A 120,000-nucleotide genomic window follows, 5' to 3' on the forward strand; every position below is an offset into this window, starting at 1 on the left:
TGTTCTTGCACAACTGTGGATAGAGTGAATGCCTTTTCTCCTGGGGATTTAAAGGGGATGGGGGAGAAAAGCAACAAACAGACACACGCACACACACGCACACTGAAGTCCCTCCTGAGTTTCTCGCCTGGCCTTGTGAGTGTGCGAACGTTGACTGGAGCTCGCTAATGGCGTGTTGTGTCGCCACGCTGAGGTGTTGCACCATGTGATCTGGGAGGTGGAAAAAGCGCATGTCTCACTTAAAAGGATGGATTCCCAACAGTGACAAATTCACGGGTCAAGGGCGGGTGCTTGTGTCGGGACGAGGCCGTGCAGGTGGAGGGAGGGAGGGGCGTGAGGTGACCGCAGAGCCAGGTGGAGGATGATGGCAACGACCGCAGAGGGACAGCTAGAGACGGGGCAACGACTAACGGAAGCGTGTCCTGCAACGGACAATATTTTTACAAAACTCCTGTTAAAATTGTGCTTCAAACACTGCTACAATGATCATGTCATGTTTCCGTGTAGTTTAACGGCGAAAACGTTAAGTCGAACTTCTTTCTAGCAACATACCGTTGAAATAATTTATTTTAGTTGTGTCTTTGATTTACCAGAGTCGGGGAACGGACGCTACCGCTGGCGTCTTAACTGAAAGCTGCTCTTGTCCTGTTACGGACAGCTCACTCTGCGGCTCTGCTGGTTAGCAAGCCAGCCTCTCTCTCTGACGGAAAGGAAGAGAGGCTGGCTAGCGAGACTAGCAAGCCAGTGGTTAGCAAGCCAGTAATAGTCAACAAAGAGTGGCTTGTAGTGGTCGCTGAGTCCCATTTTGCTGCATTATTGCCACATGCTGGCCTTGTTGTGTTTTAGACAAAACTAGCGTTAGCTAGCTAGCAAGCTAGCAACTTTAACGATCAGTAACTCTCGTCGCCCAAGCACGTCTTATGGCTTTCTGTCATCAAAGTCACTTTCCTAAAGTAATTTGACATGTTACCATGCACATATTCATATGAAATTCCACATATTGACACAAATAGGTGTATAAATTAGTTCCACTTTCACAAAGCGGCGATCCAGCATCTGAAATGCCTGCTAAAGTACCGGAAACCACGTCGAGAGACCTCTGACCCGGACGTGACGAAACAGGCGTCCAGGTGTCCGTTGCAGGACACGGTTACGCTACATCATCTCGAGAGGGAGGAAGAAAGGGAAGAGTGAGGGAAGTGATGGCCAGCCAACGCTGTGCTCGCCGGTGCACACCAGGAAAAACAAGGTGATCAAAAAGACCAATGTTCCTGCTGGACAATTTTGTCTGCCTATAGAGAGGAGAGCAGTCGCTTTGCAATGTCAGCGGAATTACTTTGGTTGTTTGCCTTCGTCTTTTTTGAAGGTCACTGGAAATATTGGCGAAAAAGCCCCACTCACAAACTTTTAGAACGGTATGTAATGAGCAACAGCATTGACCTCAAATGCCCGGTAAGATTAAATAAAAATGTGATTTATTCATTATTATTCCCCGGGGAGTAGCACAAAGACGACGTGTTACAATCACTTATCTCAGCCTAATGCACATTACCTATAAAAAACTGTCACAGCCGCATTTTTATAGAACATGCCGCCGCGATGTGTGACTGGAAATGACATACTATTCTCCGTCCTCGATATCATAATAGGCAAATCATATTTCATGTGCAGCCAATGGTGCAATGTGCTTTTAACTTTGAGTGTTCTAATATATCAGCCATCCAAAAGCGTTCCCGTCATGCCTCGGAGCAGCTGGCAGTGTGGAGGCTGGCCATGTGGAAGTAAAGGACAGCTTGACAGCACTCGAGCTGTCCTGCACGGCAAGTGCAGAATCTTCCACATTAGAAGACAATGGGGTTCTCAGTGAGAATAAAATACATCACAATGCATTTCAGCGCTACAGTCAAGAGGGACAAAGGGTAATAAATCATTCTCGACTTGAATGACCCTTTTGCATAATGCTTTCCTAAGTCGGTTATAGCAAAATCACCACGGCAACCCTAATTTGGCCTACAGCATGTTTACCTGCAGGGGGAGCTATCTGTCAAATAGCTATGCACGCTATAATAAACATAGCCATGTTTCGCATTTGAATATTAAGGGTCAGGATAGCTGCACTATAAAACATAATTAATAGTCGTCTAATGTATTCATTTCAGAGGACGCATTATTGCATGCTGCAGATATGGAACAACAGACGTGAATAAATGTGTCAGAAATCATCATTACCGAATAAACGTATACAGACGTTTGGATTGATTTCATCATGCCATGCCAGGAGGCCATATCATACGATCATTTCACATAGAAATCACATCTTTGCTTGGTGCATCTTGGCTCCGTTGTCGTTGAAAAGTCTGTCGTTTGAATCAGCAGTATGCCTAATGTAATTGGAGTGGCAGTGAAGTGCAGGTAAATAGAGGGAAAAGGCGAGCCAAGCTGCCTTTAATGTTTCAAATAAATGTACCCCTTGGACTGCTTTATAAGGAGTCTGTCTTATATGGCTTGATGGATTGAGATTTTACAGTACTCAATGGCTGTGTGTGTGCGCGTGAGTGGAATAAAGTGAGGTGAGGGCGCAATGTCACCGTGAAGGTCATAAACAATGCTTCACATGCTAATTTTTATTGACTGCTGTTTCCCGCTTTACCCTCCCCCACCCCAGTTACCTTACAAGCACCTTGTACAATGATATCCCTGCGCATTCCTTTACTTTATTGTGTGTGTGTGTGTGTGTAGTGTGTGTGTGTGTGTGTGTCTGTGTGTGTCTGTGCATGCATGCGTGCATGTGTGTGTGTGTTTGTCTGCGTGCGTGCATGTGTGTGCGTTTTGTCAAGGCCTGTGCCTCCAGGGTGCCGTTTTATCTCACACCTGTTCTATCTGCCTGGTAGTTCTGCCTTTATTCGGCAGTCTAATCTGCAGAGATGCTGCTAAGCACACATATTTCGTTTGATTTCTGCGGGGCAAAGCTCCCCGATTGGTGCGTTTGATGGAACCATCTCCATGGCAATCAGATAAGATGAGCGCCGCATGCACAAGTCAGCTGAGCCCACCACAGCCAATCGTGCACCAGGCACACTCAGCCTAATGACTATCACCAGTGAACGCAGGAAGAGGCCGCGCACAGAGAAAATCATGTTGGAGAGATCCTTGTCACTACCGTGCCAGACACTGCTATTATGTATTGTTTGGTATGATTTGCATGTATGCTAATTGACGGTTGGCGTTATTTCTAGTTCTGAACACAGCCTGCATTCATAGCTGACTGTTATCCAAATGAACAGAAACCTGCCATACAATTAAACATTTACAGGTCAGTCTACGAATACTTATCCTCTGAGTCCAGTAATTTATAGACACCACTGGGGCTTATTGCCCTTTCAGTAGTGACTTTTATACCAATAAAAGCTGTCCTATTTTTTTTTTTTTTTGCTTTCTCCCAAACGAGCTAACCTTTCCAGATATCCACTATCAATACATTTCCCCCTGTAGAGCTTAGTGGGCAAGTTGGAAGGCCAGACAACTGCCTACAGGCATCAGGCACTCTTTGCCGTAATAAAAGTTAAAATATGACTGGGCTGATGAAGCCTGCAGTGCACAGTGGACGCACATACACAGGACCAAAACCCAATTAGTGCAAAAAAACAATCCAATTAGTGCATGAGGTTTGCATTGGGAAGATGGGGAATAAAAGGCGGTAATCATGAAGAAGACTAAAGCAATGATTTGGTAAATACATTCAGCTCCCAGGTGAACAGCGTCACTTTAGGGAAGCACACATTGTATAACTCTAAAATGTATAACTAGTTGGGATTAAAAGTATACAGTACCGGTAGTTCCACCGGGAGTTTCAAGTAGCCAGCGGAGAATGAACAGAGAGAGAAAGCACACAGAGCATCTTTCTTCTTTATGGCAGTAAGGTATGTGGCCCTCTTGCTTCTCAAAGTGTTTGCCAAACAGGATAAACAGCCAGTTGAAATTGAGCGTGGAGAATTTTGAAAAAGGATCCTGCAAAGTGCACGGGGGAAACTAGAAACAATGGCTGCAGAGCTGAATTAAGCCAACTCCCATTACAAATCAAATATAATTATATCAAACTAGTCCATACCCGCCGGGGATGTGCGTGCCACATACATGGAGACTTCTGGCGATGTGTGTACCAAAACTGCTTAAATTTGGGGAAATCAGTCCCTGCCTAAGCCAATAAGGCCATTGTGCAGTTTCAGATTGATTGGCCAACCTGTTGAGGAGCCTCTTGGTGGAAGTCAGAGAGAGGTGTTGTCTGCTCTAAACTGACTCACCATGCTTCTAATGCCTTCCTGATTACCTGATCATATTCATGGTGCCCAACCCGTCTGGGCTTACAAGACACAAATCATTCAAGTTCAACAATACAAACAAATTAACAAACAAGCTAGCCTGAGTTTGATGTTGAAGAGGCCTGATTACTTTTGCTGCTTTGTGATTGGCTGTAATAGTGAGGTCTGTGAGTCGCTGTTTTGTGATTGGCCGTAATAGGGAGGTCTGAGTCTCCTCCCTGGAGACGTGAGAGGGACATCAGAAAGCGCCACGCCTGTCATCTTCCATCCGTCCTCCCCATCCCCTTCCACTGTCATTGACGATTGGATCGGGGATAATGACTCTCACAGGAACCCTCACGCAGGAAGGTGGTCATTAGGCAGATATGGTGGAAAAGCCGCAAAATACAGCCGTCCTTGTGATGGTAAAAGGATGCACAACAATAAATAGTCTAGCGTAGCGGCAGCTGAAAGGAAACCAGTTCAGCCACTGCTCATGCAAAGCAGCGCATCGTTTCCTCACCCTGTCCCCTTGCTATCACTATTACACATCATGTAGGCGGGGGAGAAGTGAAAGGAGAAAAATAACAGCATCACTCATTCATCCTTCCTACATACACACAGCTTGTTAAATCCCACTCGCCTGTTTTACAGCTCCTTCTTTATTATTGTCCCAACTGCTTGAATTCCTCCATCTGGATTCGAGGGACGTGGCCTCAACAAAACAAAATAATAAAATATATATATACCGTATATATATATATATATATATATATAATGACAACTGCCGTATATGCATAAAAAGCACAGCAGCTGTTTGTGGCAGGCGTGTTCAGAACATCCGGGCCTCAGCCCAGAGGAAGTCACAGAACCATTATGGTGTATTAAAAATGGTGTATTTAAATGTCACTTCCACTGTATGTAACTCTGCCGAAGGCTGTGCTTAGTGCTGACACGTGTCCATTGATGTGCTGTCCCGATGCTAATTAAAGGGGGGGGGGGGGGGGGGAGATACATTTTGTGTGCTTACTTTTTCCTTCTTTTCACAAATTATCTTTGGCCATGCACCTTAAGTTGTTATTATTTTTGAGTTGTTCATGCACTTGGACATTTTTACAATTAACTAACAACTAACATTACTATTACTATTTATAACTAATCAACTATTACTTTTTACAACTAACCAACTAACCAATAACCTTTCTTCCTCTTTTGAAAATGGGAAGAAGATCCATAATCTGTCTTGTCTTTTCCTGACATTGTTTCCTGGCTGTAGCCTACCTTGCCTTCTCTGAGCAGAATTAAAATCATCCATAACATCCATAATCGACTCAAACTACACGATGACAGATTGGCAGAGCCCCTTACCAGACACTCATGGCAAGCAGCGACAGGTGCGTTTGATTTGTGTCCCAGCATGTACCTCGATGCACCTAAAGCCAGGCTTCTAAACTGGCTCACATAAAATAACTGGGCCCACTCTGAATACTAACACAAATTCACCCCAGGTGCACTCTGTGTGGGCAGATCTATAGACTGCATGGGCGGCGCTAGGCCTGGGCATTGGGGGCTATAGCCCCGAATGTTTTATAAAAAATAAAAATAAAATAAAAAAAGAGAGACCCAGCCCCCAGATCTATTCATCTGTCATTCATGCTTTAAAGCCCTCAGAAATAACATCATCACATCGTTTGAATTTTGCATTGGGGCTAGACTTTGGGGACAGGTGTTGAAGTGAATGGGGCAGGCATGGAAAGTCCCACCATAAACCATCATACAGTATCTGCGTTGTTTCACCTTTGATTGAAAATTCCACAGATTGCAAAATTCAAACGCTGTGCTGCATGTGAGAGATGTCTTTCCCTTCTTTATAGGTCCCTTGTCTGTTTGTCAATCAAGGCTAATGCTGAAGTTTAACAATTCATGAATTTGCTATGGGGACTGCCTGGAACCCTCTCGTGGACCCCGGTAAGACCTCTAATGTCTTCAGACCCTAGAAACGCCCCTGATAGATGATACCACTCACAATGGTGTGTGGATGGTGAGAATCGACAGAAATCTTTCATCATTCAAAACGTCACTGGACTACATTAACTGATCAAAAATATTCAGGGCTAAATCTCAAAATATTAGGGGTTTAGCCACACACAAAAAAGACCCTGGCGATGCCACTGGTTTATGGTGTTCCTTTTGTTTTTGGGTCCTGGCCATCCTTTTCCCCACATCTACTGACATTTTTAAAGCCACAACTTAAGACAGACCATCTCTCGTCAGCAGTGTGATGAGAGCAAATGCCATTTTATGGGCCAGGCTGTTAGAACTGCCATGTTCTCTGACTGCGGTGGGATACAACCATAAACTAAGCAAACCTCAGACAGAGGAAAAATAATAGCTTCAGTGGCTGAGAGCTGTGACTGAAGATTCACAGGCTTGAGGACACAGGATGCTCTGTGGATTGGAATTAGATCCAATAACCTGATTACATTTTTTTCCTTTGCATTTGATCATCGTTGATCAAATGAAAGTGATTTGAATGCATGTGTTACGGTATAATCTGTTATAGTGGGCAAGGCACAGGTGGCCAACCTCACAGCGATGACAAAATGCTATTGTGCATCAAGAATTTATGGAGAATGCATCACTTTGATCTTAATGGTGATATATTGTCATCATTTCTCTTCATGTCATGGAGAAATCTCTCACACCTCCCTCCCTCTCTCCCTCGCGCGCTCTCTCTCACCCTATATCTCCCACAACTCCACCCATCTCTCTCTCTCTCTCTCTCTCTCTCTCTTTCAACTCACACAGCCCACATTCCCCCACTCAAAAGTTGCAGTAGGAGCCACAGCCACAGGCGAGGCTGTGTCGCTTACACTCAGGTTTATAGTCTTGGTTTTATTCTACACCTCCCTGCGAGGCAGCCCTCAGAGTCAATGACACCCCAGACACCTATTTAAAGGGCTTGGTGAGCTGCAGATAAGGGAGCCTGGGCAGTGGCGGGTTGTCATCTGCAGGCCTTGTCTCTGTCGATGGGCTCTTAGAATGTTTGGACCGCAGGGTCAGTCGCCTGCTTTGGCGGCACGGCACGGCACGGCACACACTCCACAGGCGGGCGGCAAAATGAACAAAAATAAACGTTAATGAACCTCGCCTTCATGTCTGTCTGTGGGCTAGGAGGAGCGCCATGTGGAAAAGGATCATGCGAGGGGACAGGGGGAGAAGTGCCAACAGGGACAAGGAGAAAGGGGAGAGGGGCTGTCACTGCTGGGTAAAACCTGCTGATCATCCTTTGTGATACTTGTACACATGTAGCACAGGGCAAAATGGCTGTTTGTTTGCGTAAGCGTGTGTGTGTGTGTGTGTGTGTGTGTGTGTGTGTGTGTGTGTGTGTGTGTGTGTGTGTGTCTGTGTGTGTGTGTGTGCGTGTGTGTCTGTGTGTGTGTGTGTGCGTGTGTGTTGTGTGGGCACTCTATTTCAGTGTACTGTATTCCTTTCTTTAGCCCTTTCCCTCTATTGCAAATAAGCAGTCTGTTATCATATCTACTCTAAACCGTATATTCTGAGCCAACAAGCTTCCTTTATCGGCCGCTCCGTGATCAGCTTTCAGGCCTTAAATTCAGTCCATTATCCAGTTTTACTGCTATGACCTTGCATTTTATTCCCTAAGCATTTAGCGAAAAGCAGGTTGGAACACAGCGAGACACAATGAGACACAATGCAAGGGAATGAGGAAACGCACCTCAAGTGAAAATGAGGAAATAACTTCTTCTGTAACTGTAGATGTGATAGGTAAGATTAAGAGGAAGTGCTGCAATGTTTTTACTGTAAGTGTGTACTGTTACCTTAGCCTGCTATCAGACTCAAATGTCAACTCCTTACACTCCATTTCCATCTTCTAGTCTGACATCGCCTCATGTCTAACCAATTTCCACGAGGGGATTCCCCCAGGGGGATTCCATTTTCCTTAGCCAATCACTAGAGACTATGTATCCGCCTGAAGTCTACTAGGCATCTTGCGCGCTACGTGCGGTCGATTCCGGCCGCTGTGACTTCATCACTGATGATGTCACAACTTCGCATCACTGATGACATCACAATCGCTCTTATGACGCCACTGATGTCACAATGCCTATGACATGGCAGCCGCCATTGTTGTTATTACTCCTCGGCGCACTTGACAACCACTTGACAACGGTGTTAGTCGCGCTCGTTGTACTGTTTATTGACGCTGATTGGCTAATCCTTAGTCCCCCTTGGTGCTCATTGGACAAGTCGTTCTTTCGACTGAGGAAATCGCTGTTGCATGTCACGATGCCAGAAGCAGCCAAAGCTAAACTCGGTGGAGTGGGCGGATTCGAAGGTCTGGACTGAGGCAAGCTCTACCTGGCAGCAAGCCTTGATGTGGGAAATGTGCCGGGGCACAGGCTCAATTATTTCCTACCTGTCAACGAGCTCTGGACCTGGACATCCACCTCCAGCCCAGCGGAGGCTCTGATCCATTTCCAGCACCATGAATCACCCAGCATCTGCACCCACACACACTGTTCGCCCACACACTACCAAACATAAGCCTAATTGAAGACACTGAGGGCAGCAGAACAATCCCGCTTGATCATATTGAGATGGATGCTATACTAGATGCTCATTTTGCTAAAGCAGATTCTTTTTTGAATATTTGATGTGAACTGGATAAAAGCGCTTCGACCATTATAACTACTGTACCACTATTTGGAGACCAAATTGACAATGGAGTACAATTAGATTATTAGGTCTTGACCTCCCTCTATAGTAACTTTGCTTTATTCTTTTCATTGCCACTCAATTGTAGCGGAGAATCATCCTCTCACCACCTCTTCAGTGTAGACTTTATAAAGTACCCCCCAAGTTGCAGCCCCCCCCCCCCCCCTCCCGCACCCCGCCCTCCACCTCTCCCTCTGTCACCCAGAGAGCTGGTGGAGGGAGGCCGAGTGAAAGAGGCCACAGAGCACAGGCAGGTAATTTCTGCTGTCTCACCTCAGCGCCTTCCTCATTCGACTCTGATTAGCTCCAATAATGTATCTCAGACTTTTCAGCTGTTCAAAGGGACGGGGGTGAAAGGAAGTGAGCGAGCGGGGCAAGAGGATACGTCCCGTCTCTCACAACTCCTCCACGCCTCCTCCCGTCCCTCACAACTCCTCCACGCCATTCATCTCTCTTCTCGCTGTCTTCTTGAGAAAGTGATTATGGTGAGTTAATTGTACTTGAGGAGCTAGCTGCTCTATAATGGATATATTTTTACCTTTACCTTGCACTATCAGGGATCTTCAGGGATGACCTGCAAATTGCGCTGATCTGTATGAATTTTGGCAGCAAAGGCCTGCCTGCACAGCATCATTCAGTATGATCTGGGATTTAAAGCTGCAATATGTGAAATCTTGTGACCACTAGAGGGTGACGGAAACCACAACACATTTGTAAACAACGCACAGCAAAGCGACTGCGCTACGGAAGACATGCAAAATTTCAGCCTAATGCGACCTGGGGTGTGGGAGTGAGGTTGTTTTGGTTCTGGGACTTTACAACCTGCCCATGACGTTCCCGGGATTATAACCCACCACTATGAAACATATCAGCCCAATCTGACCTGGGTGGGTGTGTATTAAAGATACACATGCATACAGACACCACAGACATGCACACGCACACGTCAACTTTATTATATAGATAGACTAGCAATCTCATGCACTCGATTTCTAGGGTGGAGACTCTGGAAGCAAAGTTCAGTCAGAAACTGAACTTTGGCTCATTTGAGATTGATGATCTATCTGCCTGGTCTTGCTGTTTGATCAGCAGGTTTTCTTCTTCTTTTTGGTGTTTTATCGCAGTTGGCATCCTCAATGTTGCATTACCGCCCTCTTCTGGATTCATCCATCCACTGTTTCCCTGCCGAGAGCTTGCTCTCTTCTTCATCTTTGAAGTTTTATGCTAGCCAGCATCCCTTACCTCCTCCTTCTGGATTTATTGACCCACTGCTTCCCCTCATCCTGTCCCTCTGGTGCTCCTATAGGTCTCTTCTTCTTCCTCCTCTTCTTCACAACCACACACACACACCTAACCTACCTCACACCCTACTAAACACCCCTGTATCGGTCACACACACACACGCACGCACGCACGCACGCACGCACGCACGCACACGCACACACACACACACACACACACCCCTGTATCCCTTACAAAAGCTAATTTCCTCAGATTCTCCTTCATCACCTCCCTCTGCGCCCCATACCCTCTACACCTCAGAATCACATGTTCCACTGACTCCTCCTCCTCCTCCATGTCCATGTTTTTGTTTTTTCATGTATTCGCTATGTTTTTTATATCTGCTTGCACACAAATTGCCCTTCTGGGACAAATAATAAACTTGAATCTTGAATCTTGAATCTTGAATCTTGAATCCTCCTGACATCCCTCACACAATCCTATGTCTGATATTTCCCTATCATTTTCAGTGTTTTGTTTAGTGCACAATGTCCCAACCTTAACCTTGCCAATGCAACTTCCTCTCTCCTGTTACCACACCCATACCCTATACCTTTAACACTATTTTGAATTTGGTACAGATGCCTATCCCCTTCTCCCTGGCCCACAGCAGGTTTTATAACTCTTGAAGCTTGCTTCCTCTCAGTTATGACATCAGTGATGAATGATGTCACAATTGATTTCATGACATCACTGATGATGTCACAATAGAAATGTGACCAAAATCGTGTGATTTATGACATCACTGATGATGTCACTGATGATGTCACAATGAAAAGGTCACTAACAGACAAAAAAAATTGTGACTAACACCGCCTGCCGAATCGTGACTAACTGGAGGGCTGGTGATGTCACATTAGTGGGTATTCCCCCTGCTCTCCTCCCTTCTCCTGCTCTCTCCTCTGCTCTATCCTATATTTCTATATTTTCTATATTTCTCTATCAATTGTTCAAAGTGTTATCTTTATTCTGTAATTTGCTACTGTTGTGTCAGCTAGAATTAGCTAGACATATTCTCTGTGAAGCCCTCTGAGACATGCTTGTGAATTAGGGCTATATAAATAAACTTGACTTGACTTGACTTGTATGACATCATCAGGCCCAATGTCACTTTCGTGACACAAAACGTGATGCAAAATATGACCTTGCTGACAGCTTGGCCGTAATGCGGCCCTTGCATGTTCAAAGTTGTGCAATCGGCCCTCCAATTATTCCTCTTCTTCTTCTGTGGTGTTTTATGGCAGTTGGCATCCTTTATGTTGCATTACCGCCTCCTTCTGGATTTATCCATCCACTGTTTCCCTACATTCTCAATCTGGAACCCAGACCTTCTTTGCCCTCCAATTATACTAGAGAAATTATAGTAAAGAGTTCTCAGAATCAGAATAACTTCATTGATCCCCGAGGGGAAATTGAGTAAAAGTTTGCTGCATTGGCCGGGAATCGAACCCGGGCCTCCCGCATGGCAGGCGAGAATCCTACCATTGGACCACCAATGCTTAATGCTATGCTGTCACTGATGATTTATGACATCACAGATGATGTCACAATGCATGAGTATAGAGGGATTCATGACATCACTGATGATGTCACACATGACTGATACACAAGACATTACATACACAACTTGGACTTTATCTAGAAGAGTCTACATATTTTACCTGAGTAGCCCACCAGTATTTTATACATGTGCAGATATATAGGATCACTGGAAACAGGTTTGGGAACAGGTGTTTTCTGTGCTTGTTCATGACATGGAGATGTCGACAGCAAGCTAACTAGCCTTGTTTTTACCATACTTGACATGATGGTATTCCACAGGTGTGGTGAACCCAACTAGCTATTAATAACTTTTGTATTTTGTTGTGAATTAACTTTGTTTAATTTTAATTTTCTAATAAACAATTTTAAAGTCTGCAATTTACTGTGGAGCGGGGCTCATTAAAGAAAGATACAGAGGCTGCATTCCACTTCATGCAATGCAAGCCTCGGGGCTCATTAAGTAAAGATACCGAAGCTGTATTCCACTTCATGTAGGCTAATGTTAATATAAGACGTAAGATAATAATAAGACATAATAATAATAAGACATAATTACAATCAATTGGCACTTCCTCCCTTCCTTCAAAATAAAATACTACTGAAATATTTCAGTGGAAATCTGAAATATCAAATCAAGCACAAAGAAAAGAAAGTGTGTAGTAGCAGCAGCACTTAGTACTAACTGTTCTTTTAGTATCTATAACTTATAGATACAACACTAGTAATGAGTCAGTGAACTTGAGACAACTTCCCATTTAAAAAGTGAACATATTCAATATTCAATATTCAATATTATTGTCCCTCTGCCAGGGGCGGTTTTAGCATCAGAGCTTTGGGTGGGCTCAGCCCACCCAAAGGTCATGGACCACTGAACCCCTAGGGGGGTCCGGGGGCATGCCCCCCCGGAAGAAAATTTTGTACAGTTTCAAGTGAAAATGGATCAAACTGGCGCACTTTGAGATCAAAATGATGAGACTAGATCTATGAAGAACTACACACATCAATATCTTCTTTACCGTTCTGTGGTTTTACAGCAATGAAAAAATAATTGTTTCCCTATATATACTATATATATTCTGCATACAGGTTACTATATGTTAGAATTATGCTTGCATAAATAATACCAAAATCACTTCAGGGGAGTTTCAAGTAAAGTAACATTTTGCTTTGTAGGCAAAACAAAAGTAAAATTAAATCAAAAGGGAACTTCCTAACTTATTGGCTGGAATAATATTCCGACAAGATAATAATATACTGTAAGCACTAAAGCAGGAGTTTGCAGTCAACTAGTTGAAATTAATATGTGGCAGTATTTGTGGGGGTCAAAATCTATGTAGGGTGTACCACCACAAATAGATCAGTGTATGGGAAACACTGACTATTAAATTGTGTGACTAGAAAGACACCAATAAATCTGAGAAAATGTACTTTAATTTTGAACAACAGCACTACAACGGTGGCATTACAAATGGTATTATGAAATTATTGTGTATGCCACTTTTTTCATGAACTTTAAGCAGAAAATTAAAAAATAGTTTTAAAGCAAAAATAAATAATAAATAAAGATCATTTTAACATTGGCTCAACCAGCCCATCTTACTGACCACCAGGGGTCCTGGTCCTTAATCCCTTTTTATTACTCCCATGCCACTGGTACTGTACACAAACAAGGCTGTTTAAATATCTGCCTTGCACTCCCTTAGAGCAGGGGTGTCAGACTCATATTAGGTAGAGGGCCGGATTTGTTCAACTGAGACCTCATGGGGGCCGGATTTTTTTTTTACTAAAATCAATTCGACTCATTTACCCATTTACTTCACAAAAGAAATACTGCTCTTTCCATTTCTCTTGAAACTGCCTGCATTCCGTGTCAACCTTTCTCTTTTTCGACAGCATCTTGTTCAGGGGCGGACTGGGATCATAATTCAGGCCAGGCATTAGATACCAAGCAGGCCAGGCCGATACGGGCCGACGCGCGTGCCGGCGTCAGAAAAATTTGGGCCGTTTAAAGCTCAATTTGGGCCGTTTGAAGCCAGATGTGGGCCGTTTGAAGCCCAATTTGGGTCGTTTAAAGCCAGATTTGGGCCGTTTGAAGCCCGATTTGGGCCGTTTGAAGCCCAATTTGGGCCAAGTCCAATTTTACAATGAGATGCACCCACTTTAATCCTGAATAAAGTAATAAAACCACTAGTAAACCAGTAGGCGGCGCCTGGCCTGCTGTTCAGTGAGTGGCCTGACTGCGGGCACAATTTTTTTTTTTTTTTTGCAGGCCAGGCCAGGCCAGGCCAGGCCACTGGGCATTTGCCCGACGTGCCCGATTATGCAGTCCGCGCCTGATCTTGTTGAGTCTTTTGTTTTTTGGTAGGTAGCTGAATGCGCGATTCAATTCCAGCGTGGCATCATGGCGGCTTTGTTTACACCTGATGACCTACTGACATACTTCCTTGTAGTGCAGGTTAATTAACTTATGAATGAACTCTTAGTTTGCTTATTAGCCACACGTAGTTCATGATAATGGGGTGCGAATTTAATAATAATAATATATATATATATTTTTTTTAATATTCCAAAACATCTCGCGGGCCGGATGAAACCTGCCCGTGGGCCGGATCTCTGACATCCCTGCCTTAGAGGGAAATAACAAGCCTGTAAGAACTTTTATTGAGATACTGAACTAACATCACAGCAAGACATAAGTGATGCCATGCACGCATGTTAAGCTATCGTCATCATCACATCAGACAGGCTGTGTAAAGCAGCCACTTGCAATTCTGAAGGGCTTAATTTCATTCAGATAACAAGGGACCCGTTTGAAAATGTTTGTCACTTATGCCCAGAGATGGGCGAAAATACATCATAAAGTATTTTGATACAAATTACAAATACTTGCTCAAAAAATGTATCACAATACAAATACAAAATACCTGTCTGAAAATGTATTTGAGATACAAATACGTATTTTGTATTTTGAAAATACATGAAAATACATTTTATAAAAACTTATAAAGAGCTGCAACGATTAGTCAATTCATAGATGAATTGCCAAATATTAAATTAATTGCCTATTTTGATGATCTATTAATCATTTAGAGACATTTCTTTAAGGAAAATGTCCTAATTCTCTGATTTCAGCTATTCAAAAGTGAAATCTTCTGGTTTCCTTAGACAGTAAATCCTCTCTTTAGTCCTCTGTCACAGTATGTGTACTCCCTAACACACTGCAGTTCTTCCATTTTAGTTTTAGTTGTTTTTCAGTAGAACTAATTTCTCCTTCAGCTCAGCTGTTAATCACCTTCTGTGAGGGCTTTTGACTTAAAGGCTTCTGCATGTTAACCTCAAGTTTTGGAACTTTGACTATGTTTAGCCATAGATATCTGACATCATAACACAATATATTAATAACTGAAATAGGTAAAAGGCATAGTAGGTCCCCTTTAAACAACTTCACATTCACCACCATGTCAGTAACTTGTTGTCACAGTATTTATTTAACGTGCAAACATATTTATACAACTGGAAAAGGTTACATTTCAGGAATTGAATGCCCTGATGCACATCCTGTCTAAGGTTGTGAAATTGTGAATCGGTGAGAGGAACGATGAGAAACTGCATCTCAAACAAAAAAGGCCTTCCATGAAATTGGACTCTTGTTCAAATCCTTACATCCTTAAAATGACTTCCCCTCCTTCTGCTTCATAAACAAAATCCAAAACAACCTGGCTATCTAGAACATAATTACTAAAGAACAATCACTCACTGAATACAACTTTCCACTATCAGCAGTGGTAACACCATTCTAGTGTCAAAATCTGCACAGCCATCATTATGCACAGTGAAGCTCAGACATCCTTGTAGCAACAGAAAGACATTTTTGATTTTCATTAGGGTACGTTGGTGTTCAGTTATAGTTTTTCAGTATAACTAATTTCTCCATCTATTCAAATCAGGTTTATGACAGTTAGTTGTTTTTCAGTACAACTAATTTCTCCTATTCAAATCAGGTTTCAGTTTAGTTCAGTTAGGTTTTGTTTCAGTACAACTTATTTCTCAATCTATTCATATCAGGTTTTAGTATAGTTCAGTTAGTTTTTTTTTTCCAGTACAACTTATTTCTTCAGCTATTCACATCAGGTTTCAGTTTAGTTCAGTTAGTTAGTTTTTCAATACAACTTCTTTCTCAATCTATTCTGAATCATATCAGCTTTCAGTTTAGTTCAGTTAGTTGTTTTTCAGTACAACTTATTTCTCTATCTATTCTGAATCATATCAGGTTTCAGTTTAGTTCAGTTAGTTGTTTTTTCAACTTATTTCTCCATCTATTCATATCAGGTTTCAGTTTAGTTCACTTAGTTGTTTTTAGTACAACTAATTTCTCAATCTTTTCACATCAGGTTTCAGTTCAGTTAGTTGTTTTTCAATACACCTTATTTCTCCATCTTTTCATATCAGGTTTCAGTTCAGTTTAGTTCACTTAGTTGTTTTTTGTACAACTAATTTCTCCTATTCAAATCAGGTTTCAGTTCAGTCCAGTTAGTTGTTTTTTAGTACAAGTAATTTCTCTGTTTATTCATATCAGGTTTCAGTTTAGTTCACTTAGTTGTTTTTAGTACAACTAATTTCTCCATCTTTTCACATCAGGTTTCAGTTCAGTCCAGTTAGTTGTTTTTTAGTACAAGTAATTTCTCTGTTTATTCATATCAGGTTTCAGTTTAGTTCACTTAGTTGTTTTTAGTACAACTAATTTCTCCATCTTTAGTTTAAACCTGTGTCAATGTTTACATGTGTCAATTTGAGAATAAAAAGAAAAATGTATTTTATGTATTTGAAATACACAAAATACAAGATCTGAAAGTATCTTGATACAAATTACATCTCATTTTTCTCTGCCCAGCCAAATACAAATTACAAAATACAAAAAAGTAGTTGAAATACGTATTTCAAATACAAGTATTTCAAATACTGCCCATCTCTGCTTATGCCCATATGTTTCTCAAAAAACATCACATCCATTTACACCCGCTTACTGCGAGCTAGCATGACATGGCTGGCTGGTGCCATGGTAGCCTACCTACCTTCCTCCAGTCCACCTGTTTGTCTGGCAGGCACAGCGACAAGTTCTTTTGTTTAGCCTACGACAATGTTACGTGCTAATTTGCATATCAATATGCGCTAATTAAAAGCCGGCTTTACCGTGGGGAATATGAATATATATTAATTCTTAAAAAATCTTAAATTTCGAATCCGTTGAAATTTTTGAAATTGCTTGTTCACAGCCAGAGAAAAAAAAAATGAAAAAAAAAAAAAAAAAAAAAAATGGGCCAGGTGACGCGTTTCGACGCGAAACGCGTCACCTGGCCCAATTTTTTTTTTATAATGATTGTGTGGACTGTGGAGGACCACTTCGCTGCTGTACTGTGTGTGTGACCTGTGTGAAGTGATGTGGGATTAGGCAGATAGATGGAGGAGGGAGCGCCTGCGCAGCCGCGGTTCTAGAAACTTTTCGGGTGGGCTGAACCCCCCAAAATTTTTGTCTCAACCCACCCTAAGAACATAGAGGGGGGGGGGAAACATGCACACAGCGCATTGAGTGTAGTCAGAAACTGCTACTAATGACCACCATGGATTTGGAGAGGGATTAAAAAAAATAAAATAAAAAGATTTTTTGCCTCTATTTTTTTGGGTGGGCTGAGACTATTTTTGGGTGGGCTAAAGCCCACCCAAAAACGGCCTAGAACCGCCCCTGCCTCTGCCCACAAAGGTTCCTACCTCAGTATTGCAGCAATTTGTTTTCTACAGTAATGGTTTAACTACTGTGATTTTCTACAGTAATGCTTTGACTACTGTGATTTTCTACAGTAGAGTGATTTTCGCTGTGGAATATACTGTGCCCTACTGTACAAATTATATACAGTAATTAAATGTGCATAACAGTGATTTACTGTGGATTTCACAGCGTGTTTTTTTTTGCGGTTTCATGACAATGTGGTGCTGTGTGGTTAACCTGCTTGCATGGTAGACTGAGTCTACATTAGCTGCCAGTCAGACAGAAGCGTCTGGTGAACCAGGTCGACATTTAGTTTTGACAGATAAACGATGACATCTTGTCAAATTGCCATGGCAAAGTGTTGAAAATGCTTGAACAAGGATACAGGGCCAACTCGTGATTTTCATTACCTAGTTCTGCAAACTCAAATAAAAAAGCAAAGAAGAGAAGCCGCATTTAATGTCTTTTCGATTGGATTAATTATGTAGGCTATGCCTGTTTGAGTAAGAGAACAGCTCCAGCTTGTATATAACTTCTTAAATCCTCTTATAAAAGTTCAATGGATTATTTACAAATTTGATATATGTGTTGAATGAACATTAATTGAGGGGCAGCTGAATATGAACTTTCAGAGATTCCTTCTCTCTCTACTCTGCTCTCACAGCCCCCCTCCTCCACTCACTCGCTCCTGACCTGCTCACTTGGTGAGGAGAACGTGGCAGGGCTCGCTCATGGGCGTCTGGCGCGGCGTACGAAAGCAGACACTACAGCGCATAATAATGCACCGTGGGCCACACATCACGGAAGTAAACCAGGAAGAAGAAGAAAGGGGGGAAAAAAACATTTTTGGTATATGGTGGGTGAGCAGCTTACGTTCAAATGAATGGGGGGCACCTGCATGGGCGGCCATTTTTTTAATTCATACTTCAGTTACATAGAACCTCATTGGGAGGGGGAGAGCGCTGAAGCGACGCGACACGTAGGCAGTTTCATTTCGGCATACTCGTTACGGTACAGCCACACCTCCGCGTCATTTGACGCGTGCTGACGCTGCTGCCCATTCAACTTGTATTGAACATGCTGCTCGACGCCTCGAAGCATGCTGGGATACCAGACGATACGTAGCAGGCTTGTGAAGCACAGTGGGCAACAGAGGGGGCGGGGTGGAGTAGACAAAGTACAAAGCTAGCCAATTGAGCTTGTCCTAGGACCTATCCTACCCTTCCTGTCCTCTTCCACTTCCTCTCTACCACCAATTTTCAAAGAAGCAAAGTAAATCTAGCAGCAGCTAGCTTGGGAGCTAGCTGCTGCTTCCGGATTTCCACGCCCACCAAGCGTCAAGCGTCCATACAGCCAAGCGTCCATACAGCCAAGCGTCAGCACGCGTCAAATGACGCGTAGATGTGGCTGCACCGTTAACAGTTTAGACTGATCACACCGGCCGCGACGTGTCAGATCCTGCAGTGAGAGTTTCCACGTTTGGTCTATTTTTGACGCAATTAAGCCACAAGCAGCCGCGTGCAGCCAGCATGAAGTCAGTACAAGTTGTGATCAGCGCGGAGCAAAACAGAGCGCTTCTGGTGTGAAAGGCCAGGCTCCTGCTCGAGGCTTCCGTGACGTGCTGCGTCACTTCCGTGTGTCTGCGCCGTTAAACATTTTGGGCAGCACTGTGGCGTTCAAGCACTTCCTGCTGAAGTGTCCTCGAGCAACACTGAATCTGAAAGGTTGGAGAGGATTTGCAGGGATCAAAAGGTACAGTATTGCTTCAATTAAAACAATTAGCCAAGAGAAAGAGCACTTGACTTTAGATATTTTTGAAACATTGTCTGAAAATTGCTATAATACCATTCATTCGTAACGTTATCATGCTATTCTGTCATAGTCATAAGGAGGCAATGTGGATGTGGAAAATTTGGACTGTGCAATAAAGCAGGCCTGCTTGGTACTTTCGGTGGATGGTTGTAAAGATAACAGAGCAATCCCCCCCCCCCCCCCCCCCCCCCCCGCTATACCAGAGTGAGAGTAAGAGGAGCCAGACTCTCTCCTGCGCTTGTACAGTGCGAAATGGAGATAGTCTGGCAAGCGAGACTAGCGTCAGAGAAGCTAGCGCAACCTGCTAACAAGTAAGCTGCAGACACTGTCCTTACAGTACTCAGTCCAAAACCCCTTTTCTTATATTATGTACATGGCGAAGCCGTAGAAGCCGTCTGAAAAACGAGATACAGTAAAGCCTTAAAGCCTTCATATCGATCTTCGTGCACAGGGCTTGTATCTGCCATGACACTGTGTGAACATTAAAACATCAATATGTTGAATGTTAATGCTAGCAAGGGGAAATTACCACTGTTGGGAGTTGGGAATAAGATGCCAATCCGATGCCCTAACAAAGACCATGTCGACATTTTACACTCACACACACTCTCTCACACACACACACACACACACACACACACACACACACACACACACACACACGCACACATGCACAGAAACACACGCTCAACGCACGACGTCTGCAGGATGGCCAGTGGTCATCAAGCGGTGTCTCTTTCCTTCAGCTCAGACAAAAGCTGGTGACATGTTCATTACGCAGCAGGGATCCCATTACCGCACTCAACAGCCTCCCTGTCACAATGCTCACACATAATTAGTTACACATCACGCAGCCTCAGCCCTGTCACAATCCTCACACACAATTAGTTACACATCACGCAGCCTCAGGAATGCTAATTGTTATTCTCCTCCCCTCGCTCGCTCTGCTTTATATCTGTAAGTCTCTCTCCTCACGTCCTCCTTCCTTTCTCCCCTCTTCTGTTCACTCCGCAGGTGGCACGGTGTGCCACTTTTACACAGTCAAAGTTGGCCCGAAAAGTGCTCAAATTACAGTTTGAATTGTCCTGCTGTGAATCTATTAACATCATTGTGGAGGAGGGAGGGGGAGAGAGAGAGAGAGAGAGAGAGAGAGAGACAGAGAGAGAGAGAGCTTAGGGATGGCTGACTATAGGGGTTAGATCATCAATCAGTTTTAGAAGCCAAATGTGTTATTCACACGTCCTCCTGGGACAACTCTCTTTATATCCGTCCTTATCCATTTCTATCTCTCTCACACTCCATCATCCACTCACTGAGTGGTATGGGTCAGCAAAAGTGATAAAAATACACATAGTCAGGTGGCTATGGTCAGTGGAAGGGTCTGCTGTAATTGCACAGTTGTGACGAGCCTTTCTAGTATTTGCCATTATTTCCGGATGCCCGCCCGCCCGTCCCGCTCCTCTATGAAAGTGATCGTCTCGTCGTGACTTTTGGAACCAGACAGCCAAGAGACTGATCTGAAATTGATTAAGCAGCACTGCCTGGGGCTGCAACATTAACAGTGAACGGAAGAGAGAAACTGTGGAGTCTTTTTCTTTTTGTCCTATCATCCTTGGTTCTGTCAGCAGCTACATTTCCATGACATAGACACACCCCCCACCCCCATCTCTACTCATTGATTCTTAATGGACTTGTATAGATTTAGGGCCAATACTCAAACAAAGTTGCTTCTATTGTTTCTGGCGACACTCTTAATGAAAATTATAAAACTTTGCTCTTGAAACGGTTCTATGGCTTGTATTGGATCGCTGCAATTAAAGCCCGTTTTCACAGGGTCTTGGAGGAAACTTATCGATGTTTCTTCCTATACTAAAATGCTGTATAGTTAATAAAATAAGCGAGTAATACTGTAGATAATACGTATCTTTACATTTGATGGAGCAGCAATGGTGATGCCACTATTGTCATGATTGTGGACTTTTGCTTGGTTTCTTTGTCTAGGTTTTCTACTTCTTTGTGTATTGTGATTCCTGTCTAGTTCTTGTAGTTCTGTGTGCCATGTTCTCGGCTTGCCCCAGCTGTGTCTAATTAGTAATCACCTCCATGTGTATATCAGTCTTGTCTCCCCCAGTCGGGCTTGTCGGATCACTGTTGCCGTTACGTGTCTGTTTTCTGTGAACAGCTCTTGTTTGTTAAAGACATTCCTTTAAGCTACTGTCTCTGTGTCGTCTGTCCTGCATTTGGGTCCTCACTGCACCACCCCCGTGACAACTATGGCTTGTTATAGTGACTATACGATTTATGCCCCCGTCCATCCATCCATCCCAGTCCCAGTCTCGTTAACGCGATGTCTCAGAAACGGGAATTCTTTCAAATTTGGCACAAACGTCCAATTGGACTCAAGGATGAACTGATTGCAATTTGATTGTAAAAGGTCAAGGTCACTGTGACCTCATACAATATGTTTTTGGCTATAACTCAAGAATGCATACATTACTTGTGACAAAATTAAACACAAATGTCTAATAGGATAAAATAATGAAGTGATGACCTTTTTTTTATCCAAAAGGTCAACTTCAATGTGACATGTTTTGCTTACCATGTAGCTTAGAAAATTATCTTGGGTCATTCGTTCTATAAAAGCGGTGGAAGTAAGAATCCTCAAAAGCCATGTCGATATATACAGTATATTGGTTTAAAGCTGAAAAAGAAAGTGTTTTGGGGGGTTTAGTTACCCTTTGATAAGCTTGTCTCAGAGACTATTACTATTAAATATTGTATATTGGGATTGTTTGTTTTATTCCTAATTGCTGTATTGTTTATGACATATGATGCTGTATGTGATATTGTATAATTGTTTGATTGTAAACACTGGAAATATGTGCAAGATGATACATCGTATGGATGCACTGGGACGCATCATCAGTGATGTGGCCTGGGGTCCTTGGGTGATTCGGGTCTCACACAACATCAGACACCCTCTCACCCAGGCGACCCAGCCGGGGTCGATCAAGCCCCAACTTGTGTCCGGCGTCACTCGCGGACTGAATGGCCCTCTTCTTTGCCGCCCCCGTAATGCCCAATCGGTTGAGGACTTTGCAGAGTGAGCGCCCTGCAAAGCCTCTACACCCCACCTCTATGATATCTTCTCCAGCCTCTGTCCTCCTGGCACCTCTCCACCAGTTCCTGCTACTTTGCACGTGTCCTGTCATTGGCTTCTTCAATACGCTCTTCCCAGGGCACTGTGAGTTCGAGCATGATCAGGTGTTTTGTCATCTCAGAGGTGATGATCATGTCTGGCCGGGGTGATGTTGCTGTGATGTGCGGTGGAAACTTCAGCTGCCTGGCCAGATCCACTTGCAGCTTGCAGCAATAGAATGTGTTTTCCTGTTAAAGTCCAAATCCATAATTGTAGTGCCAGGGAAACAAAAATCACTTTCAAAGTGATTGACTGAAGGTTGAAAAGAATGTGGAAGCTATTTTTAGTTGTTTTTATTGTGGGACTTCATTTTCACTGAATCTTTAAGATAGCTACTTGCACAAAGGAAAGGGATAATTGAGTCAACATTTAAATTGTGTGATATTCCCCTTTGAAGGATATTCATCATTTTGAACTGATCAAGATCCAAGTATCGAAGCATTGTCTATTAAAGCATGAGATAAGTGTGCAGGCTTTACCTTTTCTTCATTGATATTCCACATTAAACAAATATACAATTCATAGGAGATTGGGAGCCTTACTCACCATAGGGCGAATAATCTTAAATTATGGCAGGTTCGTGCAGGAAGTTGGTAGGAATAATGATACAATAATAACATACCCTAGCAGGCCCGTAGCTACCATTGAGGATACCGAGGTCATGACCTCGGTATTTTCCACACACAATTTTTTTTTTTTTTTTTTTTTAAATAGCTCCGGTCCCCAGATCTATTCATCTGTCATTGATGTTTTAATGTGACAGTTGATCGGAAATGCAACAATTTGCTTCCTCTCTGTGTGCTATAGAAGGAAGAGAGATAACTCACAACATTCAGATTTTGCATTGAGGCTAGATTGGGCCTAGACTTTGGGGACAGTTCTATTGAAGTGAATGGGTAAGTAACTCCCCTGTAAGTGATGTTTGTGTAGATGGGCCATTATATTTAATTGAGCAGTATTCTGCCATGTGACCTGTATGCAGAATATAAATTATATTATATGGGGAGACATTTATTTTTGGTATAATTTTAAAGCAACAGCACAGTAAAGAGGATATTAATCTAACATGATGTCTGTAGTTCTTTATAGATCTAGCCTCTTCATTTTGCTTTCAAAGTGCACCAGATTGAAGCATTTTACTTTAAAATGGACACAATTTTCGATCCTGGGCCCCCCACGTGCGCTAAAATGACCTCGGTATTTCTCAAACCCTGGCTACGGGCCTGTACCCTAGCTGTTTGGACCACTGTTTTGAACCACCAGGGACTACTTTTCCTGTCAAAATGTTTTCAGCATCTAAGTTCCTGTCCTCCCAGACTTCAAGTGTGACTTGTTTTCTTTACATAAGGTCTGACTCAATATGTTTTATAATTACAGTATGCTCCTTAATGCACTGTGTAATCCAAGAGAATGCTGAGGAGGGAGAAAGATCCCAGAAACTTACTCGGCAACCAGCCAACCACAAACAATCAAGGATGCTTCAGAAGGTGAGTTAGCGATGAGACCAAGATTCATTACGAGAAATGGACCAAAGTTGGTTCTGACAGGACACTCTCGGTAGCTGACCCTCCAATCAACTCTCTCTCTCTCTCTCTCTCTCTCTCTCTCTCTCTCTCACACACACTCACACACACACACACACACACACACACACACACACACACACACACACACACACACACACATGTCCTTGTACACTACTGCTACATATTGCTTACAGTCCCCTTTCAGCCGCCGCCGAGGCATGTTTTTGTTTTTACGTCTTCATATTATACTTGCAGTTATCTAGGCAATGTTGAATTCTATTAGTGAACAAATAGGTAACATCACGTTAGCATTATATTCCACAAATCTTGCTTCAAACGGCCCAAATTCTTCATGTGTGTCCGCATGTGTTGGCCTGGCCTGCATGGTATCTAATGCCCGGCCTGAATTATGGTCCCACTCCGCCCCAGATTGCACCATGTCCTTGTTTAGCAAAGGAACCCTCAATTCTGTCTGGAAAGTCTAAATAAGTTCTTCACTAATAATGTAAATGGGATTATCATGGTTGGTGAGTACCGTCAAATCATGCAATCATGCACACAGCTTAATCTGACGATTTCCCCACTTCCTCATTGCACTGACAATACCCACATTATGGTGTGTGTGTACTGTAAACATAGCGAGGGCTGATAGCATCATGATGCTGCTATCAGTGGCTATCAGATCATGTCAAACTTGTTTTTCTTTTGCAGGGAAAAGTGGAAGAATATTTTAGATTGTTCAGCTAAGATGGATTGTGACAACAGATCCAATCTGTCAAATTACTTTTGAACAATGCTCTCCATTTTGCCTGCAGTCAAACTACTCGAAACATGGCCTTTTAAGATTAAATAATAAAGCCAAGTGAAATGGTAATTTCTTGATGAGTGCCACACAAGTCGTAATCAGTCACTTTTAACCAGGAAATATATAAAATAATTCTTATTTTGCATGCAACAGTGTGACAGCATTGTGTTCTGTTGCACATTCCGCTCGTGGCCCGTGCCTCTGAGTGCAGAGATGAAGTCTTTATTATAACAACACCATTCTTAAGATGTTCTTTTTCTAGAGAGAGAGAGAGAGAGAGAGAGAGAGAGAGAGACAGAGAGAGAGAGAGAGAGACAGAGAGACAGAGAGAGAGAGGCTGTTGAGCTATTTAAAAATACATTTCCTCTATCATTTTGGAATTGTTCCATCACAGTTCTTGTGGTTTTCATATCACCTTGTTGTTTTTTCTCAGATTGTACATCGCCAATTCCCCCTGCTGTCCCAGTCGTTGCTCCACCCCCTCTGCCGATCTGCGGAGAGTTGTAGACTACCACATGCTTCCTCCGATACATGTGCAGTCGCCAGCCGCTTCTTTTCACCTGACAGCGAAGTGTTTCACCGGCAGGACATAGCGCATGGGAGGATCACACTATTACCCCCAGTTCCCCTCCCCCCGAACAGGCGCTCCGACTGATCAGAGGAGGCACTAGTGCAGCGACCAGGACACATACCCCACCGGTTTTCCACGGCCAATATAACACGGGGGCTCGAACCTGTGACCCTTGTGTTGGGATGCAGGGAATTTAATAATACTTGAAGTATTAATAATTGTATACAATGTTGTCCTCAAAGGACAGAGTAAATCTTTGTCAAAATGGTACAAATGAACTATAATTGTACTCATGATATCGGTACGCTGGATGTATACTGTACTAGGCTATATGGCACATTCATACCGCAGGTTACTGCCCCGGTTTCTAGGTTGCAGTATTTATTCTGTCTTGGTTGAGCGGAGGGGCTGGCTGGTTGATGTATTGTACCATGCTGTAGTTGGGACATACAGAGACAAGAAGTCACATGATGCGATGCCTGGGAAGAATAGAGGTGGTGGTGGTGGTGGCCCGTCTCTGAGATGTGTTAATTGAAACACAGGGGGCTGCTCCTATAGCTGTGGCAGACCAATAATACAGTATAGCTATCCCACACCAAAATGATCCTTCACTCCTTGGAGTCATCTCTCCTTCCATCCCCCTCTCTCTCTCTCCCTCCCCTCTCGCTCCCCCCTCTCTCTCTCGCTCTCTCCCTCCCTCTCAATTCTATTCACTGAGCTTTATTGGTATGACACATGTTGCCAAAGCTTAGATTCGAACATAAATGAAATAGAGAGTAAAATAAATTGGGGAAAAGAATGCATATCAAATGATCTCTCTCTCTTTCTCTCCTCATGCTTCCTTCTCTCAACCATCTCCCCATGCTCTTCAAGCCATATGTGTACGCCACTGCGCCCCAGATGACCAGCAACCTCCACAGGCTGCCTTCAGCTGCTATGGGATCACCGGCAGTATTTGAGACAACAGTGTCACCTAGGGGCCGAGGAGGGAGCCGCATTCTACCTGTCAGGCCCAGTCAACCTACTGCTGGGGAGGCTGCTGTACAATATGTATAAAAAGGCATTTATTTAACATCGCTCATGAAATACTCAGCGCACTCCGGCGTCTGAATATCATTAGTTCGACGCGCACAACCTGTGTGTTCTCCACACAGGCTGATTAATCAAGCCCTGATCGATGCTGAGCAAATAGACATGGTGAATTTTCGAAAGAACAAGAAAGGGATAGGATTGTGAATAATTCATCCCTCTGTTGCGCTTCTGATTACTGTAATTACATAGTCATTGTTCTCTGACAGGGAAGAAACGTAAAATTACAATTTAGGCAGAGAAATTGCCATTTGTAGCAGTAATTGACACTAATAAAATGATACCCCCCCCCCACACCCACCCCCCCACCGTGGATCATATGCTAATGGAAGTGTGAAGTATTAAAGATGACACTAACGGGTGTGATAGTAATAGACATACTCCTGCTAATAAGTTCCTGTTCATTAGAGCGTGCACGCTGCGCCCCGCCCCCCTCACGTCACACGACTCCTCTGTTTCTGCTCACTGACAGCTTTGACAGCCTTTCCTGTCAAAGAGAAACTTTTGACCGCACCCTCACACAAAGCATTCATATTTCACACTGCCAGTAAGCAAGTTTGAAGCCTCTTTATATATGGATCAGTAGTGTTACTATTATTGGCGGGTGATGATGACATAAGCCTCTTGACTTGCCTTTTCAAAATAGATGACATATTTTTGCCAGCATTTTGACGACATTCTCTTGTTTTGCCTGTCTGTGTGCTGCCTCTCGCCATGTTGCTAGGCTGACTGGCGCAGAGTGGAGGTGATGTGACAGACTTTGATCTCTCCCACTCTGTCTCTTCCTTTTGCTATTCCCCCAATGGACCGCATGTGTCGACCCACATCCGCCCTGAGAAAGCGGAACGAAGATCCATGAAATGAGATGCCAAATGCTAGACTCTCCTTGTGACATGGTGGGGGGGGGGGGGGGGGGGGGGAGTGATACAGAGGAAAGAAATACAGTAATAATAATAAAAAAAACTAAAAAGTTTAGAATATGGGTAAAGCTAGGCCAGGCCATTGGCTATAATGAATAGCGTGTGTGACTCCAGTTCACTGGTGATGGGCGTATTAATCTTACTGCAGTAAAATTTGGTCAGGCATTCACAGCGGGACGGCACCAAGCGCGGCTTAGGCCCCAAATTACACCCTGGAGGGACTTTACCCTTTAGAAAGAGGATGGAAAAGTGCTGGAAAACAGCCGTAAAATAGCACCTGCGTTACAAATAGGCAGCAGAGGGGCTGTGGGGAGGAGGGCTGTGGGGAGTGCTGCAGGCGACAAGCCTGTAACCCAGTGTGGGTATAGGAGGAGGAGGGTGCCGCGGGGAGCTGCTGCAGGCAGATCATGGAGCGGCGGAGGGATAGGGAGAACTGTACTGTAGCTGTCTGCTGTGCACACGGGGAGATGAGGAGAACTCTCAGAGATAATCATGCTAATACTGAATTCCCTCATTACCTCTCTGGAGCTGAGCTGTGGGCATGAATCCAAGTGAGAGAGAGAGAGGGAAGGGGAGATTGCAGAGGGCAGTATATAACCATGCAGCAGAGCAGAGTGACTCTGGGGGAAACGAAGAGAGCCAGTATGTTGATCATAGGGATCTACGGCTTGAGGAAAGGGCATTTGCGCCAGCCTACAGGGATAATAACATATGTTTGGACATGCAGTGCGTGTTACACCCTGCTGTGCTGATTAAATATTAACCCATCGTACTGTATGTGACGGGCCGCGTGGCTTGATATGTCTACATGAAGGCGAAATAATTGACTTTATTTATTCAGTGTCGCCTATCGCGATCGTTTGCTTTTCCACACACTGATAGCTTGTGTTGGAGAAGCGCCTGAAGAAGCCTGACTTTCTCTCACACAGACTTCTCCCTGCGTGAGCCCATTATATAATTCAACATGGCTCAAAGTCACTTCAATTGGCCAGACGATGCCGTTAGAGGCCTCAGCGACGTTACGTACGCCTCATCCCAGGAGCTTTTCTCCTATTGGTACAATGCTACAGATCACATTTAAATCTCAGATCAAAGCCGCGGTGCGTTTTGTTCAAGCCCTAATTGGTGTCAAGCAAAAAATAGAATATTTGAACTTCCTCTGATCACTGTCAATATAGGACAACAGCAGATATAAAGAGTGATATTTACATGAATATTTGATGTCCTCTTCAAAGACGGCACATCTTGTGAATGGCACAAATAAAAGGGGAACGAATGATAACCGAAAGAGGATTCCTCGGCATGGGGCGTATGACCTATGAACTCCAGCAAAGGCTTCATAATAAAGGCGCTTTTGATTCCTGGTTTCCCTGCCAGTGTTTTTGTGACGCGCACTGGGAAGCGTGGGACACACACACCCAAGCTAATTGTCATCTGTCACTCTCTCCACACAGACACCCGTGGATCGCAGCGTGTGGGCGGCGGCTATTCTCAGAGCGGATCAAAGTTTGAGGAGATTGACTACAGTAGTGAGGCCGTCAGGTCGTCAGCAGCTCCAGGTCAGACTAAAATAAGCTTGTCCTAAATAGTGATCATCACTCAAAGAGAGGCGAAACTGGGATTCAAGGAGCAAACTGCAGGCTCACACAGGCCGGGTGAAACGGATAGTGTTGAAAAGCCATCTGTAATAGGGGGCATCTGGGTAGTGTAGTGGTAAAAGCGCACGCCACCACCGCGGAGACCCGGGTTCAATTCCCGGCAGCGGCACCTCCGGCCTGGTCAGACGCCCCCACAGACACAATTGGCCGTGTTTGGCCGTGTGTGCGGGTGGGAAGCCGGTGGTGGGGCATGTCCCCTGGCCGCTGCACCATCGTCGGGGAGAAAAATACGTTAAAAAAACAACTTGAAACTAAAAAAGAAATCTCTAAATGGGTAACCCTGATAAAGCCGTCTTCATGTATTCTTTACAAGCACTCAGCCGCTAATGCTATCTATGTGCCTCGGCTACTTTCAACAAGCAAAAGAACAAAGTCTCTTAGGTCCTCTTACCTAAACTGTCAGCACCTCATTCATCATGATGAAATAATAGGAAAACAAATGTTGTGCTACATAATAATAACACAGGGGAAGATTTCTCTTAAGGTTAAACACTATTTTAAGCGTGAGCAATGGCTTTAAGCAATTTACCTTCCCCCCTCTGGGCTTCGGCCGTGTTTATAAGCGTGTCTGTGTTTGTGTACTGTATGTGTACTCATGTGTCCATGACTGCGTGCTTGCCTGCTCGAGTGTGAGTGTGTGTGTGTGTGTGTGTGTGTGTGTGTGTGTGTGTGTGTGTGTGTGTGTGTGTGTGTGTGTGTGTGTGTGTGTGTGTGTGTGTGTGTGTGTGTGTGTTTATGATGGTGTGTGTGTGAGAGTGTGTGCGCGTGCTGGAATCCACCCCTATGCAAATACCTACCTGGTATGAACCTGGCCAGAGAGCCAATTGGAGAAGGATAAGGAAGTTAGGAGGATAAAATACCCATTGTGGGGCAGCACCTAGTGCGACTGTGTGTGACACCTGTTAATTGAAAGATTTCGGGAGCAAAAGAACACACCTGGTGGCACTGTAAACACTAGTCCTCTACAGTTTTGGAATCTGCAAAAACTTCATTGATCTGTATTCACCTGAGCTGAGAGGGGGACTACGTGACGCCTCTCCTCCTATCACAGGCCTGCTTGGACCCATTCTACAGCTCTGGTAGGCTGCCATACTATCAATACTATGGGTCTGATAGACTTGATGTGTTTTTAAGACGTCTCTTGGCCGGCCCGTTATGAGTCCGGAAATAATGTGTGGCCAACCTGACTGATAGCAGCACAAATTGTAGGCTACTGTTACTGTCAACCTGACTGATATAGCAGCACAAACTGTAGCCTACTGTTACTGTCAACCTGACTGATATAGAAGCACAAACTGTAGGCTACTGTTACTGTCAACCTGACTAATATAGAAGCACAAACTGTAGGCTAATGTTACTGTCAACCTGACTAATATAGAAGCACAAACTGTAGGCTACTGTTACTGTCAACCTGACTAATATAGCAGCACAAACTGTAGGCTACTGTTACTGTCAACCTGACTAATATAGCAGCACAAACTGTAGGCTACTGTTACTGTCAACCTGACTAATATAGCAGCACAAACTGTAGCCTACTGTTACTGTCAACCTGACTGATATAGCAGCACAAACTGTAGGCTACTGTTACTGTCAACCTGACTAATATAGCAGCACAAACTGTAGGCTACTGTTACTGTCAACCTGACTAATATAGCAGCACAAACTGTAGGCTACTGTTACTGTCAACCTGACTAATATAGCAGCACAAACTGTAGGCTACTGTTACTGTCAACCTGACTAATATAGCAGCACAAACTGTAGCCTACTGTTACTGTCAACCTGACTAATATAGCAGCACAAACTGTAGCCTACTGTTACTGTCAACCTGACTGATATAGAAGAACAAACTGTAGCCTACTGTTACTGTCAAGTGGCAATATACCAAGACCAAGCCATCATAAAATTGCCTATATTTTATTACAGTTAGGTCAAGTCATTGAAAGTCAGATTACCTGGTCCAGGGATGTAGGAATTGTCTACTGGTGAGCTACACTTTCTTTAACAATACAATACTTCCATGGTTATTTGGTTGTAGTCTGAACATCATATCAAATACCTTTTGCCACCAGATGGGGAGACAAAACATGGAAATCCGATAAATCCCAGATTTCAGCTTTAACTTATTTATTTCTTCTTTTCTATTGGTCCTTTTTCAGCACAAGGTGAGGGTTAACACCATAGACTGTTAAAAGAATGCATGAGGTGTTTGAGGGCACTTGGCAGACTGTCAGCTGTGGCGCTGATCTACCTTGGCATAACCGCATGTGTCACCTATCTCCTGGGGAAATCTCAGTCGGGGAGCTTGAGGCTCTCAGGAAGCCGATCTTAAAAGCCTCATCTTAAAACCGATCACATTGTCTGCTATACCAATAACCTGTTAAACTGGCACATACAGTACACAGTATTTACTGTAAAAATGGCTGATTGGTCATAGCAGCAGTAGCTTTATATCCTGCCATAAAGGTATGGCCAAGATCTGGCACATTTCATCAGGTGAGATGTGGGTCACTGTGTAAAGAAGCGGCTTCATTGTGCAACAAAGTGAAACTGGCGTTGCTCGCCATGTTAAACTTTGACAGCTTGATGATAAGTCAGTGTGGCTAACGTTTACGACGCCAATGTATCAGCTACTTCAGACAAACACTGTAACTCATTCCATCTTTTTATTTGTCGTCTCACATTGAGGATCAGGTTTCAAGTTTAAAGGGCATTTCACAACAATGCACTTTACAAAATAATGCGGCTTTGTTTCAACTTAGGAAAATGTCAACAGAGACGCATGGTGTGAACAACATATAATGCAAAACGTGGGTATTTAAATACCACAGAGTAGATGACCCAGTAATTAATTTTGGCAGGGAACAGTTGACACAAGGAGGAGAGGGAACAGTTTGCCATTTGCTGTCGCTGACTCATGCCACAAACTGCCAGATTACAGTTCCACGTAAGACGAGGGACAGAGTAACATGGAACTGGATATTGATTAACAGTGCCAGCATGGCTCAGTTGCAGCATTGTAACATTGTAACATTGTCAGACAAGACTCAGCTGCAGCATGGTAAACATTGTAACATTGTCAGACATGCTCAGCTGCAGCATTGTAACATTGTCAGACATTATTCACCTGCAACATTGTAACATTGTAACATTGTCAGACATGACTCAGCTGCAGCATGGTAAACATTGTAACATTGTCAGACATGCTCAGCTGCAGCATTGTAACATTGTCAGACATTACCTGCAACATTGTAACATTGTCAGACAGCTGCAGCGTTGTAACATTGTCAGACATGACTCAGCTGCAGCATTGTAACATTGTAACATGGTCAGACATGACTCAGCTGCAGCATTGTAACATTGTAACATGGTCAGACATCACTCAGCTGCAGCATTGTAACATTGTAACACTGTCAGACATGACTCAGCTGCAGAATTGTAACATTGTAACACTGTCAGACATCACTCAGCTGCAGCATTGTAACATTGTAACACTGTCAGACATCACTCAGCTGCAGCATTGTAACATTGTAACACTGTCAGACATCACTCAGCTGCAGCATTGTAACATTGTAACACTGTCAGACATCACTCAGCTGCAGCATTGTAACATTGTAACATGGTCAGACATGATTCAGCTGCAGCATTGTAACATTGTAACACTGTCAGACATCACTCAGCTGCAGCATTGTAACATTGTAACACTGTCAGACATCACTCAGCTGCAGCATTGTAACATTGTAACACTGTCAGACATCACTCAGCTGCAGCATTGTAACATTGTAACACTGTCAGACATCACTCAGCTGCAGCATTGTAACATTGTAACATGGTCAGACATGATTCAGCTGCAGCATTGTAACATTGTAACACTGTCAGACATGACTCAGCTGCAGAATTGTAACATTGTAACACTGTCAGACATGACTCAGCTGCAGCATTGTAACATTGTAACACTGTCAGACATGACTCAGCTGCAGCATTGTAACATTGTAACATTGTCAGACATGATTCAGCTGCAGCATTGTAACATTGTAACATGGTCAGACATCACTCAGCTGCAGCATTGTAGCAAGTACAAAAGTTCTCCACCTCACACGGGACAAAATATTAGTACAGCTGCAGGAATTGCGAGCAGCTTTATTTACATGGAATGCAAATATACCTGTGGTTAAGTGTGAACCATGCCTCTATTTATACCTATATGTATAGAGTAGAGCAAACTTTAATTGATGGAGTGCAGCCTATACGCTAAGCCACTGAAGAACAAAAAACCTCCCAGGGAAAAAGCAACTACAATAGTACAAACTATTAAATATTCATTTTAAGTAAGTTCCTTTGTCACTCTTAAGGCCTTTTTGAACATTTACTTATACACTGAGCTGCAGATACCTCAGACAGTCTGTTTCAAGAATTTTGGCTGGCCACAGCTATGTCATTTTGAAACTTTCAGGCGTTGTAAAGAGCACCTGTGCGGGTGACCCGACGGAGCCTGATTTTTTAAATAGGGCAGATTAATTGCCCTAAGGCTGAGGCTATAGTTCAATGTTAGTTAGCTAAGGCTATAATCCGGCACATTTACATGAAAATGTTCATTAATGTTGCACTGTCCCTGAAATAAATAAATAAATAAATAAATAAATGATGATGTCATCAGTGATGATGTCACATCAGTGATGTCACCATTGATGATGTCATCAGTGATGTCATCAGTGTGAGGCTATATAAGTGATGAGAGTAAGTAGGTAGAATCGGGAGGAACCAGACGGAGACGATGGCTTCTGCCCCGGGGCTGTGCAGGTGACTTGACGGCAGGGGCGTTTCTACGGGTGGGCCTGGGTAGGCACAGGCTCAACCACTTCTTGCCCTGGCCAACCCCAAAAAAAAACACACATACAGTGATTTAGCTCAACACTCACCAGAAATATTAAGTGTCTAGCCAATCTGCTCCCACAATTGAGCCTTTCGGTCTCTGTTGCGTATGATTAGTTGCCAGAAAAGGAGCACCCGACACCAGCGTCTTTCTGAAAAGTTAAAATGTTTTCAGCTGGGAGCGCTGGGAGTCGGGCGCACAAAAACGGCGGAGCGCTGTGAAAATAGACGCCGGACGCAGCGCACTTTCTCTAGACGTCTGTGTGTGCCCGCATACGCTCGCTCCTCATTGGAAACAACTGAAAAAAGACGCCGGAGCTAATGAAAAGACGCTAGATGGACACACGCCCTAAGCCTGCATTAATATAAAAACACTGATCAACACATTAGGCTGATTTCAAATGTGTAATGAACAGCAGGTATAACCAACCCACAGCTGTTGCACAGCACTGTGCTAACACCGCTTTGTTTTACTACAGCGCTGACAGTGCTCATGTTTTTTTACAAGCACCTTTGGATGGTAACCATGGCAAACAAAAATGAAATACAGTATAGCAAGGACTGTAGGTAAACAGTGCTACTTTATCATACTATAGTTTGTTTTTCATCAGCCTTTATTCTGTAGGTAAACAGTACTTTATCATGTTTTGACTCTGATGAAGACGCTGTGAGCGTCGAAACGTAGTCTTTGCACCTGTATTAAAATAATTTTTCCAGTTATTCGAGTGCTCCAGGATCCTCTTTGGGTTTACCCATTGATCTGTTAGCACTTTATCATAGTTTGTGTATTTCCACACTATTTTATATTAATATTTTAAAATAAAACCTAATCTTAGTATTTGTTCACTTTCACTCTATCCATGAATTACTCACAATCATTCCCTTTGCTTTGGCTCTCCTGCCACAGTCCCTGGGCCATGGTACATCAGAGTGCAGCAGCAGCAGCAATATGAGCATCACTCCATCCAGCACCCTGGAGAGCCAGCTGCCCACTACCTGGAGCCCTAACGCTTACCCTGATGGTGAGGAGCCTGACCCCGGCCACAACACACAGCCAGCCTTAATGAGGCCTATGCTTCCCCTATGCATGCCAGGAGAAGCATGCATGTGGTCCTCACTGAAGCAGACCAGTTAATTAAATTGTCTGAATGACTAATGCCTTAAAAATGCCTGAAGAAAATATGATCTGCTCAAGAGTTCAGAGACTGCAATGTCAAAAAGCCTGTTCTCTTGTTGGTTTATGAAAGTACAACATGAAATTCTATTTAGCAAATGACACCTGATCTCTTCCTCACCTGGGAGGCTCACAGCTAGAAAAACACAAGGGTTGATTTAGGGATTCCCGTACAGAGAAGTAGTAGAACAGCTCTTTCAGTAAACTGCTGTACTGGATTCATTATTGACAAACATTTGGGCGTTATTATTTCCCAATCACAAGCATATTGACGTTAAAACAGAATTCATTCTCAATACATGCAGCTTTAAAAATGCAGCAATTATGCTTCTACTTTGACCTTTGACCTCTAACCTCTACCCCCAGTTTCAATGGTGATGCCTGCTTACACAAGTCGCCTGTGGTCCCACGACTCGCAGCCCCAGTACTGGAGCAAGTACCAGGTGTGGGAGTGGCTGCAGCAGGTCATGGACATGCACCAGATCGACGCCTCCAGCATCCCTTTCCAGAACTTTGACATGGACGGCCGCCAACTCTGCGGCCTGAGCTTCCAGGACTTCATCCGCGCCGCTGGCACCGTGGGACCCCTTCTCTTCCACAGCCTCGCAGAGCTTAAGTGGAACGGTGCGTTTGAAGGGGGACCAAAAGGAAAAAACAAACAAAAGATCTTTTAGTCCCAGTGAAAGTGGAGCTGGATGTTTCAAGTGGGATTTGGAAAAGGGTGTTGATGGAGGCTTGCTGAGCGGTGATCACAGCACGGGCCAGGGGTCTCACTGCATGGTGCTGCTGAGGGCAAGAGGGCCGCTTAAAGCAGGGGAGATGATGGATTGAGTGTTTGCTCTTGCTCCAGCGAGTCTCCTAAGGAAGCACAGAGGGGGGGCGTGGAGCTATAGGAAACAAGCTGAGAGCTCAGGCATCTGTCTAACTTCTTGAGCTTTAAGGCTTCACCTTTGGGGGACAAACTTAAACTACATAATGATGCAAATCAGCTGTGATTGCATGATTCATGGCAGTCGGTGTATTACACATGCTAACCACAGTGTTTCTAACTGGCATCACTTGTGAATCAAATAAAGTAAAAACTAAACTAAACAAACAAAAAACAGGAACAAGTTTAACCTCCAAGACACAGCATACAGCAGAGAAATCCAGGGCTGAGTTCAGCCCCGACAACACGTAGCAGACCATTTATTTAAACGGTAAAGGTGGTGCGTTGAACACCCTGCTGTGTTATGCAAGCGTTGCACCTATCTGTTGGATCCACTGCGCGCACTGGCTTTTTAAACAGCAGGGTTTACAGTATATACGCGTCGCTGCTGACTGATTGGGTAACAGCTCTGACACACCCACTAAATGAGAACGTACTGTACCTCAAAGCCCGTTGCACACCATTTCGAGGAAACATCACATTCAACCCGGAAAGCGGAAACCATAGTAACATGGTGCGCACCGGTTTGAGATTGAACACACCCCAGGTTAAACCAAACTAGAGTGCAATGCTTCAGTTTTTATTGTTGATTAAAAAAACGTTTTTAAAGGTGCTAAGTGTAGCATTTTTAAACATCATTATATAGGACGAATCAGTGTGATGTCACTGCCACCCAAAAATCCCGCGGCAGTTAACTAGTATGAGTTGTGCCAAACAAACATTAATATCTCAAAAAGAATACCTCAAATCGCTTATATTTTGACATTCTGAGTGAGAGCAGAATTACAGTAGCTCAAGAGTCTGATGTATAATGCATGTCGTGTTAAAGTTGTGTGAACTGTCGCAGTTTTTAAATTGTAAACACGGTCAGCCGTCTAGAGCAGACGGTCAAACTCAGGCTCCATAGGGTTCCATGGCCGTTGCCACCCAGTGACGCGGTTTGTTTACCAAAACGCTGCTCGGCTGATCCTTCGTATATCATTGTCAATTGTGACACCTTTGGATCACAGACACATGACACGCAGCCTCTGCCTCACTCCAGTAACAATGTTACTGTTTCCTTCCTGCTTCCTGTTAAAAAGAAAAGTTCTTCCTTCTCCTTTGTTGTAAATCCTTTCTCCCAGTCCCTGGTGTGACATTTGTTTTGAAGAGCAAAAAGAAAGATAAGAGATAAACTTGTTGGAAGTGAGTTGTGAACTGTGAGAAACTCTGATGGGAGAGGGCCATTGTTCTTCCAGCACAACAAACAGCCTAAGACTGTTTGTGCTGTTTTGTGTGGCAAAGCAATATTCCTTTGTGATATAAAGCAAAACAGAGGATTTTCTGCCAAATCCAATCAAGTCGCTTACAATGTAAAATGCAATGTAGCAATATCTTTGAAGATGGTTGGTAATGGTCTCATCTGTTTACACAAACATTAAAATTAATGTGTCAATGATTTATTGGTAATAAAATAATAGCCCTATTACTTTTATACCCTGGTTTGGGGTCATAGTTAAAAGCACACACTCATAAACTTTCCCTCTTCTTTCTACACAGGTCAATACCATGTGGAAATAGGACAACTGGAAATCAAACCAACAGAATGTAAGTTAAGCTCAAGTTATCATCCAATAACTCAATCAGTGAAATAGCCTATAGGATCTGCCTGCCCACAGTCGTTCAGAGAAATCAGAAGAACGTTTCCTTTTTTTTCTTAGAAAAGTCATAAACCCACTAACTTCTTAAAACATTCTGTTTTCATTTGCCTTTTTATTTTTACAGTAGATTTCTCTTGTCCATTTCCAGATACTAGCTATCCACCTGGAGGTAAATATAGCAAGCTAATGCCTTTACCCATAATGTTCATTTGTTTTGATGATGAACATGCAGACAAATGAAATGTTGACTTCGATTTTTGTGTTGTTGTTGTTTTTTTTACCTTAGAAATCTATGATCCCCCATATCAACCTCTGGCACCTGTTGCCTCTCCCACCCCTTCGAGCCCTGGTAAGACATTCATGATAGAACTATCTAACTACATCCATAGACTTCCTCTTGCTGCTTATAGTACATTAGGGAAAAGGGGAAATGAAACAAGAGTGATGTTGCAAGCCAAGTACAGTAACGTCTGTAAATACCAAGCATGCCGAGGTATTTACAGCCAAAAACACTTCCAAGATATCCAAGAATTGACGAAGAATTTGATAGGATTCACTAATAATCTGATTCCTGTTATGTGTGCATTTTCAGACATAAAAAGATCTTACAATCGTCCTCATCAGGTCAGAAAACATAGTAAGTAACATCAAATATATCATCCTTATACTGTATGTTATCCAGTAGGCTATGTTTTTGAATATGTATGTTATGATATTATATGCAAATTCTTGCGATTCAATCTACATTGCAATTGCAAATCTTCCCCCCACAGACCCGAGGGGGACCCACTTGTGGGAGTTCATCAGAGACATTCTACTGAACCCAGACCGCAACCCAGGCCTGATCAAGTGGGAGGACCGGGCAGAGGGCGTGTTCCGCTTCCTGAAGTCAGAGGCCGTGGCACAGTTATGGGGCAAGAAGAAGAACAACAGCAGCATGACCTACGAGAAACTAAGTCGGGCAATGAGGTATGAGGATACAGTAGCAGCACAGCTATCGCACAAATTTGGTTACACAAATACAAAACCTCATACAGTAAACAATACAACACACACACACACACACACACACACACACACACACACACACACACACACACAGTAGACCAATTTGCTTTTCCTACATATACATCATAGAGGCCTACTAAAAACATACACACTCATGGGATGAAGTGGATTGAAGTGTTCATCTGAAACTATTGAAATAAAAACTATTGGAGACATGAAGAAACACCACGTTTCCAAAAGACATTCCATCAGTTGGTGTTTCATAATGGTGGGAAATCTGTTACATGTGCCGGTTCACAATGTCCCGCTACAGTATTCATCTGGGTTGACATCTGATCATTAAGACGGCCAAAACATTTAGGCTAGTTCACATCATCAAACTATTCAGTGACCACTCAGGAAGAGACTGTGCTCAGAAAGTGTTTGAATGACGTTGGCTACAGCTGGTTTTGTATTTATATTATTCACATTTCGCTTTACGACTATAGATATTACTGACTAAACTAGAGTCATATGTCCTCTATTACAGATATTACTGACTAAACTAGAGTCATATGTCCTCTATTACAGATATTACTGACTAAACTAGAGTCATATGTCCTCTATTACAGATATTACTGACTAAACTAGAGTCATATGTCCTCTATTATAGATATTACTGACTAAACTAGAGTCATATGTCCTCTATTATAGATATTACTGACTAAACTAGAGTCATATGTCCTCTATTACAGATATTACTGACTAAACTAGAGTCATATGTCCTCTATTACAGATATTACTGACTAAACTAGAGTCATATGTCCTCTATTACAGATATTACTGACTAAACTAGAGTCATATGTCCTCTATTACAGATATTACTGACTAAACTAGAGTCATATGTCCTCTATTACAGATATTACTGACTAAACTAGAGTCATATGTCCTCTATTATAGATATTACTGACTAAACTAGAGTCATATGTCCTCTATTATAGATATTACTGACTAAACTAGAGTCATATGTCCTCTATTACAGATATTACTGACTAAACTAGAGTCATATGTCCTCTATTACAGATATTACTGACTAAACTAGAGTCATATGTCCTCTATTACAGATATTACTGACTAAACTAGAGTCATATGTCCTCTATTACAGATATTACTGACTAAACTAGAGTCATATGTCCTCTATTATAGATATTACTGACTAAACTAGAGTCATATGTCCTCTATTACAGATATTACTGACTAAACTAGAGTCATATGTCCTCTATTATAGATATTACTGACTAAACTAGAGTCATATGTCCTCTATTATAGATATTACTGACTAAACTAGAGTCATATGTCCTCTATTACAGATATTACTGACTAAACTAGAGTCATATGTCCTCTATTATAGATATTACTGACTAAACTAGAGTCATATGTCCTCTATTACAGATATTACTGACTAAACTAGAGTCATATGTCCTCTATTACAGACTAAACTAGAGTCATATGTCCTCTATTACAGATTTTACTGACTAAACTAGAGTCATATGTCCTCTATTACAGATATTACTGACTAAACTAGAGTCATATGTCCTCTATTATAGATATTACTGACTAAACTAGAGTCATATGTCCTCTATTATAGATATTACTGACTAAACTAGAGTCATATGTCCTCTATTACAGATATTACTGACTAAACTAGAGTCATATGTCCTCTATTACAGATATTACTGACTAAACTAGAGTCATATGTCCTCTATTACAGATATTACTGACTAAACTAGAGTCATATGTCCTCTATTACAGATATCACTGACTAAACTAGAGTCATATGTCCTCTATTACAGATATTACTGACTAAACTAGAGTCATATGTCCTCTATTACAGATATTACTGACTAAACTAGAGTCATATGTCCTCTATTACAGATATTACTGACTAAACTAGAGTCATATGTCCTCTATTACAGACTAAACTAGAGTCATATGTCCTCTATTACAGATATTACTGACTAAACTAGAGTCATATGTCCTCTATTACAGATATTACTGACTAAACTAGAGTCATATGTCCTCTATTACAGATATTACTGACTAAACTAGAGTCATATGTCCTCTATTATAGATATTACTGACTAAACTAGAGTCATATGTCCTCTATTACAGATATTACTGACTAAACTAGAGTCATATGTCCTCTATTACAGACTAAACTAGAGTCATATGTCCTCTATTACAGATATTACAGACTAAACTAGAGTCATATGTCCTCTATTATAGATATTACTGACTAAACTAGAGTCATATGTCCTCTATTACAGATATTACTGACTAAACTAGAGTCATATGTCCTCTATTACAGATATTACTGACTAAACTAGAGTCATATGTCCTCTATTATAGATATTACTGACTAAACTAGAGTCATATGTCCTCTATTACAGATATTACTGACTAAACTAGAGTCATATGTCCTCTATTATAGATATTACTGACTAAACTAGAGTCATATGTCCTCTATTATAGATATTACTGACTAAACTAGAGTCATATGTCCTCTATTATAGATATTACTGACTAAACTAGAGTCATATGTCCTCTATTACAGATATTACTGACTAAACTAGAGTCATATGTCCTCTATTACAGATATTACTGACTAAACTAGAGTCATATGTCCTCTATTACAGACTAAACTAGAGTCATATGTCCTCTATTACAGATATTACTGACTAAACTAGAGTCATATGTCCTCTATTACAGATATTACTGACTAAACTAGAGTCTTATGTCCTCTATTACAGATATTACTGACTAAACTAGAGTCATATGTCCTCTATTACAGATATTACTGACTAAACTAGAGTCTTATGTCCTCTATTACAGATATCACTGACTAAACTAGAGTCATATGTCCTCTATTACAGATATTACTGACTAAACTAGAGTCATATGTCCTCTATTACAGATATTACTGACTAAACTAGAGTCTTATGTCCTCTATTACAGATATTACTGACTAAACTAGAGTCATATGTCCTCTATTATAGATATTACTGACTAAACTAGAGTCATATGTCCTCTATTATAGATATTACTGACTAAACTAGAGTCATATGTCCTCTATTACAGATATTACTGACTAAACTAGAGTCATATGTCCTCTATTATAGATATTACTGACTAAACTAGAGTCATATGTCCTCTATTATAGATATTACTGACTAAACTAGAGTCATATGTCCTCTATTATAGATATTACTGACTAAACTAGAGTCATATGTCCTCTATTATAGATATTACTGACTAAACTAGAGTCATATGTCCTCTATTATAGATATTACTGACTAAACTAGAGTCATATGTCCTCTATTATAGATATTACTGACTAAACTAGAGTCATATGTCCTCTATTATAGATATTACTGACTAAACTAGAGTCTATGTCCTCTATTATAGATATTACTGACTAAACTAGAGTCATATGTCCTCTATTATAGATATTACTGACTAAACTAGAGTCATATGTCCTCTATTACAGATATTACAGACTAAACTAGAGTCATATGTCCTCTATTACAGATATTACTGACTAAACTAGAGTCATATGTCCTCTATTACAGATATTACTGACTAAACTAGAGTCATATGTCCTCTATTATAGATATTACTGACTAAACTAGAGTCATATGTCCTCTATTACAGATATTACTGACTAAACTAGAGTCATATGTCCTCTATTACAGATATTACTGACTAAACTAGAGTCATATGTCCTCTATTATAGATATTACTGACTAAACTAGAGTCATATGTCCTCTATTACAGATATTACTGACTAAACTAGAGTCATATGTCCTCTATTACAGATATTACTACAAAAGAGAGATCCTAGAACGAGTGGACGGACGCAGGCTGGTTTACAAGTTTGGAAGGAATGCGAGAGGATGGAAGGAGTCAGAGAAGTGAATCAAGTGGAAATTTCATTAATTTATGTTTTCTTTAATTTTGTATGCAAACGTGATGTGTTACTTTACTTTTCACTGAGCCTTTTGACTTTTAACTGTCATGTTATTGTGTTTTTACAGATTTTTGATAAAATATGTTTGAGCAGTTTACATAGTTGAAAATTGTATGTTTGCCTTGTTCAGTTCTTCTGTTCATTCATCCCTTTGTGGTGACACTGCACTGATGTGTTCTTTATTGTGCCTGGAAAAAACCACTGCAGATTTTTTAGAGGAATCAACCCCTGCACACATTTGTTTACATAGAACTCACAGGAGAAAAGGATATGAAAACGGTCAAAAGGCCAACAGAATACTTTGTACACCTACTTCCACTTTTCCACATTGCAGTTTCCAAATCAGGTAGTGCGTGCACATCTCGACGGAGTATGTGTTGATACAGGATTCAAAGTATATGTGGCAAAAAGGGTTGCATATACTATTAGGATATGTTGAGTGTTTTGACGTTGATACTGTGAAGTAGTCTTTGGGGAGGAATCTTTGATTGCTGGAAAAAAATACATTATGCATAATACAGCAAAACAATAAACAATTTAACAACTAATCAACAATTTTTGCATCCAAATAGTTCTGTAGATAAAGCTGGCTTGTACTATTTTGTTCGTTTTCATCCCTTTGCATTCACCTAACTGCATTGAGCTGTAAAAAGAATTGTGCCCATGTCTGATATGATTATAACAAATAAAGGTTGTCATTTCTTTTTGTTTTTATGAAAGCCGTTTGTCAAAATTGCATCTCTTTCAGGCGGGTGTCACTGTGGGTAACCATACTGAGCCTTTCAGTTAAGTCTATTAAAGCATTAGCTAATTATCATGGGACAAAGAAGCAATCATCTTTGAAATAATTGGGCAATCTTATCATCAGTCAGCTTTTGTCTGTACCTGAACTGCAGCTATTAAGACTCTGTCGGGTCAACACCATTTGTTACAATGTAAGCGTGGCGCTGCGCACTTTTACAGAGTTCATTGAATTGGACCCAAGTCTCATTTCCACATGTCCGCAGCTGATAGAAGCTCGACTATGAACAGACAGGCAGTTAGAGATAGTCATTGGCGTTTTATCTTGATAGTGTGTAAAGCCACACAGTTAATTGTCCACCATGTGCGTGCCACGGCTGATGCCTCCTTCAGGCAATAGATCTGATGCCTTGATGGCCACGTGAGATAAAAGCAGGGCCCCTCTCTCAGGCTTGTATTCACAAGCAAATCCCGGTCTAATCTCCGCTCTGCTTTACCTTGCTATTTCAATGCTTCTTTACATATATAGCACCGATTGAAGCCCACAATGCTATTATCTCGTCTTGCTGCTTTCAAAATTTGCCCATCAGTGCATCCATATCAGTACAGTATGAGATTTGTCTCTCTGCTCTCACACACGCCAAGCGTAACCCAAAGCCGCCACAGTGTCAGCTAGAAAGGAAATGACATGTGAGCATGTGTGTGCTCATCAAGATCTCAGCACAAGTACAGACACACTAACAGAGCATGTGTTGTTGTAGACAAAATGCCTATGACTACAAGGGCCTGCTATGATGTTGTGCTCACTTCAGGGTTGATATAAAAGAAGACAAGAAAACTGCATACAGAGAGACAGTATCTATATAGCCAGTGAGTGTTCTAGAATGGACTGTGAAGACGGCTAGTGATCGCCATCTTGTTGTATTACAAGCAACAAACATTGTCAGTTGAAGTGCATCTCCATCATATTCCATTGTCTGGAGGAAATGATTCACCGGGAGCAATAACACTTTGTAGTTTCTCCTGAATAACACGTGTGTGTGTTTCATAAATTAAAATGTGTACTAAATCAACCAGAACTGTGATGAATATTACACTATGATCAAAGTTATGACTACACCTTCCATATGCTTGAAAAGCAAAAAAACATACAAACAAGGAAGTTGTGAATTATCTCACTACCTTCAGTTTGCTGTGTGTGTGTGTGTGTGTGTGTGTGTGTGTGTGTGTGTGTGTGTGTGTGTGTGTGTGTGTGTGTGTGTGCGTGTGGGTGCGTGCGTGCATGTGTGTGTGCCTGTGTGTGTGTGTGTGTGTGCGTGTGCGTGTGCATCTGCGTGTGCGTGTGCGTGCGTGCGTGCGTGTGTGTGTGTGCGTGCGTGTGCATGTGTGTGTGTGTGTGTGTGTGTGTGTGTGTGTGTGTGTGTGTGTGTGTGTGTGTGTGTGTGTAAAATTGCAAGTGGTTAAGTGGTTAAGGTTAGGTCTCATGTATCATTCAGCCATGACTTCCTAAGCACTGCAGATGGAAAGGCCTAATTGTATTTGCATGCCATACTGATAAGACACGAGTCATTTTAACATTATTATGGTAACGGCACAACGGAGACATTAATGATACTATCCATCTAATCGGCAGAGGCAGGGGGCGGTGTGAACATCTGAAATCTGGCCTTCTTTTCACTTTTAAATCATGTGGACGTTGCTGTACGTTCTGATATGGGGACTTGTTTGAAGATGTGACTCACAGGGAGATAACAATTAGGCAAATTGTCTAGACTGACATAACCTCTGCGGCACAAACGGGAGCTTGATTTCCCTAACAGACCAGAATGTGATAGCCAGACTTTACATACCCTCAATATGTGAAGGTTCATAACGGCTGCTGACATCTGAATCTGATTCAAATCGTTTTAAGGTTTTGATATGTATATAATGTGTGTGTGTGTGTGTGTGTGTGTGTGTGTGTGTGTGTGTGTGTGTGTGTGTGTGTGTGTGTGTGTGTGTGTGTGTGTGTGTGTGTGTGTGTGTGTGTCTCTGTCTGCTCACGAGGTAGTACCTCGTGAGCAGACAGAGGGTAGATGTGGTTCTCTGATTCTCTGACAATCAAAAATCAGTGACAGAGAGGAATACTGTAATAAATCATTCCCTGGTTTTGGCAAAAGGACTGGTAAACCAGCAAGACGAGTATCAGCTCTGGGACTCTGGCATTAAGGCACAAATGGCACCTAGGCAAACATGCACCCAAACCGGTTGTAATAGAGCCTGTGAAGACGACACAAACCCAGAGATGCACAGAGGGAGAGAGAGTCTGTCTGTGTAGTGATATTTAATCTCTGTGTCTCACTTTGTCAGAACACAAAAAGGACATTATAACAAGAATAGCACAGACAATTGTTATGGAAGATGAGGACAAAATGTGTTTACAGGTTAAAAATAGCTAGTGACCTTCTGCATTGTGTGGTGCCGCAGTAGACGACACAATGAAACAATAACTGCCTTTGTTTTGCAGACAAAACAACAACAACATGAAGTATCGGTTCAGAACCATCTCTATCTCTCATTGTCCCCAAATTATTTTTCAAATTTGAATGGTCCACAAGAGGGTCATTTTATTATTTAAAAGGGAGAGCATTAATGCAATCAGATAGAGGTTGGAGGACGAACAGGGAAGTGATGAGAGATAGCCTGAGTGTGGGCATGAAGACAAGCAGCTGGCATTGTGTGTCTGTGTCCCATGGCTCAGTGGGGCTATTGTGTTCTCCCAGCAGATACACAATCACAGCTTATCAGGGCACCTTATCACTCTATCGTCACACTCTAATGGACCTCGAAGGCATTCGGCCCAAACTGTGAGTGAGATAGATGGGAAATGCAGCTTTTACCGTACTGTACTTTACTTTCTTTTTAACCGACCGGTGAAAGAAGAGAACAAAACTACCGGTATTGACGTCTCCAATGTTATTCAAATGCAACCTCGCGTCTCTGTCTCTACTTTGAGAGAGCCTGGTACAGCATCTGTTACTGGTCACGAAAACAAAACAGGGACGGACAAGCCCGTCTTTATTGTCACAAACACCACACACCGCATGCACACACATGTCGGCGCTGTGAAATTCAGTCTGCATTTATCCCATCCAGGCATGTCTCCGGCGGGGGGCAGGCCAGGAGCAGTGGGTAGCTTTCGTTAGCATACAGCGCCCGAGGACCAAGTTCAGTTGTAGTCATCGCTGGTCAGGTGGTGATCTTCTGCATGTTTTTAGTGGGGGCCCATACCGATGTTGTATGGAGGAAACCCCAGGGAAGCACATGCAAACTCCACACAGAAAGCCCCCCGCCTTTTTTCACGACATAGCCCACCTGGGCACTAGGCACTGCAGACATGGGGGGACACGCCCTCAGCGCCACAGCGTCTCAGGCGGGTATCAAACCCAGGACCTTCTTGCTGTGGGGCGACAGCGCTACCACTGTACCACCCGTTGTCAGCTTGTCATCTCGTTTAGTCATCCGGTGTAGGGGGAAGCAGGGGGACAATAGAAGCATGGACCTAAGACCTAAGAACTTGAAACTAGTGTACCATTATCCTAATCACTGTTCACTGTTTTCCTGCAGAAAATCAACATCCTGTGTTTTGTTTTTGCAGAGTTCCGATCAAAAATGTGAGCTTCATGTGGAGTTTTCATGGAAAGTACGGGAAAACTGAAGCGTTTTTCATTTTTGTCATAGAGTTTATCTAATGCTGCTATCTGTTAAACCTATTGGGAGACTAAACATTGTTCCATGGACCATGTTGGATGAGTTTTTCTGTTCTCCTAGCTTAAACAGGGAGAGACGGGAGGGACGGTTGCATTTGTGAGGTGTTTTGCTGACTGACTGACCATGGTGTAGACTAGACATTATAGCAAAACATGACAATAAATTGATATTTCAAAACATTTGTTTGTGTCGGGCATTAAATGGAGGATGCAATATTGATTAACCAGTAAAATAGTTGGACACAAGGTTGAATTGTTTGTGACAGATAACGTAATAAATTGTATTTCATAATACCTACACTTATTTGGATTAGAGGTCTTCACAGGTCCAAAGTGACGGACCCAGACCCTAATGGACCCGGGAAATTTGTGCCCGGACCCATCTATTATTAGAAAGCTGAGACCCGGGCCCGTCCGAACCGACACAGACCCGGGACCCGTGGTGATAGAATAGGACCCGACCATCCCGACCCGGACACACGTGACCACCATAATAAAATGTGGACCCGGGGCCCTGTACGGGTCCTCGGATCCGAGTAGGCCCGTGAAGACCTCTAATTTGGGAGGCTAATTGATAAAAGAATGAGAAGTATATGCCAGAAAAATGCATTACATGACTGTTTTGAGGCCACTTTGACAACCACTTCAATCGTCCCCCTCCTGTGTTTCAATCCCCCCCCCCCCCCCCCCCCCCCTTCCAGTTTGTGTTCCAGTAGCCTACCGTTCCCCCATAAAATGATGGTTTTATTATGGTTATTTTTTTATTTTTGTGGATTAGGCTAATCCACAAAAATAAAAAAATAACCATAACAAATAAGGTGACCAGATGTCCCCGATTTTCAGGGACAGTCCCCGTTTTTGGTGACCTGACCCCGGCTGGAGCTGTCCCCGATGAAAACGTCCCCGATTTTCTACTCCTCATCTGCGGGGCGCAGCCGACATTACTGTCTTTCAGATGCTCCAGCGGGAGTGAAGAGATGCTTATATCATAACATGAAACTTTACAACCACAAACCTAGGGCATTCAGGGGATGTATGGCTTTCCTAGGTATATTGAAAATAAGGGGTTTTCTGAACAATTTCCAGAAGAGAAGTGCTCGCTACCCAATCGCCAAAAAATGCAATTCATACAGAAATCTCCAAATGTCAAAGGTTTTTGATAGCAAATCACAACATGCATTTTTCTAATCGTGTTCCTCAAGGACTTGGTGTCTTAATGTGGTATTTTGGAGGGATATCAGTCGGCCTGCACCTTATACAGCCTACAATGTTTGTCAAAATACATAACACCGGATTGGCCCCTTTTTATTTCATAGTGTAGATAATAATATCAGATATTTTAATGATATATTGGCGCCAATGTTTTCAGAGTGGAATTGTTTTTTTGGGGACCACCGACCATTTCCGCATCCGTCGGATCTGCTATTGCCGTAGGCTATCTGCTTTTAACTGGATAACCAGATGCAAAGCTTTTGGCCCCAGACTAGTTAAAATGTATGATGATAGTCAAGACTGAGGAGGAAATATGGGACAATGAGTCAGCATTTGATTCTGCAGTGCCCCTCCCTCACCGGCCTCATGTGTAATGTGAAATCATTGTCCACAAAAGTTGATAATGAACTATAATACTGTGGTGTCGCACATGCAGCACATTTTTGGTGAGATGAGAAAGGAGGAAGTAATGAGGACAGGACAACCCTTGCTATGCCAGGCAGAACCAATTTCCTGCTCACTTTTGGTGGGGTTTCACCACATGCCCATTTCACAATTTTTAAGCAGTAAACATGTTGTTCACACACTCAATAATCAGATTTGAATCAAAGACAATCACATGCATATCAATTAGGGTCCTTTTGCTGGCTAAGATGATGCCTCTTTTCTGCCTTTCTTTTATTATTCTTCTGTGAAAAAACAAAAGTCTCCATCAGTTTTTTCTCTGGCATTCAGCAATAGTGCAACAGATTACATTTAGGCCCTACCTAGTCCAATAATCTTAGGGACTCATTCGCCTATTAAGGACCTTAGGTAGGCTATTAATAAAGAAAATAAGCTTTTAATTTAAAACACAGCAAATAAATATCAGTCCCGAGGAGGCTGCTAACAAATCCTATTATATAGCCTACAATGACATGTTTAGTTTGTTGTGGACTTATTCAAAACTCCCAGCAGAGAGCAGTATTGAGCTCTGAGGATTTCAACCGATTTCAACAACACAGCAGAGTGAGAAACAGAAGGCCCTCTAAAGACCCAGAAAGTTGACCTATTTTCAGCCTGCTCGTTTATACTTTTTAGAACTGAATAATACAATTCTGTACGGGTAAAATATTTAAAATGTTAGCAAATTATTCCTAGTTCTTTTTCTTTCTTTCGATATTACTTACGATGCATTTGTATTGAAAGTAATTTCCTCTGTTTGCCTGGGCGTTGTTTTGCCGTCAGGCGCGTGCATGGACACATTTCACAGACAGACGGAGGGCGACAACATGGCGGCCTCCTTGCGTTTGGGTCGTCAAGGGATTCTATTTGGCCTCAGATTATCACATTTTAAAGCGTGTTTAGGGACAACACATTCGTGGCAGGAGCATGTCAGACACTTCTTTCAATCCCCATCTTTCCTCGGTGAGTGTTTTCGTTTTATAACCTAAAGTTAATGCTAGTTGTCATTTTGTTTGCGTGAGACAGACAGGTCTGGTGCAACCGCTGTCAAACTGGCTAGGGTAAATTAGCATGCCTCTACCAACCTTGACATTTCTTAGCGTGTATTATATCACAAGCTATACGTAATCCCAAGGTTATCAACTACATTGAAGGGGGCTGAGGCACTGATTAATAACATAATCTCCAGCCTGTCCCGCAAAGGGTTTTTATTCCATCTCAAATCAAGAGCTAACGGTTTAAATGTTTTTGAACCAGGCAACCGTTTTGGGCCAAACCTGTGCAGAACAGCATGGATAATAACTTGGTTATTTCAAAAGAGCTTTTACACGAGTTTTGAATGTTAGCCAGCTAAATGTTTTGGGCCAATGCAAATACAACTGTCAGCTGTCCAGTCCAGAACAGCAACACTATCTGAACTGGGCCAGCCCAGCCCCTTCGAGAGTACAGTACACAGTCAGTAGGCTACACCCTTTTTGAAAAAGAAAAAAATAGCATTTGCCCCTTGGAAAGCCTCTCAAATTGCTCACAGCAATAATGTTGGTCCCTTTTTGGAGACAGAAAACCCACCAGGCTGCAGCAGCGCTTGAATCTCCCTTTATATGACATCTGCAGGTGGTACAAAACCATTTAGTAATCCTGAATGGCCATGGCACATTTGCACCTGAAGGCCAACATTTCATTGTAAGTTCAACATGACAAACTGCCTTTTAGAATGGTAGACGTTGCACTATTTCACATAATGGACCACTATTTCTAGGTCAGGATCCATTTTTGGCACAATTTGTGTAATAATACATGAGAGTATCAATCACTATAGCAGTGGCCCCAAATAATTTTACCCATAATAATCTGATCTGTAAGTATTGATAATATTATGGTAAAATGGTAAATGGCCTGCATTTATATAGCGCCTTTATCCAAAGCGCTTTACAATCAGTAGGTATTCACCCATTCACACACCAATGGCGGCAGGCTACCACGCAGGGTGCTGGCACACCATCGGGAGCAATTTGGGGTTCAGTATCTTGCCCAAGGACACTTCGACATGCAGACTGGAGGAGCCGGGAATCGAACCACCGACCTCTTTTATCCAAAGCGATTAGTGGACGACCCGCTCTACCTCCTGAGCTACAGCCGCCCCCATATTATGGTGGCCACTGGCCAGTGACCACCTATGTGTCACAGTTGTTGACATATAACACAATGCAAATGTATGATGTTACAATATGTCATTCTACATAGCTGAAGTGGGGAAGTATTGGCATGCATGTGATATGGGTATTTGAAACAGAGATGGCCTCTTATCTTCCTATGACTCCTGATTGAATGCCTAAGCTTTGTACAAGGATGTTTTAAGGACAAAACACTGTCATTTCTACAGACAGATGCCCATAATCAGACCAGTATGCTTCTAAGTGTAAAGTAGTCTTACAGTATGGTCAATTATTTAATGCAGGGCAAGCCTACTGTTTGAAAGTTATACAGAACAGAACACTGATGCAAACAAACAGTATTAACTCATTAAGTGCCATAGACGACCTAACTCGTCTTACATAATCCAGCGCTTAAGTGCCAAGGACGGACTAACTCGTCTTACATAAAGATTTTTTTTTTTTGACGGTGGGACATCAATCAACCCCTTTTACATCTTTGAGATAACTATTTGGAGCAAGAGCATGTGTGTAATCTATTTTACCGACCACTAAGTGGCGACAGAGACCGAGAGAAGTCACAGCCACGGGACCCAAAAGCCACAAAAGCAGCCGCCTCCCGCGGAAATGGCTTGGCGATTTTACAGTCAGAAGCCCGGACACACACACACAGAATGGACAGAGATCCCTTCCCCCCAGAGCCGCGCAGCAACGCGCGAACACACACACACACACACACACACACACACACACACACACACACACACACACACACACACACACCGCGGGAGCAAGCTATTCAAGGAAATGGCGACGCGATTTTACAGTAATCCATTTCAGACTCGTCTTGCCCGACAGGCAGACAGGCAGGCAGGCAGCAGCAACGCGCTTCTGACACGCCCGCTGTTAGAGCCAGGAGGAAGGAGGAGAAGACACACGGAGGGAGGAGTTTGAATGAGAGGGGTGTTTCCTGTTGTTATGGAGGAAATTACTGTTCAAAACTATTGTTTAGAATGTCTGACGGTCTTACTGATGCCAAAAATGAATGGTTAAAGTGACTGTTTCACAAAAAGCCATTTATCTCTGAATAAATTTCCAGACGCTGAAACCATGCTGTACTCAACGGCTAATATCTACATAACTACTAACTCTGCAAACTAACTCTTTTAGACAGAGAAAGCACACATTCTATTAGTTATTTTTAGATGATTGATGTTCATGAATTCTTAACAGAAAAGAATCCTCGGCTGTTCTAAAATGAGCCAGAATCGTCAAAAACACCCCTGGCACAACTTACCTACAGGAATGAAAACATGGCTGGCATTCAATGTGTTAACAATATTGACTCTCTTTTTAATCTAATTTCTTAATATTTTTTTTTTTACTATTAAGTGTCACACGCACACGCACACAGAGAAAAACACAAACACAAGCTTGTGAGATACTACATACTGGGAAAATCCAAAGGAATGAAATCTTCCTGGACCTGTGGCTTTGCAAGATATCCAGCAGATGGCAGCAACACACAACACAGGCTGAACCCTATGAAATTGTACTTCATGGAAAGTGGAGTTGATTGTATACGAAAAAGTGTACGATATACGGACCCCACAATAGCTCGTGCAGTCTTTAGTGACTTTGATGCTCACTCAAAATGACTGAAAATGAAAATCATTCCTTGCTTATCAAATCATTTATACATTTTATACTTGGATTTTCTATTCTTTCAGAAGTGAATCTCTTTCCCTCTCCCTTTTCCTCTGCCACTTCCTCACTTTCACTTTGTCACTCTCTATAGCCATAAATGTAATATTTGTCTCAGGCTCTCTTGCTCAGTTGCTCTATGCCCCTCTTATATGAATGGCCTCAGCATCTGAGCACATGCGGTTTTGACTTTTGGAGCTGTGTCATGTCTGAGCAATACGCCTGAGCATGATTTGGTCTACAGACAGTGCGACAGACTAGTTGTAATACACACAATGCCACTGCAAGTTTTGGTTTGTGTGTTGTTGTCCTCTGTCAGCCTGGAGACCCTGTGTCCAACATGGTGCTGCTGTCTGAGTCAGCCCAAATCTGCCCCTCTGAGTTGGTGCAGTTGGAGATGGTGGGGAGGCTATGATGTGGCTCAGTGAGCAGTAGGAGTACTGGTGTAGTAGCAGCCCCTGGTGGTGTCAGCCAGCATCAGGTCAATATTACATTATTGACCTGCAGCATCTCTGTGTTCTTCTTTCATAGTGGAGCTTTGAGCTGTTTCATCCTGCTGCTGACTTTGATGCACTTTAACCCCACAGGCCTTCTTGTAGCTAAACAGTGCTACTCTTACATACTAAAGTTTTCACCAACTTTTGTCGTTCACATTACATTGCGTTACAGTACAGCCCTGCATAGACTACAGTTAGGTAGTGGAAGGCTTGTCTGTAATGTAATGGTTTAGAATTATTTTCTTCCTTGGTTAATTGTGTTATTCTCTTTGTATCCTCTAGATGTCGCCGCTCTCAAAGTGCAAATGCCGGCACTCTCCCCCACCATGGAGGAGGGAAACATCGTCAAATGGCTAAAGAAGGAAGGTATGATAAACACATGGCTACAGTACAAAATTATGTTTGCTTTCCCCTATACATAACATGCAAAGTGTATGCAATCTCTAAATGTGTTCTGTTGTGTTATCCAAGGCTAATGCATCACATTGTGGCAGTGGTGGCTCAACGGTTAGAGAAGCGAGCTTGTGACCAGAAGGTCGTCGGTTCAATCCCCGGGACCGGCAGGATAAATCTGGGTGGGGAAAGTGAAAAGGCAGCGCTTGCCCCTCCCTCATTACCACCACTAAGGTGCCCTTGAGCAAGGCCCTTAACCCCAACTGCTTCAGTGGCCAACAGATCAGACTGTTGTTTGTTCTGGTCAGCTTCCAGTTATGAATGTGTGTGTGAATGTGAACAGGGCACTCCTAAAAAAGAGAGCATTGCTCTCTGTGAGACTCCCCCTGTATAAATAAAAGGTAAAAAAAAAACATGGGATATTTAGACATAAGCTTTCCCTCCTCATAGTGACAAACCACATTCAGCTTCATGGGAGCTTCTTTCCTGTCCAAATGTAGAGTACTTGCAACGACATCCACTACACCTACCAGTTAAGCCCCCTGTCTGTGTTCATCAGGTTAGCCAGCTATTTGCAACACCGGCTCTATTTGTCTTTCTCTCTCTCTCCATTACCATTATTCGTCTCCCCATGGTGACGGACGGGCCTGGCGCTAATTATTGACTTGATGACATCATCATTGTGTCAGACTGAGCCGTGTTCTGTGGAGGCCAGAGCATCAGAGCACCTGAGTGTTCTGTGGAGGCCAGAGCATCAGAGCACCTGAGGGTTCTGTGGAGGCCAGAGCATCAGAGCACCTGAGGGTTTCTGCTGGCTAATTGGCTCCAGGAAACATGGCAGTTTCTATTCATCACTGCTTAGCAACGCTGCTCAACCAGCCGCCGCAGCCACACTCTCATTCATCAGGAGGCAGCATATACTGCATTCTGATTGGCTGCTCGCATTCACCGTGTTGCCGTGTGCTTCTGTGTGTGTGTGTGTGTGTGTGTGTGTGTGTGTGTGTGTGTGAGAGAGTGAGAGTGAGAGTGAGAGTGAGAGTGAGAGTGAGAGTGAGAGTGAGAGTGAGAGTACAGTTGCTAGACATTTAAGGGTCATCTAAATTCATCATGGGATTTTAGGTGATCTTAAAATAACCACTTATTCTGTAGGAATAATCTAAAGACTTGACCACACACACAAAAGCTGACAGCTGATCCTTTGAGACAGAACAAGCATGTCTAGTGTTTTTCTCCCCTCCTTCATTGTAAGTGTAGTAAGTAAACCACCTATTTTCCAGCTCCTTGAATTATGACTCAACCTATGAACAAGGCCATCTCTCAGCAATGGTTGCTCCGCTCGGCTCCCTATTTGCAATTTCCCTCTGTAGATTGAAGCAATAGTCAGCATGTTGAGAGGGTGTGTTTAGTGTTTAGTGTTTAGTGTGTGTGTGTGCCAGTGATGTATCTTGATACAGGGCTAACCACCTATTTTCTTTTACCCACCAGCCAGGCGTGTGTAGTCCTAGTATCCTTTTTGTGATAATATCAGCCCGTTGTCATTCCACTAGAGCAGAGGTGAAAGGGCCTGGGGGGGTCGCCTGTTTAAACTTTAATATTGCACATCACACCTAACCCCTGGGGTCATATGGTGTTGGAGCCTCGTACACAAATCCAATCTTGACTGGGCTACTCCTGTCTCTCTGGGGCTTCCGATGTCAATACTCCCTCTGCCTGTCCCCGGCAGCCTTCCCTTCCCTTCACCCATCCCCACCACTCCTCTGGCCTCCACCACACATCCCTCCCCACACACATTCTTCTTCTTTTTACACACTCCTCATAAACCCCTGCATCCTTTTTTTTTATTAAGCAGACGTGTTAATGAGCTTTTACAAGGTGTTTGTTCTTTTGCCTGTGTCACGGTTCTGTCCTTGACGCAGGTATTATGTGTTGAGGATGACCTCAGGTGACCCCCCCTCACTCCTGTCCCAGCTTTCTCTGCTGAAGACAGAAATGTGACCAGGTCGGGATGACCCTTGACCTTTATCTCATCTACCTTACCGCCTCCTCTCTTCACATAGAGATGTGTCATAAAGACGCTCCGATCCGATCACACGGTGCCTTCAATCCCTTTACACTCTTGACTGTTTAGGACTCTGCAAATCAAAGTCTACGGGATAGTTAGAAATGAGACATTTTGAATGACACTGACGTCATGACTAGATGAGCATCTCTCTATCTGCTGCTGGAATGCCCAACGGAAGTACATGGCACTCATTTATGGTGGAGCTATGCCAGGGCTAGCCTAGCCTAAAGTCTGTACATTCAATATCAGTGTCTATTTATCAAGCTTTTCCTCTTCTTCTGCCTTGTTCGTCTCGAGTCTTTCGTCTACTCTCTCTCTTTCTCCAAGGAAACCATATCACTGTCCTCCTTTTCCCCTTTTTCTCTGCGTTGTGTTCATCTGTTGACGCCGATCTGAGTTGTTGTTCATGCAGAGATACTTGGAACTCCATGTTGACGTAGAAACATGCAAGAGAGAACCAGTGCTTCTTAATTGGCTTCCTTTTTCATTGTTAAGCATATGCTAATATATTCCAACTCTCACATGTGGTGGACCATTGGGATCCCATGAAAGATTGATTAGACTCTTCCTTTGATATGTAGCCTGGAAGATCTCTCCCCTCCCTATAAGCTTTTTGTAGATTCACTTGAATTCATTAATTCAACTGATTTGTTGACTCTGTGTGCACAGCCCCAGCGAAAGAGCAATCGGTCGGAACATTCTGCTGACCACTATGGTTCATGTATTTGCAATCACAGTTAAAAGGGATCTTTTGCACATAAAGGCCGCCTCCAGTCAGTTTTCCTACCTGACTGTTGGTGTTCTATGAAAATGTTCTAATATTGTATAGTCGCACGCCGGGATGCACCGATTTATCGGTATCGGCCGATATTGGCCTTGTTGACTGCAGTCGGCTGTTGGCAAAAAAGGTGCTGTTCACCGATTGTAGCAGCCGATATTTAGCCAGTTGGGTCACGTGATTTGTTGTTTGTTTGTTTCATAATTACATTTCAGTATGATTGAATTTGTCCTCATTCAAAGATAGTGTGATAAAGGGCTCAAAAGACTTTAAAACAGGTCAGTTCTTTGTTCATAATAAAGCTTTATTTGTTTCCCTCTCAAAGAGGCATACAAAAAAACATATGGGTATCGGCTATCGTCCAAATTGTTATTTTAAACATCGGTATCGGCCCAGAATTTTGCAATCGGTGCATCCCTAGTCGCACGTCATCTGATTTGCACCAAAGAACTTACATTGATAAGAACCGAAGACTAATATTCTGTTCCATTGCAACATCATGGCTGCAGCGTTGTTGTAAAAAAAACAGCTTTGTCTCTTGCCTTCAATATACTCTTTGTCTGAGACTACAACGGAAGTGGCCGGAAACAGTATGGCCGCCTTGTACCTCCGTAAAAACATTTGTTAGAAGTCACAATATTGCTATGTTATCAACACACCGGCCAACAGATATCAAAGCCGATGCACTTAATGGAAAGAGTGTGACGTGAACTGGTTAACAGTTATATCAATATATATTGGTCATTCAGTGGCGTTTTAAGCCTGCCGAACATAGTAGCTAATGAACATAGCTAACACCATGCTAGCTATTTATATCAGTATTATCATAATATCAGTCATGACATGATTTGTGACTATATATTCATATGTGAACCTGGCAACAAGTGTGGTTAATCAGCAGTTAATCAGTGACTCAGCAACACATGAAATATCTTCTAAAATCACAAAATACACTAGAGGAGGGCTTTCAGCTCTAAGGCAAGAGCGATGCACTTAGATGAAAAGATAGTTTGTGAATGAAATGAGTGTTTTTTGTTTGATTTTAAATGGAGGGTTTATGGATGTTTGTTTCATTTTGCAGGTGAGGCAGTAGCAGCAGGCGACGCCCTCTGTGAGATTGAGACTGATAAGGCCGTCGTTACCATGGAATCCAGTGATGACGGAATCATGGCAAAGATCTTGGTGAGTAAAGCTGCCTTCACATGATCAGCGATCTCCTCTCCTCTCACCGCCAGGTAGAGCGGAGAAAGCTCAGCGGTCGGGTGAGTAGGTCAAAGTTGAAACAATTTGAACTTTGAGCGCAGCGCAAGGTGGCAAATCCGAGCGGCGCGCGGATCATGTGTGGGGGGGTTAAGATCATGTTTGGGGGGGTTAAGCGGATCATGTGTGGGGGGGTTAAGATCATGTGTGGGGGGGTTAAGATCATTAAGATCATGTGTGGGGGGGTTAAGATCATGTGTGGGGGGGTTAAGATCATGTGTGGGGGGGTTAAGCGGATCATGTGTGGGTGGGTTAAGATCATGTGTGGGGGGGTTAAGATCATGTGTGGGGGGGTTAAGATCATGTGTGGGGGGGTTAAGATCATGTGTGGGGGGGTTAAGATCATGTGTGGGGGGTTAAGATCATGTGTGGGGGGGTTAAGATCATGTGTGGGGGGGTTAAGATCATGTGTGGGGGGGTTAAGCGGATCATGTGTGGGCGGGTTAAGATCATGTGTGGGGGGGTTAAGATCATGTGTGGGGGGGTTAAGATCATGTGTGGGGGGGTTAAGATCATGTGTGGGGGGTTAAGATCATGTGTGGGGGGGTTAAGATCATGTGTGGGGGGTTAAGATCATGTGTGGGGGGGTTAAGATCATGTGTGGGGGGGTTAAGCGGATCATGTGTGGGGGGGTTAAGCGGTCACCACAGCACACACATCCTCTTCTACTGCAGGAGACTCTGAGAAAACCGTTAAACGCTGGAAGTACGCTGGGAAGCGCTGATCTCAATGCACAATATAACAAGGAAGCAGTCTGAAACTAACGTTAGTTCAGTGCGGTAGTAGCTTGATAGCTGACAGCTAACATTGGCAAACAACACACATACAGTGATTTAGCTCAACACTCACCAAGTGTCTAGCCAATCTGCTCCCACAATTGAGCCTTTCTGTCTCTGTTGTGATAGTTTCTCCATATGATTAGTTGCCAGAAAATGAGCACCCGACACCAGCGTCTTTCTGAAAAGTAAAAATATTTTCAGCTGGAGGCGCTGGGAGTCGGGCGCACAAAAACGCCGGAGCGCTCTGAAAATAGACGCTGGGCTCTGCGCACTTTCTCTAGACGTCCGTGTGCGCCCGCATACGCTCTCCCCCCATTGGAAACAACTGAAAAAAGATGCTGGACCTGATGAAAATACGCTAGATGGACACAGGCCCTTAAGCATTGAATATGGCTTTAGCCTGTGACCTATGGAAAAGCTGGGTTAAAGGTGTATTTAAATGCTAATGCCTGTTGGCCCTATTTCATTTTAATCATCTCTTTTCGACAAGGGAGTTCTTCAAAGGCAGATATGATGCGCCATACTGTCCAGCAATCTAAATTGGGTAATTAACAGCAGTTATGATGATGATGCTTGGAACTGAGTCTGTATCCATGTGTATATATAGAGCCGTGCATGTTTGTTGTGCCAGGTTTCCCTCACTGCCTGCCCACGCTAATTGGTTGTGCTTGTTAAACCCGGCTTCCCTACACAGTGACAGAAAAACATTGGTGAAATGCCTTCAGTGACAAATGTTTCTCTTCTTCCCGCGTCCCCGCCCCCCATTGAGCTGTTTGATGTGTGAATATTTAGTAAGCTGTCGAAGGCACGGCCATCAGCTGTCTTTCATCTGTGTTCCACCACATGTTTGTCCTCAGGAACAGACGGATAAAAGCGTTTTATCCTCTCTCACTGTCGGATCCACAGAGATCAGACTCTGTGAGGCAGGCAGAGGGAGAAACGCTGATCATTATTTCCTGGAGAGAATTTTCCCATCAAACCTCCTATTCCAAAAACAGGACAGCAATATGAGGGATGACAATGAGCAGATGCTGTGTGTGTGTGTGTGTGTGTGTGTGTGTGTGTGTGTGTGTGTGTGTGTGTGTTTGTGTGTGTGTGTGTGTGTGTGTGTACATATTAGGGATATAACATTATGCAATTTTACCGCGCTATCGAACGACCACGATTATCGTGCCGTAAGCTTTCCCTGTAATACCGGCGTGCACCACGCTGCCCTCAATGTGTTGCACAGTATGGACGGTGCCACACGTCGCCGCTACAAACAAGTTTGTAATGGAGCACCCTTGTGTAAACATTCTCATATTACTTTCAGTTTGGGTTCAATAAAGCAATATTTTTCTTCAAAGCAAAATACTTGTTTGTTTAGTTTTTCGATGGGTCATAGTTCATTCAAATAAAGGGGTTGGGGGGATTAATATGGTGAATTGTTTTGTACCGTGATATTTTGGTAGATACCGTGCCGTACTGTGCCGTATCCTAGTGTGACACTTCATATCGTTACATAGTACGTACACATACAAACAGAGAGTTCCTGGTCTGAGAGTTAGACATGCTCAGATTCAGGGTTCAGGTGATGCGTCTGTTAGTGCAACCTAAATAAAGGCCAGATACGCAACCAGTCAACTCTAGCAGATGCACATTGCACATGTGCAGCTTCGTTGTCCATAAATAATACACACTGCAGCAGGCGTATGCTGCACACACACACACACGAACACAAGACACACACATCAACAGCAACAGTCTCGTTATTGTCCAACAGGGATTATCATCATGTGCTGTACCATCAAACACAGGCTTATCTTTCTCCTGCCTCTCCGTTCGCTTCACTTGCTCCCTCTCGTCCACATTCCCTTACTCCATCCTTGTCTTAGCTGCCATGGGGATGATGCAGTTTCCATAGCAACCACCCAGGAGCTGGGGGGTAGGGGCTTTGGAGCTGAAGCTGGCAGAGAAAGATGGGGTATATTAGATAACCCCCCCCTCCCCCCCAGAACTCCCTCTGTGTGTGTGTGTGTGTGTGTGTGTGTGTGTGTGTGTGTGTGTGTGTGTGTGTGTGTGTGTGTGTGTGTGTGTGTGTGTGTGTGTGTGTGTGTGTGTGTGTGCGTGCGTGCGTGCGTGCGTGCGTAATAAGAAAAACAGCAGCTCGTAGCAATATTTGAGACATGTCTTCCCTCCCCATATGTGGCGATATGGCATTCCTTCTCTCTGGGGCACAGCATAGATATTACCCCACAGTGCTGTAATTGTGGCTCTCTCCAAGTGGCCAGCAGGTTTCTAATTTAGAGGCTAGTATAATGACCTGCCTGAGGCCAAACGCCCAGATAGGCTGCACTCGACAGGGGACTTCCTGCGCCCCCCAGGGGTTATTTATGGGGGTCAACTAACTGCTATGGCCCGCTAACGGTCTTCAGCCTCGGCGCCTGCGGGTTAGAAAACGGCGGGGAGATCCCAGTGCTCCTGGTAGGGGGTGGGGTAGGTTGGCGGGGGGCTACCGGCACCATCAACACACAGATTACCCCATCTCATCACAACCTTAGTGCACCTCTCTACCCTGACCCCAGAACTTCAATCTGAAAATCTGCCCTGGGTACAATCAATCACAGCCTGTAGGAAACGACACACACTCAACGTGCGCCCACATGTACATGCGTACTACATACACATACGCACATAGCTTCTCCATGTTTGGATGAATATCAAGATGATTGCTACGGAGCAAGGAGGGGAAAGGCTTCAAGAAAATCAATGGATGGGTGGGTCACAAGGTGGGTGAATGTGAATGAACTGGTGTTTGATACAAAGGACAAGATGGCAGGAGAAGATAGTGGATAGATGGGATGGATGGCTCCATGAAGATATTATGGAACATGTTGCACAGTGCAAACCTGACAGCCAGTTTCCCATTTATCATTCATCTTCACACGCGCTCATCCAGGAGATCAATTTAAGCACTAACAGCTATCTGCCTTCTACACACCAATCTCTATTATAAATCACTTTCTATCCTTGCGGGATGCTCTTGCCAAAGTGGGCAAAAGGTTGTCCATTTTGTTCCAGCATTTCTTGCCAAATGAATTCAAGACCGTACAGTAGAGTACACACAGCCCACAGGCTATTGGCTAAAAAGTCTGAAATAATTGATATAAATTGGTTTGGAGTCTGTAGGAAAAGTAGTTTGGAGTGAGTGGTAACATTTTGAGTTATTTGTGTGTTTCTATGTGAGAGATTAGATTGGACTGTCAGACTTCTGCTGCTTAGACAGAGGCTGTGACTGCATCTGGAAGTGCTGTATCTGTCTCGCTCTGATGATGGGAGACAAAATCTTGTCTTACTCCCAAAACAATATTTCTCCTTTTAAGTTTTATTGCCCTTAAACCCACCCACCCTTCTCCTTTTCCTCTGGCATCATCATTTCTTTGTCATTGAGCCCTCGCTACACATTTTGCAGAGCGCTCTCTACCCTTGTCAGCCAGGAGCATCCATTCTCCCCAGAGGAGGGAGTTGTATGGCTGACTGACCTTCACATGGCCTCCTGTTCCCCTGTCCACTCAATAAATCAAACTGCCCAATTCCCCCTCTACGCACTAAAGAATGGATCTGAGTAAAAAAACAACAACATGCTAGCGCTTAAGAGGCAAGTCTTTGGTTTAAAAGGACATTAAATTGCAGTCTACAAATATATATATATATATATATACTGTATATATATATATATATATATATATATATATATATGATTTTAGCATGTGTAATGTGTTTAGGCCAAAGGATTGGCTGTTTAGGACCATATGATTGCAGAAAAAAATGGATGGAATCATGGAATTTGTTAATAAAAATGGAATCAACTGTAAAACATGGAATATTACAGGATTTTCCATAATCTGGTTGAATTTGATGAAAGTAGGCCTAATTATCAAAATCAAAAGTAGAACTAATTATTGTAGTAACCTAAATCATTTCCTAATTGTAAAATAGGCCTATCACAATACCGATTATAATATTGATATATTGCCCAGCAATATGGCGGTGCCTCTCAAACTAATAAATCCATCACTGTTTATTGTCTCAGCCTACTAGTGGGTTACACACAGTTGTCTGCACATGATGACATGCCTTCCTAGGCTTGGTGAGGGTCTGTTCATAATAAACCATCTTTGGTTAATTTGGCTGGATCCGTTCTCAGCTCTATTGGCCATGAGCTGATGCCCCCTGTAAGAGCTGACTGACAGATGAGCCTGAAATCATCAAGCTTTATTCAATCTCAACCTTTACGGCTACAGCGCCCGACAATATGTCCAACTTAGAGTAATGCTGATAACTGTCAAGGCTAAGCGTACAGTAACTGAGCTGTTCAGCCTCTCAGGGGACACATATGGCTGTATGATAGCTAACAGTTTGGCGATAAGTAGGTTAAACCTCATAAATGGTTTAGTCTGACTTTGTAATATCATTAGCCTAGCTGATGGGCTCTGGATAGGTCCCTTAAGAGCCCCTTCACATCTTTCAGACTTTGCCACAGTGAGAATGCTGCCAAACGGAGTTCTGACAGCACTTGCTAATAACTCCCCTTGCCTTTTTGCAATTGTTAGGATGTCAGATTCAGTCTAGTCCTGGTCAAAAACGAATGTTATTAGGCTAATACATTTGAATATTCTTGATTTATTTGCAAGAGATTTCCTGCAACAGGCAGAGGTATATATTTTTGAGGCTGCTTTAATTTTTTGGGGAAAATAAATGGTGCTCATTGCTCATTAAGCAGTTCATATTTAAAACCATACTCAAATGGGCCAGGTTTCAGTATCACTTCCACACCAACCTCCTATAGCCTTGAATCAATACTGTGTGGTTTAGTGTCCATACACAGCGCTGCTCTGTTCCACCTGCAGGGACTCATGTGGAGCGTTTTGGAAGTCCCCGGTGTGCATCTGTCCAGAGATGAGTGAACTGGCTCGTGAAGATGAAGTGTTTCCTCCTCTTGAAATCGAAAGAATCCGAAGAAGGATCGTTTGACTTGTTCATTGTGGGGAGAAGGGGATATTCCTCTGACTTACTGTAATCAGCTTTTTCTCTGAGCGCTCAGAGCTCTTTAAATGTGTGGCAAAGCTGCTTTCAATTTAACTCGCACCTGGAGGATAACCTCACATCTGAACCGTTGCAAATGCCAAGCTGTCGAGATCATTTACGTTCTATAGGTTTTAGTTAATGTTGTTCCATAACCAGTGGATGGCAGTATTGAGCCCCGCACCACTACGGGTAACATGTGTATGCGCATGCACACCTCGTATATATTATCTCTGTGTATGTACTGTAGGCATGCACACATTCATGGACATTGTTTAATGGAGACACCCATGCACATAGTGGCAGAGTCTAGAAAGTGGATAAAAAATTTTACAATTTGAAGACAATAACTTGTGTCAGCTCATGGATAAGGATGACAGAGAGAGAGAAAGAGAGAGAGAGAGAGGGCTTTATTAAATGAGCCTATAAATACACTGGCTGGTAATGGGTATTTATTGAGATTCTCGCTTGCAGCTGGGAAGTGCTGGCTCTCTCTCTGACATCTCAGTGAGTTCCATGGTGAAGCAGAAAATATCCGCTGTTAATTTTCTCCTTCACCACTCAAAGTTTTAACAAGCAATTTGCATGATTTGCATGCTGCAAATAATAACTTTGAAGAATGTAAATGCAATCATCATCAGGAAGGAGAGTAAACAGTAGGCTTGGCTTTTTTTTATGCAGGAGAAACGTATAATTGAATTTGATTGTCATATACAGTATCAGTGATTACCATTTTTCCCCCAAGTAAAATGAAGATATCATGACTCCAGGTGCAGGACAAAACACCTAGCAATTTATGAAACTCAACAATTTAATATAATTGAATAGACTGCATTGTCAATCCACAACTGTGGAGTGGGCGTGGCTTCGAAGGTCTGGAGCCAGGCTACCACCGTTTGCCTTCAGAACAACTGCAGCATCCTGTTACAAATCCAGTAGTAGTAGTTTGAAAGATAATTTCTGAGTGCACAACTTCAACCTCACCCAGCTGTGGCAGTCAAAGGAAGTTTTTAAGTTATCCTTTGTCATTTAATATTATTAGTTGTCTATTAGTTCCCACTAAAAATAATTCTTGTTTTAAATATTTTATTAGATTGGCACTAGCTGCTGGTGCAATTATGCTGTCACTGATGATGTCACAATGTCTGGTCAGTCTCATCTTCTTTCCTTTGTCATTATGCCCTTGCATTTCTTGCATTAACGTAGTTAGCCACTCGCTATCTAGTAGTACTGTAGCTACATTGTTAGCCTCTGTGGCTTCTAGTCAACTGCGCATGTTCACGACGTGACCACTTGAATGCCAAGCATGTCGTGTACACAACTTGCGGTCTCGTATTCACGGAATGCAGCATAATTGTAAGTGCTCGAGTCACATCACTGGTGAGTGTGACGTCATCACTGATGGCATCACAATTGCCCGAGTGACATCATCACTGACATGATCACAGATGACATCAGAATTGCTCTAGTGACATCACTTATTACATCATCACTGACATCACAATTCCTCGAGTGACATCACATATTGTGGGAACTTGGTAGTCTAGCTGCTTACCGGTGTATGCTGGGGAAGGTGTTGGGTAACGGAGACCGAGAAGATCAAAACCTTTGCAATGAGTTCTCAGAAGAAAAATACAGGAGGAAGAAAACTGAAGAGAAACGCCGAGCTGACATTTCCAGAACAGAGGTATTTGCTGTGCAAAATGCCAAAGTCCTGGACTACGCTGCCTGTGGATCCTGGTCCTGAGCCTGGTTATCCAGCTGACAGCGTTTCAGTCTACCAAGTGAATAAGGACGATGGAAACCTGGTTTACACAGGCCACATCCTCCGACCTGCCCCTGAAATTCTGCCTACACTGGAGATCCAGCCATTCAGGGCAGCATCAGAGCCAGAAAATAAAATGAGATGTCTCACCCTGCCGCCAAAACAAGAAAGCATCGGGAGAAAGTATAAGAAACTGAAGGAGAAGATGGCTGAGGATGAGCTGGGTGTGGCTGAGGATGAGGATGCAGCAGAGCTACAGCGAGCTGCAGGCGGAGCGTGGCCGGGCATACAGTTGCAGGTCTGTGGTACCGCTCCTTTGATGGCTGCACCCTGTCAGTCAGGCTTCTACAGTCAGTCAGGCTTCTACACCTCACTCCTACCCAACATCTACCTCACCACTCCAGTTGCAAAAGCAATGATCTCCAAACTTGGTGGTGAGCCCTTTGAGCATCTTCCTGCCACCGGACAAACCAAGCAAGAAGCAGAGTACCATCAAAACTTTGTGGACTTCCTAAACATGCAACCTCCAGACACAGCCATGGATGGGTTTCACTCTCCAGGACCTCTGAATCATGTGGAAGGTGATTTTGATGGCCAGGACACCACAGTACCAGCGCTTCACACCTCACTTACCTCACTACCCAACAGCCTGGAGCATACCACTCCAGTTGCAGGAGAAGCAGAAGAAGCACCAAGGTTCTCCACACTTTGGGGTGATACCTTCGAGGTTCCAACCTCCCAGGACCTCCCTCCTGCCGCTGTACATCAAAACTACATGGACCTCCTAAACACCATGGAGGAGTTGTTTCCAGGATCTCTCGGTTATGTGGACAGTGCTTCTGATGGCCTGTACAACACTGCCAGCACTTCAGGAGGCTCAATGGTGGTCATGGAGGGTGGTAATGGAACCTGAGAGTCAGGGCCAGACAGCCCACGCTTCCCTGGAGATCCCCTGGTTATCTTACCTGGACCTGTCGTCCTCAGTAGAGCCTGACTGATACTGGATTGTTGGGGCCGATGACAATACCGACACCCATTATGGGGGGGGGAACAAATCATTGTCCAAAATGACGTCAATGCAATGAAACAGTAGATTTTTTAATTTACTAATTATAAATAAGTGGAACTACAAAAACACAAATAGAACAAATGTATATAATTTGAGTTAAGAAAAAGGATAAAACATGCTGTCTATAACTTAAAAAATAAAATAAAAAAATCTGCACCAAGTGGCTCAGTGGATTTCCTTGGTTTTGTGTCTCTAACTTTCTCAGTGGATCTCCCTTGTTCTTCTGTCTCTCTTTCTTAGTGGATCTCCTTGGTTCTGTGTCTGTCTCTGATTCTGTCTCTCTCCCTTTCTCAGTCGTTAGACCTCCCTGGTTCTGTTTAGATCTCCCTGGTTCTGTGTGTCTTATCTGATTGTCTCTTTCTCAGTGGATCTCCCTCGTTCTGTGTGTCTCATATTCTGTCTCCCTCCCTTTTTCAGTGGATGTCCATGGTTATGTGTCTCTCTTTGATTCTGTCTCTCTGTGGACCTCTGGTTCTGTCTGCCTCTTTCTCAGTGAAGGTCCCTGCTTGTGCAGTTATACAATTTTCTCCATCATGCGCTGTGTCAATTATGGTCATCCGTGATTGGTGGCCTGCACTCATCTCTCTCTGGCTGTTTATCTCTCTGGCTAGGCTACTAATAACATGAAATTGCTGAATAAAAGGGCTGAAACCGCCACTGGAGTGACTGAAACTATATTACGTTAACCATTACGAGTCACGCCGCTTTCAATGTTATATATCGGTTTGAAATCCGTTAACCGCTTCGTTCACCAATATGCACCGAAATGCTACACTAACATTAGCCATTGAGCTAATAGTCTAGTGGCGCCTGCTCAGACTGCTGGTCCACTGCCGCGCAGAGTGCTCTCCCATTGGCTGAAATGCTCTGTTGCTCAATCATCCGCTAATCTGATTGGCCAGAAATGCCCGAATGGATTACGGGATGAGTAGTTTTTTACTCTTACGATATAATATGTACAAAGTCTTGTAACCAGCACTTTCCCCCCCATTTTTCGATGTTTTTTAAACTCTGAATCCAATGTTTTATGTTTACTTATTCTCTGGAAGACCGCTTGGCTTGGTTCCTGCCTTAAAACTCTTTAGATAAGGTGATTGAGAATATGAACAGGGAAGTACTCTCCGGAACCGTGACGTCACGGAACGGTCACGTGACGAGCTCTATGGCCACTTTCCCCTACCCCCACCCCTTCCCTCACAACGCCCCTCCCACCACCCACATCCACCTAGCCACTCTCTCAACCCACCCCTCGATCACTGACTCTACGACCTAGCTACAGCCCATTTTCCCTGACCCCGCCCCCGTACTGAATCAGTACTACTGATCACGCCTTACTGTGACTTTGTTCTTATTCTGTAATGCAACCAATCAGCAGTTTATCACCATTACTGACTATTGTGTCACTCATAATGTGGATATTCATTTAAAGTTTAGTCCTATAAAGTTTCATCAATCCCGCTATAAATAGATAGAATACAGTAAGCTAGGTTTTTTTTACCTTCACAATAAAATCAATAATTTATTACTGGGTAAATAAAAAACAACAGTCCACTCACACTACGGGTTAAAATGTACTTTTAATTGTCTGTGTTCTTTGTGTTCTGTGTATTTCGGATCACACACACACACACACAAACTTTGCAACGTGCATCAATATATTACAATTCATGTATTAATATATAGTACTTCATTTAATTGCCATTATTGTGAAGGTTCTAACCAGAAGTTTGTTTTATTCTGGCTCACTTTATGCTTGGGGTTTGCGATGACATTTGCAGCTCCAGTCTGCACGCGAATCGTTATCACAAATGCTGTGTATGAAATGCGGAATCAATGCCCAGAACACCACGACAGTTTGCCGTTGTCATCTAAACATGGCCAAATACCCCTGATTATAAGACAGCAAGTTGTGTAGTGTGAAAAGAACAGCGACTGACAGCCGGCTGTCCGTGTCATGAGTTGATAAGGTATGAAAATGACTGTAATGATCTGCCTTGGGACAGCAGAATTAAATCAGGGTGACCAGAGGGTATGGTTCACTGCCATGTCACTGACTTTGTATAACTCGACTAATCAACTGCTTCTTGTGGAAGGTGAAGTGCCCATGATTTATATTATGTTTATTTATATTTAGGATAAGCCTAATTTGCTATGCTACTACTGCACCACATCACAATGAGCAAAGGCATACTGTATGTATCTAGACAGGGTTGTTTGTATGAGCAGAATTGATCGATTGGTTTGTATCATGTCCTCTACCCTTTCTTCCTAGATATGCATCTTACCCTGCATGTGTGTAAATCTGATTTGTGTGCAATTCCATCTGCAGTAGGAGCAGAGTACTCCCAGTTTCTCTTTTCAGTCTCTCTACCATGTGGAAAAATCCCTTGGGGACTAGATGGAGTGAATCTCTATGGAAATTTCCAGAAGTCCTGATTTCCCTCAGCGGTCCTTAGGCTCCACTCTCATCCATCACCTACCGCTGGGCAGGAGAGGTGCCATAGAGACAGTAACCGTGGAGGACAGGAAGGGAGACATAGGGCACACACACCTAGCCTTTGAAAGGTTAGGTAGTCACACAACAAACATGTCTGGTAGAGATGGAGTCCATGTTGGTCATGTCAGATTTGCTGGTTAAGGGATACGTAATGTGTTGTCACTGACACTTTAGCCTTGCTTACTTTTTGTCTTTGTCCAAACTTGAGAAAGGCCCAGTGAAGCTATAAAATCAATTTCCATAATATCTGTGCTGTTGTCTATGGAGACTTCCCTACATGTCTCTGTGTCCCAGGTACAGGACTAATATCTGTGCTGTAGTCTATGGAGACTTCCCTACACATCTCTGTGTCCCAGGTACAGGACTAATATCTGTGCTGTAGTCTATGGAGACTTCCCTACACATCTCTGTGTCCCTGGTACAGGACTAATATCGGTGCTGTAGTCTATGGAGACTTCCCTACACATCTCTGTGTCCCAGGTACAGGACTAATATCTGTGCTGTAGTCTATGGAGACTTCCCTACACATCTCTGTGTCCCTGGTACAGGACTAATATCTATGCTGTAGTCTATGGAGACGTCCCTACATGTCTCTGTGTCCCAGGTACTGGTCTTTTCTAGCTATAGTCTATGGAGACTTCCCTACACATCTGTGTCCCAGGTACAGGACTAATATCTTTCCTGTAGTCTATGGAGACTTCCCTACATGTCTCTGTGTCCCAGGTACAGGTCTTTGCTAGCTATAGTCTATGGAGACTTCCCTACACGTCTCTGTGTCCCAGGTACAGGACTATAGTCTATGGATACTTCCCTACACGTCTCTGTGTCCCAGGTACAGGACTATAATCTATGGAGACTTCCCTACATGTCTCTGTGTCCCAGGTACAGGACTAATATCTTTGCTGCCCTAATCCGGGCCCGTATCCTACTCCCTCCCTCCACCCTAGACCCTACCTCTACTCTACCTCCCCTGTACCCTTCCACCTCTCCTTCTCTGTTCTCTCCTCCTCTCTGTCCTCTCCCCTCTCTCACATTCCCACTGCTCTCCTTCCCCTGCGCCCTCCCACCTCTCCTTCTCTGTTCTCTCCTCCTCTCTGCCCTCTCCTCCCTCTCACATTCCCCCTGCTCTCCCTCCCCTGCACCCTCTCCTTCTCTGTTCTCTCCTCCTCCACATTTCCCATTTCTCCCCACCCTCGCCCTAATCCGGGCCCGTATCCTACTCCCTCCCCTCCCCCAACCCTAGACCCTATCCCTACCCTGGCTCTCCCTCCCCTGCACCCTCATCTCTCCTCCTCTGTTCTCTCCTCCTCCACATTTCCTATTTTCTCCCCACCTCCCCCCTCTCCTCCCTCCTCCCTCTCCCTCCCTCCTCCACTCTCCTGCTTTCTTCAAATGTTCAAATGTTATCTTTATTCTGTATATTCTTGTTACTGTGTGTTAGCTAGAATCAGCTAGACATACTTATCTGTGAAGCCCTCTGAGACATGCTTGTGAATTAGGGCTATATAAATAAACTTGACTTGCTGTAGTCTATGGAGACTTCCCTACATGTCTCTGTGTCCCAGGTACAGGACTAATATCTTTGCTGTAGTCTATGGAGACTTCCCTACATGTCTCTGTGTCCCAGGTACAGGACTAATATCTTTGCTGTAGTCTATGGAGACTTCCCTACATGTCTTTGTGTCCCAGGTACAGGACTAATATCTTTCCTGTAGTCTATGGAGACTTCCCTACATGTCTCTGTGTCCCAGGTACAGGTCTTTGCTAGCTATAGTCTATGGAGACTTCCCTACATGTCTCTGTGTCCCAGGTACAGGACTATAGTCTATGGATACTTCCCTACACTTCTCTGTGTCCCAGGTACAGGACTATAGTCTATGGATACTTCCCTACACGTCTCTGTGTCCTAGGTACAGGACTATAGTCTATGGAGACTCAGACTTCCCTACACGTCTCTGTGTCCCAGGTACAGGACTATAGTCTATGGAGACTTCCCTACACATCTCTGTGTCCCAGGTACAGGACTATAGTCTATCTATGGAGTCTTCCCTACACATCTCTGTGCCAGGTCACCATTGTAAATAAGAATTTGTTTTTAATGACTTACCTGGTTAAATAAAGGTTAAATAAAATAAAAATAAAAGGTACAGGACGAAGAGTCCTACTGTGAGCTGCAGTGAAACAGACTGGAGTTGCTGCTCTCTCTACCAGTGAGCGCAGGTGTTCTTATATGCTGCTGCTCTTTCTGGTTAGGTGGAGATGATACATTTATTGGAGCGTTGCTTTGATTTGAAAGCCCGCTGGAGTGGCAACCCCACATTCCTACTGATAGGTCTCTATCCAAACTACTGCCTTAAAACACTATATTCAAACTGGACCATTGTGCCATATCTTGGCATTATATCATGTTCTTTGATTTGGCTGATCATTAAAAAACTGGAGCTGATGATTGAACTCAACAGCTCAGCAAGCATCTGATGTTTTTCTTCCTCCTCCTTTCCTTCTACCTTTCTACCTCTCTCTCTCCTTAGATGGAGCTTCACCTTTGGCAGCTCACTAAGTGGATACCTTTTGAAAATAGATGAAGTGCAGCAGCCCTACCCTGTCTATTGTGCCTGGGCTTTGGGTTAGAAATAATCAATATTGACTGAGGAGCAACACCTAGCAGCACAGCTTGAAGTGGCTAGAGGAAGACTTGGAATGGCTTTGGATGGCTACAGAATGAGAGAATGAATCAATGCTTGATGGCTGTGGAGAGCAGTAACACATCCAGTGCACTCCATTAGAGACAGTAGCTGATGTTGTGTGGTTGGTCAAGAGGGAGCAAATTAAGTGAATTGAGGAGGCGCTGCGGCCGTCCAAGAGCTCCCAATGGAAGTAGCCTTAATGAATGGACTGTCAAAAGGTGTTCATCATTTCAACTAACACACTTCTTAAAGGCATCGAGGCCACTGAATTACCCAAACAAACGAGAAGAATGAACAATGTTGATTCACTCAAACATCACTTTAACCATTTTCATCTTCTGTTCTTTCTTCCCTTGGCCCTTCATTAGATTGTTCCTGTTTCCTGCAAAGTGCTTCACAGCACAGGCACCCAAGGAAAATAGGTTTCCTTTTCTTCTCGTGATTTCACTTGCTCTTGTGAATGAACCAGTTTTGCCGATGTCCCCGCTCACTGTATATGTGCCTCTCTCATCACCTCTACAGATGGAGGAGGGCAGTCGCAGCGTGCCCCTGGGCACTCTCATTGCCCTCATGGTGGAGGAAGGGCAGGACTGGAAGCAGGTGGAGATCCCCCCTCCAGAAGCAGCAGCTCCCTCCCCAGTGTCGCCTGCTGCCCAGGCAGCAACTCCTGCCGCCCCTCCTCCTCCACCGCCACCAACACCAGCCCCCTCAGGACCGTAAGTGTTGTGTGTGTCTCTTCTTTTCGAACATCAGTCAATTAATATCAAAATGTCAATATCAGTCATTACAATGACAACTAGCTCTAGGAGGTAATCAACAAGCAACAACATTCACACATTTGCCATAGAACCTCTGCAGTGAGAAGAGGGTTTTCATACCACGCTGATTTCTACTTGTCCAGTCAGGGCTTGGCCACCAGCATCCCACACAATATGCTGAGTAAGATGCACACTTCAAACCCTGTAAGATCCTGTCTCGCACTGTTGCCACAATAAACACAATGTCGTAAACAAAGAAGCAGCCACAAAACAAAGCAGGGCCTATTTGATATGCCAACACATTTTACGCTGAGCCCGTCCACATGTTCACATTTAAACAATGGCTACATGAACTGAACAGGGCCAAAAGGTTTGATGTGTTGTGCAGCCAGCAAGGTGATTATTATGAGACATATAGTGCGGGAATGGACTGTAATAAGGTGATTATTATGAGACAGATATAGTGCCGGAATGGACTAGGGATGAAACGGTATGAAAATTTCATATCACGATTATTCCCGAGTTTCCTGGTGAGACCGCGGGCGCTTCCATGACACCCTCCCTCCCTGTTTCCAGCTGCCGGTTGCCTGTTTCCGCCCAGGACCGTTCATAGTGAAAGAGACTGAAAATAATCATAATAATTGTTGTGACTTTGTACCTACCTATGTCTTGTAATGGAGCCCCCCAGCACAATAATTTCACGCGTGCATAATTGTACAACCGAGTGACAATATCTTGAATCTTGAAAGAGAGAGAGACCGCTAAAGCTCCGTTCAATGACCAAATAATAAGAGTTCCGGTTTGGACGTTTAGCCTTCAAAACAAAAGCGGCCGCTATGCAACCACATACTATTTTTAGCCATTTCTAATTTGAACATATGAGTACTTTGAATTCAAACGGGAATTACCATAAAATCTTTCTTTTTTTTCCCTCACTTCCTCTTGCTTGTCCAGGTTACGTCTCAGCCCAGCAGCAAGACACATCCTGGACACCCATGGTCTGGACCCCAAATTGGCCACACCCACTGGGCCAAGGGGACTTATCACCAAGGAGTGAGTATAGATCTATGGGTTGTCGTCTTTGTCGGGGCTATTTGAAGGGACCAACTGTGATCACCCTAAGTTAGTATCACAGTATCTCCGAGAGAAGGAGATGAAAATCAGAGCAAAGCCAGGCAGAAACATGGAGTAGGCACTGGCAGTGTGAATGAAAATTGAAATGTGGGTGAAAGCAGTATGTGAAAGAGTGTGACTGAGAAGTGGTTAAGATTGCAGGTGCTTTAATCCTGTTATATGGGTGCATTCTCACCACAAACCCCTGTGAAAACACACACAGCTCTAATGGCTACCTGCTGTCAGCAGGGACCTGATGGAACGCTCTTGTTACTCATCTCACAACCTGCTGTGGAATCTCATTAAGCCACTGCTGTCGCCATGGCAACCCAGTCTCCAGGACCCACTGGTGACCATAGAAACCAAGCCCATATGGTGTGTGTGTGTGTGTGTGTGTGTGTGTGTGTGTGTGTGTGTGTGTGTGTGTGTGTGAAAAGGAAAATGGGAGCTATCAACCAAAGTTTAATTGGTTCTTCCTGGGCCCACAACTTCCACGAGGTTTCTTGAAAATCGGCCCAGTAGTTTTTCCGTAATCCTGCTAACAGACGGACAAACGGCACTGAAAACATAACCTCCTTGGTGGTAATGACAGAAATTCCCACATACCTTTCCTCTTAATACATACCTTGCAAGTGCTTGTATTATGACAAGGGCAAATATAAAGCACTATAGGCAAGATTTCTATGCAAAGATCCACCGATCTAATCAGCCCCAATCACAAGGTGGTGCTGCAGTTGAGATGTGTACTATTCCCCTAATTCAGACCCTCTCTGTTCGGGATGTTAATGATTAATCAATCTGGAAACCCATCGGTTAAACAAACAAACAAAGAAAAATTGTTGTGTAACCTCTGGGGGCAGCAGGCTCGTTTCATGTGTGTGCAAACGGAACTCAAGAGGCTCCGTCGGCAGCGTAAGAAAATCCCTTTCCGCTCCCTGTAAGCTCTGCCATTGGCTCCAACCGACCGGCTCTGACCATTTATGGATTTCCTTTCCCCTCCCTGCGTGTCGCTCTCAAATCCCTCCGTCGCTATGAAACAACAATAACAACTCTAGCTCATTGCTGCTAGTAACAAGTAGCAACTTGCTACACGCTGAAAACAGTACGTTTTGGCTACACAGCATGCGAGCCTGCACCCTGCGAGCCTGCACCCTGCGAGCCTGCACCCTGCGAGCCTGCACCCTGCGAGCGCTGTTGCACAGCTTTTCATGGAGCTTGCCGACAGATTTTCGATGCAAGTCGAAAGTCTGTCTCGAGAGATTAATGATTGACAATTGATTAATAGCCGTTAAGTATTTGATTGATCAAACATATATTAAAAGATGAATGGACAATGTAGGTTATGTGCTATTTTTCTTTTTTTGCTGAAATGATTTAACAGCACAAGGGCGAAATTTAACATTCACCGCTTATACAGAGGAAGAAGAAAGCCAAGCAAGCAGGCAAAAAGTCCAGTGTGGGAGAATTACACCCAAAAAGGCAGTATTAATTGCAGTATGTCTACAAGCATAATGACAGCTAATGCAGGAAGATTGGTTGGGTGATTAAGGTTGGTTGATTACTTGTTAAGAAGGCCTAAAGACGTGTAAAAGAAAATGCATTGTGCATTTTCTATTTTGTATGTCAAAAGTTGTTTTCTTACATCATTTTTAATCGATTAATTAATTGTTGGCATGACCAATTAATCGATTACGCAAATTGATTAAAATGTGCATCCCTACTCTATACAGCACGTGCTTTGTGTTCATTCACTTCTGGTAGCTAGCGGGTACGTGCATGTGCACTTCTCACATCGAGGTGGTGCATAAACTGCTAGCTATTAGCTCAAAAGATTTAAAACCGAAGACAAAGAAAAACCTACGTGTCTCTCACTTGCCAAGAGACCTTTCTAAATTCAAAGATGTGCCATTCCGTACAGTGTGCTAGCCAAGCCGTGGAAAAAGCACTATGCAGATTCTGTGAGACGTGCAAAGACATTTCCCATTTTATGGCCAGGAAGCGAACAGACATTAGCAAGCTTGAGGATGAAAGCTGCTTGTGTGACTTGGCTCTTCTCTTCGGAGCAGCTCAGTGCCCTGCATGCAAATCCTCAGGAACATAAACGGAGTGACCATCACGAGTATGCACAATGTCGTCAAGCCTTCCAATAAAACAATTGTATAAAATATGATGTCCAACATAATAGTAGAAGAAATATCAAATCTGATGTCCAAAATAATATTAGAAGAAATATCCAATCTTTATCATCTGAACCTTGTTCTAATGACCCAGCCTCTCTAATAACTGACATTATTATTATGTTGGGATGTTTTTTGGTGAGAAGATTTGTTAACATATCCTTACCGTCTTCAAGCGAGACCAGAATAAGCAGAATTCCCCTGCACTTGTCCTGTAGCACATCAGATAAGACTGAGGCCTAGGGAAGTGGTGCCCCTGTTCCCTCCTGAGGCCCCACATAGGACATGATCCTGGATGATAAACACTGTGGTCGCCTAAGCCATGACACCATCGGATGTTGCATAATACACAGAAAGGAACTGGTTACAGGGAGATGCCTTCTCATTTTTCTCCCTCTCTACCCTTGTTTTTTTCTCCCCATCACTATCACGCTCATAAATAGCAAGGATAGCTAACAGGCAAACGCTAACACAGTGATGACTGAGTTTTAATGACTATACATGTACCTCACTGTGGTTCACGCCTCTAGGGTCTGTCTGTCTTTATTTTCCCACAGGCTGAGGCAAGGTTATTCATTATGTAATGGATTTAGGACATGTATGAAACACACTAGACACTTATTGAAACATGGCATATCATATGCCCTATAGTTACTTACTGTACCCCTCATGATTGCATGTCTGTTTGTTGGTGTCTAGGCGTCTTGAATATTGAATATGAAGAGATGCTCTTTGGTGCTGCGTGACAGTTTAGACATCAAACGCTCCTCTCTCCATTATTTTGTCCCGCTGTAGCAATTGAGTCAAAGTATTATGTTCTGTGACTCACATACACTGACAAAAGAGACGAGGGAGCTCTCTTTCTGTCAAAGAGTCGAGGTTAGAGGCTACATGTAGAGGTTATTTTCCATGACATGTTGACAACACAGACATTCGTTCAGAAGGCAAGGCAAGTTTATTTGTATAGCACATGACATTTCATAGACGGAGGCAATTCAAAGTGCTTTACATAAAAAGAAAAGAGCATAGAGAAATACAAAATAAAATATTACCAAGTAAAATCATAAATGGTGAGAAAAATAAGATCCAACCGGTCACAGTGCACAATTATTAACAGCAAATCAAGTAAAAAAAAATAATAATAATAAAAAGTGAGTGCAGTGTTTCCCATACATAAAGGAATTTGTGGCGGGCCGCCACAATAATATTTTGACCACCACAATAAGATGTTGACAAATATTTTTTTTTTTTATTTTTTTTTTACAGTGCACCTGAACGCAACAGGCAAGATACCCACTGAATAAGTGTCCAATAAATGTTCATGTCATTCTGGCCAATACTTCTGTTATAGCATTTCAGTCTGGAATATGGAATATCTTTCAATAATCTATGATTTAGCTGCTAAATTGTCAAATACCGCCATCTGCTCGCTACCCAGGCACTTATGTATGTACTTAACCCAACTAACTTAACCTAACTAACTATCCGGTGTGCACAACACTGTCAGCCTAAACTCCGGCTGACACCCCAAAAACCTACAATCCGCTACAGAAAAATGTATATTGTTTGTTTATTAACTGGCCCCTCGCCTTCTATCATTTCACGAAAGTGGCAAAGCAAGTTGAGTATCCCTGACCTATAGGGAGAAATTTAGTTTGTCATTGTAAACCCACAGCACAGTAATGATGACATGTTCTTCATAGATCTAGCCTTTTAATTTTGCTCTTAAGCTTTCTCAAAGTACACCAAATTCATGCATTTTACTTTAAAATGTTTAAAAAAATATCGCGGGGTGGGAATGCCCCCGCACCCCCCTAGGGGGTCTGCGGGCCCCACCCCAAATTCTCAAAATCCTGTGGGAAACACTGGAGTGAATATATATTTTCTCAATAATTATATCTTCCTGTCTAAACGCACTTTTCCTCCTAATACCAGCTGCATCTGATCAAATTATGCCTAACAATGACAGGTATGCCCAAAGTCTGGCTTTTGTTCTGAAAAAAGCATGGAATTGTGCAGAAACCCATAGCTGTGTCCATGCAGCACGAGGGCAGTGCTGTATCATAGCTGTGTCCATGCAGCACGAGGGCAGTGCTGTATCACAAACTTCAACTTCATCCCTCAATCAGAGTGAACAATTAGAGTAAGGCCATACGGCATCACAGGCTCCAGGAATATTGTCCTTGGCAACATTGTTTCCTTACATCAGTTATCATGTCAATAGGTCCAATCATTGTACCCCCCCACCCCCACCCCATGTGAGTAAAAGAACGCTTAATGCAGCCCAATGCACGACGGGCACACCTTTCATAACGACAGCTCCCTCTCTCCCGTCTTAGCCTGTCCTAGATGGCAGTGTAGAGTCTGGGATAGCAGACTGAGAGTGTGTTTATACGTGTCTGTGTGCGTATGGTACTTGGTTTTATTGTGTGTGTGTGTGTGTGTGTGTGTGTGTGTGTGTGTGTGTGTGTGTGTGTGTGTGTGCGTGCGTGCGTGCGCGCGCGCGTGTGCAGCACCTCTCTCCCTTGTTAATATTCTAGTCAGCACCTCCCAGTCTTTCAGGGGCTTTGCCTTGGCTGTCAGTAGGAGTGTAAATGGTGGGTGTGAAAGCCACATGCCTCCTGTGAGAAGAGATCAGCCAGCCAGCTACACAAAAGCGATCTGTAATGTCACCGCCAAGCGGCTGCTCTACACTGCTGCTGACTTCACTGGCTCAGCTCCCTCTCATTTGATGTCACAAACACTCCGTTTGTTTAAAGGGAATTTATTGGGGGTGTTATTCTTTACACATTGTTGCAAAAAAAAAAAAAAGGCACATTTTGATTGAATGACCAAGCGTTGAATTACCTTTTCAAATCTCCTCCTCTTTCATTTTCTATAGAGCTATATTCAGTTATTATGAGATTGTCAGTGAATTAATTGAAATCTTGTTTAATCTCATATTCACTTTTTGTTCATTTGGATTGCTTGCCCTTCCCTCTTTTTGCTGGAGTAGGAGGCGGAGCAACATGCTTGCAGATTAACATTCACAACTAACCTCTCAGTCAATAACAGAATAGAAGAGTTGAGGAGCCATGACAGATACACTCTGTCACTGACTGTTTGTCTTTTCTTTGTTAATTTGGCTCCCCATGCAAAGTGGCCAAGGCACTATGCGGGGACATGTACCATCCTTTGTTTTACGTGATGCCCACCTATGACCTATGACCTACGGTGGTCTATAATGATCAAATATTCAATGTTTTCCTTCACGTTAGCTGGGAGGCTTCCAAATAGCCCCGATCCCTCCAGAAACAACAACTCCTAACAAAGAGAGAAAGAGAGGAAACGAGTGCGCAAAACAGGGGGGAAAACGGCTCGCAAAGGGACAGGAAGAAAAGTGCCGTGGGGCCCAGACTTCTCCTGTCTGCATGGTGAGGTCAGGGGCAGCTGGTCCAGACAAAAGACTGGATGCATGTGGATAGGAGGGGCGCGCAGTGCACTGAACTGGAACTAGAGAGCTCAGAGAGAGGAGACGCACCTGATACCTGCTCCCCCCACCACCACCACTTTCCCTGCAAAGCACACAATTAACGACTACACACACACACACACAGAAAACTAGGGCAGACCCCTCAGTCCGTTATGATTCCCCTCCCCCATCGCTGTTCTATTATCCCTGTAGATATCAATACTCAGTGCTGCACTCTGCGGTATCCTGCCCCAAATTATATCATCGCTTTCTCTGTTGTTTCTCTGTGTTGACTTCACCGCAGCAGACGTAGCAAAATATGTGGGGAACTATTCATTGTGTCACATGGAATAAACCTAATATAGAGAAATGTATCCTAGCATGGCTAACAACAGGGCAATCAATTGATATCATTTCAGTGGGCGTCTAATGATCCTCATTTCTTCCTGTACACTGGAGGTGGAGCAGACTCCTCCAGTGATCTATGGAATGATCTGTTCAAGTGTGGAATTCATCAAAGACGTCGGCGTGCCTTTGAGCAGAAGCGCTACGCCGTGCCAGGATGTTTGACAAGGCACCTCAACTACGATTAAGGGACATTTGGTGAAACTAATGATTGCATTCCGTTTTTATTTTCGTTTTCCATCCATCTGTGATGGCTGGTCCTCAGACTGATCAAGATAACTAACTAGAAATATTGCACGTTGATTTGCGCGCCACGCTTCGCACGCCGTTCTGAGCATGCGCAGTTGAGCAACTGTGCATCGCGGAACCCGTCCGTCTCATTATAAAATGAGATGATTTTGCAGGTTCATGTATGGGTCTTGTTTTTTCTGACTCCTAGGTTGCACTTTTTACTGACTCTGCATCTCCTGACTCTGGGCCCGATTCAGTGCTGTGCAGATTTGCTTAAGGGCACATACACATTATGTTGCTTTTGGTAGTAATAGTGCTGCCTCATCCACATTTTGTGCTGATCATTTGAAAAAGTGACTCATGCAATCTGTATTTATTTGTTTCCATTATAACCGTCTGCCAAAATGTGTAAACGTAACGTATGTCCAAATCTCAAACACTTATCAGAAACTCCTGCGATACAGCCAATGTGCTCCATACTGACTCAATGCCAGTTTCCCATTTGGCAGACACTTTTATCCAAAGTGATGTACACATGAGATTTGAATACAACATCAGCAAGGATCTAGTCAGGAGACTGATTTATGAATCGAGTAACAATTACTACAGTTACTAACTTTTCAATTGGTGCAGTCTCCATTTCCATGCTGGTTGTTGGGTTACGGTTAGGTCATAAACTCTCATAGTCATAAACTCTCGGCTTCCTTCCCCGCCTCTTCTTTGTTGCGATTGGTCAGCTCACAAAAAAGCGGTTATCTCATTGTGGTTTCCTCTCAAAAGTGGAGCTGTTCTCACATACAGAGACCACTCTGTATCTCTAAAAAGATACCAGTCACAGGCAGTTTAGTGTGAATGCACCCCACGGTACAGTAGTCTTAGGCTGCATTTACACTATAGGTCTTGATGCCCAGAACCGGTTTTGTGCCTTATATCCTTTTTTTTTTTGGCTTGTTTTTTGTTTGTTTTTTACCTTCTGCTTACATCTACTTTTAGAAGTGACCCATATCCGATACCTGTGTGTTTACACATGCTTAACACTTGAAACAACCCGCATGTGTACATGAGGGTTTGGTTAAGTACGCAAGCAAGTAACTATAAACTCATTGAGTACTGAGTAGCACAGACTGTGCAGCACAAGTCCCTACAGGAATATTATAGAAATATAGATATTATAGGGGAATGCAAGACACATTTTTGACTTTGTCCGACAATAAAGTTAAATCTAATCTAATCTAATATCCCATTTGTCCACTGTCGCATTGGCAGATATCCGTTTCATATCTGATTTATTTCCACTTATGATTAAGGCCTGAATCGGATCTGAGAATACCCGATTCCATGTGCTTTTTTACGTTCATAATAAAAGGCTTACACGTTCATAATACATAGCTGATCTGTGCCACATATCAGCAAAAAAATCTGAATTGGGTCACTTGTACCAGACAGTCTAAATGCGGCCTAAGTCAATGGGGCCACTTAGCCCCGTGGGCCAAATGTGCAGCTGTAACCCTGGAGTTGGACATGAGCATGAGCATACACAACCTGCTACAAGATGTACACTTGAAGAACATGTAAATCAAGGCATCATTCTCACCATAAAGACATCTTTATGATTCTGATCGATCACCTGCAATGGGTTCCAATTTAAGATAATTAAATAGCACATAGTACGTGGAGGGAAACTACACCTTCCTCACAAGACTGTGTGCAACATCAAGACCCACAGTCACCTGGTCAAGCTCATCCTGTCTGCCAGGCTGATCATCTGGGATGAGATCTCCTCTGTGCACAGGCACATAGTGGAAGCTGTGGAGAGGACTCTGATGAGCTGTGCTGAGCCCTGGGGAGGGAAGGTTGTATGTCTGGGTGGAGAGTGAGACCCCTGCCAGACTCCTCCTGGTGAAGAGAGGCAGCCGTGCACAAATTGTCTCCGCCTGCATCCAGATGCCACCACTCTGCCAAATCACAAATTGTACAATGACGTACAAGTTGGACTAAAACTAGCCTCGATGCGAGACTCAGCATTCATTCTTCATGCTGAGTCTCGAGCACCCCGATAGGGAGTTGCAGGCTCCACTCAAATCGCCTTACATCTTCAGTAACGTTCCAATCACAATAAACCAGTACATACCTCCCGCACATAGTTGTTATCTGAAAAGTATGTTAGTCAAATATTGCCTAGTTTCCAATATCGAGCCCTTATTCACAGTAATAATAATAATAATAATCTCAGACTCGGTACACACTAAACGTTTAATTGAATGCTTGGAATGTGCTTTTACACATAATACTGTTAGTTATACACACTCATGCACAGCTTCATCTCCCACGCAAAGTTTGTCGAATTTTTAAGGAAGCATCAAGATACAGCACTCCCGGAGCACGTAGACAGTGGGTGCCAAAAAATACGTTCAATGTGCTGGGATGAAGAGATGCCATGTGCATCCAGTGTTTGCACATGGATAGGGCTTGGATCACTGATGTGTGCTATCCTTTGAGCGATGATTTGCAGAGCCAGATCACATGGCTGAATCCCTCCCGTATCACTCCAGGTAACATGCACTCTTTCCAGCCTGGCATCAGGTGCTGCTGTGTCAGCCAGACAGGGATGTTATCGCAAATCTCAGGCCTCTGTCTCTCGCTGCCTGCCACGACGACATTTCATTGTAATGATGAACCAAATAATCTTAATATCTATATACTAGTGTACACATGTGATCATCAGAATCTTAATATCTATATACTAGTGTACACACGTGATCATCATAATCTTAATATCTATATACTAGTGTACACATGTGATCATCAGAATCTTAATATCTATATACCGTACTAGTGTACACAGCGAGTGTCTAAGAATGGATTTATAGCAATAGGAAAACAACATTCCATTTGATGTGAGGCAGACATGAAGTGCTTAAACAAAGTTGAAATGCAACAAATACTGTCTGTAATTGGAGAGTGGCTTGTTGGTGAATTGAGTAGAAAGCTGTTATAGAGAAACTTAACTCATTATGTAAAACTTACTTTTGACATTAATAATTAAAAGAATATGTTCTTCTTGATTTCTTATAGGCAAAAACATTGCAACTGGTGAAACTTATTTCACATTTTGTAACGTATCTTTTATTAGTTTTTATCCAATTAATGTCCCACGGGCACATTGCCAATTCAATCTTTGTGCTCTGCCATCTGAATGAAAAACTAATTAAAGGTGAACGTTATTTAAAGGCAATGCCTCTCAGGACAAAGATATGAAAACCAAAGGATTCAATGGGCCAATGTTTTCCACCGTGCCAATTTGGAAGGACAAAGAAGCCAAGGTTTTGAATCAACTTGTGTGCGAGGAAAGGCACGTCCCAAATCCTCATTGCATTCAATTAAATTGCGGCAAGTCTGAATGGGAACAGCTCAAACGTGTGGATCTTAACAGTGTAAGTCTGGTCCTGTGTTCATTTCATTACTGCTCATCAATGTGAACGGCCCAGCTCACCATTTGGGAATGACATGCCCCTGATCCTGGTCTCCTTGTTTGTGCTATTTGTTTGTGACAAGTGGTTCTCATGACAATCCTCCACTGGGGCACAGAGGATAACCGAGAGTTACCTCTCTGTCTCCTAGACACACACACACGCAGGCGCGCGCGCACACACGTCCAAGTCTGATGATTGTTATCAGGAGTTATCCTTTTGTCTCCAAGCTACTACTAGAGTATCGAGGTTAAAAAAATTGAGAGATAATGTAGAGGTATAAGGAAAAGATGTCAAAGGCCAACAGTATCTGTACACTTTTCTTCTGATCACCCTATAACATGCAGCATCCAGCTGTAGCAGAGTCTATACAGTTCATACATGCCGTGCTGCTGAAGAAAAGTGTTATGCTGTGACAAACAGATCAGTACTACATGGTGTCAGTCACAAAAAGAGATATGTGATTCAGCTTTCCACTCAGCAATGGCACTCTGCTCACGTACTGTAAGAGAATATTGATGTAGCTGAGAGTAAATTCCAACTTATTTTACTTTCCCCAGACAGACGTCTAATGAACAGTTTGGTTTATGCCACTTATTCTTTAAAATTACACGTATTACTTTTCACGTCTTGTTATTAACAATTTGCAACAGCAGAATGTCAACACACAGAGAAAATCATATAAATTGCTACAAAGTGAGTGTAAAGAAGACGCAGTCAAACAGCCTGGCTTCCATGCCACGCTGCATAGACAGACGGAACCGGCATTGCGAGAGTATCTAACGTCCATATTGTGACATATTTACCAGGCACATTTCAATAAAAGTCTATGTTACAAACACTATGTCACTACTATAATAAGGGGTTCCGCCCTGCATGGCGCTTGTAGCGCACGATTGCTCAACTGCAGTTGAGTGTGAAGCACGTGGCGCTACAAATGAGCACGCAAAGCTAGAAATGAGCATGCAATATTTCTAGTAATGTAAGTAAATACAGCAGCACCGTGCACTGTATTCTTGCTGGCTGGTTCACCGCGCCCAGCCCAGCCCCAGAGCAGGGCAGACTGCCCCTTCCCGGCCGCGGGGAGAGAGCCACCTGCCGGCCAGGGAGCGAGCCGCGACCGGGACATTGTGAATAGCGATCATATCTATTAGCATAATGTGTGTGATAGCATTTCATGATGTTAGTCTGGCAGAAGAAGGGTTAGCTATAACATTAGTAACTTAGTCAACACACCAAGAGTTGCTGGGTTAACGTATATGAATGGCCCAATTGCTGGGTTCACTGGTTTTGATGCTGCTCCTTTTGCTGGGTTAATGTGGTGGAAATATTGAGCCTGTGATGGAGCAGGGATGGATGCATTGTGTTGTCAGAAATTTAAAATGGAAATGGCAAACAATGGTGCTGAAAATTTGGCAGTGAGCTCTCCAACCAGTTTACATGTGCATTTCAACATGAGCCCCAACAAAACAGACAGAAAAAGAGTGACTCCAAACCACAAACCACAAGCACTTAGGACATGCTGCATGCTCTCCCACATCAATGTTTGTGATGGAACATTTAGATCTGATTATTCAAACAGCAACAGCTTATCCATGTGTAATATTTGCCTGAGTTCTGCGGTCAGTGTTCCTGTGTGTTTACTTTTGAAGCATGTTCGGTAGTAACGAATGCCATAAAGAGTATATTTAGGTATATTTAGAGGGGGGGGGTAGCATGGTACATATCAATGGGCCCAGTCACAAGCTGAAGTCCAGAGTTAGTCATGTTTACTCTGGGATAAAAAGTACATCATGCATGCTTTCCTTAAACTTACAACAACAAAGACTACAAGTGACGCCTATACACAGCCAGGAGAAATAGCCTGACATTAAACATGATTGTTATTGTTTTTTACCTCCTTGCTGTTACTAATGTCCCTCGTGTCCCCCCCCCCTCTGACTTTTGCAGAGATGTACTGAACCTTTTGAAGACATCCCCTACACCCAAAGCAGCCCCAGCTATGACCGCCCCAGCTGCCCCGAGTCCTGTCCCGAGCCCGGCAGCTGTCCCACCACCCCCCCCAGGCAGCAGACCCAACATACCGCCACTCTCTGTACCAGGGAAGCCAGGAGCACCGGTGAGCAAACAATACTTCACCCTATGACACGTACACGTACACACACACAACATTGTCCATCTCGTAGTCAAGTGCTGGATTTGACATATTGTAATGCCTTCTCTGACAGATAGTCGAATTCATCATCATCTGGGAGAATCATGTCAGGGCCAGCGGTAGGGCTGAGTGCTTCTAACTCTTCAAGCCTGGTTGGTTTGTGAGGAGATGGATGGAGACAGGGCCTCCTAAAGGTTGTGACTCACTGTGCTCCCACAGGGCTGACCTGTTACGCACTATCTCTTTCTCTTACTACCATCGCTCTCGTTCTCTCTCTCCCTCTGTCACTCTCTCACGCTCTTTTACTCACTTTCATTCTTGCTCTCTTATTTTCACTTTGCCCTACCCAACTCAGAATCAGAATCAGAAAGACTTTAATGATCCCCGGGGGGAAATTGGGACAAGTTACAGTAGCTCGCTCACAGAACACACATAGCATAAAATAAACAGTAGTAAATGTAAAAGTAAAAGTAAACAGTAAATTTTTTTGTGTAGTAAGTAGAGGAATTGCATGGTCACGTGCAAAATCCTCTTCCATTAATAGAAAGTGCTGTGAAAATAGCCAGTAAAGGTTAAAGGTCATTAAGGCTGTTCCTGTTGACATCCTCTTGTGTCATAGCCTTCCAGTTGTGCGATCAATACCTTCTGATAGCTCCATTTCCTTTGGTATGGGTATGGAACACCAAAAGCTTCTTAACCACCAAAGATAAGAGACACTACCCCAAAATCATCTTGTACCTCAACTGCTACAGAAACATGGATAGAGGTCAGAAGACTGTTGTTTAGGTTGTTTACATTCCCATATTGATTCTAGGTAACATTATTTTTTGCACCATTTTTACTCTAAAGGTCCTTGCACACCGCAAGCATTTTTTTCATGTGATTAATTCGCACATCAATAATATTTTCTGAACCTATATCAGTCAAGGCAACCGTGCATACCAACGGCAAAGTTTTGCTGAGCGTTACTGCGGTGTTTATTTTTTTGAACCAAGGTCGATTTTTCAGAAATTCGCTTCCGACGTATCTGCTGCTGTGGTTGACAGGTGGGTCAAAATTTGCATCGCAATTTCGTGCTGTATATTGGCATCGCTCTTGGTGTGTAACAGCCTATAGATTGGTGGATTTGCCAGTTGTAAAATAAGGCCTATTGATTTCCTAGGCTGAGTGCTGCTAACCCCAAATACACACCTTACAATTATCCTGTCTTTTGTTTGAACAAGATCAATCCTAATCAGGGTCCAAAATTACCTTCTTTTGTCCATAGGTCAAAAGGCTAGTGAATGTTTAAATTTGACCAGCCACTCAATAGATGACCATTGTTTGTTTGTTTTGGCTGATGAGGGAAGCCACTTCCATATTGTACAAGCGTTTGGCTTGTGCTAATGTTGGACCCTGATCCTAATCAGTTATGAATTCATTGGAATAAGTGTGTCAATATTGTTTTTTTGTTTGTTTGATTTTCCCCCCCACAAATTCAGTATCTCATCTTCAGACTCTACTAAGCCTTGGTGAAAGCAGATATTCCAGTAATGGAGTTATTGATGGCAACTGAGCCCTCATGGTGTCCAGCAATGTTAATGTGGACAGTGACGAAATGACCATGTCTCCTTTCTTGTCCCCTGTCCTTTCCCTGTCCTCTCTCATCATGTCCTTTTCTCCCCGTTTTTCTCCCTCAGGGCACTTTCACAGAGATCCCAGCCTCTAATGTCCGCCGTGTGATCGCTCAAAGACTGACTCAGTCCAAGACCACCATCCCCCACGCTTATGCCACCGTCGACTGTGACATGGCTGCTGTCATGCAGCTCCGCAAAAGCCTGGCCCAAGGTAAAGGTTCACCACTTGGGAGGATTCCATTGTATGTGCTGTGCATGTTAAATACACTCACCCAGTACTTCGTTAGGAGCACCACACTAATACTGGTTGACGTAGAATGGAATTTAACAGGCAAAAGGTAAACAGTGAACCACTTGAAAGAAAAGCAGTTGAGATTGAAACTGAGCCAGGTGTGGTTAGGAGTTGTCGGCTAGCAACGTGAGATCCACCTCAAGGTTGGACGTGTTGTGCATTCTGAGAGATGCTTTTCTGCTCACCACAGTTGTAAAGGGGTTATCTGAGTTACTGTAGCCTTTCTGTCAGCTCCAACCAGTCCAGCCATTCTCCTCTGACTGCTCTCTCATCAACCAGTCCAGCCATTCTCCTCTGACTGCTCTCATCAACAGTGTTTTTCCATCTGCAGAACCGCGGCTCACTGGAGGTTTTTTAGTTGAGTTGAGTTTTGTTTGTGTTTTTTTCCAGACAATAGAGAGCCAAAGTGGAGCGTCACTTCCCGCTTCAGCACTGTACCAGGGGTTTTTATCCGCCATTTATATTTCCATAGACATTTCGTAAAATGCTTGTAAAAATGGTTTTACTTGGTCAAACCAAACGGTTGAGCTATATTTAGAATCGGGAGAGACCCTAGCACATTTCACTTGGACCAAAAGTAAAAAAAAACAACATCAGAAAAAAAACATTTTCTTTAAACCCCTAATTTTTTTAAGTTTTGGTCCGAGTGAAATCTTATGCGATCTCTCCTGTTGGAAAATAAATTGCGGAAGGAAATCTCCGGTACAGTGCTGAAGCAGGAAGTGACGTTCACTTTGCCTCTCTATTCTGTGTAAATCGAGACTGTTGTGTGTGTGAAAAAAATCCCATGAGATCAGCAGTTTCAGAATGACTCAAACCAGCCCATCTGGCAGCACGCCATGCCACGGTGAAGGTTACCGAGGTCACATGGTTTCCCCATTCTGATGCTCGATGTGAACATGAACTGAAGCTGCTGACCTGTATCTGCAGGATTGTACAGTATCCATTGCACATTTGCACTGCTGTCACATGATTGGCTGAATGGATAATTGCATGCATAATGAGGTGTACAGGGGTTCCTAATAGATTGCTCGGTGTGTGCGTACACATTGGCACTATGCATTAAACACACACACATACATAGATTATTATTATTATTGTTGTTATTAACTTGTTCCTTCATTCAGTATCGAACACCAAGATTTGGAGGGAATCTTTTTCTGTGACAGTTTGGATTTCAGGGTTTTCACATGACTGTCTCTTCCACATAGAGGAAACTCTTTGCATTAATGGCTTCTCTGTACACATGTGCTCAGCCAGGGGAATCATTTCTTTCTGCCTCAAAGCGTGGCAAATGGATGCCCCCCACCACCCCCTGCCCCCCCTCCCTCCCTGTGTTATTTAGCCTGAGCGCCTATAGAAACCCATCTAGGATGTTTAAGGAAAGGTGAGAGTGATTATGTTGTGTGTGTTATCATTATCAATAGGGCTGAACAATTAATCCAAATGTTATCTAAATCAGAATATGGGTTACTGCAATCCTCCCCCTTACCCCCCCCCCAAATCACAGGAGGCACAGTATTTGTTAAAGGTGAAATGTGTGTCAAAATACCATTTTGAAAGTAAATATTGTCAAGCCTACACAGCCTGGCCTACATATCATAATCTAGACTTCAGAAAACATCTTTGTTTAATATACATCGTCACAAAAATCACACCGTAATCATTTTAATGTTTGGTAATGAAAATTAGAATAATGCTGTAAAAATGATCACTCCCTCTAATATGGCAAATCGTATAGCAATTGCAATATCAGTCAAAATAATCGCAATTAGATATTTTTTCAAAATCGTTCAGCCCTAGTTATCTCCCGTTACGGATGTTTAGTTGAATCAGATCTGTACTCGAGCCACACCACACGTCACAACATGTATCAGATAAGACCCTGATATGACACCTACACACGCATGTACTCTATATGTAGGTGCCGTATCAGGTCACGTGTCGTGTACACATAGCCTGGAACACGTGATCAATTGACTAATGGAATGCTGACTGCCAGCTGGAAACGCTTCAGGAACCAAGAAACACTTTGCTGAAGTTCTCATGAAACCGTTTGTTAGGAAATTCTCAGACAAGTTTTGGATCAGGGTTTTTCCGATGATCTGATTGGGTTTCCCCCAAAATAGTTTTTTTTACCCGGGGGATCGAACTCACAACCTTCCAGTCTCAGGGCGGACACTCAAACCACAAGGCCACTGAGCTGGTAATGTAATGGTAAATGACTTGAAGTCTGAAACTTGGGGTGCTTTAAAAACACATTGCTGAATAAGTTCAGTCTTTATGCGGAGCGATCATGCTTACCCATATCTTCAGTGCCTACTGCCCAGGTGGGGTATCTCGTCGTAAGGGCCTTTCTGTCTGTGTGGAGTTTGCATGTTCTCCCCGTGCTCCCCCAGGGGGGCTCCTCCGTATATAACCCCCCCCCCATTAAAAACATGCAGAAGATCAGATCGTCATCGTCATCCGACCAGTGACGACAACATCCGAAGTCGGTCCCCGGGCGCTGTACGAGAAAGCGACCACTGCTCCTGGCCTGCCCCCCGGAGGAAAGGACAAAGCCAGGATGGGTTAAATGCAGAGGACAAATTTCACCGGCCACCGTCAGCATGTGTGTGTTTGTGGCCCTCCGTGCATGTGTTGATGTGTAACCGTGTGACAATAAAAGACGGGCTTGTCCGTCTGAAATCGTGTTTTTACGGGGGCTTGTCAGACGGGCTTGTCCGTCTGAAATCGTGTTTTTACGGGGGCTTGTCAGACGGGCTTGTCCGTCTGAAATCGTTTTACTGTCCTGCATAGTCATCCCCCAAAGGCTCATTCTGATCCAGGAAAAACCCTGTTTTCACATGACTACTCATTCTACAAGCAAAAGGGAATCTATTTTCATTCATACTGTAGTTCCTCTGTGTATTCATATCTGCACAGCCGGGGGTAATCATTTCTTTCTGGTTAAAAGCATGTCAAATGGATGCTCCTACCTTTTGGCGTTGATGCTTTCCTTTGATTTCACCAGCACACTGTTGAATACTGTCTGCGAAATGACACTCAGTAGTTAAAGGAAAGCAGAAAGTGCAATTAAAACATGCCTGAAAGTGGGTGGTAATGATGTAAAACATGCCTGAAAGTGGGTGGTAATGATGTAAAACATGCCTGAAAGTGGGTGGTAATCATGTGAATAAAAGTGAAGAGAGTGTGACATGGTTAGAGAGAGAGAGGCTTGTAAGGAGAATGTGAGAGGGGAATGAAATGAATGAATGAGGGAGGAAGGGAGGGAGTGAGCCTGGTAGAACATGGGGTGATATCATCTCACATGTTCAGATATTTGTGGCTGTGAAGAACAGTCTTTATCTATACAGTGATGTGACCTAGTTAGCAGGGGCGAGATGTTTTATCTGCATAAATCATATTGAACACCAGACAAAATCCTCAAAACAAATCGAGATCTGGAAAAGTATGTCATTGTTTCAATTGAAAATGTGTAGGGAGGAACCCTGCAAAGAATTCCTCGTCGACGTGAGCAGGGCAGGCACCAGCAGTGTCTTCTTCTCCACCTGTGGCTCACCCTAACCCTAACCCTTCCTTAGCAACTGATTGTTATCAAGCTAACAGAAGTAAAGAAGGAAGTGAAACCTTGTTCATGTATCACAACAATCAGTTTGGCATGTGCTTTCTAGTATTTCGGACACGGAAAATATGTATGCATACCTTACTGTTCATATAAACATTCCAACCAAATAATCCATGGTTACCTGGGGCTATTTTTCACACCGAGATAGTTATTTACTGTACTTATCAATTTCCTCTTTAAGGTAACTTTTTAAAGTTTTGCTTATGTGTTTATGTGTTTTTTTTTTTTTTTTTTAAGCTTGCCTTAGCCTAGCTAACTATCACACATAAAGCTCCCCGGTCCCTATCTATGTGATGGAGGAAATGGAACGGCCATTCCAGACCTATTAGCGAGGTGGTGTGTGTGTGTGTGTGTGTGGAGGCATTCTCTGTCCGGTTGTTTTTGCGCTCTCTCTTTGTTCAGGAGCAGAGCGATTTCACGGTTAGCTCGTTAATCATCCTGCTTACGGCATTCATAACTGTCTGCCACTAATGGACGCTCCTAACAGGCTGGCAGCAGTGCCAGGCCCAGGCTGCCAGGCCCATCACGCTGCCTGGCCCACCCGCTCACACATGGGGAAGGGAAGTGTAGCAAAAGTTTGGGACCAGTCGCGTTGGAGAGTGGGACTAAATCTGGCCAGCTGGAGTAGAGTGAAGGAGAGCCCAAAATATAAGATTGTTATTGTTGATTCTTAATGACTGGGTACTGTGGGGAGCTCATTTGCAAAGAGGGCTTGTGATTGAGGTTTAGGCCAAGATATTTGACCTTTTGCAACAAGCAGGCAGCTTTGTGCTATATAACCCTTCTTCACATGTCTCTGATAGAGAGTGCATTCCAACTGAGGAGAGAGAAGGAAAAACATTTGACGTTCTCCCATAGCTGCTCCATAGCCTTCCCCATGCAGTGAAGACTAATCCCTCTCCAGCCATCTCAAAGTTTTAATCATGCTAAATGGACTTTGCCCTGGTCTCATGTATCATGTATACTGTCAGTGGATTTCAAACTTTTTGTACCCAACGCACACCAGAATGCAAGCCAAAATCTCAAGGCACACCTTCATTCATATCCATGCAAAATAGTCTGTAAATGCGTTTTATTTACTTAAACATATTTGCTTAATAAAATAGTCACGAATTCATTTTTGAAACTTTGTAAAATTACATAAAAGCAATAGGCGACTATTTGACACTCTCTTCATTGAATGCAGTTCATTTCTATGTTTAGGTCCCCTGTTGATGGCCCCAGCACGGCACACCTGGACTTGCCTCATGGCACACCATTTGGGAACCACTGCTGTGTATATATACTGCATGTAAGAGGCTCACAGACTTTGTTTCCTTTGTCTTTTCAGAACAGATCAAAGTGTCTGTCAACGATTTCATTATCAAGGCAGCTGCTGTTACACTTAAAGTAAGTGTTTTCCTGAATAATTCCTTTTGATCGTTCGTTCGTTTGTTCGTTCATTCATATATTCATTCATTCAGTAAACCTGTATATTTGTCAATCCAGACTGTTTATTTATTCATTCTATAATAACCATGTGTATATTATGTAGTGTAGTTTGTAAGTGACACATTGCCTTATCTAGCCATGTGTCTCTGGTCTTCTTTTTTTCTGTGCTTAAGGGGACTTGTTGAGGCACGGTCATCGTTCAGATATGGTTTCCTAGGCAACATGCTTTGGTCACTAAATTGCACAACACCTGCAGCCAGTATTCTCTGTCATCCTCTCTTCAGATTCATTCAGATAGTGAATCAACTGATAGTGGAAGGCATGCTAAAAAAATAGAGTCAAATTCTGAGGAAATTATCAAAACGTCAATCTTCCCAAGCAGACAATGTGTACATTTCCGCTTAATGCGAGTTGCAAAACTCCAGTTACAATACCACGAGGCTCTCTCACAGCACAGTCAGTTACAATACCATGAGGCTCTCTCACAGCACAGTCACTACATGTTGTTGTGGGTACGATGCACCACATGACTACTTCTTCATGTTGGCTTCTGTCAGTAAACTGAGATCTGTGAGGCGCGGCAGATTTATTCATGTAACACTGCAACATCAGAATCTGCCTGGCAAATGTATTTATTTTTGCCATACTAGTGCACATTAGCATGTGCGCCTCACTTTTGATAGGCAGATAAGAGATTGCCGTGTTGACAGCCCAGCCCATGTATTCAACGTAGATGTAGTTTTAAGAGATTGATGCCTCGTTGTTTTTCTGGTTTAGGCCAAATCTGGATGAACGAGTCTACACAACTCGCTTCCATACAGTACACGTGTAAAAAGATGTGGCTGCACAAAAGATGGTCGCCTCTCCGTTAAACTCTTTAAATGTCATTTTAAAGAATCTAGAATCATATTAACCATTAACCTGTTAATAAGGTTCTACTACAACAAATATTTTTCAGTCGATATCCTAATCTGATTAATTCACCAAAAGAGGTGCAGAACTGTAGCCTTGAATAAAAAGCACAAAAGCGTCATTGTGCTACAGTTATACAGTCAGCAGAGCACTCGAGGACAGTGAGAGAGCCTGGAACTATTGTGATTAGCATTTTTCAGTCATTAAACAGGGCATTTATTACACTATCAGATTTACTATGAGAAATATGTACAGTCACTCACCACCCCGGTATTTAGAATTTCCCCACATTTAACCTAGCACATATACTATACTGGCTTATTTCCATGATTTCCTCCTGTGCATGCTGCAGGTTGTATTATGGAAAGTTCCCCACTCATGAACTGTACTCGTTAGCATTATGTAACCACAGTAGAGAGGCTCCTAATATTTGATGCTTTTCAGTTTCTCTCTCTTTCTATAGTTTCTGTTTCTATGTGACAGGAGCTGGGCTGACCTCACATTGTTTTGACTCTAGGAGATGCCAGAAGTGAACGTAACCTGGACCGGGAACGGCCCCCAGGCACTCGATTCCATCCACATCTCCATCGCTGTGGCAACCGAGAGAGGCCTCATCACCCCCATCATCAAAGACGCTGCAACCAAAGGAGTCCAGGAGATCTCAGCTAACGCTAAGGTTGGAAATACAGAGTAGTCTTATGTAATTACAACTTAATGACAAACACATGACTGACAACATGACATTATTATAGAGTGTGTTGTATATCAGTCAACTCCCATTGTGAACGTAGCCTGATGGAGTCTTCTGAGTCATGCTGAAAGTCCCCTCTTCTAATGGTTTATTTGCAATTGGTAGATTATAATGACTAGTTGCGTGGGGGTGCAGTGGGTCATTGGTAGATTATAATGACTAGTTGCGTGGGCGTGCAGTGGGTCATTGGTAGATTATAATGACTAGTTGCGGGGGTGTGCAGTGGGTCGCTGAAGGTAAACACACAAGGAGGTTTGTATGGAAGAGCAGCAAAGGCGGTTGACTGCAGCCTAACTGTATAGCAAAACAAAACAGTCTCTAGGCAACTGTGGAGTCTTTTTTCCCACGGCACATCCGAGGGCATCACAAAGCAAATTCGGCTCAGTCAGTCAAGTACGCTTAGCGAGTGTTTAAGTAACGTTAGTGCAATTATTTACCCGATAACCATGTCGTAATGCTGCTAATGTACACACACGGCGTGGGTCTGTACAGGATCTGTGCTTGTTCTCTAATAATAATAATAATAATAATCAGTCTTATATAGCGCTTTTCTTAATACTCAAAGACGCTTTACAATTAACAGCTAAACGTGTAACATAACTAAGGACAGGTGTTGGACAGACACATGTGGAGGTTAAGAAAGGGCAGGGGCAGGGTACGGTTATGTATTCGGGGCAGGACGGAACGGGGCAGACGGGACAGGACATATACATCTAGGGAGCTACAGGGTGGGAGGGATAGGGGAGGTGGATGATGATCAGATGTTATAGTCTCCCCATCCGAGCAGGTACAGTCTGAGAGTGAGAGCAGGTACAGTCTGGGAGCAGGTACAGTCTGAGAGCAGGTGCAGTCTTGAGAGTAGGTACAGTCTGAGAGCAGGTACAGTCTGAGAGCAGGTACAGTCTGAGAGCAGGTACAGTCTGAGTGGATATGGCACTTTCAGATCAACCTGATAGATCAGAGTGGATTTGGGCTAGTGGGGTTTAGGGCTGCTGCAGGTCTCATCTGCCACAGGTCGCAGATGGAGTGCAAAGCAGCAGTAGTCAGCCCTCTTCCCTGGTCACTGTCAGCAGCTGGGACAGGCACACAAACACATGCTCACAATCTGATGAGCATGTACCAACACACACACACACACACACACACACACACACACACACACACGTAGATCAAATAGACTAGTGTCTCAGGAGAAGCAGAATGAGCCTAATGTCTGTCACCAGCAGTGAGCCTGTGTAATACTGTATTACAGTTCTGTCCATTGCTCCTGTGTCAAAATAGGATGTCTTGAAGGATGTGTGCACATGAACGCACATGCACAACTCAACAGCTACAGCGAGACTTTAGCTGTAACCCTGCGCGGACATTTCTACGCACTTGCGCCTTCTCAAAGAGCTTTGCCGCCCACAGCCATGGTGTAGTTATGCTGCTGCCTTCAGTTGAAGCTAACTTTGCAAAGCCCTCTTCAGCCTCAAATTGAAATCAACATGTGGTCTGAATGAAACACACGCTGATCACTATTTATGTGATGAGGTGGAGCCTCGGATTGGTTTTCTACTCGCTGCCCTTATCTCAAGATGTGCCTAGCAGAGGACTGTTCTTTTGACATACTCTGTTATCTAGAATGGTTGCATTAACCATTGCATTCAAATAAATGTCACAGACTATGTCCGTGGTGGTGGGCTTTATTTTCTGCAGAGTCTGTCGGTTTGATTGAAAAAATAACATTGGATCTGTCTGTGCTGCAGGTGTGTCTGTGCTGCAGGTGTGTCTGTGCTGCAGGTGTGTTTGTACAGTATGTTTAAATAACATTGGATCTGTCTGTGCTGCAGGTGTGTCTGTGCTGCAGGTGTGTGTCTACAGTATGTTTAAATAACATTGGATCTGTCTGTGCTGCAGGTGTGTCTGTGCTGCAGGTGTGTGTCTACAGTATGTTTAAATAACATTGGATCTGTCTGTGCTGCAGGTGTGTCTGTGCTGCAGGTGTGTCTGTGCTGCAGGTGTGCGTCTACAGTATGTTTAAATAACATTGGATCTGTCTGTGCTGCAGGTGTGTTTGTACAGTATGTTTAGGCGGTCACAGGAGTAACTCCAGAGTGGTCAGTTAAATGGAACACATACACACACATGTCTGTGCACACACTTGCACAAGACACATCAACATCAACAACACACACATTCTTCAGATTTCCACAGATAAAGCAAGTCCCCTCCAAGCTTGTTTTTTCCATGCACGCTCCAGTAGCAGGAGTATTGATTCACATCAACTGACTACGGTAATCAAGTCAAGTGTTATTCGTTTTCCTCCTTAAAGAAGCGTGGCATCAGGAAACTCATCTTCCTCTCTGCGTCGCGTCAGTTCCCTTTCCTCATTCACGCCTTGCACAGTCCCATAGATTCATTTATGTCAGTACTTCGTATTTGGCGTGTAGTTATTTTCTTGAACATGCTATGTGAAAATGGATTCCTCTTGCCTCTTTCTCTATGCACCACTCTGAACCGTTTCACTGACTGACAGCCGTCCACATTGCTCTGGATAAGAGCATCTGTAAAGTGTCCCTCCCCAAAACCAAAATAACAACTAAAATGATGGACACAATAATTCCATGGTGGCTATCCCGCTGGTTTGGATATACCAGATTTGGTAAGTTTGTAAAGCATAAGCCCCTTTGTTGTTGACAAGATTTTTGTAATCACATTCTTGATATAGGATAGTGTTTCTCTGTGGTCATTGTAGATTCTCACTAGTAGTGATTTTTCATTAAAAACAATAGCTCACAGTGTTTTACTCCTTGCTTGGATTATTAAACTTTTATGGAGTAAATACAAAAGTACAGTGTTCACCTGATAAGGTTCAGCGAGTGCTATTGAAGTGCCACGAGCGATATCTCAGGTGTCTTTCTATTAACTTGGCCGATTTGTTTTGTGTTCACTAAAAACTTGATGAAATATTCCGTCAGATTGCATGTACACGGTTTTGTTCATGCTCCATGTGGGTAGCCTGTCCAAAGAACGGCTTTGGTCCTTTCTTCATGTGTGGCGATGAACTAATGACAGACTCAGAGTGACTTGTAATCTCTCCTCCACAGACATTGGCCCAAAAGGCTCGAGATGGAAAGCTTCTGCCTGAGGAGTACCAGGGAGGCTCATTCAGGTAAACCTTAGACACACATCTTCTCGGGAGGGGAGGGGGGAGGGGGACGACAGAGAATGGCACGTTGCTTAATGTTGCTTGCCAATATTTCATCTTCAAAATTGTCAATTTGCTCTGTTAAACAAACACATGTCCGTATGTGGGAGAATAGTCAGCTCTTTATCTGTAAGGTTTTAAATTCTGTATCACACGTTAAACATGTAATTTCCTTTGTGGCTCAGTGGCCTCTTGATAAGATAGCCGTCATAAATTTCCGCTATTACGTCTTATAAATCCGGTTTCACAGATAGTCCGTATATTATGAATATTCTACATCTCATGCAGACATGAACTGAATGTGTTCATGAGCGACGACGAGCACCATCAATTACTGTGCCATCAATTGCGGAAGCGAGGTTTTGTAACTCATTAGAATTAATGGTGTCATTTAGACATAAATGAGGTTTCTGTGTCAGGTAGGCACAATGAATTCCTATGGAGACGCAGCTCTCTCTTTGTCCTCTTGAGGATATATGTGTACTACGCCCTTCCTCCATCTGTTTTCCCACCCTTTTTCCTCAAGATTCTCATTAAGGCAAACAGCAAAGTGCCCCCGGGTCAGTATTACTCACAATACACAGAAGCTGTGTTAATCCTCAGTCATCACGCTCCATTATCTACTGTATACTGTCAAAAGGGAAGATGTCCATGGCCAATTATATTTATACACTTAATTCACGTTTGTATAGTTTATTCACTCACTGTAATTGGTCATGTCCTTTTTACATGAATCTGTATCAGTGGGCTAGTTATAGCACCGCCATTATTTCCCCTTGGTTAATTTGATGCATTGTCCCCCCCCCCCCACTGAGCTTGGCTAATGACGTGATGTGTCGTCTCTCTCCCCCTCCCTCCCTCCCTCCCTCCTGTGCTTCTCTGGCTGGCAGTATATCTAACCTGGGGATGTTTGGCATCAGTGGCTTCAGCGCCGTGATCAACCCTCCCCAGGCGTGCATCCTCGCCGTGGGCTCCTCCAGGGCCGAGCTGCGACTGTCCGAGGACAACCAGACCCTGTGCACCCAGCAGCTGATGACCGTCACCCTGTCCAGCGACGGGCGGCTGGTGGATGACGAATTGGCCTCACGCTTCCTCGATAAATTCCGCGCCAATCTGGAACGACCGCAACGCATGGCCCTGGCCTGAACGACAACGAGAGAAAGCCAGAGGTCTTTTAGACGGTCGATTCCGGTTCATGTAACTATCGCGCTTTACCATTGCTTGGATGAAAGATTGCAAGCTAGTGGTATCTTGTACATAATGTATACTCTCTAGGTCTATTTCCTCTGCTGTGGCTTTCGTTTGACAGATAATCACCAGGCTTTGTGATGGAGGAGTTAAATGGGTCTGCTGCTAGATAATATCACTACAGAGAGAAGGTGGTGAAGCTGGTGGGAGATGTCTATTTGCAGTGGCGGCTGTTCTACCACACCAATGTTTGTATATATAAAGTAGTTATTCCAGTCCCAGTGCATGTGCTCTGTCACAATGAGGTCATGTCCTCGTGTAACAAATGGTGCTGTAAAGACCTTTTGTTTTTGTACATTAGTCTGAGATATTTATTACTGGACGTCAGACAGGCATCGACACATTTCTAGCGATGAGGGTATACAAGGAGACATTTAATAGAGATAGAGACACCCCAACTTCCACTCATTTGCTGTATCTGTGCCACCACTGCCACGCCCACTTAGGAGACTGGTCAGCCAATGAAGATTCATACCATTGACAGACAGCCAATCACAAGATGATGACCACACCCATTTAGGAGACCGGAAGAGTACCATTTCTTATTATTATTGGCGGAGCCTGGAGTGCGGTGTCTATCTATTAAAGGTCTCTGGTATACCTGCCCTGAAGCTGCCCGTAATGCCTTGTGACTCCATCTGCTGCGTTACAAAAAAGTCCAACAGCACTTAAACGAATTAATTGTACACGTTAATGTGTCCTAACTTATTTAAAATGGAAATGTTTTGACATCCTTCAAAGCAAATCTCACAAGTTCATGTGTACAAAAAAAAAGAAATACAATAAATTAGTTTTTGGTGTCTTTAGATGCCAATAAAACACATCCTCTCTGTTCAATGTCTGTGTGCCTTATTGAAATGTGTTTCTCCCCACTTCAAGATATAGCACAGTGAAAACACAGATGCACCTGTGCCTGTTTCTATTTAATTAGAGATGGCACAATGATTATTTTATTGAAACCAATTAGGATAATTTGCTGGGCAGGGTGTACGGGTTTGGCCCCTGCTGACAGATGTGTATCAGCGCTCTAAGCATACTATGCAGAACAGCTGTTTACATGACGTGTCAGCACTCAAAACCAAATCCTACATGTACATATGTGGAATCATGGTTCTGTGTTGTTTCTTTTAGAGATGGCATAGAAAGAAGCCACTGAAGCAGGGGAGGGTGTGATTTCTTAAAAGGGGATCAAGAGAACTCGCATTATTTCTCTGGTCAACTGAAATGTCTGTCGTGCACTCCTAGTGCGACAAAGGTGACATCTTTTACAATCAGGAAATGGTTGCAGCTAATGCAGTTTGACAAGGTGAAAGCCCTACTCTGAACAATCTATAAGACCACTTAAATAGCTTGTCTACATTTGTAGATAGACATGAATTGGCTAAGGTGAGCAGTGGCACAAAGCATACATACAAAGAACAGGAAATACGTTAACCTTGATGCCTCTGCTGGCCTTGAGGGAGTTTCTTCAAATTTGGCACAAACGTCCACTTTAGACTCGCGGATGAACTGATTACATTTTGGTGGTCAAAACACCTTTTTGACCATAACTCAAGAATTCTTACGCTAATTATACAAAATGTCACACAAATGTCTCATAGGATAAAATAATTAAGTACTGACAATATCTAAAGGACAACTTCACTCTGACATCACAATGTTTTGCTTACCACTGTCGCTGAGAAAACAATCTTGGGTCATTTGCAGACATCAAAATCCTTTAAGTTAATAACCTAATAATCACATGTTGATTTGGACCCATAGCCGTTTTCACACATGCATACAGGAAAATTACCTGTAAATCAATATCAGCCATTTCCCGGAATTTCCCTTCACACCTGAGCGCTCGCATGTGTGAATATAGTCGTCAAATAGCCTGTATGTTGGGGGGCGGGGCGGAGCGGGCGGGGGGCGGAGGAGAGTGGCCTGGGGTCATGACGTATAAACTGTGCTGCAAGGCAGTCAGAAAAAACAAACAAACATGGAGCCGGCGTCCACTCTTTTGATAATATTGCTGACGCGCTTTTTCCTCAAACGTAGACAGCGACGCAGACAAATTAAGGCGAAGATGGAAAGGGATATAGCCTACGTGCGAACAGAAACAGATTCATGTTCGCAGTCTTCTTCGCTAAACATCGTGCAGAATATGAAGATAGACTAAACCGGGGACAGATTATGACAGTGTTAAGGTCCTTGCACATAGAGTCCGTTTTTTCGTCCGAAATTGACGCACGAAAAAAATAAAAATACGACCTCATTTGTGTCAATCATCATTGACACACCGTTTTCGGACGAGGTTCGATTTTCTGCGTTTTTCCGCATCCATGAAATCGTTTTGACAGGTGTTTGACCACCCAGAGCTGCCGTAGTGTTGCTATTCACAATGAAAAATGGCGTCTGAGAAGTTAATTCAGTTCGTCTCCCAGCACAAAGCATTTTATGGCAAAGCAGGAATACAGAGATTCGGAATTAAAAGACAGAATGTGCCGGGTGATTGCAGACCAGCTTGGAATGCGGGACGCGGTGTGTGTGTGTGTGTGTGTGTGTGTGGGGAAGGGGGGCGGGGGAGGAGAGAGACAGAGAGCCACACAGACACACTGCCAGTTGTGGATCAATAGGATCGCGGTAGTTTTCTTTTCGTTGCGAATCCGAATATTGGATAATTAACGCATCGGACTCAGTGGGCAAGGTATCTGTGCGTGACGTTTTTTTCCCGGATGACGGATTAAAAAAACGCAGCGAACAATTCGGACTCTGTGTGCAAGGACCTTTAAGTACCTCTGCGCTGCTGCGTGAGCAGTTGTTTCACACTTGTGTCCCTTATCGCGGCATACCGCTCATCTGACAACCTCGAAACTGGTGAAATGTCCGCGATGACGGGGCAACGCTTATACCGGAAAACAACTTTCACACATGAACGCATTAGACCGCTTTCCAGTCATTTAGCGGTAAAAAGCACATGTGTGAAAACGCCTATAGATTCTGTACATGTCTGAGTCATCCTCTTCACTTCCTCTCATGACAACCAGGACAGGGGGCCTCCTGTTCCTTTGTTGCACAAGCTCATTGGTTTTGCTGATATATACACACACACACACACACACACAGTTAATGCCTTTTATTAAATTCCTTCAAAGTTTTCACTATATTTAGTTTATGACGGGACAGACGTGGATCAACTGCAGCTTGCCTTTTTGGCGGAGGCATATAACCGTGAGGCAGTTATTTATATTTATTCTTTATTTTATTTCAATTTGTGCAGCCAAAGTGACGATCATTGCCTCATAGTTTATAGCTCCTATGATAACTGCCTTTTAACGACCCCCCCCCCCCCCACACACACACACCCCCGCTGCTATTCAACTTCTTGGTTCGACCCTTTACACACTGGACAACCACATTTCCATCACTGCTGAGAGAACATGTTGGTCTTTTAGGAGGTTGGAGCAGTTGCTGTGGCAGCAGATATGTGCTTTCTGTTTTGGGGGCGGGGCGGGGCGGGGAGGGGGTACAGGCGAGTGGCACAGCACAGCTGCTTTCTACAGTATGCCCATTGTTCTACCCATTTACACACCCACACATACTGTAGTGTACACCTTCCACTGTCTCCACGTTACCACGGTGATGGAAGGTACAACTCAACGAATGAAAAGCAAAAGAGAAAGGGACAAATACTGTGTCCCGTGACATTTAAGCTTGAGTCATATCCACTGTTTCTGTCATGTGTACCCATTTGTTTGTGTGGCCACTGGCCAGTACCTGAAGTGAATCATTCACTAACTTCTACCTGGGTTGTTGGGAGGGCATATTCTACGACTCCACACCCTCAGCCTCGGCTCAACTCATCTCTTCATGTTTAGTTATCTCCCATTTAACCAACATTTAATCCAGTCTGTGTGTTACTGCTCGCTGTGCCCTCCCATAATACAACCAGTGTATTAACATGGGTATTTATCTGTGTACCGGACTTAAACCGGCTGCTGGGAGGAGGTACAGCGGGTCAGAGAATGTCTCCTGGACGTCCCAAGCTCTAACTTAACCCATTGATACCTGATGCAGCATTTGTGTGTGTATCCCTTTAAGACCGCGAACCGCGTTAACGCGGTTCGCGGTCTTAAAGGGATACGCACACAAATGAGGGATATACACGCAAATGCTGCATCAGGTCTCAATGGGTTAAGACATAAAAGACTGATACATAAAAGACTGATTCAATCTCTTTCTCTTTGAAGAAGTGTACGTAGCGTACTGCTGTAGGGGAGAGTGGGGTGAGTTGTGCCACTTTTTACTTGAGGTGTCTTTAAAGTGAGGGCATGACAGTAATGCCTCCAACTACAATATGTAAATATATTTCAGGATGTTGTGCACCACTGGGAACACTCCCTTTGGATCTTAAATAAACTGTTAAAAAAATATGGCTATTCTTAAAAAAGTGGTCTCTTGGCACAACTTGCCCCCGGTGCGGGGTAAGTTGTGCCTTTGGAGAGAATACGTTGGGGTAAATTGTGCCATTGATTACTGAAGTAAAACAGAACATTTTCATCTGATATACTGTAATGCTATATCAAAGCAAGACAAAATAAAGATAACACTAAAGTCCAGTGTACTATAACAGGGTTAAACAAGGCTAAACGGTAGCAGCAGTTGACCTACATATTTAACATTTTCAGAAATAAAAATTATGTTCAAAATGAACAAAATCAACTATCACAGAGCCAGGCTACACTTGCCAATACTGCAATATTCTTCAACAAGGTCTATTTAAACATTTAAGAACAAAATGAAATAAAATTTCACTAAATCAACTGCAACTGCACTGGCACAACTTAACCCAGGCCTTTTGGCACAAATCACCCCATCCCCACCATTTTAACAAACTTGTATCATATAGCTGGTTTGGAGCTAACATCATGCTAACAGTATAGCCTCATATTGTAGCTTACTAAAACACTAACACATGTGTGAAATGTTTTCAAGCTTGTCTATAATTGTTCAGACACAACAATCAATAAACCTTGATCATAAAAAATTTACTTTGAGAGGCAAAAAACAGTTTTTTGAACTTAAATGTGCTTAGCTCTTGTGCCATTTGCCTCCCTTCTTTGCAGAGTGAGTAAAATGGATGCCTCTTCAAAAATGTGTGGTCAGATGACCAATTTCTTCTATGGTTTTCTAGATACAAGGGGTGGCACAACTTCCCCACTGGCACAACTCACCCCACTCTCCCCTACACATCTCTCCCTCTTGCAAGACTCTCCTTTCAATAACTTGACAACATAAACATTCTAAATTGCTCCTCGCTTACTTCCTGTTGCAGTGTTTGCTAATACAATAGCTGACAGGAAATAAGCTCGGTTTCAAACTGTTCCCATAGCAACACAATTCCGTGAAAATAGTCTATAAATATTCAATATTTTTAAAGGATTTTTCAACCAGCTTTGTTATCATTACAAAATTACAAAAGTATATCAGAAAACTGTTTTGCAGGCATTCATTTAGTTTGACACTTATTGAGATTTGATTTGAGTTAAGTTGTGTACGAATGATTCCATTCATGCACATAATACACCAAGACATCACTGGTCCACAACTTCACTCAAATCAACTACCAATAACTGTTAAACTAAATGAATGTCTGCAAAACTGTTTACTACAGTTTTATAATATACCTGACATTGTGATGATTCACAGCCGGTTAAGTAAGACAAACCATGTCTTCAACACATGGCAAAAGAGCATAGGGGATGTGTGTGTGTGTGTGGGTGTGTGTGTGTGTGTGTGTGTGTGTGTGTGTGTGTGTGTGTGCGCCCGTCCATGCGCGCGTGTGTGTGTATGCGCACGCGTGCGTGCATGTGAATTATGGTGTGAATATACGGTCTATTATATATCCTTTTAGCACCCATTAGTTTAGATGCCGGATGTGTGGCTATAGACCATGAAACCCTGGCAACTAACAGAGAAGAAAGCAGTGTTGAACATGCTCAGTGGTAACTGTGGCCTTCTTGTGAAGTTGTCTCCTGTTCTTGTACTACCAAACCCCAAGTCTTATGAGATGTTTTACCTTAGGTTGGGACAAAGCCTTCTCATCTCTTCACTGTACAATATCCTAGACCAGTGATTCCCAAATTGTGGTCCTGGGACCACTGGTGGTCCGCGAGGCTCCATCTGGTGGTACTCAAGAGCCTTGCTGACTGCCATCAGCCTATCAGCAAATGGCAAGAGCAACAAACAAGCAGCCTAATTGTTATTTTATCCCTAGGGGTTATTTAGCATTTCTGATGCTATTGCATGGTTAAATCAGTTAATTTTATTTTATGGAAAAAAAATGTATATCCTCAATAGGAAATGGTAATTTGGTTATTTGGTGGTACTTGGTCTGAAAAGTTTGGGAACCTCTGTCCTACATCATAGACCTAATGTTTACAGGAGCAGAATATTAATTGCCGTGGGAGATATTCACATTGTGTTTTACGCGGTTTGGTTTACCTCAAGTTTTGGTGTGTCATGATAGTGAAAACCACCTCCATCATGTTCCTGTATCAGTCATAAGACCTCGCTATCAAGCTGACCATCAAGGAGTCCATCAATGCCCTTCCAAATATCAGCTAAACACATTCTGACATTTGGCTTTTCTGTCACAGGTTGACATTTACTCGTCTGAATGCCGCCTGCCATCGACGCCCGGCGATCTTGTTATGCAGAACAGCTGGGTAAGAGCTGCCGGGGAGAGGGCATCATACTAGTTCCTGCGGAGGGTTTTGATGAACTGAGTGCAGGGTCTTGGAGGTAGCGCGGGGGCTCGGGCAGCCGTGTAGGTCAGACTCGCAGCGTGGTGCGGCGTGAGGGAGGCAGTTGCCATGGAGACCAAAGTGGGCAAGTGTGTGTTTCTGTTGCGCCGATCTTTGGATTTCAGATACAGTACGTCGTCTGATGAATGTGTGGGTCAGAAAACGCAGGCTGCAGCCTGCCGGTTTTCCTCGTACAGTCAGAGATCTAAGCCAGTGGTTCTTCAACTTTTTCACATCAAGGACCCCTAAACTGACACAGAAATTAGTCCACGGACCCCCATTTGATAAGATTTTGTCTCAGGGTCCCCCTATCTGGTAAGATTTTGGCTTTTAGATTGTATTGTATTAGAAATTGTATGAAACCCATGACCAAAATAGTCATACATTTTGTCATTGTGTTACTTCTGAATGAAAAAAGTGAAAAGAAATTACCCCCCCTTTGCTGGAGACCCCGAGGAAAACCGCCCTCAAGGACCTCTGGGGATCCCCGGACCCCACTCTGAGAAGCACTGATCTACAGTCAGTGGCTGAATTGTGTTTCTCGGGAGTTTTGAGTTTTGACTACACAACCAATGAGGGGCGAGCAGCACCTCCTGACATGGGGTTAGGGGGACTGGGACCATGCACCCTGCACCCCACCCTTTCCCTGAATCTCCAACCAACACTCCACCTCCTCCTGGGCTTCATCAAAGCTCAGCACCATACATTCATGTATTAACAGGTCTAAGGCTTTCAAAGGAAGGCCCTGCTGGAGTTACACATATTTTGAAATGGATCTCTCAGACGTTTGAAGGACATGGGTCATTTGGAGTCTAAATGTGAATCAGTGATGAAAAGGTCATGGTTTTATCATTCAATAATTTAGTCTGCTTAGTCTGCTTGCTGCTCAGGAATCTCTCCCTCTCGATGTCTATGTCTGATCCCACACACGTACACACAGACGCATACTTCCCTGTGTGAACAGGCTTTGTGGATGATCAGCCGGCTCACTCTCATCCACACTGTCTCACGCTCAAGTTTGTTCAACCATTGTTGACAGGATTTCCTCTGCTCTCCCCATTTTCCCTGACTACCAGCGCTTCTCTATTGAATCAGCCCTTTTAAAAGGCGATGCACCGAGTTTGCCCGGCAAAGCCTACCATCAAATCATTTCTATGAAAGGCCTCCTTTGCCACTCAACTTGCGTCATCCATTGTCAGTTCTACCGGAAGGAAGCACATTTGCATTAGTCGAGGTGCCAGGAACCAGGGGGCATCTGCAAACGCTTCACCTGGCTGGGAGATTACCGAGGCTTATCGCTGCCAGGCTGACTGTGAGTAGGACCCAGATGGGGGATGACACAGGACATTCCAGTTGGCTGTACAGTAGTCTGTGACACTCACTGTCCAAACACGGCCGATCTGCCGTCCCAGCACCCAAACACAAGCGCGGCCCTGGCCTTGTTGTCGTTGCACAAAGCCCGGCCTTTTGAAGCGGCCCAGTCATGCTCCCATGATGCCGACAGCTCATTGTGCCTGAGACGCTGCGGGGTGAGGCACAGCCGACAACAAGCATGCAGTACCTGAGGCACAGCCAACAACAAGCATGCAGTACCTGAGACGCTGCAGGGTGAGGCACAGCCGACAACAACAAGCATGCAGTACCTGAGACACTGCAGGGTGAGGCACGGACAACAACAAGCATGCAGTACCTGAGACACTGCAGGGTGAGGCACAGCCGACAACAAGCATGCAGTACCTGAGACACTGCAGAGTGAGGCACAGCCAACAACAAGCATGCAGTACCTGAGACACTGCAGGGTGAGGCACAGCCGACAACAACAAGCATGCAGTACCTGAGACACTGCAGGGTGAGGCACAGCCGACAACAAGCATGCAGTACCTGAGACACTGCAGAGTGAGGCACAGCCAACAACAAGCATGCAGTACCTGAGACACTGCAGAGTGAGGCACAGCCAACAACAAGCATGCAGTACCTGAGACACTGCAGGGTGAGGCACAGCCGACAACAACAAGCATGCAGTACCTGAGACACTGCAGGGTGAGGCACGGCCAACAACAAGCATGCAGTACCTGAGACACTGCAGGGTGAGGCACAGCCGACAACAAGCATGCAGTACCTGAGACACTGCAGAGTGAGGCACAGCCAACAACAAGCATGCAGTACCTGAGACACTGCAGGGTGAGGCACGGACAACAACAAGCATGCAGTACCTGAGACACTGCAGGGTGAGGCACGGCCAACAACAAGCATGCAGTACCTGAGACACTGCGGGGTGAGGCACGGCCAACAACAAGCATGCAGTATCTGAGACACTGCAGGGTGAGGCACGGCCAACAACAAGCATGCAGTACCTGAGACACTGCAGAGTGAGGCACGGCTGACAACAAGCACGTACTGCTGTCAAAGCCCCCCCTCCCCGGCCTCCAGCAGAAGCAGCAACACAGATATAACAGAACATGGGTTGGACCATCTGAACGCCCACAAAAGTTTCGGTTGTCATGTAGTTGTCAGATAGGTTAACCAAAGCAACAAAACAGGAAGCTGAATTGATGCTTGCAGAAGCGAATCAATATCCTGCCGGTCACACCCATGAGTTAACAGCACGTTCAGAACAGAATGGAAATTCCATGCTGTGATACTGTAGCTGTATACACAGTAACATCTGTGAATAATATCTATACATATTAACTAGACAGTACACACACTGTTTTTCTTTTTTAAACTCACTGTTCGCATACTGTAGCCTACAGCGGTGGTTCTCAATGTGGGGTCCGGGGACCACCAGGGGGTCCTTGACGGGGTTCCAGGGGGTCCCCAGCAAATTCATGAATTATTCAACTTCACTATTATTGAATTTACAAGATCACAGAGAATGTAGAATAATGCCTATTTTGGTCATAGATTCACTGTTATCTCTCTACCTATGATACAGATAGAAATGGAATTCTGGACAAAATCTAGACTGGGAGTCGTGGCCCTAATGTGGACTACACTGAATTGAATGATATGAGGCGGGTGGAGAATCACTGGCCCACAGCAGCATCTCCTCAGTATACGCTTTCACACACAATTCTGACAGTCGTATAAACAGCATTGCATTGGTCGACATTTTTGAGTAAAACAAATGTGCTCCCATCTCTCAGCCCTCGCTGGATGTTTTGACAGTGACCGGTGCCGATTGGCTCTTTCTCGCTGCTCTGTACGTATATGGACATGTTGAGATGGCGTCTGGTCACATACCAGTCGCTGTGCATGCATGGTCAGAGGGGGAAAAAGGCACGTTGCTTAACAGGAATGCTGGGGAAGTGCCGTTAGTCAGGCCAGGCCATTACCACAAGGATTCCCGAACCGCGGACGTCTGATGGAGTGTGAGTGTGTGTGTGTGTGTGTGTGTGTGTGTGTGTGTGTCTGTCTTCACTGACTAAGAGTCGTGGAAATGTTCTTTGCTGGATGCATATCGGCTGACTCAGCAGTCTAATGTGTAATTTGGGGGTCCGGTCATGCCTGGGATACAGCTGTTCGTCTCTGGTGTTCCTCCGTGCTGCGCTAACGTCATATGGCACAGATTGCCAGAAAATACGGAGCCTCGGTTAACTGTTTGGTTATTTTTCAAACCGACGCTCAGGGATGGTCCAGCCGCAGAGATTTTTCTCTCTTTTTTTCTTCTTCTTCTCTTTCTTCTTATTCTTCTTCTTCTTCGTCTTCCTCTCCCTCTTCCTCTTCCTCTTCCCTAAAATAAAAATCAGGCTAAATAGAGTTTTTTTGCTCTGTCTGCTTTAAAAGTTTGAAGCCAAAATTAAGTCCCCTTTTTGGAAGAATATGGCCCAGTCATTCACAGGTCACATTCACACCAGTTTAAGCATGAATGAGTTCAACTAAGGTAAACAAACATGTTTATCTTACGTGTGTAGGTTGACAGTGATTGAGAAGTATGTGCATTGCATTGTACTGCAGTGTTGACTAAGTTGGCCTTCTTGATCGTGCCTGGCCTCCATGTGACCGTGTGTGTGGTGGTTCAAGTGTTTCATTAAAAGGACATTTGTCAATCACAGCAAATATTAGCTGCACACTGAGCTCCAGCCAGTCAATAAAGGAATGGATCGTCTGTGTGGTTTGTGTCAGTCGTTTCCTCAGAGAGAGAAACTAGGACAGGCATTGTTCTGTGAGGAGAACTGAACTCAGGCCAGATAATCACTTGTCTTCAGTCTCTCTCTCTCTCTCTCTCACACACACACTCTCTCTCTCTCTCTCACACACTCTCTCTCTCTCTCACACACACTCTCTCTCTCTCTATCTCTCTCTCACACACTCTCTCTCTCTCTCTCTCTCTCACACACTCTCTCTCTCTCTCTCACACACTCTCTCTCTCTCACACACACTCTCTCTCTATCTCTCTCACTCTCCATTTCCTCGTCAGTGCTGAAGAAGTTGCCGTCTTTGTTTTCTTTCATTTCTACTTTATTACATTTTTGATTGACCTATAAATCTCTTAATTAATTAATGTAGTTAAATTGTAACTATTGTTTGCATTAGTCTCAAATACACTAAGATAACAACCCTGTGTGTGTGTGTGTGTGTGTGTGTGTGTGTGTGTGTGTGTGTGTGTGTGTGTGTGTGTGTGTGTGTGTGTGTGTGTGTGTGTGTGTGTGTGTGTGTGTGGGTGTGTTTTCAGCCAAGGTGGGAGTGTGAATGTGTTTGTTTTGGAGTCTGCATTTGCATTAATTTTGCTTCATCTCTTCCTATCACCTCATAGGGTAAACAAACAAATATTGCCATGGCAACAGCTGAAACAGGAAGTACGCAAGGTGTGATTATGTTCCAGTGTGGTTTTTGCGTTTCTTTTTCATGGTTACTTCGTCTTCCTCTGTGACTTTCATTGTACGTCAGTGTGCATTTCACACTGACGTACAATGAAAGTGAATGCATGTCATCAGAAAAGACGGATGTGTTTTCGCAGCGCTTTCTCGAATGGGAGTCTATACCCTACATAACCATCTTAACAATACATTTGCCTAAATTGAGGACCAGCTGATGTATACTACTCTCTCAGTCTAATCTAAACGTCAACTCAAAGCCATTCTTGATTTAACATTTCTTCTCCTCTCTTCTTGTCACTTGTTCAAAGGCCTCTTGTCTCTTTAGTTTTCACAACGACTTGCTAAACCACTTGACCTTGTAATCAGCTGTATGGGCTGCAGCGGATGTGAGCAGAGGGCGGAGGAGAGGGAAGTCAAGGGGGTCTCCTATAGTGAGTGAGCCATTGGGCCTACATTGTCTTCAACACTGTTTACCACTTATTCCCATTACTGCCTGTTCATTTATAGCTCATTACATTGCTGTGCAGGATATGATGCGAGTCTTTCCTCTTTAGCGCTATAGTTATTTAGGCTATACACTAGCTTTATGTTCCATTGTCTTTAGCTCTATAGTTAGGCTATACACTAGCTTTATGTTCCATTGTCTTTAGCTCTATAGTTATTTAGGCTATACACTAGCTTTATGTTCCATTGTCTTTAGCTCTATAGTTATTTAGGCTATACACTAGCTTTATGTTCCATTGTCTTTAGCTCTATAGTTATTTAGGCTATACACTAGCTTTATGTTCCATTGTCTTTAGCTCTATAGTTAGGCTATACGCTAGCTTTATGTTTCATTGTCTTTAGCTCTATAGTTATTTAGGCTATACACTAGCTTTATGTTCCATTGTCTTTAGCTCTATAGTTAGGCTATACACTAGCTTTATGTTCCATTGTCTTTAGCTCTATAGTTATTTAGGCTATACACTAGCTTTATGTTCCATTGTCTTTAGCTCTATAGTTATTTAGGCTATACACTAGCTTTATGTTCCATTGTCTTTAGCTCTATAGTTATTTAGGCTATACACTAGCTTTATGTTCCATTGTCTTTAGCTCTATAGTTATTTAGGCTATACACTAGCTTTATGTTCCATTGTCTTTAGCTCTATAGTTATTTAGGCTATACACTAGCTTTATGTTCCATTGTCTTTAGCTCTATAGTTATTTAGGCTATACACTAGCTTTATGTTCCATTGTCTTTAGCTCTATAGTTAGGCTATACGCTAGCTACAGTATATGTTTCATTGTCTTTAGCTCTATAGTTATTTAGGCTATACACTAGCTTTATGTTCCATTGTCTTTAGCTCTATAGTTATTTTTAGGCTATACACTAGCTTTATGTTCCATTGTCTTTAGCTCTATAGTTATTTAGGCTATACACTAGCTTTATGTTCCATTGTCTTTAGCTCTATAGTTAGGCTATACGCTAGCTACAGTATATGTTTCATTGTCTTTAGCTCTATAGTTATTTAGGCTATACGCTAGCTTTATGTTTCATTGTCTTTAGCTCTATAGTTATTTAGGCTATACGCTAGCTACAGTATATGTTTCATTGTCTTTAGCTCTATAGTTATTTAGGCTATACGCTAGCTTTATGTTTCATTGTCTTTAGCTCTATAGTTATTTAGGCTATACGCTAGCTACAGTATATGTTTCATTGTCTTTAGCTCTATAGTTATTTAGGCTATACGCTAGCTTTATGTTCCATTGTCTTTAGCTCTATAGTTATTTAGGCTATACGCTAGCTACAGTATATGTTTCATTGTCTTTAGCTCTATAGTTATTTAGGCTATACACTAGCTTTATGTTCCATTGTCTTTAGCTCTATAGTTATTTAGGCTATACACTAGCTTTATGTTCCATTGTCTTTAGCTCTATAGTTATTTAGGCTATACACTAGCTTTATGTTCCATTGTCTTTAGCTCTATAGTTAGGCTATACGCTAGCTACAGTATATGTTTCATTGTCTTTAGCTCTATAGTTATTTAGGCTATACGCTAGCTTTATGTTTCATTGTCTTTAGCTCTATAGTTATTTAGGCTATACGCTAGCTACAGTATATGTTTCATTGTCTTTAGCTCTATAGTTATTTAGGCTATACGCTAGCTTTATGTTTCATTGTCTTTAGCTCTATAGTTATTTAGGCTATACGCTAGCTACAGTATATGTTTCATTGTCTTTAGCTCTATAGTTATTTAGGCTATACGCTAGCTTTATGTTCCATTGTCTTTAGCTCTATAGTTATTTAGGCTATACACTAGCTTTATGTTCCATTGTCTTTAGCTCTATAGTTAGGCTATACGCTAGCTACAGTATATGTTTCATTGTCTTTAGCTCTATAGTTATTTAGGCTATACACTAGCTTTATGTTCCATTGTCTTTAGCTCTATAGTTAGGCTATACGCTAGCTACAGTATATGTTCCATTGTCTTTAGCTCTATAGTTAGGCTATACGCTAGCTACAGTATATGTTTCATTGTCTTTAGCTCTATAGTTATTTAGGCTATACGCTAGCTTTATGTTCCATTGTCTTTAGCTCTATAGTTATTTAGGCTATACGCTAGCTACAGTATATGTTCCATTGTCTTTAGCTCTATAGTTATTTAGGCTATACGCTAGCTACAGTATATGTTCCATTGTCTTTAGCTCTATAGTTATTTAGGCTATATGCTAGCTTTATGTTTCATTGCTGGGGTGAGCTTCAGGAGCTTCAGATGCACACAAGTCTGTGAATAACAAGGATATCGACAGCAGCAGCAAGTTATTGCCCCGATTGATTGTGGTTAGTTGCTCATCTTAAAGCATTTTTCTATGGATTTTCACTTTGCATGCCTGAATCAAGACTCTCCCTCCAGACTTCCCATCCATCGATATGGCTGAAATCAAAGCAGATCTGCACCAACAGAGGTGGGAAAAAATGGCAGCTGTTATCAGAGCTGTAGTCATTGATCTGTATGGCATAACACTGCCTTCTTTCTTTTTCCCCACTCGATACACGCGGTACACGCGGCGCCCCGCTGGCTTTCTGTTCTGTTGTACGACTGTGTTCAAGAGGCGCCCATTAACCAATGTGGCTCCCTCCCTTTCTGTGCCATCCAGACCTAAAATAGATGAAAACGCTGTGTGGCTTCCATTGTAATAATCACTGCATTCAACCACCAGCTTGTATGTCCTGCCTGCGTGTGTCCCCCAGCGCTCGTCTCATGACTGGAGCTGCTGCTGGCCACAGTTGTTGTCGTGCGGAGCATTTACAGCGCTCTTTATGGATGTTTGCTATAGGGTGACCAAAGCACTGCTGACTAACAGTCATGGTTTTCCATCACACATATGTATTTTCAGATATGGTGCCAATTATGGAGCTGGTCAGGGGGATTTCAGTCCGTCTCTCTCTTCACTTACTTTTCATGAGATGTTCCACCTGAGAGAGGGCCGATTTCTCATCATGCAAATGGACAACAAACCACTGCCGTTCTGCCACACGGGCTGCAGGTAGCATGCAGCTTGTTTCTATATTGGGGAGCTCATTTGAACAGTGTAGCTGGGACACATTGATGTCACGCCCATGCACAGTAGACATTGAGAGAGAGGTGTGACTGTGAACGAGGCACATTTACTAGTGTTGCCTTTCCTATATCTCCAGCGTATCTTTCCCTGTCAATGTACAGTACGTCGACCGTCAGGGCAGCAGTGAAAACACCGAGAACTGATCACAATATTTCACATCTTACGAACAATGTGTGGACTTTCCGGGCAGAACCTTGAAGACAAAAGAGTGTCTCTGTGGAATGGAAGTGACCTCTTTCCATTGGTGGCATACAGTAGTATCACACTGAGACATACAGCGAGAGAGAGAGAGAGAGGAGAGAGAGAGAGAGAGAGAGAGAGAGGAGACCAGAACATCAGATGAATTGAAAATGGAGTGAGGAGGACTGAACAAAAGACCAGATGCGCCCTCCGAAACTGTTGCTGTCAAGAACATAAAAAGAGTAAGACAGGAGGGGAGGGCAGGGGCGAGAGAGCCAGACAGAGGGAGAGATCACCTTCTTATCCATGACAAACTGTGGAGGCAGTCCGAGAGAGAGAGAGAGAGAGAGAGAGAGAGAGGTGGGGTAGGAGGGAGGGAGGGAGGGAGGGTGGGAGGGGGTAAGTGTGGGAGCGGCAGATGGGTGTGTGCTCACATGCACCACCCGCTTCCCCTTCTGCTGGTGTGCCACTAGCCTCTCTGTGTCTCTCTACGGGCAGAGAAGAGAAAAGTTGAGCAAAGTCTGATTCGGCTCCAATAGCTACCAGACACTCACAGCAACTCCCTTCAGAGTGCCAGGCTCCCTCTGTTTTTTTGGTGTGGTTTTTTTGTATTATTGCTATCTCACTCTACCACTCTCTTGCTTTCACACACACACACACACACACACGTGCACACACACACACACACACACGTGCACACACACACACGCGCACACACACACAGAGAGAGAGAGAGAGAGCACCCGTCACTCCTGGCAGAGAGAAGACAGGACCACAGAAGAGCCGTCACACACCTCCTCTCCCAGCTACTCACCCAGCCACCGGCCAGACACTTTGCCCAGGATGTGGACTCTGCTCTTGGGGGTCACCTTTGGATTATTGGCCTCCTCCAGGTCGGAACAACCTCAAGGTGAGGGGACGGCGCCTCTGCCCCGGCGGACAGCTCTTTGTTGGGGGATTTTTGCTCTTTATTCGGTCTGGTCTTCAGGCTGGCAACACTCCTTTGTTGGCAGATTTGATGACCTGACAGTATTTGGGGGGGGGGGGGGGGGGGGGTCTCCTTTCCCGCCTTGGACCTTAGAGTTGAGCGTTGTTGGGAATGTGAGCGAGCGTGTGTGTGTGTGTGTGTTGGTGTAAAGAAGAGGAGACAGTGAGAGAGGCTGTGCTGTGCTGCTGCTTGTATGGATGAGTGGATGCAGCGCGCGGCGCACTACACTGAGGCACAGACAGCCTCACGTCTGGCAGACTCCTGGTAGACACAAAGGAGACAGGCGCCCAGGCAGCCTGCACTCTGCCTCTCGCCGGGGAAGTCAGCCTTACATTCATCAGGGTTTTGGAGGATCAGTGTAGCTTTCAGACAGCAGCCTTATCTCGCTGGTTAGAAGAAGAAATGGAGTGCTTTTTTGTTGGTGTGTGTGTGTGCCATGCAGCTACTGCACAGCTGGTATCTACTGTATATGCCGCCGCCACGCTTCATGCTTTATTGTCTAGAACACAAAGGATCTCCATCAATCGCTGTACCTTCTCCTCCTCATTGTCTGCCTGTTTCTCTTTGTCTCCTTCTCCCCTGTGCCGGGGAACGTTTTGATTGGATATGTTGCTCGGAGCGCTACATCTCTGAGGAGAAGTTGGTGCTGAATCAAACAGGTCTGTGTTAGTCTAGTCTGGCTTGGTCCCTTAAGGCTTTGAGGGGTGGAGGGGGGTGGAGGGGGGTGGAGGGGGGGGGGGTGTATAGGTGTATGGGTTTAACAATGACTCCCTCTGGCACTGTGCCAAGGAACAATCAGCATGGAGCTATAAATTTGACCGGTGTTTTAAAGGCGAATACGAGGCTATGCTATAGCAGCTCGTATAGGAAGTGTGTGTGCTTGTGTGTGTGTGTGTGTGTGTGTGTGTGTGTGTGTGTGTGTGTGTGTGTGTGTGTGAGAAGAGGGGGTGTATCCATTTTACCCCCATCGCTCCAGCACGTGTTTGCCTCCAGAGTTCACCTCAGGGCTCACAGTGCAGAGGCACGTTGGGAGTTGGGAGTTGTTGCGTGTGCGTGTGCGTGTGTGTGTGTGTGTGTGTGTCTGTGTGTGTGTGTGTGTGTGTGTCTGTGTGTGTGTGTGTGTGTCTGTGTGTGTGTGTGCACACGTGTGCATGTAATGTGTCCTGTAATTGGATGTCTGGCGACTTTAGTCCTGTGGTGGTTACTGGCTCGTCCTGGGCCAGACGTTGTCTTTGAACCTTAAATCCGTGGAGTGTTTCGCCTCAAGCACATCATTAAGAGCAGGACTCGTGGACTTGTGGCCAGATCCAGACTTCCATGAAAACCACGATGAGATTTACAGAGGGTTTTTACTGTGCCTCAATTATGACCATGGATGTATAGGAAGTGATGGATTGTAATGGGGAAACAGTGCCTTGACTACAAAAAATGGCAACTGTCGCTGTATCTTTTAGGGTAACTGAAAAAATTAGATTGAATTAATTCCATCCATTGAAATTCACATTCTCCTGCATGACTTCTGCAGGCGATGTAATAAAAGGGTGAGAAATCGTATTATTCCGTTCATGCCGGCTGAATGTAATTTTAAGAGAGTGATCAGCAGGCGGTGGAAGAGCACAGAGAGTAGTGGGCTATCTCGTCGAAAGGGCCTTTCTGTGTGGAGTTTGCATGTTCTCCCCGTACCCCCCAGGGGGTTCCTCCGTACATAACCCCCCACTAAAAACATGCAGAAGATCGTCATCCGACCAGTGACGACAACATCTGAAGTTGGTCCCCGGGCGCTGGAAAGAAAAAGCGACCACTGCTCCTGGCCTGCCCCCTGGAGGAAAGGACAAGCCTGGATGGGTCAAATGCAGAGGACAAATTTCACCGGCCACCGTCAGCATGAGTGTGTTGTGGCCGCATGCATGTGTTGTGGTGTTCGTGTGACAATAAAAGACGGGGCTTGTCCCGTTACGAGAGAGAGTTTTTTTTTTTTATCACCTCAGAGGGGAAACAAACAAATATTGCCATGGCAACAGCTGAAACAGGAAGTACGCAAGGTGTGATTATGTTGCAGTGTGGTTTTTGCCGCATGCATGTGTTGAAGTGTTCGTGTGACAATAAAAACGGGCTTCCGTCTGAAATCGTGTTTTTTTTTTTTTCCGTAAGAGAGTGATCAGCACGTGGTGGAAGAGCACAGAGAGTAAGAGAGTGATCAGCAGGTGGTGGAAGAGCACAGAGAGTAAGAGAGTGATCAGCAGGTGGTGGAAGAGCACAGAGAGTAAGAGAGTGATCAGCAGGTGGTGGAAGAGCACAGAGAGTAAGAGAGTGATCAGCAGGCGGTGGAAGAGCACAGAGAGTAAGAGAGTGATCAGCAGGCGGTGGAAGAGCACAGAGAGTAAGAGAGTGATCAGCAGGTGGTGGAAGAGCACAGAGAGTAAGAGAGTGATCAGCAGGCGGTGGAAGAGCACAGAGAGTAAGAGAGTGATCAGCAGGCGGTGGAAGAGCACAGAGAGTAAGAGAGTGATCAGCAGGCGGTGGAAGAGCACAGAGAGTATGAGAGTGATCAGCAGGCGGTGGAAGAGCACAGAGAGTAAGAGAGTGATCAGCATGTGGTGGAAGAGCACAGAGAGTAAGAGAGTGATCAGCAGGCAGTGGAAGAGCACAGAGAGTAAGAGAGTGATCAGCAGGTGGTGGAAGAGCACAGAGAGTAAGAGAGTGATCAGCAGGCGGTGGAAGAGCACAGAGAGTAAGAGAGTGATCAGCAGGCGGTGGAAGAGCACAGAGAGTAAGAGAGTGATCAGCAGGCGGTGGAAGAGCACAGAGAGTAAGAGAGTGATCAGCAGGCGGTGGAAGAGCACAGAGAGTAAGAGAGTGATCAGCACGTGGTGGAAGAGCACAGAGAGTAAGAGAGTGATCAGCAGGCAGTGGAAGAGCACAGAGAGTAAGAGAGTGATCAGCACGTGGTGGAAGAGCACAGAGAGTAAGAGAGTGATCAGCAGGCGGTGGAAGAGCACAGAGAGTAAGAGAGTGATCAGCAGGCGGTGGAAGAGCACAGAGAGTAAGAGAGTGATCAGCAGGCGGTGGAAGAGCACAGAGAGTAAGAGAGTGATCAGCATGTGGTGGAAGAGCACAGAGAGTAAGAGAGTGATCAGCAGGCGGTGGAAGAGCACAGAGAGTAAGAGAGTGATCAGCAGGCGGTGGAAGAGCACAGAGAGTAAGAGAGTGATCAGCAGGCGGTGGAAGAGCACAGAGAGTAAGAGAGTGATCAGCAGGCGGTGGAAGAGCACAGAGAGTAAGAGAGTGATCAGCAGGCGGTGGAAGAGCACAGAGAGTAAGAGAGTGATCAGCAGGCGGTGGAAGAGCACAGAGAGTAAGAGAGTGATCAGCAGGCGGTGGAAGAGCACAGAGAGTAAGAGAGTGATCAGCAGGCGGTGGAAGAGCACAGAGAGTAAGAGAGTGATCAGCAGGTGGTGGAAGAGCACAGAGAGTAAGAGAGTGATCAGCAGGCGGTGGAAGAGCACAGCTTCCCAGTCATCTTTCCAGTCCTCACAGTAAAACATGAGAATGTGAAGACCTTTCAAATCGGACCTAAACCATGTCAAATTCTTATCTCTTTTGACCTCTAAGGCAAATCAACTGAGCAGATCTGTTGATCAGAATGGAAAAACATCCTCTTCCAGCACATTCATCAAAAATACTCAATAACTATCCATCTGTAAGCTGTCTCCTTGCTTTTTGAGGCATCTCTAAATACACCTGTAGCAAATTGTCCACTTTAGACAAGAGCAGATTGACCACAGTCCTGACTGGCTGACTCTGACTCTCTCTCTTCCTCTCTCTCTCTCTCTCTCTCATACACACACACACATACACATGCATACACCAACATGAACCCTGGACTTCTTGCAAATGTGGCCGTATTTGCCTCCTTGGTACGGCGCCCCCTCCCTCCCGCACCTGGCCGTGTCAGGTTTCAAGGTGAGGGGCGGTGAGGGGCCCTGCTGGACGGGACCTGGACATGACAAAGAGAGCTTGTGCCTGTACGGCATCTCCTGCCACCGGAGACTCTCAGACACGTGTTCACCTCCTCTGACCGCTGTTCCCTCCTCCACAAACTAACCGCCCCAAACTCAGGGTCCCCCGCCACCATGTTGTAAGAATTCCCCCCCCTACTTTACGCGCTCTCTCTCGGGCAGCCTCTCTCTCGGGCAGCCTCTCTCTCGGACGCTGCTCTGCATTTTAACTGGTCTTGAATGGAGGGGACAGGCTCATATTTCAGGTCTCCTCTATCTCCGCATGTGCTGTTAAAGCTATTAATTACATTTTAAAGGCTTTGAGTCTCAGGCTCCAAGAGCTGCCCCCCCATCGCCTGCTTTTTCTCCTCATATACACTAAAGTCTTTGTGGCCCTGAGAAAGCTGCTCCGACACAGCCCTGTAATGTATACAGATCCTCCTGCATGAGGCAAACTCAATGATCTCCACACTCACCACATCCTCAGCCACATCTCCAGCTCCAACATGTGTGCTGTGTCCAGTTGCTGGCAATTGACTTTAAAAGTCAGAGATCAAAGTAGCACTATAGTCATATAATTCAATTTAAAAAAGCAGGTATCGCACAGGTACTGTACAGTACTGTACTGTACACAAACACTAAAACTGGCTTCACCAAATCTATGTATATATATATATATATAATATATATGAGAAATTTTGCGTGCTTATTTCTATGTGTGTGTATATACAGTATATATTATGCACTGTATGTGGATTTCTTTGGCTCAATGGTCAATAATAGCAGTGTTCGGTGACCTGAAGGCTCTAAACAGAGTTTCTTATCTTTATCTTATCTTTATCTCATCTTTATCTTATCTTTATCACGTTGTACATATAGTACATGTATGGTCAATGGTCATTTAAAAAGTAAGAATGTATTCTAAACCTGACAGCCAATGCAAGGCCCTTTCTCAAAGTGTCTCTTTTCCACTAAGCTCTCCCCTATACTCTCCAATGATGATCGTTTGGAAAGAGTGCTGGAGGTCAAGCTGTCTTTCTTATCATGGCTCATCTGTTAAAGGTCTGCTGGCTTCACCCATTTGAACCTCCTTTCAATTTAGATGAGAGAT

The 120,000-nt window shown here is 43.7% G+C and overlaps 3 protein-coding genes across 5 annotated transcripts in view; all 3 read left to right on the plus strand.

Annotated features, from left to right (window-relative positions):
* The first annotated feature begins 30,112 nt into the window (after nt 1-30,112).
* ehf (ets homologous factor) lies at nt 30,113-43,512 on the plus strand. Of its 2 annotated transcripts, none has more exons than XM_083654311.1 (9): nt 30,113-30,284; nt 34,982-35,096; nt 35,615-35,872; nt 37,716-37,763; nt 37,941-37,985; nt 38,103-38,165; nt 38,409-38,453; nt 38,590-38,785; nt 42,679-43,512. In XM_083654311.1, the coding sequence occupies exons 2-9, from the start codon at nt 35,024-35,026 to the stop codon at nt 42,776-42,778; spliced, it is 828 nt and encodes a 275-aa protein (XP_083510437.1). In that variant the 5' UTR covers nt 30,113-30,284; nt 34,982-35,023; the 3' UTR covers nt 42,779-43,512. The 2 variants fall into 2 exon arrangements, with proteins under 2 accessions (XP_083510437.1, XP_083510438.1); XM_083654312.1 differs by having other exon boundaries at nt 37,965-37,985.
* Nucleotides 43,513-49,799: 6,287 nt separating this feature from the next.
* Nucleotides 49,800-99,277, plus strand: pdhx (pyruvate dehydrogenase complex component X). Its single transcript, XM_083654308.1, has 11 exons — nt 49,800-49,939; nt 53,613-53,696; nt 57,645-57,745; nt 72,207-72,400; nt 73,397-73,495; nt 85,240-85,408; nt 87,124-87,271; nt 92,311-92,369; nt 93,841-93,999; nt 97,164-97,228; nt 98,155-99,277. Exons 1-11 carry the CDS (start codon nt 49,804-49,806, stop codon nt 98,408-98,410), a joined length of 1,470 nt encoding a protein of 489 aa, XP_083510434.1. The 5' UTR covers nt 49,800-49,803; the 3' UTR covers nt 98,411-99,277.
* A 15,164-nt stretch (nt 99,278-114,441) lies between these two features.
* cd44b (CD44 molecule (IN blood group) b) overlaps nt 114,442-120,000 on the plus strand; it is a 22,903-nt gene continuing 17,344 nt past the window's right edge. For both annotated transcript variants that reach the window (XM_083654309.1, XM_083654310.1), the window contains exon 1: nt 114,442-114,813. In XM_083654309.1, coding sequence (XP_083510435.1) covers nt 114,747-114,813 — 67 coding nt within the window. In that variant the 5' untranslated portion in view covers nt 114,442-114,746. The remainder of the gene's footprint in view (nt 114,814-120,000) is intronic.

Source organism: Poromitra crassiceps (assembly GCF_964638095.1).
Source record: "Poromitra crassiceps genome assembly, chromosome: 18".
NCBI lineage: Eukaryota > Metazoa > Chordata > Actinopteri > Beryciformes > Melamphaidae > Poromitra > Poromitra crassiceps.

Coding starts and splice junctions, on each gene's coding strand:
- pdhx (XM_083654308.1), top strand. CDS start 49,804: ATGGCGGCCTCCTTGCGTTTGGGTCGTCAAGGGATTCTATTTGGCCTC. Junction 85,409..87,123: donor CAGGGAAGCCAGGAGCACCG/GTGAGCAAACAA, acceptor TTTCTCCCTCAG/GGCACTTTCACAGAGATCCC. Junction 87,272..92,310: donor CCGCAAAAGCCTGGCCCAAG/GTAAAGGTTCAC, acceptor TTGTCTTTTCAG/AACAGATCAAAGTGTCTGTC.
- ehf (XM_083654311.1), top strand. CDS start 35,024: ATGAGCATCACTCCATCCAGCACCCTGGAGAGCCAGCTGCCCACTACC. Junction 37,764..37,940: donor GGAAATCAAACCAACAGAAT/GTAAGTTAAGCT, acceptor TTATTTTTACAG/TAGATTTCTCTTGTCCATTT. Junction 37,986..38,102: donor TACTAGCTATCCACCTGGAG/GTAAATATAGCA, acceptor TTTTTACCTTAG/AAATCTATGATCCCCCATAT.